General features: G+C 39.9%; 1 protein-coding gene across 3 annotated transcripts; it reads right to left on the bottom strand.

The window, feature by feature from the left end:
• Positions 1 to 620: 620 nt before the first annotated feature.
• gcgra (glucagon receptor a) lies at positions 621 to 101,884 on the bottom strand. Of its 3 annotated transcripts, none has more exons than XM_079623427.1 (14): positions 101,606 to 101,884; positions 25,088 to 25,236; positions 23,237 to 23,333; positions 22,917 to 23,024; positions 21,671 to 21,774; positions 20,462 to 20,568; positions 20,132 to 20,294; positions 17,660 to 17,819; positions 17,472 to 17,532; positions 14,541 to 14,610; positions 8,494 to 8,582; positions 7,534 to 7,681; positions 5,477 to 5,518; positions 621 to 5,374 (listed from the first exon to the last, which is right to left on the bottom strand). In XM_079623427.1, exons 2-14 carry the CDS (start codon positions 25,139 to 25,141, stop codon positions 5,012 to 5,014), a joined length of 1,566 nt encoding a protein of 521 aa, XP_079479553.1. In that variant the 5' UTR covers positions 25,142 to 25,236; positions 101,606 to 101,884; the 3' UTR covers positions 621 to 5,011. The 3 variants fall into 3 exon arrangements, with proteins under 3 accessions (XP_079479553.1, XP_079479555.1, XP_079479554.1); XM_079623429.1 differs by having other exon boundaries at positions 20,156 to 20,294; positions 101,606 to 101,822; XM_079623428.1 differs by lacking the exon at positions 101,606 to 101,884 and adding an exon at positions 55,398 to 55,441.
• Positions 101,885 to 121,896: the final 20,012 nt, after the last annotated feature.

Raw genomic sequence — 121,896 nt, 5'->3', positions numbered from 1 at the left:
TAAATCATTGGTTATTACAATGAAATTAAATCATTAAATTTGATTAATTTTAATATTTTAATAGATGATTGTTAAATTGTTGTAAGTTTCATGGTTTTAATTAATTAGACATGCTTGTAAAATTTAATTTAACCATTAAAATGGGAGTCCAAATATATATATATATATATATATATATATATATATATATATATATATATATATATATATATATATATATATAAACAGAATAGGCCTACAGAAAAAAAAGAAGAAGAAAAGAAAAAAAAGAATTTGGAATGTGAAAAATCATACAACCAGCTTTTATGTGCATTACCACCACATTCTGCTCCGGACGTGGACACCACCAATCGCAATCCTTGAGATTGAGATTGGTGACATGAGAAATTTGCTTAATGGAAAGATGCACACACTCTCGACACCTGGTTTTGTTATAGTTATGTTTTTGTTTTCAAATTCGTTTGGAACAGTTTGTGAATAAACAATTGAACTGATAAAGTATGCCTGCCTATGATGTTTAAAAAAGAACAAAATAGCTTAGATGTAGCAAGCTACTTTTGCCATATTACTGTAGCTTAGCTTGCTACATTTTCTTCAGTGTAGTGAAGCTGAATTTAATGTAGAGTAACTGCTAGCTCAGCTCACTACATTTTACAAGTAGCTTGCCCACTGGATGTGAGTTTTAGCATTGCTAAGAAAATTCATGTGTTTTCGTCTCGGTCGGGATCCGTGTGAAGCAGAATGCATGACCTGCAAAGCTGGCACGTACGTGTCAGTGTCAAATAATGTAATAATGTAAACATAATGAATGGCGACTGTAAAAAGCAAAAGCCGAATCCCGGACATTTTGGGCGATCTCGAAATCACGGCCAGACATGTCCAATGCTCGTGGTTACCTGTACGAGCTGCAATACAGTGAGGAACAGTTGCGGATGATGGAGGAACAAGAGGCGGCCGCTGCAGCAGAGGAGCGAGACCCGCCCGGCCGTCAGGAGGAAGAGCCCGCGCAGACTCGAGCTGGGGCGGACTAACTCGTCACAGAGACTCACGATAAAACGGCGTCTTTTCAGTTTGGAGTCAACTAGTAGCCTATTTGTATCAAACCTTCCGATACTGCCCTCTGTAACCGGCAGCGTGGCTTGGGAGTGGCCTCTTAGGGCAGCGAAGCAAGTGCATTCTGGGAGTCTGGGAGCAGAAATGAATTTTCTGGCTTTTCTCAGACTAGAAGGCACCAACTTCTAAAATAATTTCACATTTCTACTACATTAATGACTACCCAATTTAAATACACATTCATCTTTCCAGCGGTGAAGTATCCCTTTAAATGTATAATTACACTGTAACAAGGACAATTTAAAATAAAGTGTAATCGAAAATGCTGATGACATTCCAACCCCACATTTTTCATATAACACAAAATTAGACATTATACGAAACATCCAAGCTGCTCTTTTCCCTTTTCCACACATGACAATTTATATTTAAAAAAGTATAACGCGCCATAAAAATTAGTCCATATGTCATGTGCTCTGTTCATGAAGCTTTCTGAAGTCATACAGTATGGCAATTTTGTGTGAGCAACACATTTAATATCAATATTATATTCTACATCATTGATCCTCATGTGTCATGTGACCAATATCGTCCCAAACGGTTTACATCTATACAAGCTATTCAATATTGACTTTTTCAACATATTTTCATTTTTTGATGTGACCTCTTTACCGTTCAGAGGCTTAATCGGTTTCAATTGATAAAATGCATGTTTTGTTACACAGATTCAGCTTTCCATGTCTTCTGCATCCAAAGCATGGCTCTGGTTCTCCTGGGATACTTTTTGCAAGTTCATTCCTAGACATTCCAAGAGGGTCTGAAGTTTGAATGCAGATAGATGAGCATAACAGGCACTTTGCTTCCCTCACTGAAGAATTTGGCATCCCTTCAGTCTGGCTGAAAGAAACAGAGGGCTTACGCTCACATGGAAATAGAAAACAGACCCATGCATGCATGATTTATTGACTTCCGCGATTACTCACATGCTTGGATAACATTAGATGATGCCAATTTTGAAAAATCAGTTTGAAATATTCAACAGGATTGTTTTGCTTTGGCAGACAACATCAGGCAAATAAGATCATGGCCTTTGATCCCTTGTGGCGGTAAAGTATTTCCCTTTTTGGCAAAATATCAACAGAATTTTCTACTGTTCAGCACTTTGTAAGTACTAGAGTCTTTCAACAAATTAGCCACCGCTACCTCACCTTTAACACAGAAGGACTGATTTATCTCAGCCAGTTTCACTCAAAAGCCAAATTGGTCTTGAGTGTTGCAAAAAATGCCAGCAATTCTTCTTCTTAGTTGGCCGAACACTAAACCGGGACCTAAATATTTCTCTTATACTCCACAAAGCACACACAAGCACAAAATACACACCATGTGCACAAATAGCAGACACCACAAAACAAAGTCATTACAAATCTCAACAGGCATTTACCAATATCTACAACAATTATAAATTAAAATTGTGCAAATTGCCCCACATAGTATCTGCGATAATCGTCGTCATGATCATCATGTGTTTGATGATCTAAAGAAAATACAAATGTGCATCATTATGCACACAAATGCCACAATATGGGGCATCAGCTGCTCATTGTCCTTAAAGGTGAAGTATGTCATTTATACGCCATTATCGGCACTAAACAGAATTGCAAAAATGACAAATTTCAAACTCTTCTCCCTATCTAGGGGAAACTCATTCATTAGCATTCTCATTCCTCTTAAATGCAGTTTCTCTACAACTATCATATAATAAAATATTTACAATAAAAATGTATTTTGTCAGAATACACAGCTTCGTTTGAATGGCCGTCAATGAGAAAAAGAGCTTTTCTCCTTCATAAAGATGTAGTTACAGGATCTAACAGCAGGAGCAAACTGCTGATATTGACCAGACAAAACTTGACCCTATGGTTCAGACAGAGAGTCCCGCCCCAAACTCAAGCTATTGGTTGAATCAATGTCGTTTATGTCCCAGTTGGGCCACTCAAACAAACAGTTTTAGTGGTGTTAATGTCAAAGAAATTACACACTTAACCTTCGCAGCAACCTCATTTCAGTGTCTTGCAGTTGCGTATTTTTATGGCATATCCTTGATCTGAGCATTAAACCATCCTCTGAGTGAGGAATCATTTTGATCGATGTCTTAGGTTGGAATTTGTTCTAAATTTTGTCTTTGCTTTCTCGCTCTCGTCCTCTCAGTTCCTCCTACACATCCCGAAGCTCTATGGCAAAGGATTTGAATGCCTATTGGGAGTTGAGAAGTATGCGAGAGAAGAAGCAGTTGCTAACGAACACTGACTCTTGTACATGTCTTGTAGACAGTCATCTCCTCTGACCACTGACAAAAGGGAATCAGATCTGGCATAATACTCCATTAAGGCATTGACCCAGACCCTTTAAAGTCTTCTACATACAGTATGGCTGCATTTTGCACGCTTGAGTATACCAAGCATGTTTCCTTGAAGGGAGCACATCATTAATAGTGATTAGTAGTGGCACATTCATCTATTGTGTGCATGATGTCCAGTTCACAATACAGAATCTGCTTTAAGCAACTTTCATCTCTGAAGATTGAGTCAGTGACTGATGGATTTGTACTTCACTTACTTTGTTTGGTCAATCTTTAGCCGCGTTTCCACTGTCTGGCCAAACCGTTCTTGTTACTTAACCGTTCCATTCTATGGTTCCATTTTATGGTTTCATTTTCCACTGTGGGGCTGATGACAGAGCTCTTTGGAATATAATACAAACACGTCCGTCGCTACCTTGGTAATACAAGAGTTTACAGACGGTATGAGATTTAAATAGCAACAACATTATGGGGGATTATCAGATATTTCTTTTAATTTTATTATCAACTTGTATTTACTTTGCTCAAATGGCGCGCTTGGCAAGCTACAGATTAACAAGCAGCCAGTCAACAAACAAGTGACCAATCCTGAGTGGCGACGTCACTACATGCACTCTAGCCAACCGTGCTGAGAATTACGGTCTGAGAACGGTTTGTAATTGTGCCGTGTTGAACCAAGCTCAAGTGAAATATAACTGGACCTGTTCCTTACCATTCTTAAAAATGTTTTGGCCCAACGGTGGAAAAGCAGCTTTTGTCTTTTTTTGCTTTGATATTGGGGTCTATGACCTACAGAAAAAGGCACATGGGCAATACGGGGCCTTGGCAATTAATTTCTAACAAATTCAAAGATGGTTTTAATGAAACTAAACACAAACAGCTTGTTATGTGTACCCAAAAGCATCAATTGATTTCAAAATATATGCAAACAAAAATGCTGGTGTGCTGGTTTCACCACAAGGCTTTTTCACTAATTTTACCAGCAGAATGTCCTTGACCAATCAGCTTCACCCAAAATATTTTTTTGCAGGTGGACAGCATGGCTTAGCTGGTCCACCTGCCCCAAATTAGCATAAACTTGTATGGAAATTTGTGTAGGGTTCCTTTGGTTCAGTCCAAACTCACACACTCTGTAACGCATTAACCGGTTTGCTTAAGTTTTTGATGAGTTCAGGTAAGTGTATATCTAATTTTCTGTCCATCCAGAGACGCTGGTTGTAGATGTTTTTGCTGAACCTTTGCTGGTTCCATTTGGACCCTGCGGTGCAGATGGGTTTTTTTCTACTAAATCATCAACATCACAGACACCTATATTGTATAACACTAGAGTTAAGACTCTGTTTTCATCAAAGGGTTTGATAGCATGTACATTTGTGCAAATCTTTTTTTAATATATGTCCACCTTCTGTAACATGAGTTTTCTGCTGAGCTTCAGAGAGGGCAGCGCTCTCACAAACTCACACGGGTGCCAGGGACACACACATACATACACAAGCCTCTCGCTCCAGCCAGGGCTAAGGGTTCAGGGCCCTCAGCCAGATGAAGCCAGAGTGGTCGGGCCATGGGTCTTCAGTGAGACACCTGAAGACCTACTTTATCTCACAGGTTTCTCTCAACATTGCCCTGTTGAACGCTACAACACTTTCCTCTGTCCACCATCACTATTTCCTCTGTTATTGAACTGCAGGTGGAGCCATCCTGGGGTGTGGAGGTGAACTGCAAGCATCCCTGCCCAGTACCCATACCATTTTGGTTGTTGGACACCAACATCTGCTTCTCTTCTGGACTCCCAAGCCGGGAGGTAGTAGTAGCGATATCAGGCAGCCGAGGGTGGTTGGAGGAATGGACCAGGATGCTGCCACTTTTCATCTGAAGGGTCTGGCTGTAAGTGTGGCGGTACTCCTCCTCAATGTCCCTCCCAAGCTTCCAGCGTCTCCATTTCTTCAGAATCTCAGACTGAACCTGACCAATCAAGAAGATGCACAGAATGGAAAGGAATTAGATTTGTGAATCCAGAACTACCTTTGTGAGGTTGTGTAAATTAAAGAAAAGAGTTGAACTCACCTCCTTGTTGACGAAGCAATATAAGATTGCTACCAGCATCCCCTGTGAACATGTCAGAGCATGAATAAGCAAATAATTTAAAGTCACCATAAAATCAAAACTGACAAACACATTTTTTTCTTTTTCTAAATCCTTGCACATCATATTTTTTTTATTCATGTGCCCTCATTGTCTTTAATCAAAATAACTTCCCCTCCCTCTTGTAGCAACATCTCTTCTTCTCTCTGATGACGTGGTTACTGGAGCAACGACAGGATGACCTGTCACTTGAAATCGCAGCAATAGCAAACCACAACCATCCAATCAATTCCCCATGAACAAAATCATTTTTTTCTTGTTCGAGAAGTGTTTCACTCATCGGAACTTTCGTTTCATGCCAACTTTAAGACACACCAACAACAAGGTGGTATGGTATAAATGCACAACCTGCTGAAAGGTCAGGTCATACTAACAATAAACTAAGCTACAAACCACGGGGGTGAGGGCAACATTCCTATCGAATAGTCCAAACCCCGACTCTAACCCGACACTTAACCCTAACTTACACCAGAACTACTGTAACAACCACCATAAACCAGCCTGGATTAGCAATTCAAGCTGTTCTCAAGGTGTAGCTCGACTAGTTCAGTACTAGCACTAACACTAGTGGTAGCTTGACTATTTTTTTTTACAGCAAAAACCCAACTAAACATCATGTTCTGTGGTTGTTCATAGTCAAACATTCTGTAAATAAAAACAAAGTGCTTTCAAAAATCTATAAAAGTAACAATCAGTCTATTTCGCAAATGAGCTAAACATGACAATATGAAAGAGACTTAGGGTTCAGTTAGTGCAATCTGCAGCAAAATATTCAAAAGCTAATAAGCATGAAGTGTCTGCAGATGGATAAATAACAGTCAAGCGTTACGTCCTCTCTCTCTCTTTCTCTGAATCTTTACACATGTGAAAAGTCTCATCAGGGCAATTCCTTCAGGCAGATGATACAAATTCAACGCATTGCAGCTGTGTTCCACTTGAGTGTCATTATCAGTTTGTCAAAGGGTTAGTCAGCCAATTTGTAGCGCCTGCTCTCTCAAAGCAATTAGTCCTGACACAATAAAATAAGCTACACTTTTTTTTTTCAAAGCTGCTGCCCGATTAGGGGATGTTTGAATGCATTGCTGATTTGCAGGATATGGGTTTTTAAATGAGATTTTGGCAAGGTGAAGCGATTTCTCTCTCGCATATCGAGAACATAACAATGTTTGTTATTTATTTGTTATTGCATTTGAGCTTTGAGCTTGTTATCCATCTTTTTGTTGTGCATAATTCATAATTTAATTGAGAGTGCATTAAATTTAAATTAAATTCCTGATTTTGAATTGAGGTGACAAACAAGATACAGAATTGTAAGATAAATAACGTAATAATACAATTATCCATATAAATGCTGTACGAGTTTCATTTAGAAGTGGAACTCTACACTGTGGCATGAGTTGACACTATGGGAATGCACCTCATGAGCCGGTGTCTGAAGCACGTGTGTTACACACCAATCTTGATTGACAACCGCAGATGGGTGACGTCACAGGTCGCACTGGCAGATTATATAAGGGCGTCTAAAAAGAACATTATCAGCTTCTTTGTCTTCAGGAAGCTGTTTGTTTGTCTGTTCGTGTGATCTCTGTGTTAGTGGCTAGGATTGGGAAAAAAAGTCAAGGTTTAGGAAATGATTTTATTATTCACATTTATTATTCACATATTCAGATCACACAGATCATTTGTATTTAATATACATATTTGTATTATATTTAATAGATTCATTAATTTGGTTAATGGTAAAAGAGAATGCTCTACACAGCATATTATATAATCAATAGATTCAATTTGGTGTCAATATTTATTCATATAAAGTAACAGCACCTGAAAACAGTATTTGTTGGGCTAAATTGCTCTGTTGTGTGGCTGTGTTGAATTGATTTGAATTGAACGCAATTCAGTCAATTCATTGTCCTGTCATTCCACTGAAAATGCGCAAAAAAGAAAGGAAGAGTGATTGTGTATTAAGGCTTTCTGACCTGGAAGGAGTTAAAGAAGAGGTCAATGAAGAGCTTTGTGTGGCGCAGGGGTAGAGCACCATGTGAGGTAGACTCGTCAGTAACGAACGAAAACAGGACCAAATGGATCCCCAGTAACGGGATCAGAGTGAGGGTGGACTTAGCAAGCCTGAAAAGGAGAGAGAAAAGAAAGATACACAGGTTACCTGGAAACAAACACACAATATTGCGCAAATGCTTAATGGGACAGTTCACTCAAAAATGTAAATTCTGTCATCATTTACTCACCCTCATATTTTTCCAAACCTTTCTGTCTTACTGTTGTTTTGAAGAATGTACTAAATGTTTTATACAAGGGTTTTTCCAAACGGGGGGGGTTCATGAGGGAACTGCAGAAGGTTCATGAGTTGGTGAAAAGCTAATATTTAAACAATGTGAAATTAAAATAAATAAACATACACTGGATGCAGCGCGAACCGACATGACACATTTATGCACTACTTCTGTCAAGAAGGACAAATGGATTTGCAACGGTCGCTTTGTTGCATCCAGTGTAGAGTCTCAATCCGGTGTGGACACGGTGTTACTAAAAATAAATAAATATGTTTTAATCTCATGTTACCATTAACCAACATTAGAGAACAATGAACATATGAATGCAAGACTGAAAATCCCTTGACTATATGCTGCAGGTCTCACATCTTGATCACGTTTGCATGCAAATTATTAAAATGGTGGATATTTTGCGTCAACACATCACATCCTATTTGCAAATGCCATTGGTTTTCAAGTCTCTCATAACCAATTGTGATGCAAAATGTTTGAAGGCTCTGAATTGAAGGAGATTTGAGATTTTCAGCAAATAACCAACTTAAATTTCAAGCTGTTTCTCTGAAGCAAAAGGTTTGGAATAAGGGTGAATAAATAATACCAGGTATTCCACTTTTGGGCGAACTGACCCTTAAACTGCAGGACACCCACCGGAACTTGTAGTCAGTATATCTCATTTGGTGCGCCCTCAGTTTGGACACGAGGATCTTGATGATGTGTATGAATATGAAGAAGTTAATCTGAACAGAGAAGAAAACGTCATAATGACCTGGTTAAGACCATTATGTCATATTAGCAGGACAAAACTGACACAACAGTTCCCTCACAGCACAACAAATGAGTCAAGACAAGAGACTGGGCTGGCAAGAAGGAAGTCAGCAATGCTTGACAGAGTCTGGAAATAGCAGAACGAACAGTCCAGCCCTATGAGAATTCAAACATAGGAATTCCTGCCCACAACAGGAACACTTGAACAGTTATGTAGAAACATCACTGCACATTGCTAAATGCTCATCTGCACTTCACAGCCAATGTGAGCATTATGGATGCCAGACAATTTGACACAGTATTGCGCCTTTTGCCGCAATCATGTGGAAATAAGACTCTGGAGTAGGGGAGGCCGATTCTTTAAAATCATAGCTGTAGACTAAACCATATTACGTGTAGTCGCCTCCTGGTTTACTGAGAGTCGACATTATATGGCAATATGCTTTGTGCATAATGGAAATGACTTCAATTTTGAATGTTTTGTTTAACGCTAAAGCAAATGCAATGTATGGGTGTGACGGCGTGAGCATAAATGGAAACCGCAGGGCATAAAACATTTAACCTTCCTGTGTTCTTCATATTCCTTCTGTTATGTCAAATAATACAGTCAAGCCTGAGTCACAGTAATATCGTTTAATATCATAATTCGTACTATGAATAAGGAATATGGGCAAAATTCAGAATTTAAGAATATAGCCTCTTTTCAGTTCATGAATTTGAATTAAAATGGACTGACAGAACAGAACTAAATTTCATTTGTTTAGTGATTATATTGCTTTTAATATAGACTAATCATGCCTATTAAAGGGACATGGTGGTGGAAAAATTTTGGATGGGAGGAAAAAATGTATTTCTAAGCTTTTGTGTTCTCTCACAAAACTTTTGCATCTCTCCAAGAAACTGTCTGAATGCAAAACATTTTGCGAGCGGACACAAACTTTCTCCGGGGAATGCAGACATTAGTAAGAGAACACAAAAACATTTACATAATTTTTCCTCGCATCTCATAGATTGTTTTCCTTCACCATGTCCCTATAGGGGCTCTGTACCTATTTGTTCCCTGATACATACATTATTTGGTAACCCTTTACAATAAGGTTTCATTTGTAAACATTAGTTAACTACATTAGTTAACATGAACTAACAATCAACAATACGTCTAAAGAGTTTATTAATCTTAGTAATGTTAATTTCAACATTTACCAATATATTATTAAAATCAACATTTATATCTGTTAATATTATATTATAACAATGAACAGTAATATTTGAAGCAACTAATGTTAACAATAATCATTAATAATCATTGTCCTTGTTAGGTAATGCTAACAATGGTTAGTAAATAATAGCTACATTATTTTAAAGTGCTCTTAAATTTGTTAAATGGAATCTTAAGCATGTGCAAGAACCATTGAGGTTTGTTCTCGCGCTTCAAGCAAGTACGCTTGCGTTCTATGTTAGAACTATCCTAAACAATTTTTAGATATGACCAAAAAAAAAAACTAAATTAAATCTGGCCTACATATATAGGGATCATGTCTCTTCAGAAAGACTTGGATTGAGCCACTCGATTCCTATTGATTTATTTTATGATCTCTTTATGAATTAAAGTTTTGGCTGAACAGACTTTCAATGGAGGGACAGAAATCACTCAGATTTCATTAAAAATATCTTAATTTGTCTTCCAAATGACATAATGAATGAATAATTGATAGAATGAATAATTTTTTAGGTAATTAACCCGTTAATGTTGCTGTACAGTGCCACTAAATTATCCACCATGCCGTGTGTGCCAAATGCATGTGTTTGTATATGTTAAAATTGTGGACTTTGAGTCATTCCAGTGACTCAAATCTTTTGAATCGTTTAAATTGGTTCACTGATTCAATCTAAGACTCTTCCTATTAGGTGGTGATAATCAAGGAGGGACTTTGAGTGAATGTTTAGCTGCTTTTCCACTGTCAGGCCAAAGCGTTCTCGTGGCTTAAACCAGTAGCGGCGCCAGGATTTTGATTGTAGGTGGGCCTCCAGAAAACTGGATGGGCCAGTTAAAATAAGCCAAATAGTCCCCTTCATCTCCGTTTCAGCGCTTTTCTGAGGACAGCGACCACGTAGCCTACCTACGCAACACGTTCTAATGAAAGTGCGTATGATCGTATCTATAGCCTACCACGAATTGTATTTCTCGTGTCATTTATACGCCAAAAATGTTTTTGGTTTTTTTGCCTGCGCATGACACACAGTTTTCGCGTGCATATGGTACGCACTTTATGGCGTGTAATAGGCAGGCACTCCGCACCCCTAATCCTACCCAAGGGGTTTACAGTGCGTATATGCACGCAAAAACATGATTAAATGGCATGAGAAATAAAACTCTTCGTTTTGTATAAATTGTATCTTAATTTTAATCTATGTTTCATAAAATAATTGCCTAGATTTAATAAATGAGAAGCAAATATAGCCGACAATGTAATCAAGACGAGGTGCCGGCGCGACATTGGATTGCACATTAACTGGAGCGTGTCTCATAAAATGTTTTTTTTTTTACTTCACAGGCATTCTATATCCTAAATAGACTAGCTATAAAGCTTGAAATTCAAATTCGATACAAATCAATGCACAACTATTCAATACGAATAGAAACAGACTCTCTTAATCCAAATGTGCATTTCTCTAGGCCTAGGCGCATTCACTGCTATATTATTCTATTTATTAAACGTGTAGAATACTTTTCCAAACCGTTACATACAATATTATAAATATTATATTATTATAAATTCAGAAATTCATGAGATAAAAAACAAACATATTTGAATAACTTTTAAAATGAGGTGAAGTTGAACATGGAGCAGTTTTTCCCGTGTACGGGGATGGAAAACCCGGAGTGGAGTCAGAGCTGAGTGATTACAGAACGCTTAGAGTGGAGAGAGGAAAGTGTTTTCGCTCCACTCCAGGCTTTGATCACATCCCCCTCAGTAATGTAAATAGGCTACACTTCATCTTTCCTTAATTTAAGACCTATTCAAACTGAAATTAAGACATTTATTACACTATTTGAGAAACGTAAGCATATTTACGGCCTTAAAATTATGAAAAGTGAATAAAAAAAATTAGGACAGGCGGGAACCCTGCAATTAACAGAAATCCGTCGTAGCGGCGGAGAACTTTAATCCCTGATACAGACAGCCTTTGCGGGCGGCCTAACCTTACTTGCCTTGCTGGTGTGAGGGGGTGGCTACTGGAGGACTTGTTGGGGAAAGGGCGGCCGAGCAGGACGGAGTTTCCTCCTCCTGGTCCAGCTCCTCTGAGCATTTTTTGCTGAATTGAAATGAAAATAAGCTGCTTTGTTTTGTTTTGCGTTTCATATTAGCTACTGTATGTGTCTGTCTCATTGAGCTTGCTTGAAAAGCTTTCGCGCTAAAGTCATTCATTTCATTGGATCGCTTGATGGTGACGATGCAGCCTGTGGGCAGGCTTAAGAGTCCACACGTGGGGTAGAAGCCGCTGATTGGCGCTTTCACTCAAAGCTTTCCTCTGGCTGCTTATTGGATGAACTGGGTCAAAATGGGTGGGCCCGGACCTAAAATGGGTGGGCCCAGGCCCACCCGGGCCCAATGGTAGCGCCGCGGCTGGCTTAAACGTACCATACTGTGCCGATGCGGCCCAGCCAATACGGATATGGTTTCATGTTCCACTGTGGGGCTGATAACGGAGTTATTTGCAATTTAATACAAATTGCCTTGGTAACGCAAAAGTTTACAGATGATATGAGATTTAAATAGCGACTCGACTGTGTTATGGAGGATGACCAGATATTTCTTTTAATTTTATCATCGACTTGATTTAACTTTGCTCAAATGACGTGCTTAGCCAGCTACAGAGAAACGGCAGCCAGGCAACAGACAAGTGACCAATCCTGAGTGGAAACGCCACTCCATCTAAAATTCTAGCAGCACGGTCTGAGAACGGTTTGTATGTGTGCCGTGTCGAACCAAGCTCAAGTGGAAATATAGGGTGAATTCAAAACAGTGTTTTTGCACCCTTGAAGGGCACTTTAGGAAGGGGACGCCATTTGTATGGGTGTTCACTTTCCAAATGAAAGTGAACAACTGAATACAAAGGGCCCTTCCACAAGGCTGTTAGGGAAGGGAACATGTGATATTCATTTCAAGATAGTCATTTTATAGTTTATGGTCATGTGACCCAGAGTGGCATATTCTCGCGATTGATTTTAAAGTTAACGCATTAACAGAATAATTCAAGTTGTTTTGTTTTGTTTGTGATATTTCACACAAAGGGATGCTCACTTCCGATTGGAATTCCAGAACCATTTCTTATCGTTCTTAGAACCGTTCGACCTGACGGTGGAAAATCGGCTTTAGAGTCTCAAGTCTTGTCTGGGCTAAAAGTCTAGATAAAAAACAGCTAATACGGATTAATCGTGTTTTGTGTTGTAGCACATTCATTCTCAGCACATACATCTACTCCTTCATAATTAGAGGTTTTGTAACTTTGTTTGGTAATCACTCTGCAATTACACCGAATTACACTAATACAACTTGGTTTAGTACTACACACTTTTTTATTGCATTATTTCTAAATCTGCCTGCCCTTTTCTTTTTAAACACTGGGGACCCTATTTTAACGATCTGAAACGCAAGTATCAAACGCGAAACGCAAGTAACTTCGGCGGATCTCGGGCGCTGTTGCTATTTTACTGGCGGGATAAATGACTCTTGCGCCCGACGCAAATCTAAAATGGGTTGGTCTGAAGTAGCTTCATTATTCATAGGTGTGGTTTGGGCGTAACGTGAAATAAACCAATCAGAGCATCATCTCACATTCCCTTTAAGAGCCGGCGCGCTTGTTCCATGGCGGATTGCTATTATAACGGCGGATTTGTCAAGCGCACGCCAAGAGCGGTTCACAGCCGTGGAGACCGACGTTCCAGTCAGGGCCGTAAAAGACAGAGAAGTGAGGCAAGTGACATTGTATGGGGATGAGAGAAACCCACCCAAATTAGCTTCGGTTAAACAGGCAAAATTTGGGTATTGTGTAAGATTTATGCCTATTTTTCCATATCTTCAAGGACACAACAATGATTTCCCTCGTGTGTTAATATTTTTCCTTGTAATAATGTATGATTTGCAAAAATGAAAACTGCTGCGTCTGTTTATATTAGAGAATCAGAGTGTATGCGCGTTGTTCACACGCTACATAATAGCCAAGCACGCACCCTTAAAATACCATATGACTATCGCGCAACCCGCCACTGTCTTTAGACTGGGTTTTTCCTGGTCAGTGGCAGAATTGTTTTCTCAAACTGCAAAACAGCACCAGGGAACGTTTGCACTGAAACACGCCTCCTCTTTTCGCTGAACCGCCCCCCGCGAGCGCAAAATCATTCCCTAATTTACCGACGTGCGTCTGTGGAGGGAAAAGTCCGCTGTGCGCGGGTGCAAAATAGGAATGATACATGAGTCGGTGTACAAAGTCAATTGCGCTGGGTGCAAGATAGGGCCCTGGGTCACTGAAGTTGTAAAAACAAGCATTTCTGAGTGGAAAATAATATTCAATGACGAAAAATATATGAGAAGCTTATCGATTGATTGATTGATTGATTGATTGATTGATTGATTGATTTAAAATTATGTTAAATGATTACAAAAACAACATAAAAGAGGCGTGTTGGTAATGTTGTGTGTGCAGGTTCTGAATCCATTCCCACTCTTTCCTTCTACTTTCCTGTCCAATCTCCAGATAATCAGGGCAAAAAAGCAATTTTGGTTTCATGTTGACTTCAAGGGTGGAGGTAAAGTGGCATCACAGGAGGTGAAGTGTCATTAACAGGGCTCTGGATGTGGGAGACTCAGACTGATAAGTACAGCTAAGAGAGGCTGATGATGGACATGAACGAGCCTCTCACTCACCAACACGGCCAGCAGGATGGGAGAGCGAATAATCCACCAGTACTTCATGTTAATATTCTGCATCCAGCATCTGATCAACAACAAGAGATCAAATACATCACTGTAAATGAGCAAATGAGGCCTACTTGTGTTCATTAAATATACTCAACACACACAAAATAATCACTTATGGACACTTACTGGACTGAGGCAACTTAGGTTTACTTGATTATACATACATAGCCTATATATTTTTTTGAAAATTATTTTTTTTTCCTGCAAAATACATGCAGCTTTGTTTTTTATCCGCTAGAGGGCCAAAAGTTACATAGTGTACCTATAACAACATATTCTTATAGGGTTAATATAAGGTTTAGTTTTTGCTTTAGGGTCAGTTGCTTAAGAATTAAAGTACATTTAACGCCACTGAAGAAAATATTATCCAGAAAGAAAAACTAGCTTACTTTTTACTGGATACTGCACACGCACTGTATACTGCTTAATATTTAAAAAGCTAGTAAAAACACAGCCCATTATGTACTGTGCTAATGTGTTGTCATATGACTCCATCGTGCATATTTGTTTTAGTTCAGTAAATCAGTGAGACCATAGAGTTATCACTTTTTAAGTAAATCCATTTTGAATGTTTTTACACTCCAATTTTGTGTAATTTTTTGTTGTTGCCAGTTCCATTAAATAATGCATTAAGAACAAAATGTTTACAGTTGTTGCTCATATTACTTCTGGTTCATTCATCACACTAGACATTGAATCATTGTTTTATATTGCATACTGCATATTTTGACAAATATAGCATATATACGCAGCGGCACGGTACCAAATAGCATCGCAGACACGTGACAGATGACATGCTGTCTGATGAGAGTGGAGACGATGTGCAGCTTATCAACAGGAAAGAGTGATTCTTTTATCTGCCCAATACAGCAGGATGGACGGGGTGATGAGTGTGAGAGAGTATCAACCTTTCCTCAACCCCAGCAGAGCATGACACATTAAAGATATATAACCTACACGGCTTACATGTACTGTATCTCCGTCACTGTGCCTGCTGGTGAGCGATAAAATAAGTATAGGAATGCGAATAGAAGTAGACAATCCCTTGTAAAAAACACTTAACTGAATGTTTATTCCAATTAAATGGAAATGTATTATATTTTAAATTGATTAAATCCAATTAGCTGAAATGTAAAGGGTTTTTGGACCCACTTAAGTAGGACTTGAGTACATCTTTAAAAGTGACCCACAGTCTCTGTTCAACTTTCTCTTTGTAAATAAATGCATAATCTAGCCTATACTTCTCCTGAAAGTTTGTGTATACAAATGAAAATGTGAACAAAAACAGAGCCTATAAAATTATTGAATTAATTAATTTTAATTAATTAATTACTACTTATTTTCATTCAAATATAAAAATTCAAATGACGGGTAATAATAGAATGATGGAATTTTTACGATCTTGTCCGTCAAAAAGACCAAAACAATGGGGAAGTCTAACGTGGCCTCTGCTCTCACCTGAGCTTACGGTACACCTACAGTAACGGTACTGATCCACTTGTCCGACACGAATGTCGCGTGGTGTCACATTTGTACGTTGATGGGGGTTCCTCTAGTTTACCGCTATGGGCGTGGTTTTGAGACAGGGGCCAGTCTAGAACAAAGGACCCGCGAGAGACTTCCCCCCCCGTCTCCATGTGCGTGCTTCTATTGGATAGCCGCATCGCGTTCAACAGAATACATTTGCATAAAGATGGGCATCGGACAGCTTTTTGACACGCGGCATTTTTTCAAATTGAAGCGCCGCCTTCCCGGAATGCTTTGCGGGCGCGTCAAAGTCGCTTGACGTCACCCATAGGAATAAAGTGGAGTGTGGCGCGACAGAAGTATCGCACGGACAAGTGGATCACCGCCTTAAGTCCTACGTCATGCGTCAGGTCAAAGGTCACTTTTCCGCCGGATCTCAACTTGCATAAGGACGTTTACAAAAGCCAGTGATTATAGTTTATAAAGTTATAAATATGGATATTTTTCTCACAAAAATGCATCGCTTCCCTTCCGATGGCCTTTGGAGCCATATGGATTACTTTTATGATGGATAGATGCATTTTGGGGCTTCAAAATCTCCTATCTCTTTGAATGGGGAAACATCCAATTCTTCAAAGCTGTTCACCAAGCTTACGATTAAACTTCATATTTGAAATCGCCAATGACAACAACTGACTCATACATTTAGTTTCTAAACGCTCAAATCATGACAAAAAAATGATTTTTTTTTAGGCTGGAGAAGCGGCAGCTGCAGTGACGCAATGACTTTACTAATCTGCGATTGGCTCTTTAATTTAGAAGGCGGGTCTTATTCCGCCATATTGTGCGTATCCACCATCTTTGCATATCTAAAGTTTTTGGTTCTACTTACATTTGATGTATAGCGATGTAACTTATGGGAATTATGTAATGCAGTCAGGTTTTAAAATATCGATGAAATAGATACTATTATATAGTGTACATCATCCGACCCAAAGGGTCATTAATATAAATGTACATCTTGAAAGCCCTTTCAACAATAGCAGTGACTGAATGAATGATTTACAGAACAAGATTTTACAATGCACTGTGGAAATTTAAGGACAATGCTACAGGCAAAACCCAACGGCAGGAGTGGATGTTGCAGGAACATAAAAGTGCTCAATACTCATCTATCATATAGAAGCTGAATATCTGCATAGCATCAGAGCTTTTGACATCTGGATTAAAGGTAGCTTGTGTTCACAATTTATGTATTTGATTTGTTATAAAACAAACGCTACAGTGACAGAGTACTGTTGTCTGCCAACTCTCCAACCGCAAAAACACACTGACTGCTTCACGAGCGCTGGCTTCCATCAGTCTGCCCGACGCAAACACACTCATCCCACGTGGCTCCGGAGAACTTACTCTTCATTCTCGTGCAAGTACTTCACAATCACCCACGGCAGCACGAATATCAGAGGGGCGCCTGAGGGAGAAAGAGAGAGAGAGAGGGAGCTTGTGAGATGAGGCATAAACCATCTGCCGTGCTCTGTATTAGGAAACTCTTCAACCCTTTTAATGAGTTCACGGCGTAAAAGCCTTGAACCTCTCACCCCAGCCAATGCACAGGTAGATGCCGAAGTAATTTCTCTCAGTCAAGACTGTGACGACCAGAAGGCTGTGGAGGTAGATGCCCTCCACCAGCAGCCAATAGCTGTTAGCAAGTATGCTATATTGCATCATCACCATAGCAACCCTGCAGCTGACCACCGTCTGAAACACATACACGTTGACGTGTTTTTGGGTCACTGAAAGCTTTAGGCTAAATTTTAACCTGCCGCCTCTATTCAGTAAACAGGTATTTAAGCCATATCTGTACAAACATGCATTTCAAGGAATATTCCGGGTCATTCCTGGTCATGGACTGCATTTTAGCATGGGCAACGATTTACACTGAAGAGTTTAAAAGCCGAAAGCAGAAGCTGCTTATTAAAGCACTTTTATGAAATCTTCATTACGCTAAATTAACATTAGTTAACACAATAGCTATCACAAACTAACAACGAACAAATAATTTACAGCATGGATCTTTATTGTCAATTGTTAACAGTAATGTTCTATATGCTGAATGTAGTTAATATAATTATTCAGTAAGTTTTAGGGACACTAATTCTAACAAATTGCATTTAATCTTTAAAAGTAGAAATGTGTTTTTAGTACTTGTTCTGTAAACTGAATAATTCACAACATGCTGTCTATAGACATTCAATTGTAAATAACCCTGAATATTTCTTTAAAGTAATTACAGTTGAGGACGGACATCCCTGACATCCCTGGTAAATATGAACAAAGATGGCAGTAAAAACAAATCTGCATTTTTTTTTAATCCTTTTGATCTTTAATAAAACAAAAACTCGGGGGGGGGGGTCAAATTATGAAATAATAGTTTTTTTCTTTCCCAAACAATTTTGGCCATAATTAAATATCTCTGAAGTATATTCCCATTAATATTGACATTTTTAGCACACCATGGTGACTAGGAACATGAAATTGTCAAGCCATGACTTCTTGTTCCACATAAGTATAAATATGAGGAAACACAAAGGCCAAATTCCCTTAATCATCCATCGCAATGAGTAAAACCAAAGAATATAGTTCTGCAAAATATTGTTGAGCTGTAAGAAAATGACTAAAGCATTGAAAATCCCCATTTCCACCATCAGGGCAATAATTAAGAAGTTCCAATGAACTAAAGATGTTACGAATCTGCCAGGAAGATGACATGTGTCTATATTGCCTTAATGCACGGCGAGGAGGAAAGATTGAGTGGCCAAAGACGGATGGAGAATTGCAGAGATTAGTTGAGTCTTGGGGTCAGAAAGCCTATACAAAACATCTAACAACCACTATATCACAACCACTATATTGGCAGGGTTTCAAGAACAATCCTCCTCGATCATCCAAAAAGAAATTCCAGCATATTCAGTTGTCAGACACGACTTGAACTTCTGTCGTCAGATGAAACTAAATTAGATGGGTTTGGTGCAAACAGGGATAAAAAGTACCCCATGCACAAGGTTAAATATAGCCTGGATCTTTAATGTTGTGGGCCTATATTTTTGCTGGAGGTCCTGCACATCTTGTTCAGATACATGGTATCATGTATTCAAGCAAACACCACCAGATAAAAAAAGCAAAGCCTGACTGCCTCTGCAAGAAATCTTATAATGGAGCGTGATTGGATTTTCCATCAAACATCAAAATCAACACAAAGATGTGTCACTGAGCACGAAATGAGGCTTCCGCTATAGACCATCCCAGTCCCCAGACCTGAACCAGAGAAAACTGAAGAGGATGTGATTGTCCCCCCACTTTCACATTTTTTTTTTACTTCAGTGAACGTTTCGATTTGTGCAATTTTTTGGAATGAAATATCAAAAGGATAAACAATGCAGATTTATTTTTTACAGCCATCTTTGATCATATTTACCAAGGGTGCCAACAATTCTGACCACAACTGTCCAGTGCATAGGACTATTAAAAATGTCCATGAATCCAGAGATATACACTACTGTTCAAAGGTTTGTGTTAGTATTTTTAATGAAATTTCTAATTTTATTCAACAAGGATGCATTACATTTTCAAGACTTTCATCTTTCACGACACTTAATTGGATGTTAATTCCAATTCAAATGAAAATGTATTTTACCGTAGTTTAAATTTATATTATAGGCAATTGGTTCATCTTTATAGTGCTTTTTGAGCTTTATATTCAATAAAGAATCCTGAAGAAATGTATCAAGCACAACCGTTTTCAACACTGATAATAATCAGAAATGTTTCTCGAGCATCAAATCAGCATATTATAATGATTTCTGAAGGATCATGTGACACTGAAGACTGGAGTTACCATCACAGGAATAAATTACATTTGAAAATGTATTCAAATAAAAAATAGTTATTAGAAACTGTAATTTGAAATGTTTGGTGAGCAGAAAAGGCTAAAACATTGAGAAACTTTTGAACGGTAGTGTATTATTATCATTTCATAACAAATCATAAAGAAAGACAGCAGGTTATTGGACCTCGTTTTTAACCAGCCACTCCACCTCAGTGGTGATTTCCTGGCCAACGTGGAAGGTATCAGACCTTTCCAACATGGCATCTTTGATAAGGATAGAAGAGGCTCGCAGGATAAAGGAGGCAAACAGGTTCATGTGGATGTTGTTTCTCATGCAGTGCAGCTTCCTGCAGGGACCGAAGAGCAATGAATGAAAAGTCAGAAAGCTGTTCACTGTTCACACGAAGAAAACCGACTCCTTAACCGTAAACGCTTTCGAAGACCCGAAAACTGATGCAAAAATACGTTTTAAATTTAAAATGTAATCGGAACGAATAGATGACTTGAATGTTACCTAAAGGTCACAAGTATGCCCAACGCCAGCACCAGCACCCCGAGAGACAGAGAATATCCAACGGTGTACATGGTCCGAAACTGACTGAGGATCCGTCCGTAGTGTTGCTGCACGCAGACATACAAATACATCTGATCAGACAATGACGCAAATGCACAGTTTATTAAATGCAAACAAATTATTAATATGCCATAGTCCCTAAAGCAACTTCTAAAGTCATACTTTGATGTGCTTTTATATTAGGAGCATGCAGGTTAAATTATTTGTTGATAATATCATGTCTATGTTTATTGATCGCAGTTCACACAGCATCAGAATTCAGTTGTCAGATCTGTATTTGAGTCTTTATGATACGGTTACGTTCACACACAGTTCAGATATTTACGGGAGTTTCGATAACATTCTATAACCGAACTCACACCTGTACATTTTCAGGACTCACAGCCGCATTCCTCGAAAACACGCAATGTGAATTTAAACGCAATTTAAAAAGACATTTTGGTAACACTGTACAATCCGGTTTGGTAACACTTTATTTTACAGTGTCCGTGATACAGAGTAATTACTTAATTACCGTTGCCTTAAAATTATTAAGTAATACACTTTATGCGTAATTGAAAAAAATAAGTTATGTGAACTTGACAATTCCATATAACTTAATTTTTTCAATTACGCATGAAGTTTATTTGCTTTATAATTTTAAGGCAACGGGTTTCCTCACTTTTTTAAAGTTAAGTCAATGATCGCTTTTAATGAAAATTAATAAAGAATTATTAATCTTAGTTAAATTTAAATTTCAACATTAACTAATGCATTGTTAAAATCAGAAGTTGTATCTGTTAATATCATTTAATCTAGCTGAGCTGACATGAACAATGAACAGTGCAAATTATTATTAGTTAATGCATTTAAAGTGTTACCCACATTGTTTTTTAAGACACAAACTTAGCTCAAAATTGTACACCGATCTGCAGTCGGGTTGAATTGAAACTAGTTGCAACCAGTCAGATCCAGTCTGCAGATTTTGACAGATTTCACAGAACACATGGCTGATATTTTGTGCCGACTTTAGAGGGGAATCTGTTTTTAGATTTAAAAAATTGTTTAGTGTATTGCCACCTTTAGTGGTGCAGAAATGAACACAACTGATCTTAAAAAATTTTTTAAGATCTTATAGATATTTATAACAAACGCCTATTTCTCACATACCATGTTGATTTGTGTGGGGTCACGTGACATACATTCGCTGGTGTTCTTCTGCTTGCTATACTGTCCGTCTGCGTCACACTCCAGATACACGTGCCCATGTCGAACTGACACACAAACACATTCACAGATGGAGCGGTCACACAGGGTGCATAAGAGAGCGTCAAATGAGCATAAGAGAATACTCCATATGGAGAAATGTGTTAAATTAGTGGAAGAAGATGAGCTACAGTAATCTAAAATAAGTGCATTATGTAAACTGCAGCCACAGATCTTTTACAGTCTTTTAATCATTGAAATTGCTTCAATCATATTTAATGTCAAGCTTGAATAAGTGTAAATTGATCTTAAAGGAACACTTTATCTTATTCACCGTATCCTCCAGAGTTAGATAAGTCCATACATACCCTTCTCATCTCCATGCGTGCCGTAACTCTGTCTGACGCACCGACCGCTAGCCTAGCTTAGCACAAAGACTGGAAATAAACGACTCCAGCTAGCATACTGCTCCCAATAAGAGACAAAATAACGCCAACATTTTCCTCTTTACATGTTGTGATTTGTATAGTCACAGCGTGTACAAATAACAAGGTCACATGAGACACAGCCATCTTCTAACCATATACATACTGGGAACTATATTTTCAGAAGGCAAAGCACTGCTGCTTTTGCGGAGTGATTAGCGCAACACACTGAGCGAACTCTCTGCTCCTCACCACGGGGCTTCACAGGTGCTGCGAGCAAATCACTCCGCAGAAGTAGCAGTGCTTCGCCTTCTGGGAATATAGTTCCCAGTATGTATCCGGTTAGAAGATGTCTGTGTCTCATGTGACCTTGTTATTTGTATACTCTGTGACTGTACAAATCACAACATGTAAATAGACAAATGTGGCGTTATGTTGTCACTTATTGGGAGCAGTATGCTAGCTGGAGCCATTTACCTCCAGTCTTTGTGCTAAGCTAGGCTAGCGGTGGGTGCGTCAGACAAGGTTACGGCACACACGGAGATGGAAAGGGTATGTATGGACTTACAGTATCTAACTCTGCGGGATACGGTGAAAGCTAAAGTCCCAAAAAGTCGGCGTGTTCCTTTAAGTTTGATTTATACTTTTTGTAACCTGAAAACAGTTTATGTCTCAAATCCTTTGTAAACTTTTTTTTTTTTTTTTTTTTTGCAATTGTTGCAATGTAAATAATGCTTAATAGTCCTAAAATAAATAAATAAATGTAAATGTTATATTTACAGTACCTTCCTTGTGCCAGGGCAGGTACCAGGGACAAGGCACACTCACTGTAGTATTGGGCAGAGCATCCGGCCAGCAGGCATACCTATCAAACGTTCGGTTGCACATGACACCTGGAAAACAACCATTGATGTTAAAGTCTACTAGTCTTTGCTTGCTGTGCTGGACAGGATCTGTATGTGACATGAGTCCTAATCTGAGGGCTCAGCAGTGCTTTTTAACACATGTACTGTACCTTAACAGCACTGTGCAATTTTATCATCGCTGAACTTACACACCAACTCTGACTCAAGCCAAGCCTTATGGAAGGACAATAACAAATCACCTGTCATTGGCGGTTCACTGCTGACATTTAGAAAACATTCATCTCGGTACTTCATCCAGCTTGCCATCAAAGTTTTGAGGTATACAGCAGATGACACCTGTAAGATCCAATTAGAGAATTTATTTTTCTATAAAACATAAAAGAAAATTAGCTGTACTTTGTAATACAGTGAAAGTAGATGGTGACGCTTTTGTGTTGTGTTGGTTTAGATGGAGTTAAAAAATGACCATAAAACACAGTAACTGCTGAACTTCTGCAAGCTGGGATTCATTAATGAACCTGTGTGATGTTATAGTATTTTTTTATTATTCCTCTCACATGAATATGCTGAAGTAATGCCTAATCTAATCTTTAGGGAGTTGCATAACGCTCAGACTCTTAGCCAACTTGAAAAAGAGCTGAGAGGTGCGTGTTGCATTTCTATTTGTTTTCTGCTTTTTAAGATATATATGACTAAGTGTTTACACAAAATGATTTACTCAAAAAAGGTAGTCGCAAGCACACAGATAAAAAAAGATAGAAATAAAAAAAACATTCAAGGCTATAGCCGAAAATCACACTTGTGAAAAAGAATTGTACTTAATTGTATTAAATGTGCACGTCTTAAAAGTGTAGTTTAAAAAAAACGCGCTCTCTGATATTACAATATTAATGAAAAAGGGCATATTAAGTGTACATAAGTGAGTATTAACAATATTAAGCACTTTGTATGGATGTAGCAAATGTTTACTTTAAAGTCCATTTTAAATCTTTATGTTTTTGTTTTTGTCATGAGTTAAAAAGTACATTATTTTGATGTCTTGAGTTGATTAACATATCAAAATCACATGTAAAGTATCTGATTATAATTTGAACGGTACTGTGAAAGTGTGTTACTTTTAAAGTTACTAAATTGCCACTTTGTAATTACAAATATATTTAAATACAAGACAACAAGAATCAATAGAAATTGCATTAAAGTATATAAAGTCCTATTTAAGTGGGTCAGCAAATTGAATTTAATTACATTTTTATTTCATTGCAATTAACATCCAATTAGGTGTCTGAAAACATAAACATTAATTTTAAATATTCACTGTAAAAAAAATTGCTGCGATTATTTAGCACAACTTAAAATCCAACATTGTTTCAACTTTAAAAAGTATGTGTTCAAGCTTGACTTAAAATATTAAGTTTAGTTAACTTAAGTTTAGTTTGGTTAAGTTGGATATTTAAGTTATCTCAACAAATTTTAACTAATCGCAGCCACATTTTTTACAGTGTTCTCTTAAAGTATATTATTTCCATATTAAAGGGATAGTTCACTTTGAAATTAAATTTTGGTATGTTTTAGCTTACCTCAAGGGCATCCAAGATGTAGGTGTCTTTTTTTCCGCAGTAGTTTCAATTTTGATATTTTTAGGTCAAACCGTTCTTGTCTGACAGTCATATCATGCAGGTCTTTCAAAGTGAACTATCCCTTTAAATATGCTGAAGTGCTTTACTTCTTTTTCACAAAAGGGCTAGTCATGCCCCTGTTCGGGAGACGGTTTGGGTGACCAGATGTTCAGATAAAATCAGGACAGTCCCGATTATACAGGTCCTGATGGAGCTACAGGGCATCATTTGTCCCGATAATTAGTTTTAGCTTTATTATGATTGTATAAAAAAAACGCTTTAAACTGATATTGGTAACAGTAAGTATTATACAAAGAAGTATACAGCTGCTGATTCCTCTTCAGAATACTGCGAGCTGCGTAACAAACATGCAGTGAGTAACTGCACAAATGACAGAATATTTTTTTTCACGGTCATCTGGTCACTTTGAGAGAGGGTGAGAGAATAGAGAGAGGAGGGGGAATAATCTCTGACCTGGATGCAGGAGGAGAAACTGAGTAGGGTGAGAAGGAGGAATACTTGTGACATCCCTTAGTCCTGCTGCTGCTGGCACTGGGAGGGGAGCCGAGGGTCCAAAGGGATATACTCACCTCATAGGAAGGCTTCAGCTGTCACCACACAACCTAAACCACAGACAGACAGACAGTCAGAGATCAACATGTTATCAAACAGCAAACCATGATCCGTGATGTATACAACATACATTTAGTCTATTCAAAGTTGTGATTTTAAAAATATCTCATAAAGCAGAAAACTAGAGTACACACTATAAGTGGAAAATAAGGGTACGTTTACACGATGTACCAAAAAGAGAAAAGGTTTTCCTTCGCGTTTTTCCAACGCATTCTCATCCTAGAGCGTCATATACTGACACTTTTGACATTTCGTCTACATCCAACGCACATGGATGGCACCCTTTAGCGTCAATATGACACGCACAGAGCTTGTTCGGTTATGGTTGGGTTTAGGTCTGGGGTAGGGTTAGGTTAGGAGGCGCCTTCTGGCTCATATCTATCTGCGTCTCATATTGACGCTAAAGGGTGCCATGTGCGTTTGATGTAGACGATATGTCAAAAGCGTCAGTATATGACGCCACGTTGTCAAAATGATCCCCGTTCGCGATCCGCGAAATTGACTCAAAACGCTGTATTATTCATGCCAGGCCAGTAGTTGGCGATGTGACCTTGTAAAGAAACACCGCGCATCTCTAGACTGAACACGTAATACGCATGCGCATGATGTCGCCGTTTTCACAAATTCAGATTTTTGCAGGCTACTTTACACAAACAAAGAGACGAAGAACGGCCAAAACGCAACTTTTCAGTTTTTAGTTGAAAACAGTTTCGTGTAAATGGCCGCTGAGTCTCTTATGCTCACCAAGGCTCCATTTATTTGACCAATACACTAATATTGTGAAATAATTTTAAATTATTGTTTCTATTTGAATATATTTTTAAAATGTAATTTATCAAAGCTGAATTTTAAGCATCAGTCTTCAGTGTCACATGATCCTTCGGATCCTTCTGATAGATGATTTGATGCTCAAGCAACATTTCTGATTATTATCAGTGTTGAAAACAGTTGTGCTTCTTCATATTTTTGTGGAAATGTGATGCATATTTTTACAGGATTTTTATTTTATTTTAAGAAATTAAGTGATGAATATAGACAGCTAACAATATAAAATTATCATAACACATCATAATAGTGTGCTAATTTACCCCATCCCTACTCCCAAAACAAGACCGAGAACCAGAACTGGTGTTGGCTCTTGAGTAATAATGCGAGAAGTGTGGGCCTCATTGGCTCCCTAAACTTATTTCACTGTTTGCTAAATGTACGCAATCAGGATAGCATCCAGAACAAAGAATGTTTGCAGTGCAATTAAGACATGGACTACTGGTCTACAGTATAAAAACAACAGGCTCATTATCCCAGAGTGAAGAAGCCTCTGGGAAAAGGAAGGTCACAGACTGTTGACCATGTCACTGTCTTTGCTCCAAGCTCTTGCTTGCGTGATGAAGCAGATAGTTGTGGATAGGATACACTAACACTCACACTGCATTCAGCTCTATTACTTGCGTGGTTTAGAGAGAGGTGATGTTAGAACAGAACATGATGGTAACAGATATGATCACAGTACAGATATAGACTCTAGTAAGCCGCCTTCATAGGCAGCAAATTAAATGGATAGTTCACCCAAAAATGATAATTCTGTCACCATTTACTCACACGCATGTTGTTTCAAACCCGTATGACTTTCTTTATTCTGTGGAATATAAAATTGTTCTGGTCACCATTGACTTTGTATTGACAAAAAAAAAAAAAAACACTGATATATTTCTCAGCATATCTTCTTTTATCTTCCCCAAAAAAACAGCCAAACATGTTTGGAGCGACATGAGGGTGATGATGACATATGTTTTTATTTTTGTGTGAACTATCGATTTTAATGCATCATAGGCAAGATAACTTCAGTATGCAATCCCAGAATGTACTGGAATGAGCCCAGTTTTAAAAAATGGGGTTGACAATAACAAACTAGAACGTACATTTCCAGAAGAAAATGTGAATGGTGCTTGCAGTGGCAAAACTCGACACTCGGTTGCTAGAGTGTGGTACATGATTGCATACGAGCCAACAACCATGTCTGTACGATGTTCTGCTGCTGAGATATGGCTTATTCAAGTTGTTCGGGTCGTTGCTAGGGTGTTCTGAGTGGTTGCTAGGATGTTCTGGGTGGTTGCTAGGCGGTTGCTAGGGTGTTCTGGGTGGTTGCTAGGCAGTTGCTAGGGTGTTCTGGGTGGTTGCTAGGCAGTTGCTAGGGTGTTCTGAGTGGTTGCTAGGGTGTTCTGGGTGGTTGCTGGGCGGTTGCTAGGGTGTTCTGGGTGGTTGCTAGGGTGTTCTGGGTGGTTGCTATGGTGTTCTGTGTGGTTGCTAGGGTATTTTGGGTGGTTGCTAGGGTGTTATGGGTGGTTGCTATGGTGTTGCTAGGGAGTTGTTAGGTATTTTGGGTGGTTGCTAGGGAGTTCTAAGGTATTTTGAGTGGTTGCTATGGTGTTGCTAGGGAGTTCTGAGGTATTTTGGGTGGTTGCTAGGGTGTTATGGGTGGTTGCTAGGGTGTTCTAAGGTGTTTTGGGTGGTTGCTATGGTGTTGCTAGGGAGTTATGAGGTATTTTTGGTGGTTGCTATGGTGTTGCTAGGGAGTTCTAAGGTATTTTGGGTGGTTGCTAGGGTGTTATGGGTGGTTCCTAGGGTGTTTTAAGGTGTTTTGGGTGGTTGCTATGGTGTTGCTAGGGAGTTCTAAGGTATTTTGGTTGGTTGCTAGGGAGTTCTAAGGTGTTTTGAGTGGTTGTGTTATTAAATGAGTGCATTATAATGAGTGCACGAGGCCTGCGGCCTCGTGCCTATAGCCTATGGTTGCTAGGGTGCTGTAACTGGTTGCTATGGTGTTACTAGGTGGTTGGTAGTTTTCACAGATGGTTACTATGGGGTTAGGGCTAAGGTTAGGCACTCGGCCTGCGGCCTCGTGCCTACGAGTGAGTTTTTATAGAGTATTTAAAATCTCTATTAAACGAGTGCATTATAATGAGTGCACGAGGCCTGCGGCCTCGTGCCTATAGCCTATGGTTGCTAGGGTGCTGTAACTGGTTGCTATGGTGTGGCTATGAAGATTTTAGGCCATTACTTATTGGCTGCTGGATAATATAAATCCTCTGAGGGAGAGAGAGGGGGAGACATGCAGGGGTGTCAGGCCCTTTGTGTCTGTGTGTGTGAAAAATGACAGTTGGGATTTGAATTTCTGAAAATTCCGCAATGTTAAGTCAATGGGACTTTTTTGGCCGCTTTTTCGTCCGCTGTACGAACATCGTACACCCGATCGCTTAGAAAAGATATAGCACACCTCTCCTCAATGGGCCGGTCGATTTGACACCTCACTCAGGGGTCTGTGACAAACGGTGCGGGGCGAGTTTCGCGCCGAACTTTGTCCAGAATAAAAAGAATAAGAATAATCGTAACTAGAACGTACATTTCCAGAAGAAAATGTGAATGGTGCTTGCAGTGGCAAAAAACACGACCCGGTTGCTAGAGTGTGGTACATGATTGCATACGAGCAAACAACCATGTCTGTACGATGTTCTGCTGCTGAGATATGGCTTATTCATGTTGTTCAGGTGGTTGCTAGGGTGTTCTGGGTGGTTGCTAGGGTGTTCTGAATGGTTACTATGGTGTTCTGGGTGGTTGCTAGGGTGTTATAGATGGTTGCTATGGTGTTGCTAGGGAGTTCTTAGGTATTTTGGGTGGTTGCTGTGGTGTTGCTAGGGAGTTCTAAGGTATTTTGGGTGGTTGCTAGGGTGTTGCTAGGGAGTTCTAAGGTATTTTGAGTGGTTGATATGGTGTTGCTAGGGAGTTCTGAGGTATTTTGGGTGGTTGTTAGGGTGTTATGGGTGGTTGCTAGGGTGTTCTAAGGTGTTTTGGGTGGTTGCTATGGTGTTGCTAGGGAGTTCTAAGGTATTTTGGGTGGTTGCTAGGGTGTTGCTAGGGAGTTCTAATGTATTTTGGGTGGTTGCTAGGGTGTTCCGGGTGGTTTCTAGGCAATTGCTAAGGTTTTCTGGGTGGTTGTTAGGGTATTTGGGTGATTGCTAGGACATTTCTAGGCGGTTGCTAGGGTGTTCAGGGCGGTCGCTAAGGTATTTTTGGTGGTTGCTATGGTGTTACTAGGTGGTTGGTAGTTTTCACAGATGGTTACTATGGGGTTAGGGCTAAGGTTAGGCACTCGGCCGCAGAGTATTTAAAATCTCTATTAAACGAGTGCATTATAATGAGTGCACGAGGCCTGCGGCCTCGTGCCTATGAGTGAGTTTTTATAGAGTATTTAAAATCTCTATTAAACGAGTGCATTATAATGAGTGCACGAGGCCTGCGGCCTCGTGCCTATAGCCTATGGTTGCTAGGGTGCTGTAACTGGTTGCTATGGTGTGGCTATGAAGATTTTAGGCCATTACTTATTGGCTGCTGGATAATATAAATCCTCTGAGGGAGAGAGAGGGGGAGACATGCAGGGGTGTCAGGCCCTTTGTGTCTGTGTGTGTGAAAAATGACAGTTGGGATTTGAATTTCTGAAAATTCCGCAATGTTAAGTCAATGGGACTTTTTTGGCCGCTTTTTCGTCCGCTGTGCGAACATCGTACACCCGATCGCTTAGAAAAGATATAGCACACCTCTCCTCAATGAGCCGGTCGATTTGACACCTCACCCAGGGGTCTGTGACAAACGGTGCGGGGCGAGTTTCGCGCCGAACTTTGTGTGGAAGAATAATAATAATAAAAAAAAAAATAATAAGTATGAGCAATAACACTAATGTTGCTTTGCCTATAGGCAAGCACCATTAACTAGAACGTACATTTCCAGAAGAAAATGTGAATGGTGCTTGCAGTGGCAAAAAACACGACCCGGTTGCTAGGGTGTTCTGGGTGGTTGCTAGGCGGTTGCTAGGGTGTTTTGGGTGGTTGCTAGGGTGTTCTGGGTGGTTGCTAGGCGGTTGCTAGGGTGTTTTGGGTGGTTGCTAGGTGGTTGCTAGGGTGTTCTGGGTGGTTGCTAGGCAGTTGCTAGGTGGTTGCTAGGCGGTTGCTAGGGTGTTCTGGGTGGTTGCTAGGTGGTTGCTAGGCGGTTGCTAGGGTGTTCTGGGTGGTTGCTAGGTGGTTGCTAGGGTGTTCTGGGTGGTTGCTAGGCGGTTCTGGGCGGTTGCTAGGCGGTTGCTAGGGTGTTCTGGGTGGTTGCTAGGCAGTTGCTAGGGTGTTCTGGGTAGTTGCTATGGTGTTACTAGGTGGTTGGTAGTTGTCACAGATGGTTACTATGGTGTTTGTAGCATTTTCTTGGCATGTTTTAGCACTTAGCTAATCAAAATTAGCATGTAGCTATTCACTGCTAGCATGTGTAGCATGTAGCAAGTCCTGTTTGCTAGCATGAGTCAAAAGAGCCAACCCCCATCTCTATACGATGTTCTGATGCAGAGATATACGTCTTGCAAAACGGTTGCTAGGGTAATCTGTTTGGTTGCTAGGGAGTGGCTTGGCAGCTGCCAATCATGAAGCTCCAAAGTCAGTGTGAATGTATAAACCAACCCCCATCTCTATACGATGTTTTGATGCAGAGATATAGGTCTTGCAAAATGGTTGCTAGGGTACTCTGTTTTGTTGTTAGGGAGTGGCTCGGCAGCTGCCAATCATGAAACTCCAAAGGCTACTTGTCAGTATGAATGATATAAACCAACTCCCATGCCTCTGTGACATTCAGAATGCAAGATATCCCTGTCTGGGTTTTGGTTGCTAAGGTACTCGACAATGGTTGCTAGGGAGGGGCTAGGAAGTGTTGAGGTGATTCGGGATTGGCTGTTTGCTTCCCCGAGTCAAACGAGCCAACCCTCGTGTTTCTATGACACTTCTATCCAGAGATATCCATTTGATGTCTTTCAATGGAAGTCTATGGATTTTGTTGCTAAGGTGCTCTAAATGGTTGCTAGGGCGTGGCTTGATAGCTTCACAGTGATCCTGAGAGACTGATTGGTGGTCTGAGTAAAATGAGCCCGCCCCCTTGTCTCTATGACACTGTGATCCAGAGTTATGTTCAATACAAAATCGCTTACTATGGTGTAGGACGGCCCATTTCATGGGCCGTCCTACACCATAGTACGTGAATGGGGCAACTTTGGGCCGGTCTTGCCCCCCAGGGGTGCAACTTTTACCCCATTGTGTGGTATGTTGTTACAGAGCCTACCAGCCTCTTCAAATGTGATCCAGAGTTATGTTCAATAGAATATCGCTTACTATGGTGTAGGACAGCCCATTTCATGGGCTGTCCTACACCATAGTACTTCATTGGGGCAACTTTGGGCCCCTCCTGCCCCCCAGGGGTGCAACTTTTACCCCATTGTGTGGTATGTTGTTACAGAGCCTACCAGCCTCTTCAAATGTGATCCAGAGTTATGTTCAATAGAATATCGCTTACTATGGTGTAGGACAGCCCATTTCATGGGCTGTCCTACACCATAGTACTTCATTGGGGCAACTTTGGGCCCCTCCTGCCCCCCAGGGGTGCAACTTTTACCCCATTGTGTGGTATGTTCTTACAGAGCCTGCCAGTCTCTTTAAATGTGCCAAATTACACGTTTCTGCGACATCCTTGCTCTGAGCTATGAGTCTGTGAATTTTGGTTGCTAAGCTGCTCGACAATGGTTGCTAGGGCGTGGCTTGATAGCTTCACAATGATCCTGAGATGCTGATTGGTCTTCTGAGTAAAATGAGCCCGGCCCCTTGTCTCTATGACACTGTGATCCAGAGCTATGTTCAATACAAAATCCCTATGCAATTTACCATAGTAGGATAAACGCATGCATTACAAAACGCATGCATTACATGGGCCGTCCTTCACCATAGTAAGTCAATGGGAAACTTTGGGCCACTCCTGCCCCCCAGGGGTGCAACTTTTACCCCATTGTGAGGTATGTTCTTACAGAGCCTGCCAGCCTCTTCAAATGTGGTAAATTTTACATTTCTACGAAATCCTCGCTCTGAGCTATGACTCGTCAAAGTTTGACGCAATGTTAAGTCTATGGGATTTTTCGTCGACTTTTTTGCCCCTGGGGCAAACACCGCACCCCCGATCGCTTAGAAAAGATATAGCACACCTCTCCTCAATGAGCCAGTCGATTTGACGCCTCACTCAGGGGTCTGTGACAAACCGTGCGGGGCGAGTTACGCGCCGAACTTTTGTGTGGAAGAATAATAATAAATATAATAAGTATGAGCAATAACACTAATGTTGCTTTGCCTATAGGCAAGCACCATTAACTAGAACGTACATTTCCAGAAGAAAATGTGAATGGTGCTTGCAGTGGCAAAACTCGACACTCGGTTGCTAGAGTGTGGTACATGATTGCATACGAGCCAACAACCATGTCTGTACGATGTTCTGCTGCTGAGATATGGCTTATTCAAGTTGTTCGGGTCGTTGCTAGGGTGTTCTGAGTGGTTGCTAGGATGTTCTGGGTGGTTGCTAGGCGGTTGCTAGGGTGTTCTGGGTGGTTGCTAGGCAGTTGCTAGGGTGTTCTGGGTGGTTGCTAGGCAGTTGCTAGGGTGTTCTGAGTGGTTGCTAGGGTGTTCTGGGTGGTTGCTGGGCGGTTGCTAGGGTGTTCTGGGTGGTTGCTAGGGTGTTCTGGGTGGTTGCTATGGTGTTCTGTGTGGTTGCTAGGGTATTTTGGGTGGTTGCTAGGGTGTTATGGGTGGTTGCTATGGTGTTGCTAGGGAGTTGTTAGGTATTTTGGGTGGTTGCTAGGGAGTTCTAAGGTATTTTGAGTGGTTGCTATGGTGTTGCTAGGGAGTTCTGAGGTATTTTGGGTGGTTGCTAGGGTGTTATGGGTGGTTGCTAGGGTGTTCTAAGGTGTTTTGGGTGGTTGCTATGGTGTTGCTAGGGAGTTATGAGGTATTTTTGGTGGTTGCTATGGTGTTGCTAGGGAGTTCTAAGGTATTTTGGGTGGTTGCTAGGGTGTTATGGGTGGTTCCTAGGGTGTTTTAAGGTGTTTTGGGTGGTTGCTATGGTGTTGCTAGGGAGTTCTAAGGTATTTTGGTTGGTTGCTAGGGAGTTCTAAGGTGTTTTGAGTGGTTGTGTTATTAAATGAGTGCATTATAATGAGTGCACGAGGCCTGCGGCCTCGTGCCTATAGCCTATGGTTGCTAGGGTGCTGTAACTGGTTGCTATGGTGTTACTAGGTGGTTGGTAGTTTTCACAGATGGTTACTATGGGGTTAGGGCTAAGGTTAGGCACTCGGCCTGCGGCCTCGTGCCTACGAGTGAGTTTTTATAGAGTATTTAAAATCTCTATTAAACGAGTGCATTATAATGAGTGCACGAGGCCTGCGGCCTCGTGCCTATAGCCTATGGTTGCTAGGGTGCTGTAACTGGTTGCTATGGTGTGGCTATGAAGATTTTAGGCCATTACTTATTGGCTGCTGGATAATATAAATCCTCTGAGGGAGAGAGAGGGGGAGACATGCAGGGGTGTCAGGCCCTTTGTGTCTGTGTGTGTGAAAAATGACAGTTGGGATTTGAATTTCTGAAAATTCCGCAATGTTAAGTCAATGGGACTTTTTTGGCCGCTTTTTCGTCCGCTGTACGAACATCGTACACCCGATCGCTTAGAAAAGATATAGCACACCTCTCCTCAATGGGCCGGTCGATTTGACACCTCACTCAGGGGTCTGTGACAAACGGTGCGGGGCGAGTTTCGCGCCGAACTTTGTCCAGAATAAAAAGAATAAGAACTAGAACGTACATTTCCAGAAGAAAATGTGAATGGTGCTTGCAGTGGCAAAAAACACGACCCGGTTGCTAGGGTGTTCTGGGTGGTTGCTAGGCGGTTGCTAGGGTGTTTTGGGTGGTTGCTAGGGTGTTCTGGGTGGTTGCTAGGCGGTTGCTAGGGTGTTTTGGGTGGTTGCTAGGTGGTTGCTAGGGTGTTCTGGGTGGTTGCTAGGCAGTTGCTAGGTGGTTGCTAGGCGGTTGCTAGGGTGTTCTGGGTGGTTGCTAGGTGGTTGCTAGGCGGTTGCTAGGGTGTTCTGGGTGGTTGCTAGGTGGTTGCTAGGGTGTTCTGGGTGGTTGCTAGGCGGTTCTGGGCGGTTGCTAGGCGGTTGCTAGGGTGTTCTGGGTGGTTGCTAGGCAGTTGCTAGGGTGTTCTGGGTAGTTGCTATGGTGTTACTAGGTGGTTGGTAGTTGTCACAGATGGTTACTATGGTGTTTGTAGCATTTTCTTGGCATGTTTTAGCACTTAGCTAATCAAAATTAGCATGTAGCTATTCACTGCTAGCATGTGTAGCATGTAGCAAGTCCTGTTTGCTAGCATGAGTCAAAAGAGCCAACCCCCATCTCTATACGATGTTCTGATGCAGAGATATACGTCTTGCAAAACGGTTGCTAGGGTAATCTGTTTGGTTGCTAGGGAGTGGCTTGGCAGCTGCCAATCATGAAGCTCCAAAGTCAGTGTGAATGTATAAACCAACCCCCATCTCTATACGATGTTTTGATGCAGAGATATAGGTCTTGCAAAATGGTTGCTAGGGTACTCTGTTTTGTTGTTAGGGAGTGGCTCGGCAGCTGCCAATCATGAAACTCCAAAGGCTACTTGTCAGTATGAATGATATAAACCAACTCCCATGCCTCTGTGACATTCAGAATGCAAGATATCCCTGTCTGGGTTTTGGTTGCTAAGGTACTCGACAATGGTTGCTAGGGAGGGGCTAGGAAGTGTTGAGGTGATTCGGGATTGGCTGTTTGCTTCCCCGAGTCAAACGAGCCAACCCTCGTGTTTCTATGACACTTCTATCCAGAGATATCCATTTGATGTCTTTCAATGGAAGTCTATGGATTTTGTTGCTAAGGTGCTCTAAATGGTTGCTAGGGCGTGGCTTGATAGCTTCACAGTGATCCTGAGAGACTGATTGGTGGTCTGAGTAAAATGAGCCCGCCCCCTTGTCTCTATGACACTGTGATCCAGAGTTATGTTCAATACAAAATCGCTTACTATGGTGTAGGACGGCCCATTTCATGGGCCGTCCTACACCATAGTACGTGAATGGGGCAACTTTGGGCCGGTCTTGCCCCCCAGGGGTGCAACTTTTACCCCATTGTGTGGTATGTTGTTACAGAGCCTACCAGCCTCTTCAAATGTGATCCAGAGTTATGTTCAATAGAATATCGCTTACTATGGTGTAGGACAGCCCATTTCATGGGCTGTCCTACACCATAGTACTTCATTGGGGCAACTTTGGGCCCCTCCTGCCCCCCAGGGGTGCAACTTTTACCCCATTGTGTGGTATGTTGTTACAGAGCCTACCAGCCTCTTCAAATGTGATCCAGAGTTATGTTCAATAGAATATCGCTTACTATGGTGTAGGACAGCCCATTTCATGGGCTGTCCTACACCATAGTACTTCATTGGGGCAACTTTGGGCCCCTCCTGCCCCCCAGGGGTGCAACTTTTACCCCATTGTGTGGTATGTTCTTACAGAGCCTGCCAGTCTCTTTAAATGTGCCAAATTACACGTTTCTGCGACATCCTTGCTCTGAGCTATGAGTCTGTGAATTTTGGTTGCTAAGCTGCTCGACAATGGTTGCTAGGGCGTGGCTTGATAGCTTCACAATGATCCTGAGATGCTGATTGGTCTTCTGAGTAAAATGAGCCCGGCCCCTTGTCTCTATGACACTGTGATCCAGAGCTATGTTCAATACAAAATCCCTATGCAATTTACCATAGTAGGATAAACGCATGCATTACAAAACGCATGCATTACATGGGCCGTCCTTCACCATAGTAAGTCAATGGGAAACTTTGGGCCACTCCTGCCCCCCAGGGGTGCAACTTTTACCCCATTGTGAGGTATGTTCTTACAGAGCCTGCCAGCCTCTTCAAATGTGGTAAATTTTACATTTCTACGAAATCCTCGCTCTGAGCTATGACTCGTCAAAGTTTGACGCAATGTTAAGTCTATGGGATTTTTCGTCGACTTTTTTGCCCCTGGGGCAAACACCGCACCCCCGATCGCTTAGAAAAGATATAGCACACCTCTCCTCAATGAGCCAGTCGATTTGACGCCTCACTCAGGGGTCTGTGACAAACCGTGCGGGGCGAGTTACGCGCCGAACTTTTGTGTGGAAGAATAATAATAAATATAACTAGAACGTACATTTCCAGAAGAAAATGTGAATGGTGCTTGCAGTGGCAAAAAACACGACCCGGTTGCTAGGGTGTTCTTGGAGTTTGCTATGAAGATGCTAGGGTGTATTGGGTGGTTGCTAGGCGGTTGCTAGGGTGTTCTAGGTGGTTGCTAGGCGGTTGCTAGGTGGTTGCTAGGGTGTTCTGGGTGGTTGCTAGGCGGTTGCTAGGTGGTTGCTAGGGTGTTCTGGGTGGTTGCTAGGCGGTTGCTAGGTGGTTGCTAGGGTGTTCTGACTGGTTGCTAGGTGGTTGCTAGGGTGTTCTGGGTGGTTGGTAGGCGGTTGCTAGGCGGTTGCTAGGGTGTTCTGGGTGGTTGCTAGGTGGTTGCTAGGGTGTTCTGGGTGGTTGTTAGGCGGTTGCTAGGGTGTTCTGGGTGGTTGCTAGGCGGTTGCTAGGGTGTTCTGGGTGGTTGCTAGGTGGTTGCTAGGCGGTTGCTAGGGTGTTCTGGGTGGTTGCTAGGCGGTTGCTAGGTTGTTCTGGGTGGTTGCTAGGCGGTTGCTAGGTGGTTGCTAGGTGGTTGCTAGGGTGTTCTGGGTGGTTGCTAGGCAGTTGCTAGGGTATTCTGGGTAGTTGCTATGGTGTTACTAGGTGGTTGGTAGTTGTCACAGATGGTTACTATGGAGTTTGTAGCATTTTCTTGGCATGATTTAGCACTTAGCTAATCAAAATTAGCATGTAGCTATTCACTGCTAGCATGTGTAGCATGTAGCAAGTCCTGTTTGCTAGCATGAGTCAAAAGAGCCAACCCCCATCTCTATACGATGTTCTGATGCAGAGATATACACCTTGCAAAACGGTTGCTAGGGTAATCTGTTTGGTTGCTAGGGAGTGGCTTGGCAGCTGCCAATCATGAAGCTCCAAAGTCAGTGTGAATGTATAAACCAACCCCCATCTCTATACGATGTTTTGATGCAGAGATATAGGTCTTGCAAAATGGTTGCTAGGGTACTCTCTTTTGTTGCTAGGGAGTGGCTTGGCAGCGCCAATCATGAAACTCCAAAGGCTGCTTGTCAGTATGAATGATATAAACCAACTCCCACGTCTCTGTGACATTCAGAATGGAAGATATCCCTCTTTGGATTTTGGTTGCTAAGGTACTCGACAATGGTTGCTAGGGAGGGGCTAGGAAGTATTGAGGTGATTGGGGATTGGCTGTTTGCTGCCCCGAGTCAAACGAGCCCACCCTCATGTTTCTATGACACTTCTATCCTGAGATATCCCTTTGATGTCTTTCAATGGAAGTCTATGGAGCTTGTTGCTAAGGAACTCTAAATAGTTGCTAGGGCGTGGCTTGAAAGCTTCACAATGATCCTGAGAGACTGATTGGTCGTCTGAGTAAAATGAGCCCGCCCCCTTGTCTCTATGACACTGTGATCCAGAGTTATGTTCAATACAAATGCGGTTTCTATGGTGTAGGACAGCCCATTTCATGGGCTGTCCTACACCATAGTACTTCATTGGGGCAACTTTGGGCCGGTCCTGCCCCCCAGGGGTGCAACTTTTACCCCATTGTGTGGTATGTTGTTACAGAGCCTACCAGCCTCTTCAAATGTGATCCAGAGTTATGTTCAATAGAATATCGCTTACTATGGTGTAGGACAGCCCATTTCATGGGCTGTCCTACACCATAGTACTTCATTGAGGCAACTTTGGGCCCCTCCTGCCCCCCAGGGGTGCAACTTTTACCCCATTGAGTGGTATGTTCTTACAGAGCCTATCAGCCTCTTCAAATGTGCCAAATTACACGTTTCTGCGACATCCTTGCTCTGAGCTATGAGTCTGTGAATTTTGGTTGCTAAGGTGCTCGACAATGGTTGCTAGGGAGGGGCTAGGAAGTGTTGATGTGATTCATGATTGGCTGTTTGCTGCCCCGAGTCAAACGAGACCACCCTCATGTTTCTATGACTCTTCTATCTAGAGATATCCCTTTGATCTCTTTCAATGGAAGTCTATGGAACTTGTTGCTAAGGTGCTCTAAATGGTTGCTAGGGGCGTGGCCTGATAGCTTCACAATGATCCGGAGAGACTGATTGGTCGTCTGAGTAAAATGAGCCCGCCCCCTTGTCTCTATGACACTGTGATCCAGAGTTATGTTCAATACAAAATCGCTTACTATGGTGTAGGACGGCCCATTTCATGGGCCGTCCTATGCCATAGACAATGAATGGGAAAACTTTGGGCCGCTCCTGCCCCCCAGGGGTGCAACTTTTACCCCATTGTGAGGTATATTCTTAAAGAGCCTGCCAGCCTCTACAAATGTCGTAAATTTCACATTTCTACGAAATCCTCGCTCTGAGCTATGAGGCGTTTTACGTTTTTTTCAATGTAAGTCTATGCGTTTTTTTTCGCTGCTATTTCGCCCGGCGGGCGAACATCGTACGCCCGATCGCTTATAAAAGTCATAGCACACCATTCCCAAATAGGACGCACGTTTTGACACCTCATTCATGGGTCTGTGACAAAAACTGCGGGAGGAGTAGCGAGACGAAAAAAAAGTGGAAGAAGAAGAAGAAGAACTAGAACGTACATTTCCAGAAGAAAATGTGAATGGTGCTTGCAGTGGCAAAAAACATGACCCGGTTGGACATGATTGTGCCTGTACGATGTTCTGGTGATGAGATATGACTTATTCATGTGTTTGTATGGTTACTAGGGTACTCTATATGGTTGCTATGGTGTGCTTATAAAGTTTATGGGATGATATTTAAAGACTAGTTGACAGTCCGAGTCAAAAAAGCCGAACTCCATGTTTCTACTATTTTCTGGAGCTGAAATATGGCTTGTAAATGTTGTTTTATGGTTGCTAGGGTGCCCTAAGTGGTTGCTAGGGCGCGGCTATGAAGTTATTATGTCACTACTTATTGGCTGCTTAATAGGCCGGGTCAATAGAGCCCAACCCCAAAATTTTATGACCTTCTGATCCAAAGATATGATCTCACAATATTTGTGCCAATGTTAAGTCTATGGGACATTTTCCAGCTGATTTTTCGCCCGACGGACGAACATCGTAAACCCGATCGCTTAGAAACGTCATAGCACACCTCTCCTCAATGAGCCAGATGATTTGACGCCTCACTCATGGGTCTGTGACAAACGGTGCGGGAGGAGTAGCGTGCCAAAGTTTTGTCTAGGTGAATAGTAATTACAATACTAGAACGTACATTTCCAGAAGAAAATGTGAATGGTGCTTGCAGTGGCAAAACTCGACACTCGGATGCTAGAGTGTGGTACATGATTGCATACGAGCCAACAACCATATCTGTACGATGTTCTGCTGCTGAGATATGGCTTATTCATGTTGTTCAGGTGGTTGCTAGGGTGTTCTAGGTGGTTGCTAGGGTGTTCTGGGTGGTTGCAAGGCAGTTGCTAGGGTGTTCTGGGTGGTTGCTAGGGTGTTGCTAGGCGGTTGCTAGGGTGTTCTGGGTGGTTGCTAGGCGGTTGCTAGGTGGTTGCTAGGGTTTTCTGGGTGGTTTCTAGGCTGTTGCTAGGGTGTTCTGGGTGATTGCTAGGCGGTTGCTAGGGTGTTCTGGGTGGTTGCTAGGTGGTTGCTAGGGTGTTCTGGGTGGTTGCTAGGCGGTTGCTAGGGTGTTCTGGGTGGTTGCTAGGCGGTTGCTAGGCGGTTGCTAGGGTGTTCTGGTTGGTTGCTAGGCAGTTGCTAGGGTGTTCTGGGTGGTTGCTAGGTGGTTGCTATGCGGTTGCTAGGGTGTTCTGGGTGGTTGCTAGGCGGTTGCTAGGGTGTTCTGGCTGGTTGCTAGGCAGTTGCTAGGGTATTCTGGGTAGTTGCTATGGTGTTACTAGGTGGTTGGTAGTTGTCACAGATGGTTATTATGGTGTTTGTAGCATTTTATTGGCGTGATTTAGCACTTAGCTAATCAATATTAGCATGTAGCTATTCACTGCTAGCATGTGTAGCATGTAGCAAGTCCTGTTTGCTAGCATGAGTCAAAAGAGCCAAACCCCATCTCTATACGATGTTCTGATGCAGAGATATACGCCTTGCAAAACGGTTGCTAGGGTAATCTGTTTGGTTGCTAGGGAGTGTCTTGGCATTTGCCAATCATGAAGCTCCAAAGTCAGTGTGAATGTATAAACTAACCCCCATCTCTATACGATGTTTTAATGCAGAGATATAGGTCTTGCAAAATGGTTGCTAGGGTACTCTCTTTTGTTGCTAGGGAGTGGCTTGGCAGCTGCCAATCATGAAACTCCAAAGGCTGCTTGTCAGTATGAATGATATAAACCAACTCCCACGTCTCTGTGACATTCAGAATGGAAGATATCCCTGTCTGGATTTTGGTTGCTAAGGTCCTCGACAATGGTTGCTAGGGAGGGGCTAGGAAGTGTTGAGGTGATTCGGGATTGGCTGTTTGCTGCCCCGATTCAAACGAGCCCACCCTCATGTTTCTATGACACTTATATCCTGAGATATCCCTTTGATGTCTTTCAATGGAAGTCTATGGAGCTTGTTGCTAAGGAGCTCTAAATGGTTGCTAGGGCGTGGCTTGAAAGCTTCATAATGATCCTGAGAGACTGATTGGTCGTCTGAGTAAAATGAGCCCGCCCCCTTGTCTCTATGACACTGTGATCCAGAGTTATGTTCAATACAAATGCGGTTTCTATGGTGTAGGACAGCCCATTTCATGGGCTGTCCTGCACCATAGTACGTGAATGGGGCAGCTTTGGGCCGGTCCTGCCCCCCAGGGGTGCAACTTTTACCCCATTGTGTGGTATGTTGTTACAGAGCCTACCAGCCTCATCAAATGTGATCCTGAGTTATGTTCAATAGAATATCGCTTACTATGGTGTAGGACAGCCCATTTCATGGGCTGTCCTACACCATAGTACTTCATTGGGGCAACTTTGGGCCCCTCCTGCCCCCCAGGGGTGCAACTTTTACCCCATTGTGTGGTATGTTGTTACAGAGCCTACCAGCCTCATCAAATGTGATCCTGAGTTATGTTCAATAGAATATCGCTTACTATGGTGTAGGACAGCCCATTTCATGGGCTGTCCTACACCATAGTACTTAATTGGGGCAACTTTGGGCCCCTCCTGCCCCCCAGGGGTGCAACTTTTACCCCATTGTGTGGTATGTTCTTACAGAGCCTGCCAGTCTCTTTAAATGTGCCAAATTACACATTTCTGCGACATCCTTGCTCTGAGCTATGAGTCTGTGAATTTTGGTTGCTAAGGGGCTCGACAATGGTTGCTAGGGAGGGGCTAGGAAGTGTTGATGTGATTCATGATTGGCTGTTTGCTGCCCTGAGTCAAACGAGACCACCCTCATGTTTCTATGACTCTTCTATCCAGAGATATCCATTTGATCTCTTTCAATGGAAGTCTATGGAACTTGTTGCTAAGGTGCTCTAAATGGTTGCTAGGGGCGTGGCCTGATAGCTTCACAATGATCCTGAGAGACTGATTGGTCGTCTGAGTAAAATGAGCCCGCCCCCTTGTCTCTATGACACTGTGATCCAGAGTTGTGTTCAATACAAAATCGCTTACTATGGTGTAGGACGGCCCATTTCATGGGCCGTCCTATGCCATAGACAATGAATGGGAAAACTTTGGGCCGCTCCTGCCCCCCAGGGGTGCAACTTTTACCCCATTGTGAGGTATATTCTTAAAGAGCCTGCCAGCCTCTTCAAATGTCGTAAATTTCACATTTCTACGAAATCCTCGCTCTGAGCTATGAGGCGTTTTACGTTTTTTTCAATGTAAGTCTATGCGTTTTTTTTCGCCGCTATTTCGCCCGTGGGGCGAACACCGCACCCCCGATCGCTTGTAAACGTCATAGCACACCATTCCCAAATAGGCCGCACGTTTTGACACCTCATTCATGGGTCTGTGACAAAAACTGCGGGAGGAGTAGCGAGACGAAAAAAAAGTGGAAGAAGAAGAAGAAGAAGAATAATAATAAGTATGAGCAATAACACTAATGTTGCTTTGCCTATAGGCAAGCACCATTAATAATAAGTATGAGCAATAACAATAATGATGCCTTGCTAAAGCAAGCACCATTAATAATCGTAACTAGAACGTACATTTCCAGAAGAAAATGTGAATGGTGCTTGCAGTGGCAAAAAACACGACCCGGTTGCTAGGGTGTTCTGGGTGGTTGCTAGGCGGTTGCTAGGGTGTTTTGGGTGGTTGCTAGGGTGTTCTGGGTGGTTGCTAGGCGGTTGCTAGGGTGTTTTGGGTGGTTGCTAGGTGGTTGCTAGGGTGTTCTGGGTGGTTGCTAGGCAGTTGCTAGGTGGTTGCTAGGCGGTTGCTAGGGTGTTCTGGGTGGTTGCTAGGTGGTTGCTAGGCGGTTGCTAGGGTGTTCTGGGTGGTTGCTAGGTGGTTGCTAGGGTGTTCTGGGTGGTTGCTAGGCGGTTCTGGGCGGTTGCTAGGCGGTTGCTAGGGTGTTCTGGGTGGTTGCTAGGCAGTTGCTAGGGTGTTCTGGGTAGTTGCTATGGTGTTACTAGGTGGTTGGTAGTTGTCACAGATGGTTACTATGGTGTTTGTAGCATTTTCTTGGCATGTTTTAGCACTTAGCTAATCAAAATTAGCATGTAGCTATTCACTGCTAGCATGTGTAGCATGTAGCAAGTCCTGTTTGCTAGCATGAGTCAAAAGAGCCAACCCCCATCTCTATACGATGTTCTGATGCAGAGATATACGTCTTGCAAAACGGTTGCTAGGGTAATCTGTTTGGTTGCTAGGGAGTGGCTTGGCAGCTGCCAATCATGAAGCTCCAAAGTCAGTGTGAATGTATAAACCAACCCCCATCTCTATACGATGTTTTGATGCAGAGATATAGGTCTTGCAAAATGGTTGCTAGGGTACTCTGTTTTGTTGTTAGGGAGTGGCTCGGCAGCTGCCAATCATGAAACTCCAAAGGCTACTTGTCAGTATGAATGATATAAACCAACTCCCATGCCTCTGTGACATTCAGAATGCAAGATATCCCTGTCTGGGTTTTGGTTGCTAAGGTACTCGACAATGGTTGCTAGGGAGGGGCTAGGAAGTGTTGAGGTGATTCGGGATTGGCTGTTTGCTTCCCCGAGTCAAACGAGCCAACCCTCGTGTTTCTATGACACTTCTATCCAGAGATATCCATTTGATGTCTTTCAATGGAAGTCTATGGATTTTGTTGCTAAGGTGCTCTAAATGGTTGCTAGGGCGTGGCTTGATAGCTTCACAGTGATCCTGAGAGACTGATTGGTGGTCTGAGTAAAATGAGCCCGCCCCCTTGTCTCTATGACACTGTGATCCAGAGTTATGTTCAATACAAAATCGCTTACTATGGTGTAGGACGGCCCATTTCATGGGCCGTCCTACACCATAGTACGTGAATGGGGCAACTTTGGGCCGGTCTTGCCCCCCAGGGGTGCAACTTTTACCCCATTGTGTGGTATGTTGTTACAGAGCCTACCAGCCTCTTCAAATGTGATCCAGAGTTATGTTCAATAGAATATCGCTTACTATGGTGTAGGACAGCCCATTTCATGGGCTGTCCTACACCATAGTACTTCATTGGGGCAACTTTGGGCCCCTCCTGCCCCCCAGGGGTGCAACTTTTACCCCATTGTGTGGTATGTTGTTACAGAGCCTACCAGCCTCTTCAAATGTGATCCAGAGTTATGTTCAATAGAATATCGCTTACTATGGTGTAGGACAGCCCATTTCATGGGCTGTCCTACACCATAGTACTTCATTGGGGCAACTTTGGGCCCCTCCTGCCCCCCAGGGGTGCAACTTTTACCCCATTGTGTGGTATGTTCTTACAGAGCCTGCCAGTCTCTTTAAATGTGCCAAATTACACGTTTCTGCGACATCCTTGCTCTGAGCTATGAGTCTGTGAATTTTGGTTGCTAAGCTGCTCGACAATGGTTGCTAGGGCGTGGCTTGATAGCTTCACAATGATCCTGAGATGCTGATTGGTCTTCTGAGTAAAATGAGCCCGGCCCCTTGTCTCTATGACACTGTGATCCAGAGCTATGTTCAATACAAAATCCCTATGCAATTTACCATAGTAGGATAAACGCATGCATTACAAAACGCATGCATTACATGGGCCGTCCTTCACCATAGTAAGTCAATGGGAAACTTTGGGCCACTCCTGCCCCCCAGGGGTGCAACTTTTACCCCATTGTGAGGTATGTTCTTACAGAGCCTGCCAGCCTCTTCAAATGTGGTAAATTTTACATTTCTACGAAATCCTCGCTCTGAGCTATGACTCGTCAAAGTTTGACGCAATGTTAAGTCTATGGGATTTTTCGTCGACTTTTTTGCCCCTGGGGCAAACACCGCACCCCCGATCGCTTAGAAAAGATATAGCACACCTCTCCTCAATGAGCCAGTCGATTTGACGCCTCACTCAGGGGTCTGTGACAAACCGTGCGGGGCGAGTTACGCGCCGAACTTTTGTGTGGAAGAATAATAATAAATATAATAAGTATGAGCAATAACACTAATGTTGCTTTGCCTATAGGCAAGCACCATTAACTAGAACGTACATTTCCAGAAGAAAATGTGAATGGTGCTTGCAGTGGCAAAAAACACGACCCGGTTGCTAGGGTGTTCTGGGTGGTTGCTAGGCGGTTGCTAGGGTGTTTTGGGTGGTTGCTAGGGTGTTCTGGGTGGTTGCTAGGCGGTTGCTAGGGTGTTTTGGGTGGTTGCTAGGTGGTTGCTAGGGTGTTCTGGGTGGTTGCTAGGCAGTTGCTAGGTGGTTGCTAGGCGGTTGCTAGGGTGTTCTGGGTGGTTGCTAGGTGGTTGCTAGGCGGTTGCTAGGGTGTTCTGGGTGGTTGCTAGGTGGTTGCTAGGGTGTTCTGGGTGGTTGCTAGGCGGTTCTGGGCGGTTGCTAGGCGGTTGCTAGGGTGTTCTGGGTGGTTGCTAGGCAGTTGCTAGGGTGTTCTGGGTAGTTGCTATGGTGTTACTAGGTGGTTGGTAGTTGTCACAGATGGTTACTATGGTGTTTGTAGCATTTTCTTGGCATGTTTTAGCACTTAGCTAATCAAAATTAGCATGTAGCTATTCACTGCTAGCATGTGTAGCATGTAGCAAGTCCTGTTTGCTAGCATGAGTCAAAAGAGCCAACCCCCATCTCTATACGATGTTCTGATGCAGAGATATACGTCTTGCAAAACGGTTGCTAGGGTAATCTGTTTGGTTGCTAGGGAGTGGCTTGGCAGCTGCCAATCATGAAGCTCCAAAGTCAGTGTGAATGTATAAACCAACCCCCATCTCTATACGATGTTTTGATGCAGAGATATAGGTCTTGCAAAATGGTTGCTAGGGTACTCTGTTTTGTTGTTAGGGAGTGGCTCGGCAGCTGCCAATCATGAAACTCCAAAGGCTACTTGTCAGTATGAATGATATAAACCAACTCCCATGCCTCTGTGACATTCAGAATGCAAGATATCCCTGTCTGGGTTTTGGTTGCTAAGGTACTCGACAATGGTTGCTAGGGAGGGGCTAGGAAGTGTTGAGGTGATTCGGGATTGGCTGTTTGCTTCCCCGAGTCAAACGAGCCAACCCTCGTGTTTCTATGACACTTCTATCCAGAGATATCCATTTGATGTCTTTCAATGGAAGTCTATGGATTTTGTTGCTAAGGTGCTCTAAATGGTTGCTAGGGCGTGGCTTGATAGCTTCACAGTGATCCTGAGAGACTGATTGGTGGTCTGAGTAAAATGAGCCCGCCCCCTTGTCTCTATGACACTGTGATCCAGAGTTATGTTCAATACAAAATCGCTTACTATGGTGTAGGACGGCCCATTTCATGGGCCGTCCTACACCATAGTACGTGAATGGGGCAACTTTGGGCCGGTCTTGCCCCCCAGGGGTGCAACTTTTACCCCATTGTGTGGTATGTTGTTACAGAGCCTACCAGCCTCTTCAAATGTGATCCAGAGTTATGTTCAATAGAATATCGCTTACTATGGTGTAGGACAGCCCATTTCATGGGCTGTCCTACACCATAGTACTTCATTGGGGCAACTTTGGGCCCCTCCTGCCCCCCAGGGGTGCAACTTTTACCCCATTGTGTGGTATGTTGTTACAGAGCCTACCAGCCTCTTCAAATGTGATCCAGAGTTATGTTCAATAGAATATCGCTTACTATGGTGTAGGACAGCCCATTTCATGGGCTGTCCTACACCATAGTACTTCATTGGGGCAACTTTGGGCCCCTCCTGCCCCCCAGGGGTGCAACTTTTACCCCATTGTGTGGTATGTTCTTACAGAGCCTGCCAGTCTCTTTAAATGTGCCAAATTACACGTTTCTGCGACATCCTTGCTCTGAGCTATGAGTCTGTGAATTTTGGTTGCTAAGCTGCTCGACAATGGTTGCTAGGGCGTGGCTTGATAGCTTCACAATGATCCTGAGATGCTGATTGGTCTTCTGAGTAAAATGAGCCCGGCCCCTTGTCTCTATGACACTGTGATCCAGAGCTATGTTCAATACAAAATCCCTATGCAATTTACCATAGTAGGATAAACGCATGCATTACAAAACGCATGCATTACATGGGCCGTCCTTCACCATAGTAAGTCAATGGGAAACTTTGGGCCACTCCTGCCCCCCAGGGGTGCAACTTTTACCCCATTGTGAGGTATGTTCTTACAGAGCCTGCCAGCCTCTTCAAATGTGGTAAATTTTACATTTCTACGAAATCCTCGCTCTGAGCTATGACTCGTCAAAGTTTGACGCAATGTTAAGTCTATGGGATTTTTCGTCGACTTTTTTGCCCCTGGGGCAAACACCGCACCCCCGATCGCTTAGAAAAGATATAGCACACCTCTCCTCAATGAGCCAGTCGATTTGACGCCTCACTCAGGGGTCTGTGACAAACCGTGCGGGGCGAGTTACGCGCCGAACTTTTGTGTGGAAGAATAATAATAAATATAACTAGAACGTACATTTCCAGAAGAAAATGTGAATGGTGCTTGCAGTGGCAAAAAACACGACCCGGTTGCTAGGGTGTTCTGGGTGGTTGCTAGGCGGTTGCTAGGGTGTTTTGGGTGGTTGCTAGGGTGTTCTGGGTGGTTGCTAGGCGGTTGCTAGGGTGTTTTGGGTGGTTGCTAGGTGGTTGCTAGGGTGTTCTGGGTGGTTGCTAGGCAGTTGCTAGGTGGTTGCTAGGCGGTTGCTAGGGTGTTCTGGGTGGTTGCTAGGTGGTTGCTAGGCGGTTGCTAGGGTGTTCTGGGTGGTTGCTAGGTGGTTGCTAGGGTGTTCTGGGTGGTTGCTAGGCGGTTCTGGGCGGTTGCTAGGCGGTTGCTAGGGTGTTCTGGGTGGTTGCTAGGCAGTTGCTAGGGTGTTCTGGGTAGTTGCTATGGTGTTACTAGGTGGTTGGTAGTTGTCACAGATGGTTACTATGGTGTTTGTAGCATTTTCTTGGCATGTTTTAGCACTTAGCTAATCAAAATTAGCATGTAGCTATTCACTGCTAGCATGTGTAGCATGTAGCAAGTCCTGTTTGCTAGCATGAGTCAAAAGAGCCAACCCCCATCTCTATACGATGTTCTGATGCAGAGATATACGTCTTGCAAAACGGTTGCTAGGGTAATCTGTTTGGTTGCTAGGGAGTGGCTTGGCAGCTGCCAATCATGAAGCTCCAAAGTCAGTGTGAATGTATAAACCAACCCCCATCTCTATACGATGTTTTGATGCAGAGATATAGGTCTTGCAAAATGGTTGCTAGGGTACTCTGTTTTGTTGTTAGGGAGTGGCTCGGCAGCTGCCAATCATGAAACTCCAAAGGCTACTTGTCAGTATGAATGATATAAACCAACTCCCATGCCTCTGTGACATTCAGAATGCAAGATATCCCTGTCTGGGTTTTGGTTGCTAAGGTACTCGACAATGGTTGCTAGGGAGGGGCTAGGAAGTGTTGAGGTGATTCGGGATTGGCTGTTTGCTTCCCCGAGTCAAACGAGCCAACCCTCGTGTTTCTATGACACTTCTATCCAGAGATATCCATTTGATGTCTTTCAATGGAAGTCTATGGATTTTGTTGCTAAGGTGCTCTAAATGGTTGCTAGGGCGTGGCTTGATAGCTTCACAGTGATCCTGAGAGACTGATTGGTGGTCTGAGTAAAATGAGCCCGCCCCCTTGTCTCTATGACACTGTGATCCAGAGTTATGTTCAATACAAAATCGCTTACTATGGTGTAGGACGGCCCATTTCATGGGCCGTCCTACACCATAGTACGTGAATGGGGCAACTTTGGGCCGGTCTTGCCCCCCAGGGGTGCAACTTTTACCCCATTGTGTGGTATGTTGTTACAGAGCCTACCAGCCTCTTCAAATGTGATCCAGAGTTATGTTCAATAGAATATCGCTTACTATGGTGTAGGACAGCCCATTTCATGGGCTGTCCTACACCATAGTACTTCATTGGGGCAACTTTGGGCCCCTCCTGCCCCCCAGGGGTGCAACTTTTACCCCATTGTGTGGTATGTTGTTACAGAGCCTACCAGCCTCTTCAAATGTGATCCAGAGTTATGTTCAATAGAATATCGCTTACTATGGTGTAGGACAGCCCATTTCATGGGCTGTCCTACACCATAGTACTTCATTGGGGCAACTTTGGGCCCCTCCTGCCCCCCAGGGGTGCAACTTTTACCCCATTGTGTGGTATGTTCTTACAGAGCCTGCCAGTCTCTTTAAATGTGCCAAATTACACGTTTCTGCGACATCCTTGCTCTGAGCTATGAGTCTGTGAATTTTGGTTGCTAAGCTGCTCGACAATGGTTGCTAGGGCGTGGCTTGATAGCTTCACAATGATCCTGAGATGCTGATTGGTCTTCTGAGTAAAATGAGCCCGGCCCCTTGTCTCTATGACACTGTGATCCAGAGCTATGTTCAATACAAAATCCCTATGCAATTTACCATAGTAGGATAAACGCATGCATTACAAAACGCATGCATTACATGGGCCGTCCTTCACCATAGTAAGTCAATGGGAAACTTTGGGCCACTCCTGCCCCCCAGGGGTGCAACTTTTACCCCATTGTGAGGTATGTTCTTACAGAGCCTGCCAGCCTCTTCAAATGTGGTAAATTTTACATTTCTACGAAATCCTCGCTCTGAGCTATGACTCGTCAAAGTTTGACGCAATGTTAAGTCTATGGGATTTTTCGTCGACTTTTTTGCCCCTGGGGCAAACACCGCACCCCCGATCGCTTAGAAAAGATATAGCACACCTCTCCTCAATGAGCCAGTCGATTTGACGCCTCACTCAGGGGTCTGTGACAAACCGTGCGGGGCGAGTTACGCGCCGAACTTTTGTGTGGAAGAATAATAATAAATATAACTAGAACGTACATTTCCAGAAGAAAATGTGAATGGTGCTTGCAGTGGCAAAAAACACGACCCGGTTGCTAGGGTGTTCTTGGAGTTTGCTATGAAGATGCTAGGGTGTATTGGGTGGTTGCTAGGCGGTTGCTAGGGTGTTCTAGGTGGTTGCTAGGCGGTTGCTAGGTGGTTGCTAGGGTGTTCTGGGTGGTTGCTAGGCGGTTGCTAGGTGGTTGCTAGGGTGTTCTGGGTGGTTGCTAGGCGGTTGCTAGGTGGTTGCTAGGGTGTTCTGACTGGTTGCTAGGTGGTTGCTAGGGTGTTCTGGGTGGTTGGTAGGCGGTTGCTAGGCGGTTGCTAGGGTGTTCTGGGTGGTTGCTAGGTGGTTGCTAGGGTGTTCTGGGTGGTTGTTAGGCGGTTGCTAGGGTGTTCTGGGTGGTTGCTAGGCGGTTGCTAGGGTGTTCTGGGTGGTTGCTAGGTGGTTGCTAGGCGGTTGCTAGGGTGTTCTGGGTGGTTGCTAGGCGGTTGCTAGGTTGTTCTGGGTGGTTGCTAGGCGGTTGCTAGGTGGTTGCTAGGCGGTTGCTAGGGTGTTCTGGGTGGTTGCTAGGCAGTTGCTAGGGTATTCTGGGTAGTTGCTATGGTGTTACTAGGTGGTTGGTAGTTGTCACAGATGGTTACTATGGAGTTTGTAGCATTTTCTTGGCATGATTTAGCACTTAGCTAATCAAAATTAGCATGTAGCTATTCACTGCTAGCATGTGTAGCATGTAGCAAGTCCTGTTTGCTAGCATGAGTCAAAAGAGCCAACCCCCATCTCTATACGATGTTCTGATGCAGAGATATACACCTTGCAAAACGGTTGCTAGGGTAATCTGTTTGGTTGCTAGGGAGTGGCTTGGCAGCTGCCAATCATGAAGCTCCAAAGTCAGTGTGAATGTATAAACCAACCCCCATCTCTATACGATGTTTTGATGCAGAGATATAGGTCTTGCAAAATGGTTGCTAGGGTACTCTCTTTTGTTGCTAGGGAGTGGCTTGGCAGCGCCAATCATGAAACTCCAAAGGCTGCTTGTCAGTATGAATGATATAAACCAACTCCCACGTCTCTGTGACATTCAGAATGGAAGATATCCCTCTTTGGATTTTGGTTGCTAAGGTACTCGACAATGGTTGCTAGGGAGGGGCTAGGAAGTATTGAGGTGATTGGGGATTGGCTGTTTGCTGCCCCGAGTCAAACGAGCCCACCCTCATGTTTCTATGACACTTCTATCCTGAGATATCCCTTTGATGTCTTTCAATGGAAGTCTATGGAGCTTGTTGCTAAGGAACTCTAAATAGTTGCTAGGGCGTGGCTTGAAAGCTTCACAATGATCCTGAGAGACTGATTGGTCGTCTGAGTAAAATGAGCCCGCCCCCTTGTCTCTATGACACTGTGATCCAGAGTTATGTTCAATACAAATGCGGTTTCTATGGTGTAGGACAGCCCATTTCATGGGCTGTCCTACACCATAGTACTTCATTGGGGCAACTTTGGGCCGGTCCTGCCCCCCAGGGGTGCAACTTTTACCCCATTGTGTGGTATGTTGTTACAGAGCCTACCAGCCTCTTCAAATGTGATCCAGAGTTATGTTCAATAGAATATCGCTTACTATGGTGTAGGACAGCCCATTTCATGGGCTGTCCTACACCATAGTACTTCATTGAGGCAACTTTGGGCCCCTCCTGCCCCCCAGGGGTGCAACTTTTACCCCATTGAGTGGTATGTTCTTACAGAGCCTATCAGCCTCTTCAAATGTGCCAAATTACACGTTTCTGCGACATCCTTGCTCTGAGCTATGAGTCTGTGAATTTTGGTTGCTAAGGTGCTCGACAATGGTTGCTAGGGAGGGGCTAGGAAGTGTTGATGTGATTCATGATTGGCTGTTTGCTGCCCCGAGTCAAACGAGACCACCCTCATGTTTCTATGACTCTTCTATCTAGAGATATCCCTTTGATCTCTTTCAATGGAAGTCTATGGAACTTGTTGCTAAGGTGCTCTAAATGGTTGCTAGGGGCGTGGCCTGATAGCTTCACAATGATCCGGAGAGACTGATTGGTCGTCTGAGTAAAATGAGCCCGCCCCCTTGTCTCTATGACACTGTGATCCAGAGTTATGTTCAATACAAAATCGCTTACTATGGTGTAGGACGGCCCATTTCATGGGCCGTCCTATGCCATAGACAATGAATGGGAAAACTTTGGGCCGCTCCTGCCCCCCAGGGGTGCAACTTTTACCCCATTGTGAGGTATATTCTTAAAGAGCCTGCCAGCCTCTACAAATGTCGTAAATTTCACATTTCTACGAAATCCTCGCTCTGAGCTATGAGGCGTTTTACGTTTTTTTCAATGTAAGTCTATGCGTTTTTTTTCGCTGCTATTTCGCCCGGCGGGCGAACATCGTACGCCCGATCGCTTATAAAAGTCATAGCACACCATTCCCAAATAGGACGCACGTTTTGACACCTCATTCATGGGTCTGTGACAAAAACTGCGGGAGGAGTAGCGAGACGAAAAAAAAGTGGAAGAAGAAGAAGAAGAATAATAAGTATGAGCAATAACAATAATGATGCCTTGCTAAAGCAAGCACCATTAACTAGAACGTACATTTCCAGAAGAAAATGTGAATGGTGCTTGCAGTGGCAAAAAACACGACCCGGTTGCTAGGGTGTTCTTGGAGTTTGCTATGAAGATGCTAGGGTGTATTGGGTGGTTGCTAGGCGGTTGCTAGGGTGTTCTAGGTGGTTGCTAGGCGGTTGCTAGGTGGTTGCTAGGGTGTTCTGGGTGGTTGCTAGGCGGTTGCTAGGTGGTTGCTAGGGTGTTCTGGGTGGTTGCTAGGCGGTTGCTAGGTGGTTGCTAGGGTGTTCTGACTGGTTGCTAGGTGGTTGCTAGGGTGTTCTGGGTGGTTGGTAGGCGGTTGCTAGGCGGTTGCTAGGGTGTTCTGGGTGGTTGCTAGGTGGTTGCTAGGGTGTTCTGGGTGGTTGTTAGGCGGTTGCTAGGGTGTTCTGGGTGGTTGCTAGGCGGTTGCTAGGGTGTTCTGGGTGGTTGCTAGGTGGTTGCTAGGCGGTTGCTAGGGTGTTCTGGGTGGTTGCTAGGCGGTTGCTAGGTTGTTCTGGGTGGTTGCTAGGCGGTTGCTAGGTGGTTGCTAGGCGGTTGCTAGGGTGTTCTGGGTGGTTGCTAGGCAGTTGCTAGGGTATTCTGGGTAGTTGCTATGGTGTTACTAGGTGGTTGGTAGTTGTCACAGATGGTTACTATGGAGTTTGTAGCATTTTCTTGGCATGATTTAGCACTTAGCTAATCAAAATTAGCATGTAGCTATTCACTGCTAGCATGTGTAGCATGTAGCAAGTCCTGTTTGCTAGCATGAGTCAAAAGAGCCAACCCCCATCTCTATACGATGTTCTGATGCAGAGATATACACCTTGCAAAACGGTTGCTAGGGTAATCTGTTTGGTTGCTAGGGAGTGGCTTGGCAGCTGCCAATCATGAAGCTCCAAAGTCAGTGTGAATGTATAAACCAACCCCCATCTCTATACGATGTTTTGATGCAGAGATATAGGTCTTGCAAAATGGTTGCTAGGGTACTCTCTTTTGTTGCTAGGGAGTGGCTTGGCAGCGCCAATCATGAAACTCCAAAGGCTGCTTGTCAGTATGAATGATATAAACCAACTCCCACGTCTCTGTGACATTCAGAATGGAAGATATCCCTCTTTGGATTTTGGTTGCTAAGGTACTCGACAATGGTTGCTAGGGAGGGGCTAGGAAGTATTGAGGTGATTGGGGATTGGCTGTTTGCTGCCCCGAGTCAAACGAGCCCACCCTCATGTTTCTATGACACTTCTATCCTGAGATATCCCTTTGATGTCTTTCAATGGAAGTCTATGGAGCTTGTTGCTAAGGAACTCTAAATAGTTGCTAGGGCGTGGCTTGAAAGCTTCACAATGATCCTGAGAGACTGATTGGTCGTCTGAGTAAAATGAGCCCGCCCCCTTGTCTCTATGACACTGTGATCCAGAGTTATGTTCAATACAAATGCGGTTTCTATGGTGTAGGACAGCCCATTTCATGGGCTGTCCTACACCATAGTACTTCATTGGGGCAACTTTGGGCCGGTCCTGCCCCCCAGGGGTGCAACTTTTACCCCATTGTGTGGTATGTTGTTACAGAGCCTACCAGCCTCTTCAAATGTGATCCAGAGTTATGTTCAATAGAATATCGCTTACTATGGTGTAGGACAGCCCATTTCATGGGCTGTCCTACACCATAGTACTTCATTGAGGCAACTTTGGGCCCCTCCTGCCCCCCAGGGGTGCAACTTTTACCCCATTGAGTGGTATGTTCTTACAGAGCCTATCAGCCTCTTCAAATGTGCCAAATTACACGTTTCTGCGACATCCTTGCTCTGAGCTATGAGTCTGTGAATTTTGGTTGCTAAGGTGCTCGACAATGGTTGCTAGGGAGGGGCTAGGAAGTGTTGATGTGATTCATGATTGGCTGTTTGCTGCCCCGAGTCAAACGAGACCACCCTCATGTTTCTATGACTCTTCTATCTAGAGATATCCCTTTGATCTCTTTCAATGGAAGTCTATGGAACTTGTTGCTAAGGTGCTCTAAATGGTTGCTAGGGGCGTGGCCTGATAGCTTCACAATGATCCGGAGAGACTGATTGGTCGTCTGAGTAAAATGAGCCCGCCCCCTTGTCTCTATGACACTGTGATCCAGAGTTATGTTCAATACAAAATCGCTTACTATGGTGTAGGACGGCCCATTTCATGGGCCGTCCTATGCCATAGACAATGAATGGGAAAACTTTGGGCCGCTCCTGCCCCCCAGGGGTGCAACTTTTACCCCATTGTGAGGTATATTCTTAAAGAGCCTGCCAGCCTCTACAAATGTCGTAAATTTCACATTTCTACGAAATCCTCGCTCTGAGCTATGAGGCGTTTTACGTTTTTTTCAATGTAAGTCTATGCGTTTTTTTTCGCTGCTATTTCGCCCGGCGGGCGAACATCGTACGCCCGATCGCTTATAAAAGTCATAGCACACCATTCCCAAATAGGACGCACGTTTTGACACCTCATTCATGGGTCTGTGACAAAAACTGCGGGAGGAGTAGCGAGACGAAAAAAAAGTGGAAGAAGAAGAAGAAGAATAATAAGTATGAGCAATAACAATAATGATGCCTTGCTAAAGCAAGCACCATTAATAAGTATGAGCAATAACACTAATGTTGCTTTGCCTATAGGCAAGCACCATTAATAAGTATGAGCAATAACAATACTGTTGCCTTGCTAAAGCAAGCACCAGTAATAAGTATGAGCAATAACAATACTGTTGCCTTGCTAAAGCAAGCACCAGTAATTATTACTCTTTGAGTCGTTTGCTAGTATGCTATTCCAAATCTATATTGTACATACAAAGACAACACAAAAAATTGTTTAATAAAAATGTCAATCTAATTACAATATAAGTTACAACAGTTATTCAATTCTATTCAATTCGAAATATTCAATTGTACTGTGTATTTTCAGACTGTACTTTTAGCAACATGCAAAGAGCAAACTTCTGAAATCAGTTGGGTTTTCACGTACTACTTGTGACACAAAGAGTTGCTGCATACTGTCAAGTATGATGCTGCCTTTAAACAGCAAGGTACTGTAGCTCACTGATGTTGGCAACCCAAAATGTAGGCTAGTAACAGTTACTCACCTGGTTACTGATCCACATCCTACCCCTACTTCAGCTGTAGTCGGAGAACAGAACGAAATCTGAAACGTTTCTGCAAAAAACACCTTTACCATGGAAACATTTTTGGCTAAAACGTTTCAAATTCCATTCTGTTCCAGTCTGGGCAGGTTGGGACAGGAATGTCACTGAAATTATCTTTTGACCTTATTGTGGTGATTACACACACACACACAAAAAAACATTATTTAAAAAAAAAAATTGCATCCGATGGGAGTTACTCTGCTATCAGATGACACCCTCTGGAAAAACACAATTTAAACTCTGCAAATGCTTTGAGTCAATTTATTATATATATATGATGTGCATGGACAAATAAATAATGATGTGCATGGACAAATAATTTATAATAAAGGCTGAATATTCCAAACAAAATAGTTGTTAAAGGGGTCATATGATGGTTCTAAAAATAACATTATAATGTGTATTTGGTTTAATGTAATGTGTTTAAGAGATTTTAGGTAAAAAAAAAAAAATATATATATATTTTACGCATACTGTACATTATTGTTGCTCCCATGCCCCGCCTTTCTGAAACGAGTCGATTTTAAAAAGCTCAACGTTCTGAAAAGTGTGGTGTGCTCCTAATGGCCAGTGATCCAGTGCATTGTGATTGGTCCAAAAACCTTAAGCGTGTGACGGAAATGTCACACCCCTTACCATATTTGAAACATCAGCTCCCAAAGCAATAATGACATGTGATAACGTTGGTTCAACTTCTACCTTATAAATTCAAGTCCGAATCTGGTCCCGAAAATGCAGATGTCCAAGCTGATCGATCAACTTTGCCAGTGCGACTGGACCAGAACCTGTCAGATTGGTAAGGTTTTATTTAATTGGGGACATAATTACTGATTATAATGACTTATACTGTCTTTTTACGCATCAGAAGTGAACAAGATGGATTAATGCTACTACTCTTATCCTATGTGCTATTGTTTAATAAATCCTGACAGATACCACACTATCCCAATTTCATGTTGATTTTAGAATGGTGATTTAATGACTAACACTTTTGCAGAGGTTTCAGACTTTAATAACACTGTGTACATTCATGGTAACCATGCTACTACAGGTTCAGTATCATTATTTAACTTCACGCTAAGTAGAAAATGTTGTGGTTATTAATAACAGCAGTTAAGACGGTTCATGAAGAGGTACAGAAAAATTAGAGTGACACATGCCCGAAGCATTTCATCCGCACACCCCATTCACTGCTGGACGTTCAGGATGGTCTGTCAGTGAAATGAGCTTCCGCAACATGGCACAGGACAGAAACAATTAGAGAGGATTCTGCTATTACAATCCTTATCTGAATGCTATGGTTTTGATGATGTGCATGCAAGGGCCAAAAGACTGAATCAGTGTGAAATTAGTTCTCTTAGAAATCTGGTCTTGCATCCTAAGTGAGCTGCAGTGCAAAATAATAATAATAATTTCCTAATCAGTATTTTAGACTTTCATTAAAAAATATCCAAACATCCTTAAAACAAGATGAATTTACTTGAATTGTTAAAATGTATTTTCTATTGGAAGGTAAGTTAATATACATATATAATGTTTGCCTGTGACAACCAGTTTGCCCATGTGTTTCATTGAGTTAATCCCTGTCACCTGTTGTCTTGCTAATTAGTCATTATGAGTTAATTTGTCCCAGCTGTGTCTCGTTTTCCTGTTCTGACCTGTTCTGTGTATTTAAGCCCTGTGTTTCAGTCTGTTCCTTGTCTGTCGTCGCGTTATGTTTGGTTGTTGTGTTCGGTTCTTCTGTTCTTGTTTCCTCTGTTCTTGTTTCCTCTGTTCTTGTTTCCTCTGTTCTTGTTTCTTCTTCTGTTCTTGTTTCTTCTTCTGTTCTTGTTTCTTCTGTTCTTGTTTCTTCTGTTCTTGTTTCTTCTGTTCTTGTTTCTTGTGATCCAGTTTAAGAGCGTGAGAGTTTGTTTAAATTAAAGCTGCTGCAAGTAGATTCTGCATCCTTCCCTGCTTAAACCTGCATTGTTACAGACCATAAACAAAGTATGGGCGTTTTCCGATTCCATCAAAACCCAACTGATCATCTGATAATCTGTTTCAAGGATGGCCGCTCGTTCGGAATATATGTGAAGGAGTTCCTAGAGATTTCACACCAGGTCAACTGGCCAGATGACCTCCTAAAGAACGTGTTCGGGCTTGGACTAGACGATCCTCTGCACCAGTCAGCTTCAGCCACAAAACCAGGTTAATTTGCACAATTAACCTGGATCATGTGCTGTTGTTGAACGGTTCAGCCTTCACCGTGGTTGAGGCTGATGATTACATCGCTACTTAACCACCATCGCCAGCCTTCTTCCTTGCCACACCACCTGAATGTCTTTACGTCATACCTGCCGAGCCAGATACTGTCAGCCGTCAGCCGCGCATGAGAATTCGCCGTCGGTTCCTGAGCCTGCATCAGCCTACAAGCCAGCTCTAGGGTCTCATCCCACCGAGTCCACCCTTCCAGGGTCTTGTCCCTCCGAAACCACCCTTCCGGGAACTCGTCTCGCTGAGTCCACCTTTCCAGGGTCGCGTCCCGCCGAGACCAGCCTTCCAGGGTCTCATCCCGTCGAGACCACCCTTCTAGGGTCTCGTCCCATCGACCTGCATTGTTACAGATGTGGTGTTGATGACTGACACTAGGGGTCGCACTCGGGAGCCCCAAACACCTCTGACACTTTGAGTGAAAGGCCAATGAGAATTGGTGATTGGAATTTGCATGTCACTACCATGGACATCCGGATATAAAAGGGAGACGGCGTGCATCACTTGTCACTTGAGCCAAACGATTGTCACCTCTACACAAACTCATTTCATTCACCTCTGGAAAAAGAGTGTTGCATTTCAAAAGATTGAAGTGATGTGAAAGCCAATTATGGTAACCCATACTCGAAATTTGTCCTCTGCATTTAATCCATCCAAGTTAATGCACACACATTAGGAGCACTAAAGACATACACTGCAAACTGTGGACACACTGCCGAAGCACACGGGGAGCCACAGTGGGTGCCTTGCTCAAGGGAACCTCAGTCGTGGCTATTGAGGGTGGAGAAAGCACTGTTCATTCACTCCCCCACCTACATTTTCACTTCTGGTATTGAGCATCGAACCTGCAACCTGACTCTAACCATTAGGCCACAACTGCCCACAAATTTTCCCACAATATCATAATCCCGGTACTTCTGTGATGCACACGGACAAGGTGTGTCCGTTTGTCCCTTGTATTGCATGTTCTGCCTGGTAGAGTTCTCGAATTACTTTGAATTTGTGTCACATGGTGCACCTGATTTCTCACTCTGCACTCGATAGCACCATCAGAGGGTGGGCTTATTGCCTTCCAACGCTAAGGACTCGGCTGGACTCCCACCCTAGGGTGTGGTAGCTCAGTCTGAGTCTTATGCAGAGTTGGCAGCCATACTTGCCCTGGCCATCGAAAACCAAAACTAGCTGGAGAGGGATCCTCCATCCTGTCCCGAGCGTTAGTGGCTGGATGATTGGTATATTGGCTTGGAACGTGACTCCAAGCCACGCCCAGCCCCACTGCCTTTCTTTCGGGAAATGTATGAAGAACTGACAAAGTCATGGAGGGCATATTTCACTGCCCAGTCCTACTTCACAAGCTCTAGTTCTGAACCGGGATTGATGCAGGAACTCTACTTGGCAACCAACTTTACTCTCGTCCAGAGGTCTTGCTCCTTGCGACAGCCCCTCTCTGGTGTATCCCCCTGATGAAGGACCTTCTTTGTCAGGGATGGGGCAAAATCTGGCACCTACGCTCAGACCTCTGGAACCTCCATATCTGGCCTCTTGACAGGATGCGGAAGACTTGAGTGGGCTATCACTAGCAGTTATAGACACCATCACTCAGGCTAGAGCCCCCTCTACGAGACGGGGCTATGCCTTGAAGGAGTATGTTCCCCAAAGCGAAGACCCACAGAGATGCGCAGTCAGGTCATTGCTGTCTTTCCTTCAGAAGAGTGCAAATTCCCACTACCCTTTTAGGGACCAAGGGGTGAGCTTTTAAGCACTGCCTCGGGATGAGGCAGACTCAGCTTTGTCATTGCTGTGTCCAGTATGCACCCTGCGTGTTTAATTGGACCACACGCAGAAAAGCTCTAAAAGCTACAAAAGCTCTAAGCAGTTCTTTGTCTGTTTTAGTGGACAGCAAAAAGGGAAGTCTGCCTCCAAACACAGGATGACCCATTGGATTGTGGATGACATTGCCTTGGCATACCAGGCCCAAGGCGTGCTGTGCCCGTTAAGAGTGCATGCACACTCCACAAGAAGTTTTGCATCCTCCTGGGCTCCAGCAAACAGCGTCTCTTTAACAGTCATCTGTATAGCGCCAGGCTGAGCGACACCCTAAACCCTTCATGAGATTTTATAATTTGTGGTTGAGCCATTTTCTTCCCATGAGCTATTGAGTATGAAGAGGTAAGTTATGGACAATGGGCTGGGTGTACTGCTTGCACGCAGCACCTGTCCCCTCCCTGTGGACATAATGTGTGCTTTTTTTTCCATGTGACTTCCCGGGACTGGCGAACACTGGAAGTGAGGTTTTTTTCTTTTTTTTCTCAGCAGCCGAACCTGGTGGTGGAATACGACGCCAGATCCAGTACTCTTTACTACTGCCCTTTTTCTGGTCAGTCCGTATACTTGGTGCTAGGTGTTCCATACGTAGTGGTTCCCTGATGGTAAACCCATATGATGTATTCTCCACAATACTCTTTCCCTAATGGTAAACCTATGTCTTCCCCTAGGCTCCATCCCTGCCGCCAGTTGCTGCGTTTCTAGTAGTTCCTCTCTTTTCAGGTCGGATCTACCACAGGGACCTTTTTTCATGTGTGGTACTTCCTGGTTGGTAATTCCATGTGATATATTCTCCACATATTAACCTCTCCTATGGCATGATGTGTTTTCCGTAGTGAGAGAGCACTTCCCCAGCACTAATTCTGGTCTGCATAGCTGTGAGCTTCTATTTTTTAAACAGAAAGAAAGAAAAGGTCAAAAAGATCAGCTGAAGCGACCTATTCCCATGGTAAACGCTGTCCTCTCTGTCCCCATGTGGTACAAAGGACTACACGGCTTATGTGGGGCGTTGGGTAGGTTATTATGTTGCGAGTGCCCTTGTTACCAGATATCTGCACCGGCAAAACCTTGTAACACGGTTTAGCTATTCCGGTTACTATTGTAAACTCTGTTCCCTGATGGAAGGAACAAAGCGTGGTGTCCCTCCTGCCACAACGCTGAACTGTCTGCTGAAATGGCCAGAGTCACTGTCTTGGCTCTTCAGCATAAACCTGAATGAGTGATGCATCTACCTTTTATACCCATATGCTCGTGGAGTTACTAAAGAGGCTCTCCAGTGTGTTCATGTTTTTACTCGCAGACGTCTGACCCTGATGGACTCAACATAGGAAATGAACCAGAGAAAATTTCCACATCAAGGAAGGCAGAGCCTCATAGCCATACCTACCTATAATGTGAAGTTGTTTACCAGCCAGAGTGAACTTTTCCATAAAGTTCGCTTTGGCAAGCTGTTTCGAACTCCAGAAACAAACACCAAATGAACTTCGTTTTGGCCTGATTTTGTTTGAGATGACATCACAGCAGTTCATTCTTCGATTTCACTCAACATACTGTATATTAGGGCCTTTAGAATCACAACATTTGCTGCAAAACCCCTGAGTCCTGACCGATTGGAAAAGGAGGAAAAACAGTTTTCTGTGTCATCTTTTACTTTACTTTAATCTTCCAGGTGATTTTATATTTGGAGAAAACCAAAGCCCAAAGTCTTAAACCCACAAACTATGTTGCAACTCCTGAGGGATGGGCAGTTTTTTTCACTAAACTAAAGTTGCATGCACCATTTTCTAAATGTAAATTATTTCACTGAGTTTAGATAAAATATGTTCATTTAAATTCTGCAATTGTTCCATTATACTTACTGGCCATTACATACAAAGCTCTCCTCCATACTAAAGCATCCAATAGATCACAGAAATGCATTATGTGCACTACACTCTACCCAAAATCAAATTTTTTGTCATTTTTGCAGAAATCCATCAGAATGATTAGTTCGGCAGTGTGAGACCCAATCAAAACTCTTCCAGAGAGAGGAGGACAAAAGTTGAACCCAGACACACAGACAGATAATTACTGTATGGACAGTTGGTCATCCTTGCAGTACCGTATATTAATTAACCAAACCAATTGGCTATGGATCTCAAGGTTATGTATAATTATGTAAAATGTACACTGAAAAAAGTGAAACAAGCATGCTATTTATTTAAAGTGTATTTTTATATTGGTCTAATTGAAAAAATATGGTTTCTGGTTTATTGAGGAAAACACATTTTTTAGATCTTCTGACATATAAGAGGTCATTAATACAAAATAGTCTGTACGTTTCAGAACTCAAAAATAAATGAAAGACAGCCTCTGCAGAGGAAAATCAACGTCTACTTCTATATCATTGCCTCTTTATCCTCGCCCACCGATTCGTGCACGTAATGTACTGTATAGTAAAAACGAGAGAGACGCAAACACAGGATTACTCCAGCAATTACGCTGTATTTTTATTTTTTTTTCACTTTGCAACAAACAGGCTTAGTGCAATATATACTTGTTAGTGCAATATTTAAATTTGACTACAAATTAATAATTTGTGTACTGTATGTAATATTGTTTGTGTTTGTTATATAATTTTTTCGGCTCCAAGGGAAGCACTTCCTAATTTCGTTGTACGTGAGAATAATGACCATAAAGACGTTCTATTCTATTCTATTCTATTCTATTCTATTCTATTCTATTCTATTCTATTCTATTCTATTCTATTCTATTCTATTCTACAGAATAATAGAGATGCCTCTGATGATTACAAGACATTTTGAAGTGCCAAGTTGTAGAAAAACTAAGTATTTGCATTGCCGTCCTTGTGATCCTATTAAGAAAGCATGAATGAACTTCAGTAAGCAAGAAACTTCAGTAAGACACTGTTTGTTTGCCTAATTTTACTGTGGATTCGTTTTTAAACGAGACACCGTTCGGCACAGGCTTTTCAGAGAACCTGAAAATAAAGATGATATTGGATCCGACAGTAACGGCACAACACTCAAGTGTGTGTAACAGTGTTTTTTACCATGTGTCACTATTGCTTTGTCTGATACAGATTGTTTGATATGTACTTGAGTATTTACTTTAGCACCGCAATCAAAATGTGAATAGTTGTGATTTGCTGTTCCTTCCTTTGCTTCGGTATTTATGGGTTTAATGTGAGGGGTTCCCAGATACGGAAGAAAGCACATGGACAATGCTGCTTTTGTTATTGTTTTGATCTAAGCCAATTACTGCAATCCTGAATAAAAGCGAGATCTTCTGTTTTGTCATTAACAAACGACAGTACATTCATTCATAATATCGTTTACACAAAACACCACAGTGTATCTTGTTACCTATAACTGTGGTAACTCTACTTGAACTGTATTTGCCACAACCTAGACTTATGAAGCATATGTAATATGCATAAATGTTTCACATTGTTGGAAAATCTTTTAACTAACAAAACATTTTTCAATATTGAACGTTTTCAAAACAATTGTAATGGTGGGGACGTTGAAAATTATTTTAATATGCAAAACTGTTACCCAATCATAGCAGTGGGTGTTACTTCCAAGTCTTGAATGGGGAGTGTTTGAAAGAAAGGGTCAACATTAAGATAGAAAAGAGCTTATTACTTCTAAATTAGGATATTTTTGAAGTAAAACTATAAATGGACCTCAGAGAACAACATTATATTAAAATATATATATATATTAGAGGGCAGGAACAACTTGTCACTCACGAGATTGACCAATAGCAAACCACAACCATTAAACCATCTAATCAGTTCCCAAAATCCCACAAAATCAAGTCCTGCAGTAAATGTATTCTTGTTCAAGAAGCTGTTTCGATAAAAAGACAATCGTAACTTCAGTTAAGTTGACTTTAAGGTTTGATCCACAATTCTGGCAAGAACTGCCTGACCATGAAGCAGCAAGTCACAGCTCCATTTTGTTTTCACACGGTGTTAAAGCAACTTTAAAATCAGGCAGTGGGTCAGGAAAAAGTACACCACAGGGCACTTTTTGAATTCATTCCCCACACTGTTGCCTCAGACACCACTAACACTGAGTGACAGATTCAACACCTGAGACCTTGCCTCACGCACACGCTGCAATGCTCTTAGTAGGAGTTTGTTGCGGATGGGGAATATTGCCTAGGAATACTTGAGTCCTATTAGGCTAATCTCACTTAACAAGACTGAGTAAAAATTGACAAAGGGTTATCTTCAAGCCTACCTAAAGCTGCAACTTTAGCCAACTCTTATATCACATCTTAAGCCAATTTCTGCCAACAATGGCTAAAAAAAGTGACTGGGGCACAGATGCACTTTTAGAAAATTATATGAGGTTAAAAGCGGTTGTGAAAATTGCGAAATAATGACTAGTGGCACAGAGGCGGAAGGTAATGAGATACTGTATAAAGACAAAAAACGCCATTAGCAGAATGTGAGCTGTATGCATGCAGCCTCTGGGCTTTCTTTCCACCTCAGCTGCTCTTACAAGCTGCAGCGTATACATCTCTCTTTTGATGCGTTTAAATACATAAATATATATTCTAGTTTGTTGGGTAACATGAATGACAGAATCTAATTATTTTACTAGTACTAGCTATTCAAGCAAATGTCACACTAGTTATGAAATATTAATTTATGACTGGTTGATATAATTTAGTAACAAGCATTTGATCAGTTTCCAATAATGTAAATGTAGGTTATGTATATGCCATATATAACTGCAAACACTCAGACATATTACATGATATAGTCTCCCTTGTTATAAGTCTAGTATACATTTACATTTTTGCTATACTAATGTCTTTAGTCATCAGTGTCATTCATATTTTTTGTGGAAAACATATTTTCAGGATTCTTTAATAAAAAGAATGTTAGAAAGTTCAAAAGAACAGCATTTATTTGAACTAGAAATATTTTACAATTTAAAGTACTGTCAGTACTTTGCTGAATAAAAGTATGAATTTATTAAAATTAAAACTGAACGGTAGTGTATAATAGGCTAGTAATAGTTCATTTTAAGTAATAACAATAACTAAGTAATAATTGTCACTGTGTGTTTAAATTCACTACCGAATTTAATTACAGAGGAAACTGCAAATGTCTCTTAACAAACAAAGCAGCAACGCATTGAGCATTCACTCATCATTTACAAGTGCCACACAACAACCATTGACTATTTGTATTTAAGGGCTCACTTTAATCCTGGCATTTTGCAAAATGGAAACATTGACTGTCATGAACGAGAAAACAAACCTCTCTGACTAAAGAGCACAATGCAGGGCTGCTCTCGTGCCCCTCTGAAGAGCGCAGTGAGAGTTTGGTGGACACATGGGCTGTATTTACAGCAATGCCATTGTTGTGTGGTCTCGGCTAAGTGTCCCAAATCTGTGTGGATCCATCAGTGAAACATTTAATAGAACAGTGATGGTCAAACAGACTGAGATCTGATATATATACACGGACGAATATGCAATAAGCTTTAAAGGTGCACTGATACACCTTTCCCAGTGAAATGAGGCTGGTGAATTTGACGTTTCCATTGACTTTACAGCCAAACGATGACATGACTATGTTACTACATACAATAATATGCCCACAAACACATCACTTAACAACTTTTTTATTTTTAAGTCAACATAAAAACTAATTTAGTTATAATTTCTGAGTGAAAGACATACAGTGTTTTGCATTATGCACAATAAGACCAGAATCACACATTAAGAAACTAAGAAAAAAGCAAATACCGGTAAATGCATAAATAAAAAGCTTTGTTAAAAAAAACAATTTTGGTATTTTACACTTAAAGCCCTGTTTTCAGATCGTTTCTGATATAATAGAACGGTTAAGATTGAAAGTTGGACACATGCTGCTGTCCCGAGAATTTTCGGTTTCTGTGGTAGCATTCAATAAGTAGGCCTATATGTAAGCAATACGGTGCGAGAGGCTGTGCTGTATGGTGAATAAGTCAGGGCTGAAGGTGATATTCATCATACAGCACTAGCCTCAAGTACCTTTATTGCTTTTATAAAATGATTACCACACAATACAAACATTAAAGCAAAAACATTTATAAACGCTACTTTCATTAAGTAAAATCACTAAATACCTTCCTTGTGCTGGATTTTTCTTGAAGTAAGAACAAACATATGTGTATGTTTATGTTACTAAGGGTGGTTGCTAAGGGTGTTACGCAGTGATACACAGAACCGTTGGGTGAAGCGGTCATAGCCATTAAACTGGGGTAAGAGAACAAGTGCAGTTCCTCTTCCCCACTGGGACGTGACAGTTAGGAGCCCATGATCTGATTAGCAGTTCACTGAGGCTTCAGAGATACCAGTGTCATGAACCAGCATGTTGGCGAGGTTATATGCCAATGAGGAACGCGGTAGGAAACGTCTGAGAGTGCCAGCGCTGCACACCCCTGTCACATCACACCTCAAATGCTGTCACTTGATGGAGGTTCAGATTAATGTCACTGCTTCTGTGCCTGCGTCAGCAGCGATACTCACTGACTACCGCTGACTCCATCTGCAACTCTACCACACCATTTCCATCAACACCATGTCTGATATGCCACAGATGAGACTCAGTGGTTCTGTTTCAAAACCAACTGAGCTGACTTACTGTCTGTTGTCTACATAGGCAGCATCCTACATCCAGTAAATGGTTGGAAGCAACTCTTTGTGTCACAAAAATATCACTTTATTTCACATAGATAGTCAATTTTAATAAGAATTAACTATTTTTATTACCATTATTTATACGTTTTTCTCACTTCAAATTTAAAATTTTCTCACTTCATCCACCATATTGGATAAATATTATATATGATGTATGATGAATAAAAATATGATACAAATTATATTCTGTTTAATGTTGTTGCGGAGCTGCGTATGTCTGATTTCATTGGATCTTAATGCAGCTTTCGACACAAGTGATTATGCCGTTCCTTCAGACAAACTTAAACAGGACATTGGTATTCATGGTGTTGCCCTAAAGTGGTTAATTTCATATTTACATGACAAAACATTCTCTTTGAGAGCATGAGTTTTACATCCTTGCACCTTTTAAAGGTGGTGTCCCACAAGGTTCTATACTGGGACCATGTTTATTTGCTTTATTTAATATACGCCTCAGTTAAATTTTTCAAAAACAGAGCATCTTGTATCACTGCTATGTAAATGATACCACAATATACCTTTCTGTGAAGTCAGGGGATGATGCCACTTTAAATTATCTTTATGATTGTCTGTTAAAACCTTTGGCCAAAAGAAGTGATCTTACATTTGGAACAACCTTTTGCTTCCGCAGTGTGTTTATGATGCATAAATGCGTCCTATGTAGGCAGCACACTAGGTTTTTGAACAGTGTCTTGATTTATGATCTTCATTCATCCCCTTTCTTCCACTCTCATGCTGTCTGTACATATCTCTGAGTTTGTAGTGGACAAGCAGGCACATGTATGATTGCTTCATGCTGAAACAACTTCAGCTGTGAAAAGCTTGTCTCGCTTAGAAAACACACAAAAATAAATGTTTATATGATTCATCGCTTATGTTAGCTTGAGCATCAATTGCGAACATTTTTACAATAGAAGTAAATATTGTTATACGCCTACACAACTGCTTTAGCTTGAAAACAGCTCTGGCTAAAGCAATTGTGTAGGTGGATTACAATGTAGGTTTCTGTTGTAATAAAGGGGTTTTCAAAACCACTAGCACTAAGTATTAAACTCATCCTGGAGCGATTGAGCTACTAACATGAATGATACCTCAAATCATGCAGGTTGTTGGGAAGAGGTGTGCTGTTTATAAACGATAACTAAGATTTTTCAAAATCTGTGAATATCATCTTTTTATGCTTTTAGACAGTAAGCCGAAGATCACCCTAGCAACATGATAAAACCTCCACCAACACCCTATCATTGTTAGAGCAAGTTTTGCACCAGCAAATCTCATTCATATCACTTTATAAAATAAAATAAATATATTGTTATTCCTGTATGATGAACCTCCCAGTTACATATTACCAAAGGAAAAGCATTAGTAAGGAATGATGACATTCCCTTGTGAAAAAAAGTGCACATTCAAAACAAATAGCAAATAAGCATACACAAAATGTATTGCTTTGTGAACTAAATTTGTGCATCAAAGTGGTTGGTATGTGTATGGATGGTGAATGAGAAAACGTTTTATTTTACATGACAGTGTTTTAATTTTGTGTAATGACTATCAACAGTAATTGTATTACTAATTTCGCTGTAGGTTCTGGATATTCATTTCAGCAACCCGGCTGTAAGTTCTCAGAAACCCTGTCTCAGTCAATGCTTCATTCATTCAGTAACCCACACTAAAAGTGATTGAGTGCTGAAAAACATAATACATGCTTGTGATGGATGAACAATTAATTTCTTTCCAAACAGATAACATTATTTTCTTCAAAGGTTAGACTATTTGGTAACACTTTACAATAAGGTTCATTTATTAAACATTAGTTAATGTATTAACTAACATGAACTAACAATGAGCAATACATTTATTATAGTATTTATTCATCTTTGTTAATGTTAGTTAATATACATAAAGCTGTTCATTGTTTGTTCATGTTAGTTCACAGTGCATTAACTCATGTTAACAAGATTTTAATAAAGTATTAGTAAATGTTGAAATTAACATTAACAAAGATGAATGAAGGCTGTATAAGTGCAGTTCATTATTAGTTAACGTTAACTAATGTAGTTAACTAATGTTAACTAATGAACCTTATTGTAAAGTGTTACCGACTATTTATATAGATAGGTATTTTATATAGCTGTTCACATGGATAATGACTGAACAAAAAATCTTCCTATTAGGTTTCCAATCACTGCACCTGAACAACAACCAATTTACTGGGTGAGTGAACTTGCTTATAGATGCATTGCTTATGTGCGTGTGTGCGTGCGTGCGTGCGGGCGTGTGTGTGTGTGTGTGTGTGTGCGTGCGTGTGTGTGTGTGTGTGTGTGTTAGATTTTGCCTATACTAGGAGGACTAAAATGTCCCCACATGGATAGAAAAACTTTAAACCACCTAATTTTTTGTGAGCAGCTAGAAGTCCAGATAAGAAAAAATGGCTTAATAAACATATAAAATAATAACTAACTATATATATAACTATAACTGTTCTTATAATGCAGTATATGTCTTAATGAGTCTTTATAAATATATTTAAAGAATAGTAATACCTGCTTATAAATAAGTATAAATTGAGCAATAATTAATTATAAGCATGGGCTTGTGTTACCAAATATATTACAGCTCAGTATAAAATAATAGAGGTCAATGTCAAGTCCTCACCATGGCAGACACACAAACGTGTGTGTGTTTGTTACGGTTAAGTGGCTGGATGATTAATGTGACTGGTGTGTTGGCCTTAACCTCAGAACACCTATAAGGCATCGTCTTGTATATCCTAAAATAGTAATATCAACACTTTAATCCACATCGACAGGCCTGTCAACTCACTGACAACATGAATTGTCTGCAAACCATCTGAAGGCATGACATCGATGTGGGTTTTAGAGGGCAGAGGAAACACCATTAAAAATCCCATGAAACTACTTCCCTGTGTCGACATGAGTCATTAATATTTCACACAACTGGATTAATAGCTGCTTTTCCACCATCTTGCCGAATGGTTTTCATTGTGGAACCATGATGTTTCAAGCCAATTTGGGTCAGGTGTCTTTTTTCACTGCACTGCTGCCAGTGTGTGTGTGTGTGTGTGTGTGTGTGTGTGTGTGTGTGTGTGTGTGTGTGTGTGTGTGTGTGTGTGTGTGTGTGTGTGTGTGTGTGTGTGTGTGTGTGGATGAACACACTGAAAAGTAAAAGTTCCCAGACTAGCTATAAAGTACATTAATTGGAATAATATGAGGTTACACTTTATTTCGATAGTCCACTTTAGACATTCTACTAACTATAAGTAACTTTTCAACTACACGTCAACTAGTAACTGTCATTTGAGTATTAGTAGACTGTAGTAGACTGTCAGTAGACTGTAGGTTAGGGTTAGGTGTTAGGGTTCGGGTTAGGAGAATAAGTTGACTTGTAGTTGCCAAGTTACTTATAGTCAGTAGAATATCTGTTGGGGGAGCATCAAAATAAAGTGTTAGCAGATATTACGCAGACAGTCGACTAATCCTCTAATGACAGTTAGTTCACATGTAGTAGCAAAGTTACTTATAGTTAGTAGACTGTCTAAAGTGGACTATCAAAATAAAGTGTTACCTAATATGATAGAATAAATATATGGATGCTTAAGGTTTAATGTGTTCGCTAGCACTTTAAACCTCGCTGACGAAAAGGTGTGTAGAAAAACAGGTGAAACTCGAAAAATTTGAATATTTGAGTATTTATTTTTATTATTCATTACATGCAAAGTGAGATATTTCAAGCCTTTATTTGTTATCATTTTGATGATTATGGCTTACGAAAACCTTTTCACAATATTCTTATTTTGAATTTGGGGTTTTTCATAAGATGTAAGCCATAATCATCAAAATTATAACAAATAAAGGCTTGAAATATCTCACTTTGCATGTAATGAGTCTATATAATATATTAGTTTCACCTTTTAAGTTGAATTACTGAAATAAATGAACTTTTGCACAAATTTTTCGAGTTTCACCTGAATACTGTACAATGGCATCAAAATTTCAAAGTAAAGATGCAATGCCACATAAACATCAGACTAAATTAAAGCTGAAAGGGCCCTCGCACCGCTGCCAGCGGGTGTCGCTATGACTGTAACTCAATCTTAGCGTTTATTTTGTGTTCATAACAATAACATGATAAATGCTGCAGTGCAAAAATACCAAAGTTGTCCAGAAAGTAAAAAAGGCTTGACACCAGACAACGTAGCTACATGTAATAAATGGTTTGATATGAAGGTATGTTCTTGAGATTTGGAACGCTCTGTCATGTGTCTGCAAGAATCCATTAACAGCCCATTTACAGCGATTTTCTGGGATTTCTGCAGATGCTTCACATGGTTTTACCTTTCACATCATCCCATAAGCTGAACATCTGGAGGTTTTTACGGGGTTTTTTTTGTGAGGCTTTAAATTGAATTCATCTGTTCATTAGAAATATTCCATTAAAAAAAAGCAAGAATGTCCCTTTAATATTATCATGAACCTATGCGACTCGTTGTTTCACAGGATACACAGACACTGTCATTGTCGAACCTTCAGTACATCTAATTGAGAAACAGAATGAGTTTGGCCAGTGCTCTATATGCTTACAATGCTGATAATGTAATGTGCTTGCTAATGCACCAAATGAACGCTATATGATAAAGAGAGCATTGATTATTCAAAATATCTATATTTTCAAAAATATAATTGCATTACCAACAGGCAAACAGACAGAGGGTCTGCTTAAGACTTTTTAGCCCAAGTCATCAATATTTAACATAGCTGCCATTAACCTCACTTAGTCTTTGGTGATTTTTTGCGCACAATTAAGTAAAATATGAATGCATGAAATGTGCATTAAAGAGTCTGACAAAGAGCGAGGAGAACAGATGGGAAAAGGGAGAGGAAGAATATTGTATTAATGATCATTCATATGTTAAATAGAGAGGTACTTAACCGATCCTCAAGGGAGAATTTGTGATGTTAACTCGCAGTTCTTCAGAATTAATGACAAATGATGTGAAAATGGCTCATTTAATTAACATTAAAACTGCTCAAAAGAGGAAGCAGACAACTTAAAGCCACAGTAAGAAGTTGCTGCTAAGGGCACACCATAGTCACAATACGGTTCTGAGCGGAAGAAAGGTCTCTACAAGCTCTCTTAACAGTATCCTTCCAAAAAAAGCCCAGAGGAGCTCAACGCTGGACTTACTCAAAGGTTACAGGTCCCCTGTCAAATGCCAGGAAGATTTTCCAGAACCACAGGAAGTGGTAGCATACCGAGTCATTTTTACAAGGCCTGTCCAAATCCAATCATCTACTGAGACACCTTTAGCTGAGTGATGTTTGAAGGCAAGCATAGATGTATCAAGATCTTTGTTGATCCTGGAACAACATTCCAATCAACCAATCAGATGTGAGGGACAAGTTTACAGTTCATGTCAAGTTTAGGTTTACAACCAGGGTTAGGTGCTTTTACATCAGTGTTATTCACCATCATTTCCCTCTGGTTTTTTAATGGAAAAGTTATGGGTAGGGTTAGGTTTAGGGGTGGGGATTGGGTTAGGACTACATTTTCAGACAGGAATGTTGTTCCAGGATCAACAAAATATGTTGATCCAGGAAAATGCCTTACTTGGCAACATCAAGGCTCCAGATCTTGATTCACAAGAATGTTCATAACCAAATGGTTTCTGGTCATTGACTTATATAAAATACTATGGAAGGCAATGGGGACCAGAAACCGTTTGGTTACCAACTTTCTTCAAAATATCTCCTTTTGTGTTCAACAGAACAAAGGAACTCCCACAGATTTAAAACAACATGAGGGTGAGTAAATGGTGACAGGATTTTCTTTTTTGGTTGAACTATCCCTTTAAGCTTTCAAAGGCAGCGAAGTTTTTAACTTCAGATAAACTTTTTGGCTTTGGGGACACGGGTTGCACCCTGTTCTGATTTGTCAAATCTGATCTTCCACATTCTTCTCGGACCTGCGTTTCTATTTGTTTGCAATGTAGCTCAAAAAAAGTTGTCTCTCAAAATACTAAACGGTTGAAATACATAATGACACTAATTAACCAAACTCAGACTTATAAATGTAATATTATGCATTTAGGCATACATTTTGATACAACAATACAGTAAAAACATTAATATTGTGAAATATTATTATAATTTAAAATAACTGCCGTCTTTTTTAAATATATTTTAAAATGTAATTTATTCCTGTGATGGAAAAGCTGAAATTTCAGCATCATTACTCCAGTCTTCAATGTCACACGATCCTTCAGAAATCATTCTAAATTATGTTGATTTGATGCTCAGTTATTATCAATCCAGCCTTGGGGAACATAAGATACTTCTTTCATTAAAACATTAAAAAAAATATTCCAAACCTTTGACCAGTAGTGTATAGGAGCGAAAGAAGCAAACATGTACAGAATGGCAATAGGCAGTATACAGCTGAGAGGAATAAGCAGTGCATGCGTGCGTGTGTGTGTGTGTGTGTGTGTGTTTCCAGTGGTCTACAAAAATCATTCCCCTCTGGTCTCCTTGGATTTAGTGACTTTAATTCAGTCATGGCCAGGACAGAGTGCCAGAAAAAGCCTCCAGCAGTCGATCTGGTAATGAAAACGGAACGAGACCTGAAGCCCAGACGGCTTTTTGTGACCTTTTGAGCTCAGCTCAGACTCCCAGGCACCCTGGTTTCTTCACTAAACTGGAGTTGTTCTTCACCTGCTGATTACTCAACACAAAACCTCAAATGACTCAGACACATGTTGATCCGAGACTGTTGAATATACAGAAGAAACGCATTGATTCAGAGTTGACCTGTTTACACCTGGATTCTCTGATCAGCAAGCGCTTCCGTCCAGGTCACTTTGTCATTGTATGCATGTTGAGACTTTTACTACACTACACAAGAAATAAGAGACGACGGGGTGTTTATCCCAGTGACCCACCGTAGAGCGAACAAATAACAGATTATCAAGCACACAGCTTGATGTCTAAATGTTTTGCTGTATCCAGTAGAGAAATCTGCGAGGCTGCGGATTATAAGGGTGAACACCAACAGGAGAAGCTTCGAAAACATATTGCGCAAGCTCACGGTCTGAGCAGATGGGCTTCAGTGCTAAAGGTGAACCGTAGGGCCGTTGGGATAGTGTCTACATTACAAAGGAAAAGGGCTTGAGAGGATAAAGTGTAACTCTGTAAGACCTTTCTGAATTCATCTAGCCTAATTTGCTCTTTTCCTCACAGTATGTGTGTGTGTGTGTGTGTGTGTGTGTGTGTGTGTGTGTGTGTGTGTGTGTGCGTGCGTGCGTGCGTGCGTGCGTGCGTGTGTGTGTGTGTGTGTGTGTGTGTGTGTGTTAATTTTCATGCACTGACTTCCAAGTCTCTCTCTTTTGAAGCGCATGCCTGCTTTGGTGGCCTATTCCAGCAAATAGGTTCAGGGCTGAATTTACAGTAATTGTAAAAGTTCATGGATCTGTTCAGAAGAACAATTCCCAACCTGAATGTTTGAGGAATATTCGTATGACACTGCCTTGCAAGCACTATGAAGAAATTGATAGGATGCTCTGACAAAGTGTCGTTCTCTTATGACTCTTTTATTTTCAAACAGGTTGAACAAACATGTAGTACCGCCTAAAACACATGCTATTGGTTGAGTCCGATGTTCAGTCAAACAACAAATCTCAGGGTATGTTTACACAACAACGATATGATTGAGTAGTTTTTATGATTGAGTAGGTTTTTTGAGTCAGTCCAAAACTGAGTAGTTTTTCCTTTGAGTTTTCCGCATACAGACGGAATTGTCAAAATTGACAATTTTGACACAATTGTCAAAAAAATACCCATTTACACAGATCCGCAAAAACGTTTGAAACGTTTGAAACGTTTTTTAAACGCAAAAAAATTGACAATTTTGACACAATTGTCAAAAAAATACCCATTTACACAGATCCGCAAAAACGTCTAAAAACACTGTATTCTGCTGCCATTAGATGGCGATGAAACACTATAGACTGAACACGTAATATGCATGAGCATGACCTCATTGTCTTCAGAGATTTGCTTTTATTTCTCAATAGCGAGTTTTTATCTTGCAATTCTGACTTTATTTCTTGCAATTCTGACTTTTTTTCTCAATAGCGAGTTTATTCGCCACGGAATAAAACAAATTTAAAAGATAATTTCAAAACTTTTTTTAAAACTTTATCTCACAATTCTGACATATTTTTTTCAGAATTGCAAGAAATAAAGTCAGAATTGCAAGATAAAAACTCGCAATTCTGAAAAATGTAAATGTTTTTAAAAAAGTTTTGAAATTATCTTTTAAATTTGTTTTATTCCGTGGCGGAAAGAAACAAGCTTGCATAACAGTCTACTGAGATATAGTACTTAAGTATTCTAACATTAAAAAAATTCACACTTCAGCTTTAAATTTCACACAGAAAAAGCAATTCAGAATGTGGTGAGAGTATCACAGTGCTGAAGCGCTATCAAATCAATCTAATCACTCAAGGAATGTGCCAGGAAAAGAGGATTTCAGGACATAATAGTCACAGGAGGGATGTGTGTAAATGCTTTCTAGCATTAACTGGGTTGACTATCAGGAAAAGAGATTAAAACTTGCAGGGTACAATGTTTCATCTCTCTCAGAAATGTAATTGAACAGTGTTTAAAAATTAAACAGGGGCTTTCAAAATTAAGAGACATGCAAAAACACAAACAAATATGCTCACAAACAAACTGTGGTTCTTGGCCAGGGACCCGGGGCCATATAACTTAAATGCATTTAAAATAATACAATATTCCAACTGCAAACTGATTTGCAATACTAAGAAAGCTTTAAAAAATTGGATAATGTGATCATCATGTACAGAGGGTCATTTCACACCTGGTCAAAGCTGGCACCGCTGTGAGAATTATGTTCTTTGATTTCTGTACAACGTTCAGCCAACATTACTGGGAAGGAAGCTCGAGGTAATGCAGGTTGATGCCTCTTGCGTCACTTGGGCTGTCGCTGACTGTTAAGTTTGGAATGGATGCAGTTTTTCTTGGATTATTTAAAATAAAAATGATATATTACGTTTGGGATCTGAATCTGGGTCCCTGTATTTGGCAGAGGCATTATCCAGAATCCCAATCTCCATCCAAAATCGGATACTAGGTACTACATTTGGTTTGACACTTACTTCACAAAAGTTCTTTCTTTATAGTAAACTACAGAAGTACTATGTACTACATTCGCCATGTTGTCAATTTCATGTGACATAAAGGGCCCTATCATACACCTGGCGCAGTGCAGCACCACATGTTTTTTGATAGTTTCAGTCCGACGCAGTTATCATTTTCACGTCCTGCGCCATGTTGTTTAAATGGCAAATGCATTTGCGCCCATTTGTGCGCCCATGGGCGTTCTGGTCTGAAAACAAGGTGTGTTCAGGCGCATTGTTGGCGCGTTGCTATTTTGAGGCAACAGAAATAGACGTTACTAAAGCGCTCTTTAAATAACAAAAAAAATATTGCGTCCCTGTGTGTTTAATAAGCAGAGTGTACGCGCGTTGTGGACCCGCCAATGGGCGCACATTACTAACGCGCTCTTTAAATAACAAAAAAAAATATTGCACCATTGACTTTATACCAGGTTTCAGTTGGTCAATGGTGCAATATTTTTTTTTGTTATTTAAAGAGCGCGTTAGTAATGTGCGCCCATTGGCGGGTCCACAACGCGCGTACACTCTGCTTATTAAACACACAGGGACGCACAGCAGCACACAAACAAACATGCAAAATATTCAAAATAAAATAATTACAATGTAAAAGATTAGTATTGTGTACATAAAGATGTGGTGGAATCCGGCTTGTCCCGTAGAGGGTCTCCTTGCACACTTTAACTTCGCGCACGAGCAGATCCGTTTGCGCTCTGGAGACACGTTCGTCTTTCCACTATTAAAGTCCGCCATGTAAATAGCGAATCCGCCTTGGTCCGAGCGCAACTGGCATTTAAAGGGAATGGGAGATGAGACTCTGATTGGGTTAATGCACGTAAACTAGCAAAAGTGGATTCGGACACGGCCTAAGCGAACTTGCGCCCTGTGTTTTAGACCATGCGCTTAGATCGTTAAAATAGGGCCCACAGTGTCACTTCACTGCCATTCATAACTCCTCTCCCGGTGCCCTCATGAGATAATAAAGTGTCCATCAGATGTGCACTTCACAATCTCAGTGGAAGTAGGTACTTTTCAACCTGGTCTCATAGGAAATACGCACCTCGTTAATGAAATATGTTTACATGTCACATTTGCTTGTGTTAACACTACGGGTAGGTTTAAGGTTTATTGTAGGTTTTAAAGCTTTTAGCGCCACTGACCATTTCAATTCAGAACTGCAGTGATATATACAAACTCCAACGTAGTAAAACGTTGCCATTTTCACTTTCGAAAAAATAACTCACTGGACACTTAGAAACTGTCGCGAAACGTGCACAATGCAACGTGTTTTGCTAAAATGTTGCCACAGGTTTTTTCTAATGAGACCAGGCTGGTACTTTTTGACTACTGTTTTAAGAATAGCCTACTATGAATTTGGACATCTTTTTTCATCTTCTACACTACAGTATATACTATGGAAAAGGCATGTTCAGGCGCAGCACTAGTGTAAGATACACGTTTAGCCATTATGTGCATTGCCTGGGAAACAAACTGTTCCCATTAATGGCTCCTTGCTCTTGCTTATTTCCTCTGTCTGTATAGAGAGTAAAACACTAATCTCACTGTTAGTGAAGAGCAACGCTCCCGAGCTGCCAGCAGCCTGTGTTTGTGTCAGATGACACATCATTTTTTTAAACAGTGCTTGTTTTAAACAAAATACCATAGTAATCCCATGTTCCAGTGTCTGATGATACTGGTCTTCATCAAACGCAGAGCCACTCGCCCGGACTGTGACTGTGTTGAGCATGAACATGTCAAGTCCCTTTAAGGAAAATCAGTTCCCTGTGCAGCTTTTTTTCTATCTAGGCAACAAACAGGTGCAGAATGAACAAAATCTCCACAATTTTTTTGCAAAGATTATTTGAAAAAAAATATAATAATAATAATTCTGGACACAATATGATAGCAAGAGTTACTGTAAATGAGTCTAACTGTTATTAAAATGATGTGATGATGCAAAACAACAGGCCTCATTTTCATTATGCAAAGTACATGAAATTAAACCTGGGGATGTTCCAGTGAGATTTTCCCACGAAGTTATTCATCAAAATCAAGCTCACTCTTTTATATTTGCACTATACTGTATGTCAGGGACAAGAAATAGCTTTTTACTATATACCTTTTACACTCAATATACATATGCTGATGCATAAAGGATATGCTGAGATGACAAGGACCCAAAGAAATCACCCTGACTGACCATATCAGTGGAACGAGACCCAGAAAAAAGGGAAGTTGTAGACAAGCGGTTAAAGAGTTGGGCTGGTAGGCAAAAGGGAACATGATTGAAACCAAATGAGGATGGTGATTATGTGGCCATAAAAATAAGGTTTTGAGAGAGAATGAGAGAGAGAGAGAGAGAGAGAGAGAGAGAGAGAGAGAGAGATAGAGAGAGAGAGAGAGAGAGAGAGAGAGAGAGAGAGAGAGAGAGAGAGAGAGAGAGAGAGAGAGAGAGAGAGAGAGAGAGAGAGAGGGGTGTTAGGTGAAGCACATCTTATTTTCAAGTTTTTTTGTTTATTTGTTTTTTCAAAATAACCTCAAGTCTGTGATATTCTGTCTCTATGCTTTGTGGAAAAAAAGAGTGCCTATAATTGTACTGGTTGTGCAGTGTACTTTAAATCTTTAAAGTTTATTTGAATATTATGAGTGTATTTAAAAAGAGTTTATGACACATTCATGACTATGTTGCTTAGTCTTTTAAAAAGTGCACTTTGTAATAATGTCACATCAAAACTTTTACTTTAAAGAGCATTTGAAGTATATTTGTTTTAATACTCTTTTGTCGTGCTTTAAAGTACGATGTTGCCTGACTAACATGTGAAGTTGCCTTGGCTTTGGCTTGCTTGGTTGGAGACATTTAATATTCAACAATATTATTGATCTGCCTTACTTACGGTGGACGATGACTCAATTTTCTTCTAGAAACAAACTTTGTTGTATTATTTGTGTATTCATGTTATCACTGTGAAGCTGCTTTGATATCTCTATTGTAAAAAGCGCTATATAAATAAAGGTGACTTGACTACACTGTTAGACCTTACCGGGTTTTTTTACAGCAAAATACTGGCAACACTGTTGCCAGTAATTTACTGTTAATTGTACAGTTCTTTACTGTAATCTACAGTATTTTACTGTAATCTACAGTTTGTTACTGTAAAATGCACTAAATTAACGAAATTAAACTAATTTCACTTGTAAAAACCGACTGCCTTAAATTGACCAACTGTCATTTAAATGTATTAACTAAAATGTGTAATGCATTATTAATGTGAGAAAAGAGTTAAGAACTTTCATTAGAAACAACTAAAAAACTTAAGTACAAAAAAAGATTTCCACTTGACCAGCAATCACCGCCTGTTAAATAAAGCAACATGCAGCGTATCATCGATGTTTCTAGATCTTCTGCTGGACTGAAGCACAGGCTCTACTCTTCAGCACAATGGTGACCCAAAAAACAAAATTTTACAGTAAACTACTGGCAACAGTGTTGCCAGTATAAACCTGTTTTATAACTTACAGTTTATTACTGTTAAAATACATTTTGTGGGTGTGTCTTTTTATCTTACACTGTTAACCCTTTCAACCCCACAGGAACATCCGCACTACAAAGAGTAAAAAGTAACATTGACGCAGTGTTGCAGTGAGATCATTAAGATCATTAAGAGAATATGTAAGTGATTGTTGAGCATTAGTGATGAACACCTGCTGTTAACAAGCAGAATCACTGAAGGAAAGAGGAACACAAGAACAGAAAATAGAGAAACACAAGAACTACAACTGACTTCCAGCCATAACACATTATTACACGTATTATTAACCAGTTTGACTTTATTTCTGTCATCCATCTACAGAAGTAGTTATTGAGATGTTTAATTGAAAATGTTTTATTTGAAGTTACCATTATAGAGATCAGTGTTTGCTTTAGTTGGGTCGCTGATGCCACAACATTATGTTTTCTCTTGCTGCTTGAACTGTGTTTTTGCAAGTCACACTTGTGAACACACACAGTTTGTGAATGATTGCGGTTATATTCACTATCATGACAAAATTATTATGTGGCCTGTCCATTCACTTAAGAAGTTAGTTCTCACTCATTCAGAGTTTAATTCTCAATCAAAAGTGTTACGTTACCACCACTGTGAAACAACAGCAACAATGACTAATTTATTTGTAACACATGCATAACCAAAAATAAAAGGGCTACACTGTCTTGTAGAAACACAGAAATATCACAAATTAGAACATGCATCTCAACAATGGTAGGAATATATTTTTAATTATTATTCATGCAGCAGAGCACGCTGGGAGTTTTATACTATCCTGGTACCCAGCATGCATTGCGACATGAAACTTTTGATCATCACCATTGTTGAGATTCATATGATGATTGTTGATGTCTGTGTGTGTCAGAGTCAAGCAGGAGTTAATACAATTTTAATGCACTATATGATTTTAAAAAAATTCAGTTGACCTGATTACAGAAATATTGCTGTATGTCATGTTGTAGATTATCAGATATATGGTATTAAACCAGAAATTCACAGCTCACATATATTAAAAAGCAATAAATCATGAATGATTTTGAAATCACAAAACCAAAAACTCCTGATCAACTTCCCCTTGACTTTTCTTGCTGTAACAAATGTGCTTTATACACTCACTGTTACAGCAGCCGAAGAGAGATGAATGCACAAAGTTTTTGAGTTAAGGTACAAGACACCAACTAAAGCAAATACGGATCTCCATCATGGTGACAACAAACTTTATTATTAACTAAATCCCTGTTCATTCTCAACAAGAACTTGAAATAAATAATGTTAAACTGGTTTCACACTCAGTGTGGCTGGAAGTCAGTTGTAGTTCTTGTGTTTCTCTTTTTTCTGTTCTTGTTTCTCTGTCCTTCAGTGATTCTGCTTATCAGGTGTTCATCAGTGTCTCAATTCACTCACTTCTTTTCATTCAAGTGGACTATATTAGTGAACTAATGTAGGGAATTAGTGAATGAGGGTATAGGGTGTGATTGGGAACACAGCCTCTGAGTGTCGACTTTGAGCGCTGTTAATTCACAGTATATTCCTGTAGGTATATTCCTGTATATTACTGTTTTAATGGAAAATGGTATGATATTGTAAGAATGTGGGCTTTTTCTACAGTAAGGGCTAGAAGTGTAGAGTACCTTATTATATTTTTGAACAGTAGTGTGCTATGTTTGGTTTAATTTCTTTAACATGTGGATGATCTAGATGACAAATCTATTCTTGGCCTATGGTTAGACGTCTATTACATTTTCACTGACAGACGTCAGGGCAGAGTTTGGACGCCTATTAGACGTCTTTGAAACGCAGAATTGCCTGCTGGGAGCACAGTACACCCCTAACCAACAACATTTTACAGGGAAAGATGGGCTAAAGGCTCTGTATATGCATTCCTTGTGCTCCTGAAGTCTTTGTAAATCACCCTGCATTGACATGTAAAGAGGAGGTTTCAGGGCCTTGAACTGTCTGGCATGTCCAGAGCTCCTGTAGCATTGGCTGGAATATCTAAATTCACTGTAAAAAATAAAACATAGATTTCATTTATATTTAATTAATTAAAATGAGGCAACAGATTACAAGCAATATTATTAATTAAATTTTACAAATTAGAATTGAGTAATAATTAATCAAATTAATTCCTTAAATGTTACACTGTAAAAAATAAAACATAGATGTTATTTATATTTAATTAATAAAAATGAGGCAACAGATTACAAGCAATATTATTAATTAAATTTAACAAATTAGAATTGAGTAATAATTAATCAAATTAATTCCTTAAATGTTACACTGTAAAAAATAAAACATAGATTTAATTTAAATTTAATTAATTAAAATGAGGCAACAGATTACAAGCAATATTATTAATTAAATTTTACAAATTAGAATTGAGTAATAATTAATCAAATTAATTCCTTAAATGTTAACCATTTAAAATGAGTAAATTTTACAAAATATATGTTATTGCCAACATTGAAGACACCTGATGTTAACAAGCAGAATCACTGAAGGAGAAAACCATAATTAAAGTCACCATTATGGAGATGAGTGTGTGTTTTAGTTGGGCTCTTCACCCTTAAATTATTAACTTTAAGTTTTTGTTTGGCTGCTGTACGTGAGTTATAACAGCCAGATGAACAAACGGTGATCTGATGGTGTTGGTTGTGTTTTAACATAATCATTATTTCACAATCATTTGACCTGAATCACTGAACTCAAATGGAGTACAATTTGTGACTTAAGTTAACTTTATTAACTATAGAAGTACTGGCCTTGTACACCATAATATTTTTATTTTTTACAATGTAATTCAAATAATTTCTAAAAAGTTTCTCTTGTACAAAAAACAAACAAACAGACATCATGAATCAGCCTGTGCATCTCAACAATGGTGACATTTATAAAGCATGTTGCAGTGCATTCTGGTTTGTACCAATCACAACTCATTCATGGCTCCCATCATGTATTGCTGCATGAATAAATAATGAGCTCAGAGGTTGTCACCATTGCTGAGATTCATACGCTAAATCTTGATGTCTGTGTGCGCCTAAAAAAAAAACAGATATATTTTTTATTATTATTAATTTGATCATTTGGATTCCATTGAAAAGGATAATAATATTATGCAGCTAGAATTAATAAAATAAATTTAACTCATAAATTGGACTCTACAAGAGATCAGTGATTCAAGTCAAATGATTGTGAAATTATGAAACACAACCAACACCATCAGATCAACATTTATTTTTGTTCATCTGGCTGTTATAACTCATGTACAGCAGCCAAACAAAAACTTAAAGTTATTATTTTAAGGGTCAAGAGCCCAACTAAAACACACACTCATCTCCATAATGGTGACTTTAATTATGGTTTTCTCCTTCAGTGATTCTGCTTGTTAACATCAGGTGTCTTCAATGTTGGCAATAACATATATTTTGTAAATTTTACTCATTTTAAATGGTTAACATTTAAGGAATTAATTTGATTAATTATTACTCAATTCTAATTTGTAAAAATAAATTAATAATATTGCTTGTAATCTGTTGCCTCATTTTAATTAATTAAATTTAAATGAAATCTGTGTTTTATTTTTTACAGTGTTCCCACTTGGATCTCTCACTTCCACTTCTGTGGAATAATACAATTGCTTCCTCTGCTTTTTGTTTCATTTTGTCTTTTCTTTGTAAGTGGTTTCTCCTCTCCTGTCTTTCTCATTTTGTGTTTCCCTGAATCACACTTCCACTTTTTTAAAGCATGCTCCCATAAGCCCTGGCAGATGCTCACACACACACACACACACACACACACACACACACACACACACACACACACACACACACACACACACACACACACACACACACACACACACACACTTATGTAAACCACATTAAAATGGCCCGGGGGGCTCTTGAACTTCCATTCTTAGTTTGGCCAGAGAGGAAGGTCTCATTTGTTCCCAAATGTTTTGGAGAGAAGCGTAGTTTAGGGTGACAATGCGCCGAGTCTCTACAATGAAGTTTTCAGAAGCTGGCATGCAAGCGCCTCAGAACATAAATAATGGATTTATCAAGTTAAGCATCCAGCCATGCAGCTGTACATACCAAGCAACGTTATCTTCCCAGCCATCGTATAATTTATCTCCCCTCAGCACAAACTAGTGCGAAAAGCCATTCAGACTGGAATTTTCCTTTAATACAGAGGACTCTGGCAGAGCAACTCTACCTTCTTTTAACCTAATGGTTCTTGAGGGGTTGTGATGAAGAAATTGAGGTATTTTCTGACAAGATCATGCAAAGCAAGGAAAATAACAAGTTCAAATAACAAGATACAAGGATATAATGACACTGTCTGCTGTACTTTACTGGGACTATAAAGCATCACTCCATCACTGAAGTCCAACCAGTATTTATTATTCATCGCGCCTAAAATCTGAGTGAACCTTGAAAGCTTTACTGAGCTTGAAGGGCATTGAGGAATTTAAGAAATAAATGTGGACAGAAAGTGACAGGTCAGATCAGGTTAGCTTCTTCCCGCTTAGCTTCCAATGATTGTTTATTTACTGTAAATGTCCCATTTGGTTATATACACTGAAGCTATGGATCAACTAAAGCATAATGTCATAAGTTACAACACTACAGTTAGAAAGTTTGGGGTCTCTTATGCTCAACAAGGTTGCATTTATTTGATCGAAAATACAGTAAACACTGTAATACGGTTAAATACTGTTAACATTTAAAATTACATTTTCTATTGTGATCTTAAAATGTTTTATTGTTCCATTAGTGATGGCAACGCTTAATTTTCAGCGTTGTCTTCATATATATTTTTTTAACATGCATTTTTGTAAATGTATAATTATAATAGAGGATCAAAGAGGATAAAAGGTTATATATCCAATCCAAGAGGATAAAGGGTCCTCTTTGCATGGCTTGTTAAGGATGGCTTCAGTTTCTAAAAAAAACAACTGCGATTACATTTCACTGCAACCGGAAAGATTGCTGATGGCGAAACTCTTGCCTAGGTGAGCCGACCATCCTTCACATGGATGGATGAGCACACTTCCACTGGGGGCGACAGTCCAAAGATGGCCAGTCTGACATGAAAGGTGAAGAGAGTGAGCCAGTGTGACAGTGAAAGGTGTTTGCATTCATTCATGCTAATTAGCTGGGATGTATTCCAGAGCAAGTCTGGGAAAATATGACAGAGCTAGACACACAGAGTAAGAATGAGAGAAAGCAGAAAGGACTGAATGCAATCAACCATAACAAAGTTCTTCACTAATTTATGCAGGAATCTCAGAAACCTGCGGTAAACAGAAAGAGGGTGTGAGAAACGCTGCCCTTATTGCAAACAAACTAGGCGGTTTGAAAAAGTTATAAGCTCATTAGGAAAATGTGCCTTTGCCTACATTTTTGCAAAACTATAAAAACATATATCTATATTATTTATACTACAGGGCCGTTGAATGCTTGAATCTGAAAAAAATCATTTTGTTTTGCCTCGTGTCGTGACCGCATTACCACCTCGGGTGTGCATTATTTTTCTAATAATTCAACGGCCTGTCGTCAATTATTCCTTACATATATTAGTGCCGGGCAACGATTAATCGCGATTAATTGCATCCAAAATAAAAGTTTGTGTTTCCATAATATATGTGTGTGTACTGTGGATAATTATTTTGTATATATAAATATATACATGCATGTATATATTTAAAAAAAAAAATCGTTATTTATATATAAAATATTTATATTTAGGCCTATATATAATATAAATTCTATATAAGTCTATACATGCAAATATTTCTTAAATATATACAAGCATGTGTGTGTATTTATATATACAAAATAATTATCCACAGTACACGCACATATATTATGGAAACACAAACTTTTATTTTGGATTCGATTAATCGTTACCCAGCACTATATATATATATAGGACTCATTTTGTTAAAGGGGTGGTTGATTATAATTTCATAATCATAAATATAATAAAAAATGTCTCAGACAACAAGTTTTGATAAATATTGCACACACAAAAAATTAAATAAAGAAATAAATCAAGCTTTCCTCTCATTTGCCCTAAGCCACCACCCAAGCCATCACATTACATATCCAGATCACAGTGCACTCAAAAAAATAAATTGTTGAATGAACATGATTTAATCGTATCACCCATTATGCATCTAAGCAAGATTTGAATATTTTATTTGAACACAATATTGGTTTGTAAATTGAACATGATTGTAATATGTCAATGCAACTTCTTTGCAACTAATTGAATCAACATGTTTGTATTGTGTTAGACTAATCAAATGTATTCTCATTCACTCAAAGCACAGGAAAGCAGAATCACCAAAGGAGAAAATCTAATTTTTAAGTTACCATTATGGAGATCAGTGTGTGTTTTAGTTGGGCTCTTCACCCTTAAATTATTAACTTTAAGTTTTGTTTGGCTGCTGTACTTAAGTTATAACAGCCAGATGAACAAATAGGAACGGTGATCTGATGGTGTTGGTTGTGTATTAACATAACCATTATTTCACAATCATTTAACCTGAATTACTGAACTCATATAGAGTCCAATTTTGAGTTAGGTTTAATTTATTAATTTTAGCTGCATAATAGTTTTAGCCTTTTCAATGAAATTAAAATGATCAAATCAATAAAAATAAATATATACATAAACACATTTCTCTTTAGGCACACACAGACATCAAGAATCAGTGTATGAATCTCAACTATGGTGACATTTATAAAGCATGTTGCAGTGCATTCTGTGTTGCACCAATCAAAACTCATTCATAGCTCCCATCATGCATTGCTGCATGAATAAATAATGAGCTTATGATCAGAAGTGATTTGTTTCTCACCATTGCTGAGATTCATACGTTAAATCTTGATGTCTGTGTGTGCCGAAAAAAGAAATGTGTATATATATTTTTTATTTTTATTGATTTGATAATTTAATTTCATTGAAAAGGCTAAACATATTATGCAGCTCAAATTAATAAAATAAACCTAAATCATAAATTGGACTCTATATGAGTTCAGTGATTCAGGTTAAATGATTGTGAAATAATGGTTATGTTAATACACAACCAACACCATCAGATCACCGTTCCTATTTGTTCATCTGGCTGTTATAACTTATGTACAGCAGCCAAACAAAGTTTAAAGTTAATAATTTAAGGGTGAAGAGCCCAACTAAAACACACACTGATCTCCATAATGGTGACTTAAAAAATTAGATTTTCTCCTTTGGTGATTCTGCTTTCCTGTGCTTTGAGTGAATGAGAATACATTTGATTAGTCTAACACAATACAAACATGTTGATTCAATTAGTTGTAAAGAAGTTGCATTGACATATTACAATCATGTTCAATTTACAAACCAATATTGTGTTCAAATAAAATATTCAAATCTTGCTTAGATGCATAATGGGTGATACGATTAAATCATGTTCATTCAACAATTTATTTTTTTGAGTGTGTGTGTCGGGACAGGGTTCTGCTCTCGTCTGCACTGAGCAAAACTGTGCCTCATTCATGTGTGATATTTATTCATTTTAGTTCACAAAACCTGCAGCTGTATACCCTCATGCAATAAACTCATGCAAACATGTTGATTGATTATAAAAACGTAACCTATGTCAGTGCATTCAACAGAGAGGCTGGACTGCAGGAAGTGCGTCTAAGAAATACTGCTTATTAAACTCGCTCCTGAATGAAAGCTTGAATTGACAGGATTTCATTTTTCATTCAGAGGTGAGTTCAATAAATTTGCACCTAGTAGGATTATCTTAATGTTTATTCCAGCAGAGTTATTCAACAGAGAATAATAACTGTACCAACATGTCTCATTCTCACCATGCTGTTAAATGCAGATGCCCTAGATTTGTTTGATCTGTGCAGACGTGTGCAAACAACTTTAAAGTGGAGGGGACATACTAAGGATTGATTATGTCAATATATTTATAAAGTAACACTTTACTTGAAGGGGTGTGTATAAGACTGACATGACACCTTCATAATCATGACATATGAAGGAGGTTTTATGCATGTTTATGACAACTGCCATTAAGTGTCATTCCCTCAATTGTGACATTTTTAATGCAAATATTACATTGTTTGAGATGTCTTTGTTATGACAACTTGACATAAACCAATACATCATAACCTGTCAGTGTCATAACAACTTGACAATACCAAGACAACATAACTTGTCATAAATATGTCATGAACATGACATAGCAGATTAATTATCAAACTTAAGAAACCACTTAGCTTTATGTATTTACATTACATTAAACTGTCATCTGGTTGGTTTTGACATTGGCTGTCATGAGGCCATTATAACAGTCATGCATATTTTTCTTGACCTCAACTACAGTGGTAAAAAAAATAATTTGTCATAAAAATATCAATAAGTGTTAATACTCTGTCAAATTATTTTATAACTGTGTCATGAATATTTTTCTTGGCCTCAACTACAGTGGAACAAATTGAATTTGTCATTAAAATGAAATTTTAATGACAAATTCAATCCATAAAGCTAAGTGGTTTCTTAAGTTTGATAATTAATCTGCTGTAATTTTTATGACATATTTATGACAGGTTATGCTGTCTTGGTACTGTCAAATTGTCATGACAAAGACACTGACAGGTTATGATGTATTGGTTTATGTCAAGTTGTCATAACAAAGACATCTCAAACAATGTCATATTTGCATTAAAAATTACATAATTGAGCGAATGATATCATATTTGCCTTGATCTTTTGACATACATATAGGTTAATGTACCATTGAAAAATCCTGCAAGTTTCATAGCTCAAATGTCCATTCATTTTCTTCAGTGTGGGCCTCTGAGTGTCAGTACGGCAATATTGTACATTTACGAGTTTACGTAGTGTAACAGCGCAGCGCTTCGTCAGAACGTAGGCTCGCTATTGGCCGACGCTGGTCATGTGATGCGTGTGATACTGGCCAATAGTGAGCCTACGTTCTGACGAAGCGCTGCGCTGTTACACTACGTAAACTCACTCAGAGGCCCACACAGAAGAAAATGAATAGTTGAATAAAGTATTCTCGTCGCTTGATGAACTTATGGTTGAGCCACTGTAGTCACGTGAACTATTGTAAACATTGTCTTTACTAACGCTCTGCCGGCAAGTTTCAATTATAGAAGAGTGAGACAGCTCTCAGATTTAATCAAAAATATCTTAACTTGTGTTCCGAAGATGAGCAAAAGTCTTACGGTGTTGGAACAACATGAGGGTGAGTAATTACTGACAGAGTTTACATTTTTGGGTGAACTGACCCTTTAAACAGCTTGTTTGCATCTCTGCACAGACTTCAGAAGGATCCCAGCATTGGGAAAAAAAGTGGATGGTTTATTTTAATGTCGTCCCGGATCATGAAACGTAAGTAGATGATTTCATAATGTTTGTCTGTAAATTTGTATAATGTTTTCAAAACATTTACTCGTGTGCAATAGCGAGCGGGCATTGATATTGTTTCCTATGACGTAACAGTGGCCGTTTATTGACGAGCCTCAATATATATATATATATATTGTAATCTGGATGTGAATTTGGGAAGCTTTGTGTCTCATATATACGGTATACATATTTACAAAGCTAAAGCTGTATTTTTATTAAAATATCCTTATAAAATAGTTTATGACAACAAAACACTAACATAGCGCATGATTTGTAAACTAATAAATTTTTATGTTTGCATCGCATAACCTGCTCTATATGTACATCTTTACTCACATACATTCTGTCATTAATTGCTGTTGCTGTGTGATAATCTTAACATAATAAACAATCGACATCTTAGTTCTCAGTATGAGACGCAAACATGTTTGTTAAAACACACTTGAGCTGATATAGGCAGCTGGCTTGCTAATGTAATCACCGAATCATGGTGAAAGTTAAAAATAGCGAAAGAGCGGGGGAAAGCAAATGCTAATGCTAATCAAATGCAAAGCGTCATGTAGATCTCCATATGACAACTTACAGCACTTGATTTGGCAATGAGAATGAATGGAGGGTCTCGTGAGGGCACGTTTGGTGTCGGTGTGCAACTCTACGAAACTCTAAACAAGAAACCAGTATAGCAGAGGTTGGAGGAAGCCTCTGTACATAAAGAGTGTGTTCGAGTCCAGTAGATCAGGGCTCAGCCGTCAGCTCGTACAGGGCATAGATCAAGGTCAGCTCTTCTGTTTGTTTACACAATAACACGCCAAACACACGGACACCAGGAGCCCACTCCGATGACGCAAGCCACCGCGATGTTTGTCAGCCTCTTGCTGAGTGCCACTCGTGGAAGTCCAATTTAACTGAATAAATGCCGCGCGCGATGACAGAAACACTTCAGCCTGTGCAAGAGCTCCGGTGCATTGACAGGTTCGCACACAATTAAATGCACAGGTAATTAATTTGAGTCAAAGACAGGATGACTATTATTCATCAAGCTGTTCATGAATAATGGGTTCAATTATAATAATAAAAAACAAAAAAAACAATGGCTTACAATTCATCAAGTATTTTGGCATTTCGGAAAAGTGCCGTACATGCACTCACAACGAGACCATCATTTTCAATGTTTTAAGCATTTTAAAATGTTAAGATGGAATAAAATAGCAGGATGAAGTCATGCTTAAAGTAATAGTTTACCCAAAATTAAATAATGACTTAAATCTCAGCCTATCATATTGAGAATGGTGTGTTTTGTAGCTTGACAGCCTGCGGTTACTATGAACTGTTGTTGTAAAAAAAAGAAGCAGTGCATGATGGTCCATCAAAACATCTTGTGCTCCACAGAAAGAATGGTCCCAGTTTTTATTAAGTGTCTTGACTATGTACTAACATTTAAATCATTCATAGGACACAACGCACTGTAAGTACTGTACAATTGAACATGCGTGATTTTTCATTGTCCTCATATTTAAAAATAATACCTAAAAGTAATACATTTCTGTAGTTACATCAATAATTACACAGTTATAATTATATAATTACGCTCTTCCTTTACCCTTTAACCCATTAAACCAACCTATGCCACAAACCTTACACGTATCCTCAATAGCAGCACTAGTGTTTAACAACACAACATCTAATATAAAGTGTGTCCTAAAAAATAAAAGCATACATGTTACAGTGTGTCTCACAAAATCATTATTGCTGTAAACGGTCCACTCCCTCGAGGCAAGATATGATCCTAATAAAACAACACTTGCCCTTTAACAGAGCCGTATCTAGACTTTCATACATCATACGACATTCACAGACCTTTCATACATACAAAAATGATATATATTTCAAATAAAAAAAACATCATGCACTGTATCATTGTGCATAGGCATTCAAATGTACAATATTGCCGTACTGACAGCGTCTTAGATGCTTAAATCTGTGAACGACTTTACAGATGCTTAAAGAATGCTTAAAATCCTTTTTTATTTTCTATGAATATTTCATTCACGGAATTAATGGGTTGATTATTTTGTATTTAGGATCAATGCGTTTGATAAAGTTTTACAACACTACACTTTAAAATAAAAAAATGAACAAAATGTCTGAAATCGTTTAGCCATGACCCAAAAAATGCCCATGAAATACACCACAACTGCACTTTAAATTGATCACAAAATGAATTATTAAGCTGTATGTGTGCGTCTCCATCTTCAGTAGTGACCATAATCTCAAGAAGCGTATATTTATATTTTTAGTTGCTGGCGTTAATTTTATGAATAAAATAAATATAAAAAAATGAATATTTATATGGAGTAACCATTTTATAAAAGCAATAAGCCCCTCAAAGCCGTGTTTTACAGTGGATTTAGAACGGCTAAGGGGTTTTTAGGCACAGCCTGTTAATGGGTGAAGTAATTGCCTCACGCAGAATTTCTGGTTGCCAGAAACAGTGTCCTGCACATGCTCAGTGGCTGGACCAACATGAAATACTATGCTTTTTAAGGAGAGCAAACAACATTTATCGGTCATTTCATGCCAAATTTGATTGATTTCAGGATTTCTGTGGTAAATATGGCTGCGAGTGAGTTGACTTTCCTCGAAACAGACTTTGGTGCCAGTGGCTCTTAGTGCACAAACCATGTCAGGAGAAGCTGGGGTCATGAACATTAATTAGGTTATGGGATGTTTATGCCAAACGACAGACATTGGTACGTGAGTGTGCTTGCCAAAAGTGGGATTACCTTGTACCTCTTATTACACATCCATTCAGCATTCATTTTAAAACGAGTTTCTTTAGACTCTTGTATCACAAAACTCGCAAAAAAAAAAACGCCAGAGTTGATAAAACCTCTGTATAAGAGTAACATCACACTGGCAATGGCGATGTTGTTCTGGATGTCATTATGGTTGTGATTACCCGCAGCCGGATCACTGTCACACACTGATATATTCAACACATCATGACTGCGAATGGGAAATTGCTTGCAAATCTGATACACTGTCAGGGTTTGTTTTGTAATAATGACTGGAAAGTCCAACGCTATCTCACGACCAATTCGTACGAATTTGTACGAGTGATTAAAAGGTGGCTAATTCGTACGAATTGCCGTGAGATCGGGTTGGAAAGTCTCACTCTTTTTTTAGTCACATCAGAAGCTCCCCATGGTTGTAACATGAGGCATGTGTTTATTGATGCAACAACAATCTCTTTGGGAAAAGTTTGCAGCAATGATGACAGATGTTATGTGTCCTGAGGACAGACGAGAGAGTAACTGCTGTCAGCGTACTCCTGTAGAGCTTACAATATGTGATGCTATAGGACTGTGTATTTTTCTCTCTGAGCTTCCTGCTAATGGAGAATATAAGTTATTAAATCCAGAGGATTTGTCCCAGCATGCCCATTTGTGGGAATGCTTAAACTGGTTTAGATTTTTAATAGAAACAATTAAGCTTCTCTTGTTGAGAAACTAACGTAATATCTTATTTTTTTATGTATTTTATGTCGTTTGATGACTTACAGTACCACATTAATTAGATTTTGAGTAATGAGTGTCTATAAATGATAGTCTACCCTCATATCACATCTTTTATTTGAATAAGTCCAATTGGATCAGTATGTCAGTGGATCAGGAGCAGGGACCAAATTAGTTTCACTGAAACGTATAGCGGGCCGCAACTGTCGCTTCCAGACACTAATAATATGAATTTCGGGAGAGGATGATTACTATGGTATGATGGTTGTGGATGCAATCAAAACACAATCAATTTTGATTGCCGCGTGCAAGAAAGCAGGATAATCTATTGAAACTGATGCAAATGATGATGAGCGATATTTGAGCCTCTGTACTGTCAGGATCAGCCACTGGTGCTACGTAGTTTAGATTTTTTTTTTTTTTTTTAAACAAATTGTCTTTTTTTTTATTCTTAGGTATTTTTTTTACATTATTTATAGGAAATTAGAGTGAGAAAACAGGATGTGACCCAGGTCAGAAATCAGACTCAAAACTTGTGAGCAAACAGTTCCTGAGTCTGTGCAGGCCAGGGGTCTGATTGTGCGTAAACTCCTTTCTGAGAGCTTCCTCTGCTCTGATTGGGCAGATGACCCAGTATGTTGTGATTAGACCAATCTGCTTTGATTGCTTAGATGACCCAGTCTGCTGTGATTGGTCTACTCTACTCGAATTGGTCAGATGGTCCAATGAGTTGTGATTGGTCTCCTCTTCTCTGATTGGTCAGATGGCCCAGTCTGCTGTGATTGGTCTACTCTGCTCTGATTGGTCAGATGACCCAATCTGTTGTGATTGGCCTACTCTGCTCTGATTGGTCAGATGACCCAGTCTGTTGTGATTGGTCTACTTTGCTCTGATTGGTTAGATGAACCAGTCTGTTGTGATTGGCCTACTCTGCTATGATTGGTCAGATGAACCAGTCTGTTGTGATTGGCCTACTCTGCTCTGATTGGTCAGATGACCCAATCTGTTGTGATTGGTCTCCTCTTCTCTGATTGGTCAGATGGCCCAGTCTGTTGTGATTGGCCTACTCTGCTCTGATTGGTCAGATGACCCAATCTGTTGTGATTGGTCTCCTCTTCTCTGATTGGTCAGATGGCCCAGTCTGTTGTGATTGGTCTACTTTGCTCTGATTGGTTAGATGGCCCAATCAGTTGTGATTGGTCTACTCTGCTATGATTGGTCAGATGAACCAGTCTGTTGTGATTGGCCTACTCTGCTCTGATTGGTCAGATGACCCAATCTGTTGTGATTGGCCTACTCTGCTCTGATTGGTCAGATGGTTCAGTCTGTTGTGATTGGTCTACTCTGCTCTGATTGGTCAGATGGCCCAGTCTGTTGTGATTGGTCTACTCTGCTCTGATTGGTCAGATGACCCAGTCTGTTGTGATTGGCCTACTCTGCTCTGATTGGTCAGATGACCCAATCTGTTGTGATTGGCCTACTCTGCTCTGATTGGTCAGATGACCCAATCTGTTGTGATTGGCCTACTCTGCTCTGATTGGTCAGATGGTTCAGTCTGTTGTGATTGGTCTACTCTGCTCTGATTGGTCAGATGGCCCAGTCTGTCGTGATTGGTCTACTCTGCTCTGATTGGTCAGATGGCCCAGTCTGTTGTGATTGGTCTACTCTGCTCTGATTGGTCAGATGGCCCAGTCTGTTGTGATTGGTCTACTCTGCTCTGATTGGTCAGATGGCCCAGTCTGTCGTGATTGGTCTACTCTGCTCTGACCTACACCATCACATACATCAGCCTCTATCTCTATGACACAAAAACTTGAAGACAGTTATTTAGTTAGTTTCCGTACATGCATTTGCCACATGATGTTGTAGAAAAATCCTTAATTCGCCAAGTCAATAGAGGCGGAATATAAAACAACATACAACTGTATATCATTGTTTTTGTTATTATTACATTTAAAATCCAACTTCACATAACTGTACATTAAACATCAGACAAGTCCTGTTCAGCTCTGATAGTGTCACCACTGCATACTCGCTTGCAGTTTGGATGGATGAACTTGTTGCTGAACACTTGTCGCGTCACGCCTGGTTAAGACTGATTAAGCTACAGATGACAGAGGCAGATTGTGTTAACGTCATGAGTGTCTGTCCCTCCACAGGACAAATGACAGCGGTAATGTGATTTCACAGGGAGATAAAGAGCATGTGTGTTTGAGAACGTTTTATTAAATGAGCCCTGACCAGCATCCAGCTTCATGCGCAGTGTTTCATGCACTTGGACAGATTTAATAAACTCAGAGCTGATCCGTTTAACACACCACAAGAAGGAAAGCAGGAATGATTGGCAATACAAATTTGAGCTGGTTAAAAACAGAGAAGTCAATGCTAATTCAGTAAGTGAAGGGTTATTGTTTCCTACAGCTCTCAGGCACTGTTTGTACTTGTTGAACACCTGTAAGTACACATAGAGCACACATGAACACTGGGATACATGGTGCTGTTATTATCACAGGGTATGTGTGCTGCAGCACGTGTGATCACTGAACTTGTGATGAAACTCTAGGTGAACCCGTACGCTGTAGACCCCATAGGACAACTGGTGCTAACAACCTCTCGCAACACCACGTTAAACCCAATTTCCATTGAATGATTGAACGGTTTTAACAGCAGCGAGGTCCACCCTAGTAGTAACGTTTGTCCCAATGCCACAAACATACCGCACGCAAAAATGACAAGCCCTTTTTCAATCTGGCAAGATAAAATCGGATTGTTTTTCCAACTAACCTGGGTTGACAATCTGAGACTAGATTAAGTACTGAGTCATGTTCTATTCTTAGGCTGTGTTCAGACAAACAGGAACTATTTATATGTTTTTTTTGTTTTTGCATATTACAAAAAAAAAAAAAAAAACATGTAAAAATGAAATCTGATTAGAATCGGAGTCTAGAATGAGTTTCAGTCTAAAAGTTAAGATCAGTAAAGAAGTAAATGATTTCAGACACTTTAGCATTACAACAAGATCTCACGATGATAGATACTGAGTAGGGCTGTAAACGATTAATCGTGATTAATTAAATCCAAAATAAAAGTTTGTGTTTACATAATATATGTGTGTGTATTGTGTATAATTATTTTGTATATATAAATACACACACATGCATGTATATATTTGAGTAATATTTGCATTTATATACTGCATATATATTTTTATATGATTTAAATTATATATAAATATAACTATTTTATATATAAATAACACATTTTTCTTATACATGCATGTGTGTGTATTTATATATACAAAATAATTATACACAATACACACACATATATTATGTAAACACAAACTTTTATTTTAGATTCGATTAATCGCGATTACCTAATAAAAAAAATTACCTCCCCAAGTCAAAATATTCTAGTGACTGTTTACATCTAAATTTTTTAATTGGCCCAAGTGAAATTCTGTCAAATAAATTGAATTAATTGTTGCAATAGTGTGTTAAAATTGGCTCAATGAGAAATATGTCAGACTAATTGAACAATTTAGATGTTATCAGTCACTAGAAAATTTTGACTTGGGGATGTAATTTTTTTTTACAGTGTAATACTGAGTACAATATTATGTACAGTACGGTCATTCCAAATCAGAATTGAGTGCAATCTGAAGTGAACACCACTATGACGTTTTTCTTTGTGTATTTGACATACAGTAATAGGAAAATAAACAGTGTCTGGACAGAATATATGGTACAAATGAAGAAATGATACAATCTTCCCCTCTATCTTCCCATTTGCTGTTACCTGATTTGGTCCTATGATTCAGAAATCATTTGCTGCCTTAAATGGGAGAACTAAAAATACCCTAGATACTATGCGTAGACTGGTAGCAATGAGAAAACTGCCTTCAGAAAGGTGAAAAACAACAAGAAACACCACAAGCCTAATGTGATGCTTCCCACCTCACATACTGATATATCAGCCTAAAGCCGGGTGCACACTTTACAATTTATAATAGTCATTTATGACTGTTGCTTGTCAGACTGTGTTGTCATTAATGTCAGACTGTACAGCAGTCCAGACGCATTAAAAGCGGATGCACACAAGAAGACTTGTATGGGGTTTTACATCGTCAATCCGTGACATGTTCAGTGATGTGTGCTGCATTTACAGACGGGATGGAAATGGTGGCTAGCAAGCAAAAACAATTTCTAGAGTTATTTTTGATCATGACTTCTTTGGAAAAAACTAAACTGGGGAAAAACTAAGACGATGTGTGTGGAGCAAGTGGTTGTTGTTGTTGTTGTTGTCAAACTAACAATCAAAGAGTTCAGATTTTGGCCTCAGGATCTGAGGAATCCTTTAGGATTCACAAAAATGGTCTCAGATGAGACCAAATCTTATAATACAACCTGGCTTAAGTCATCTCTACTCCAGGAATAGAGGCACAGATATTGATTAAAACATAAACTATTCTTCTAATTCCCACAACCATGTGATTTCCACACTTTGCATCCATAACTTCAGACTTGTTGTAAACCAATCTTATAATAAATGTACGGGCTAAATTAATAAATTATTTATTTTCTTATGTCCAAGCACTTACTCCTTAGTCCCTACTTAAAAGTCTGAGAGAAAGGCTAAATAAAGCACAAGCATGAATATGCATTTCATTGATTGGACAAGCTTACACTTTCTACATTACTGGAATTCATAATTTATTTATTTCAGCCAGGGGCGTCGCTACATGAATGGCATAGTACATCAATGGGGCTTAGTACATTAATGCCGTAACATGATGCAAATCAAGCATATCATTAAATTGTACTTCATCATATGGTTCTATGGAAACACCAAAAGCCGAACATCCCCATAGGACGAAGATCGCAACCAAAATGAACAGTGCAGCTTCAACCTATCATATGCACGACAATTGTGTTTTGTCTCCGTCTCATATCTGTAGAACTTGGTTGCGCTGATGCCATCGCTATCATGTGTTAGTCTGAAGCCCTGGGTTTACTTTTGGCTTTTGGAACTTTTTTTGGACGTCATTTAATAAAAATAATTTGTTCACTGAATTAGGCAAAGCCATAAAATTAAAATGACTCCTACGCCCATGAAAAAGGGCATGTGAAGACATTTATGCCTGCAGTCTCTTGAGGTTTCCATTTAAAGAACAGCCGAAAGGTCCCCAGTTGCACACGTTTTCATCATTGGACCATGTAGGAGACTCAGCCTTCGTGTTCAGCAACAAGTGATGCATATGCAAGATGTAACTTGTCCTGAAGGTCTATATAATACGCAAAATTCATAAGAAATGAGGTCTGGTTTTCAATGAGACGAGAATATGAGAGTGAAACAACACAAAATCGTTGTCACATACTGTCACTATCCCAGCATGTGAATTTCAATAAAATGTAAATCGCTGAAAATTATTCAAGTATAGCATGCCTTGAGGTTTATACCCTATGATTAGAGACCTTTTCTCTAGTAGTTAATTGCTTGTTATGAAATGCTATCTTGGCTTGTAACAGCTTCTGTGTGATGCTGTAGCCGGTAGAAAAACCTATAAATGTCTAAGTGCATTAATGGTTCATGGCCACTTCAGGTCTCCTCAAGCATTAAAACAGTCTGGATGGGTTTATGTTTGCATTGCATTGTAAACATGTGTAAACTTCTCATAGATAATTCTGAATTGTTTTTTCCCCCCACACTTCCCTCCAACAGTGACGAAGCAGATGTCGAGTCCAGATACACATGACGTGGAAGCAACCAGTGTTGCCAGCTTGACTGGTTATCCGCTCAATTAGGCTGGTTTTAAACAAGAAAGTCTATAATACGTGGAGAGAGCTATCCATTAGCATTCACAGGAAGAACGCGACCGGGACACTGCCATCTTTTCTTCATGTGCATTCAGTTCCAGAAAGAGACATAAGTTTTTTTTCAGTCCACTGTTAAAAATCCTTACATTTTTAAGTACAATCAACTTGAATGTTTAAGTCATTTCAACTTAAATTACATTAAACTGACTTAAAAAGTGAGTTGCATCATGTATAACTTGTGAAATAAGCAATGTGAAAAATAGGTTGTCATTATCAACTTTTATAATTTCATAATGTTTTTAATTATATTATCATTATTGAGTTATGACAACATATGTTTTTACATTGCTTTTAATCATCAAAGCGATTTTATAAAAAATTTTTTAAAAGTTATACACCTCAGCTCAACTCATTTATTTAAGTCAGTTTAATATAATTTAAGGTGAAATGATTTAAACATCCAAGTTGATTGTTTTGGACCCAATTGACTTTCATTATATGGACAAAAACAGAGACATTCTTCTAAATATCATCTTTTATGTTCACCAAGAAGTTTTCACAGGCCATCTTTTTTGTTCTGCATGCAAAAAAGTCTAACAGGTTTGGAATGGAATTAGAGTTAGTAAATTAAGGCACAAATTTAATTTCTGTCATGACAACTCTCAGAGTATTTGGCATGGCAATGGATATGACAATATTATTATGTTTGGTCTTGGCAGAATAGATCTGCTGCTCCAAATATGGGACTTGCTACTGCTAGTACACACACAAAACACAGCTGTGTGTGTGTATATACAGTCATGGCCAAAATTGTTGGCACCCCTGGTAAATATGATCAAAACTGGCTGTAAAAAATAAATCTGCATTGTTTATCCTTTTGATCTTTCATTCAAAAAATTGCCAAAATTCTAACCTTTCATTGAAGCAAGAGAATTGAAAGTGGGGCTAAATCACATTATGAAATAAATGTTTTTCTCCAAAACATGTTGGCCACAATTATTGGCACCCTTTTATTAAATACTTTTTGCAACCTCCTTTTGCCAAGATAACAGCTCTGAGTTTTCTCCTATAATGCCGGATGAGTTTGGAGAACACCTGACAAGAGATCAGAGACCATTCCTCCACACAGAATCTCTCCAGATCCTGCAGATTCCCAGATCCATGTTGGTGCTTCTTCTCTTCAGTTCAGCCCACTCGTTTTCTATAGGGTTCAGGCCAGGGACTGGGATGGCCATTGCAGATCTTGGTTTTGTGCTCAGTGACCCATTTTTGTTTTGATTTTGATATTTGTTTTTGGATCACTGTCCTGTTGGAAGATCCAAACATGGCCCGTTATAAGATTTCTAGCACAGTCTGTTAGGTTTCGATTTTTTATCTGTTGGTATTTGATCCAATCCATGATGCCATGTATCTGAACAAGATGTCCAGGACCTCTGGCAGAAAATTAGGCCCACAGCAGTAAAGATACAGCAGAGTATTTCATTTTACACATGGGGTACTTTTTTATCCCTGTGTGCACCAAACCCATCTTAAGTGTTTGCTGCCAAAAAAGCTATTTTTTTGGTTCCTCTGTCCATTTCAAAATCTCAGATCCTCTGTCAGATCAAAAGGATAAACAATGCAGATTTATTTTTTACAGCCAGTTTTGATCATATTTACCAGGGGTGCCAACAATTTTGGCCATGACTGTATATATATATATATATATATATATATATATATATGTATGTATATATATATATATTGTACATATTATATATACCTGTATAGAAGATCTATACAGGTGGAGCTGGGGAAGTTGGAGGGTTTCTGAAAGCATGCCAAAACTGCTACAGCAAAATGCTGACCAAGCATTTGAAGGTTAAGCAGCGAGCTCATTGGCTACTGATACAGCAGGAACCAATCGGCTGTTCCCTATAGAGAAAGATGTGATTATACAGTGTATTGAGTTAAGGACCTATCAGCCTGCGTATAGAGTTTCATGACAGAACTGTGTCTGTTTTGGGTGAACTGTTCCTTTAAAGGGGGTCACACATTGGACAAGAAGCCCCATGCCACATTGTGTCACAATTAGGACAAAGTGCAGGTCTTGTATAGGATGTGTTGTTCTGTTCGGGTGAGCTCAAGTTCAAAACAGTACAATCTATTCACTCTACAGACAAAAATAACATACAAACGTTTTTGCACTTCACGAATGAACATCAATAAGTTTCCAGGTTGCTGTATGAAACAGCACAAAATGAAAAAGTAAATTATGTGAGTGGTGCTCTGTGGTGTAGCAGGTTTTTGAGGAGGCCTCTGAAGTGGTACCTGGGCACATTTACCTAAGCAACAGCACCCGATGGGTTGCACAGAAAAACAGTGTTTTTTGAATTTTCTGTTCCGAATTGTCCTCAAGTGTTCAGAGCATTACAAACAAAATATTAATATTTAAAGGGGAAATCGGAAGGCTTTTGTGTCTGTGCCTTGATTGGCGACATGCAAAATTGATGTTTCTTTTGGAACTGTTTTTATTGACCGACATATAAAATGGCCAAAATGTCTGAAATGCAAATTACTCAATGTCTTGTTAGAAAATGTTGTAGTAGCCTATAAAAAGCAGGTTGTACTGAAAAGCTGCTCAGATGTGATTACCTGCAGCTGAACCATTTTAGGTTTAATGATAGTGGTGGTGATTCATATGCTTTTAAATCGTTGCAATAAAAGATTTAAACTCTTTTAGACAGTTCAACTGCAGGTGTGTGTGAAGACTGCTTTATCAACAGCAGGGAACATTTACTGAACAAATACCAACTTAACGCAACCACAACCGTGAAAACTTCTGTAGTGACAGACACCGTTTTCAGTACAAATCGATGAAGAAACATTGAGTTTTAACAATCAGCTAAAATACAGGTTATGCTACACAAAGCAAGCATATTCGAGTAAATAACCAGTTTAGCAAATAATCAACAAAGTCGCGATCACGAGCTGGAATAATTGAGGGATCACTTGCGAATTAAATATAGCGATATATTTTAAGCTGCAAGTGATGCTTCAGTTATCCAGCACGTTGTTTTTGATTAGCATATTTGCTGATGTATTAAACTAAAGACCAACGTTAAAACGGCGGGGGAAACTGCTCTGAAACACGATTATTCTAATTTTACAATGAGCAAAGTTATTATTAAAATACGATTAAAGGGCTGTCTAACTCAATTTTGGAAATGTCATCAACTGTCTTCGTAGCAAATTCTTTTAATAATCTCGCGCGGTGTCGTGTGTGCCCACGGATTCAATTAAATGGGGTTTAATCTAGCAATATATGTTCTTATAAACAACTTCACAATTTAATTTCATTAGCCTACTTTCATTTAGTAGCCTAGCCTATAGGCAAACATGCTAAATAGACGTGTGAAAGTTCTTCATGTTCGCATACGCATAAAAACAAAACAAAAATAAACATAATTCAGGGAATATTATTTTAGGCTATAGTTTTCTCTATATGGTTACATAACTCAGCTGTTGTCCTATCACAGTCTCCTGTATGATAAGAATGAGTTAAGCAATCAGACAGCCTGTTTTTAAGTTGTCTTTCGCAAGAGTAACCTACATTAAACCGATAGATTTTTAACTTTAGGTGTTACTTATTTTTCTCCACCAAATAACATTTTTATGTTAAAATGCGCATATTATATCGATAACCTAAAAGAGCTGCAAATGTCGCTTTTACTGAACTTCAACTTCCCTCTTTCTCTGAAACACAATGCAAAAGATGCAACTTTGTGTAGTTTAACTATCCAGGACAAAACTTAAACTAATCGCAAAGGTTACAGATAAGGAATAAATCTAAAGTGTTTACCTTTAGCTCGTTTAATTCTGCGAAAGTCCCCAATCTGCGATCCACAAGCGCGCATCTTCAGATGAACGAAACTGAATCCCAGTGCAGGATTAAACACGTAATCCAATCCTGAATGGATTGATGCGAGACGAATCCTTCGGAGAATATCAGTCTGCTCTTCAGGTTTGGTGTGACTGGTCTATGGTGACAGGCACGCGCGCGCACACACACACATAGTTCCAGCGCACGAGCAGAATGAAGCGCTCAAAGTGAAGCTGCGGAGCGCGTGTCCACAACATCATCATCATCATCAGCCTGACGTCAACACTCAGCCCATGCAGCGACCACTGCTAACTGAATTATACAGGTAACTAAAGGACGGCATCAAATATGAGACGAATGTAAGATAATTTAATGAAATAATAATAATAAATAACGCCCAACTTCTGCAAATATGACACTGAATGTGACATACTTTTTTTTTACTCTGCCAAGTAGCTACTAGTAACATGTTTAATATACACTGCATTTTTTTTAGGACAAATTTTCACTGGGAAATTGCTTGTAACTTAAACGTGAAATTTTAGAAAAACTGAATCATCTTTTTTTTTCCATGAAACGTACTCCAACAATCTTTGTGACTTCTTTTTTTACAGTGTACAGATGTAACACTTTTTACTCTAGTAAGTATGCAGGTTTATTTGTAAGGTAATGTATGTAAAGCACCAATATGTCCAAAAAAAAACCCAAAAGAACACACATTGCACTTTTGTGACAACATGCCACACTATATGGGGTAAGTTGTCACAATGGAACCTGCCTACGGAAATAGCCCTTTACACATTTACATATAATAATACTTTTTTTTCCTGCAAAATTTCAACGGCTTGAATGCAAAAGGTAACAAAAAATATCAAACCATTGTTTTGGCCAAAATAAACTAGTCCTGTAAATAATACATTGTATAAAATGAAAACATAAAATATATGTGACCACCTGACATTATGAAATACACCCTTGTCCAGAGAACTCTTTGTTTATATCTGATATAGATGACTGCTATTTGAATGTCAGTGTGGGTTTATCCAACAGCTACATCAAACAAATGACATTTCTTAGACACCAAAAGCTTTAATGAAACTGACTGGTCTCAGTTTTAAATATGATAAAGTGTATGACTGAAACCCACACAAAGAAACTCTCCATTTAGGGACCTAAAGAAAATTCAGGCAGTGCTGTAACTCACTCATCATATATACAGTGTCACGGCACATACACAATACCATAATGTCCTCTGCACACATAACACAACGACTAACAAAACACAAGTGTAACACAAGCTCTATGTACCCATGGAGGGAAGACTAGACTAACAATATAACAAGGGGGTATGGTGAAACTAACCAACATGACAAACTACAAAGAACTACAAAACCTGGCACAAGACAGGAAATAACCAAAGAGTCCACAAACACAGAGAATACATGATAGACATCACGTTCGTCAACCTAAAGATTAGGATATGGAAACATGCACCATCACAAATCATGCAACAAACACGCTGTGAATGAGACCCATTGCTGTGTTTCGTTTGTGGAAATCTGCTCCCCTCTGCTGTGTGATTTATTTTTGTGTGTGAAGAATCACTGGGAGGTCCATCATTACACTGAAAGCCTCACACAGAGCAACTGCAATGTTCGCTTAGTCACATAATTAAATGTTAAAACCCCATCAACATTGTTCCTTCAGAGGATATGTCATCTATATATATATATATTTATTTGAAGTAGCACCAGTTTCTCAACCAATGGCATGAGTTGATATCTGTTTGTTTGACCAATGGCATAATCAGGAGGGTTTAGGAAACAATTTTGTGTGTTGTTGTGACAGATGCTGAATTCGACATACCATCAATATACCATACCTGACAGCAACAGTGTCGGCCCATGTGGATTCAACGTGTGCCAGAGGGATACACTCTAAAAAATGCTGGGTTGTTTCAACCCGCAATTCGTACGAATTTTATGAGGTGGCTAATTCGTACCAATTCATACGACCTCACTCGTACGAATTTGTACGTTTTTTGCTAAATCGTACATATTTTACGATTTGCCAAAATCGTATGAATTCATACGAATGACCTACCCCTGACCCCGCCCCTAAACCTACCCATCACGTGGGTTTAGACAAATCGTACAAATTCGTACGAGTGAGGTCGTACAAATTCGGATGAATTAGCCACCTTTTAATCACTCGTACAAATTCGTACGAATTGGTCGTGAGATAGCGTTGGTTGTTTCAACCCAATTTTGGGACAAATATGGACAAACCCAAACGTTGGGTTAAAAATGTAACCCAACGGCTGGGTTTGTCCATATTTGACCCAAAACTGGGTTGAAACAGCCCAGCATTTTTTAGAGTGTATTTAAAAATAGTGCATTAGTAGTACTAGTACGCAGTTCCGAATTCAGCAATAACCATTACACAATGTAGGCCTATGTGGAAAAGAGTTCTGTGAAGATTCTTGAACAATTCTCCTTTGGTCTTATGGGAAAATAACAACATACAGGTTTGGACCCAGCAAGCAATAGCCGTCATTTCACAGTCTGGTTTAACTATAGACCACTTTTAGCCAAAATAACCTTGAATTTGGTTACAGTACATGTCGTTTTTGCCCAAATATCTTGCGAGATGTACGATATTCCATCATGTTAGCAAAGTAAACAGTGATTACAAGGTGTTTGGTTTTGTTTCTTCACTCATTTAATTTCTTTGTTATCTAATTGATGACTAGTCTATTCTCGGTCTATGGTTTAGACGTCTATTAAATGTTCACTGACAGCCCAAATCTTTTCCTTGCTTTAGCCTATAGAGCTGGTAAGTCCCGCCCCCTCCGCTAACCCCGCTGGACCTCAAAGTTGAAAAACCGTCAATGCAAGTGAATGGGAGAAAATAATTATTTTCTGGTCCCGTTTGAATTGTGCCATGAATTTGAACATATGTTGACTGTGAATTTTTTACATAATCTTTCGTGTGAAGAATGCTACAATTTAGCGGGTAGAAGTTTGATACGGGTAGACTTTGTGTGAGAGCACTTTGTGGACTACAACTCTTCGCTGCTTTCGGCGCGTTTGAAACGTCAACACCACTAGCTCACGGCTCTAGCTCACGGATCCCGCTAGACATGGCTGTGTCTTTGGTGCACTTCACCGCCTTCTTTCAGGGAGAGGACAAAATCGTTGAGGTTGGCGAAAACCACGGGTAAGTCAACTTTATGGGGTGACGTCACATAGGCGACATGTAGTCTTTCTCGTTATGTCTTTTCCACAACTGCTAGCCGACGAATCATACCATATACTGTCAAACTTGTAACATGAAAGATTATATAAAAAATTCACAGACAACATATGTTCACATTCATGGCACAATTCAAACGGGACCAGAAAATAATAATTTTCTCCCATTCACTTGCATTGACGGTTTTTCAACTTTGAGGTCCAGCGGGGTTTTACGGAGGGGGCGGGACTTACCAGCTCTATAGGCGTCTGGCGTGTTTTTAGACGTCTTTTAAACGCAAAAATAGCTACCTGGGTGGGGAGTGACAGAAGGGTGAGTAAATAATGACAGAATTTTTATCATTCCCTTAAAGTATGACTGAAAAACGTTCAACTGGACACTTCCCTCCAACAGTTCTTCTTTTAACCCCGACTAACAGCCTCCTCGTGAAGCTCCCCTGACTCCACTCAACCCGTACGGCATCCTTCCGCTTCAAGCCATTCACGTGTAATCCTGATCCCTTGCTTACGGTGACACCGCAGTAATCGTCGCTGTGTGGGAGTCATCAGGCCCACGGATGCATCTGTTAGTGAGTGCCACTGAAATGCCAAGCAGAAATAAATACCGCTGTCAAGGGTTATTGACCCCATGATGAGTGACTTTCCTACTAGGGAAGTATTAATAATTACCAAGCATGCATGTTAATTTGAGAGGACAGGCTGCGTCTCAGTTCAAGTGATTCAATACAAACAATGCATTTTCACTTGGATTCATTATGATCCAAGGGTCTGGGTTTATAGGGTAGACTTACATTTTGAAGTACTTAGTATTAATTTTCCATATTCCCAGAGATGATGCTGAAACATATGGTGGCACTTTATAAAATCCGTCTGTTTATAAGTGAAAAGTTGCAGTATATAATTCAGAGTCTTCATTTTTTTTCCCTTCTATGTACTATAAATCCTTCCATGAATAATGGGCGATCTACTGGGATCTTTTATTGTTTTTCTGAGTGTTCGCTGCGGTTGTCATAAGCGGTGGATTTCATTAAGCGGCAATGTTTTCTTCCCCAGACACGCACATCCATTAATCTATTGCTCATCGCATTTATCCGCTGACCCGCAAAATACTGAGACAGATGTAAGTATGATGCTGTCAAATAAAACACATGTTTGAGTCCTTGAATTTATGATCAAGAAGAATACTGGCATCCAAAACTCAATCTTCCAACATATCACATGGATGTCATTGCAATTACTGTTAGTTATTTGTTTGTTTTCTGACATTCTCGTTTTGATTTGGAAATGTCTACTCAAGCCTGACCTTCAGACCAATAACAAAAAGCATCACGTGATTATTTATCAAAACTTGTTACATCATGTCATATTTGAGGAGCATAGAGTTGGACCGTCTGTATCACAATAAGTTGGCATGATGGTACACAACCTAACCTAATTAATATTCATGAGCTAGGCTTTTGCATTGCTGTGACCCTGTCTGGCGTGTCCTCACCTCCTCTTAAAACGAAGAGACACTCATGCACTGAGGGATAAATAAACAACATTGCAAAACTTCAAAAGACATGTTTTCCCTCCCCAGCTCCTAGATGCCCCTGTTTACTGTGAACTCTGTCCCAATGCAAAGTTCATTGCCCAACTTTAAAGATAAGCTTTGGTGAGTCAAACGACTCTTGAGTAAACAACACAGGTCACTGTTCATTCTTTCAGTGTTTCTCCCTAGTAGAAGAAAGACAGTTATGATCAAACTTTAAAGAGCAAGAATGATTGTTACAGTCAAGCCAAATGTTGACTGTCAAAATATAATTTATTTTCCAAAATATATAATAAATGCCCCTTATAAATATGTTGGGGAGGAGCTAGTTACATTGTCAACATTTCAGCAGCTACAAAGTTCTTAGTCAAAAGTCCAATTACACAAATGTTTGTTTAACTAATGGATTTGGTTTCATGTCCAGCATTGGGGCATATTGCCTCAAAAGTTTTTAGTGTGTGTAATGAGATGTTCAGTAGTTTTATATAGTCAATTACAGTCAAGTTTTCAGCATGACAAACAGCATGAGAGCTAGCCCCAATCTGAATATCATTTAACCCTTTGGTGCTCGTCCCATGCCGGTCAAAAATGAAATGATTGTACTCTATTTTAGTTTGATACTGTTTTTTTTATTTTTTATTTTTAGGGGATTTTATGGTACTAAATTATATTTATGCTGTATTCGTAATCCATTTATTCGCTTTTTCAGCATAGACCTGAAAATATGTACATAACTACTTAAACTGTGGTAAATCTTGAATGCTTTGGAGCACAGACTTAGGTTTGATCTCTTTTCAAAGGTGACACTTGGCAAAACATTGCTGAAGTGAAAAAAGTTAACTTAAAAAAAAGTTACTGAATTTTACATGTATTGTTGTGAAAAATACTTATATTTATATTATCTTAAATATTTTCAAAAACATGTTTTACTCTAAAACTGCAAGGATATCAATGCCATAATTCTAAACAAGTTGTGTTTCAAAATTGAGCCTGGTATCTCAAAAAAATTGCTTTCAGTAAGATATTGTTTGGCCGCAGTACCAAAAGTTTTAACTAGATGAAATTCGTCTCCCATTCATTTCCAATGCAGTCATTTTTTGACACAAGTGTGACTATTATTATTTTTTCAGGACCATTTTAACCTTTTCAAATCATGTCTAGGTTTTGTTTTTCACATAGCAAGTGCCAAAACATTTCCCAAATGTCGTACCATTACGATGAATTTTTTTTTTTTTTCGAGCACCAGATGATTTTAATTAAGCTAGTAATACAGAATAATATAGTACTATACAAATTGCTTTTGAATTTAAGCAAAAAGTTAATGAAAATATAATTACCGGTAGTCATAAAAAAACATCAAACTGGCACACTGTAAAAAAATGTCTGATTGTTACAGAACAAAAAAAAATACTACAGTAAAAATCTGTTTATTGGCTAACATGGCAGAACCTGATTTCACCAACAGCAACATGTTCCAGGATCAACAACTTTAATGATCCTGGAACATTTCAATCAACCAATCAGATTTGAGGGACAAGTTTACAGGTAATGTCAAGTTCAACATCAGTGTTGTTCATCATTTCCCTCTGATTTTAGGGATAACTTTGAGGGATTTTGTTAGGATTCAATTTTCGGATAGGAATGTTGTCATCAACTGATTTCGCTGTAAAATACTGTCACAATGTAAAATGGGTTTAGCAAGTAAATTCTATAAATTACCATATTATTTACAGTGAACAAAATAGTAAAGGTCCATTCCCAGAAGTCCCTGTGTGACACATCACATATGATTTTATTAGGGCCCAAGCCCTGAAAGGGCGAAGGCCCTATTGTTTTCCTTCGGATTAATATTATTATTTTTCTTACGACTATTCGGGCACTTTTGGGGGCCTTAACGTGCTCAAAAAATCTTGAAACTTTGCACACTGGTCAGAACCCGCGGCCATTAGAGCCGGACTGAAGCTGGTACCCGGGCGTGGCAGGGGGGCTCGACAGCGCCCCCTGCAACGGGGTCCGAAAACTTGGTCCATAAATCAAACACGCTTGCATGAAATAATATGAAACTCGGTACACTTATAGATCTCACCGGTTCATATATCCTTCATGCTCTGACTTTTTACCCCAGCCCAACAGGAAGTCGGCTATTTGGGGTAGTTAGAAAAACGCATTCAATGGAATTTAAAATACTCCTCCTAGACGATTCAACCACTCGCCACGAAACTCGGTGTGCATGAAGTCAAGACATGGAGGATGATAAATTGCGAGGGGATTTTTGATATCTCGAACGGTTTGGCTGTGGCGAGGAAACAAATTTATGGCGAATATTGGAAACAGGAAGTGTGTTATAACATCCTCATACATTAATTGATCTTGATGAAACTTCAGCAGTGTGTTCGCTGTAAGAGGCCGATCACATGGGTGTGACTATTGTGAGTCAAAGTTATAGCGCCACCAACTGGCAGCAGGAAGTGTGTCACTTTCAAAATGCTTTGAATTCACCCTCTTATTTTTACCCGATTTGCTTCAAACTTCATCTGTATAATGTAAACACACGACAGATGTAGACCTGGGAAAGGATTATTGATATCTTTAATACTGTCGCCATGGCAACGCTTTAAACTTTTATATTCTTTTTGGATGCATTTGAGGCTCTTAACATGCTTCAAATTGCATGAAACTCAACATGCATATCACATTTATTGCCTAGTACACTTGTGCGAAGTTTCAGAAACGGGCGTGGTAAGGGGCTCAGTAGCGCCACCTTTAGTCAAAAATGGGGTATTAGTTTTAACTACAGTAACCAAACTCGGTATGTATATTCTTCTCTTCGATCCGGACAACTTTCTAATTTACAGTCATTAGCTCTGACCAACAGGAAGTCAGATATTTTGGTTTGAATGTGTACTTTTCGGAGCATTTTCCCTCTGCCCCTCTGCGTCTCTGTGTGTGTGTGAGAGAGGAGGGGGGCTAGTTTAGTTTAACCCTTTCTCTGCTGTGTGCAAAATCTCTGGCACTTTTGAGGGCCTTAACATGCTCGAAAACTCTTGAAATTTTGCACACAGGTCAGAACCCGCGGCCATCAGGGCCAGGCTGAAGCTGGTACCCGGGCGTGGGGCAGGGGGGCTCGACAGCGCCCCCTGGAATGGGATTCGAACACTTGTCCGTATATCAAAAACGCTTGCATGTAATAATATGAAACTCGGTACACATTTAGATATCATCGGGCCGAACAACTTTCGTGCTCTAAGTTTTACGCCAGTCCAACAGGAAGTCGGCTATTATGGGTTGTATGAAAACGCATGTCCCTGGAATTTTATATACTCCTCCTAGAAAAATTATCCTATCGCCACCAAACTCGGTCAGCATGAAGTCAAGACATTGAGGATACTAAATTGTGGACGGATTTTTGATATCTCGAACGGTTTGGCCGTGGCGAGGAAACGAAATTATGGTGAGAAAAGAGAAACACGATGTGTTATAACGTCTTCATACATTAATTGATCTTGATGAAACTTCAGTAGCGTGTTTGTTGTAAGAGGCCGATCACATGGATATAACTAATGTGAGTCAAAGTTATAGCGCCACCAACTGGCAGCAGGAAGTGTGTTACTTTTGACAAAAGTGGGGGGGGTTAGTTTTACCTACAGTAACAAAACTTGGTACGTATATTGTGCACATCGAGCCGGACAACTTTCTAATTTACAGTCATTAGCTCCGACCAACAGGAAGTCAGATATTTTGGTTTGAATGTGGTTTTGTCTCTCTCTGCCAGAGTTCCTCCTGCCATTCTTTGTGTGTGTGTGTGTGTGTGTGTGTGTGTGTGTGTGTGTGTGTGTGTGTGTGTGTGTGTGTGTGTGTGTGTGTGTGTGTGTGTGTGTGTGTGTGTGTGTGTGTGTGTGTGTGTGTGTCTCTCTGTGTGGGGAGGGGAGGCAGGGCACACACACAGACAGCTCCCCCTGTCTGTGTGTGTGGGGAGGGGGGCATAAAGACTCTATTAAAAATAGGTATATTGTGCCATCTAGTGTTTTATACTATGTATACATGTGTTTTTTTTTCTTTTAAACAAGTGTTTTAAAGTACAGTAATTTCAATGAATATATATACCACACTTCATAGGAATTTTCGGTGTTGTGTACTTACAATTGCTGCTGATTTCATGTGTCCGTTAAGTCCATGAGACTGTAGGGTGTCTAATTTTTCATTTTAGGTTTCAGAAGGGTGCTCACGCATACTTTGTGGTTGATATGTGCCCTCGATGCACACTTTTGCAGAACCCACACTGATGCAAGCTCTAAAGCAGACTTCTTCTCGACAGTCAAAGCGGAGTTACGTTATTGCACGTCATGCACAGGAACCCTAAAGGCACCGGGGTGGCGGTTTATATATATATATATATATATATATATATATATATATATATATATATATAAATAAATAAATAAATATAAATAAATATAGCTGCAAGCAGCGATGGAGGGCCCAAGCCGGTGGCACCGCCACCTCGGTGCCTTTAGTGCAACTAAAGGCACAGGGGTGGCGGTGCCACCGGCTTGGGCCCGTAATCGCTGCTTGCAGCTATATTTTAAATTGTGTTTTTTTCTTATTATTTTTGTTATCAGCAAAGGGTTTTGTGTTGCATTTATTGTTGTTTAGATAACTTTTATTGCATTTCTTTAGTGTCATGTGTGATACCATGATGTCGATGTGTATGACCTTGTGCACCGTCTAATACTGACCATGTTTTATGGACAATGAACTCATTCATCATGTGGTTTTATTGTATCACCTGTATTATTATGGTGGTTATAAGTAGATTTTAAGGTGAATAGCAGATTTATGTTTGAATTTGGTATATTAACAGTAACGTAATGAAATATTCAGTTATATGTTGTAAAATATACAGGCACCAATGTGCCATCCTCTAACACCTGAATTTCTGGCCCTGAAATCAACCATTTTTTCACTGTAAATTTAACAGGTTATTTTTAACAGGGCACTTATGCTAATCGGCCAAGCAGGCAAAATCCCCCCAACATTAAAAAATAAATAAATAAAACTAATACTAGGAAATTAATCTATTTCTACTCAGGAAAGCCGATCATTTTTTTCTCTCTGATCCAATATTTTGGATAAACGTTGACCTTCAGCCATGCAGTGTGACCAGTAGTTGAATGGGAACTGACTATTCCCTGAGGTGTATTTTCTGGCAGGTCCAGCTGTCCGGACTCCCATACACACAGTGAACTGTGAACAAAATGTGACTTCTCTCAGGCCTGATAAAAAGCTACTGGAGCCATAAGCGTGGCATTGACCGACTACAACTGCACTTGCAGATCAAGGCGTCAGTAAATGAATGTCTTCTGTTTTTTAAAGGATTACAGAGATCTCCCGACTGACGGTGGGTGTTAAAGTACGAGATTCCTTGTAAATGGTGCTGAGTGGTTCCAGAGTCTGAGCTAAAGGTCCAGAACTGTGCCAGTTTTCTGTGAAAATCCATCATCAGGCCTGAGCCATTAAGGATATTACGCTCAGCTCTGAAAGAAAAGCTTTTTGAACTGGATAAATGCTTCTTCCATAGTCTTCCAGAGATCAGTGAATCAAATTGCTTTGGGCTTTTGAGTCATTCGCCAGAATGGAATGATTAATCTACAATGTTTTTTTGAAAAAGGCTCTCTCATATGGAAAGCGTGTTGCAATAGCAGCCAGGTAAATTATATAAATGTGATTTTCAGAGGCATTGCTACTGAAGACATTAACATTGGCCTTTGTTGCACAAATTACAAATTGTAGTACAAGCGCCACCTGATGAATAAAGCTTCGGTTTTCAAAGCAAGTAAACTTTTCTGTTTTGCTTTCAGATACCTCAATTTGCATGTCAAAAACAGTGTTATCCTGCCAAATGCATAAATGGTGTCCGGGTTTAATGCATTAGAGTACTGAGGTGTGTAAGATAAGCTCATTTGAATCTGCAAACTCGAATCAGCACAGCAACAAGTAAATTGAATTTGTCGTACACACATTGATTCCTGACATTTGCAGTCCCATCCGTATACAGCAGGATCCATTTTCTAAACTCTACTTAACATTGTCCTCATGTGGCTCCACAGCGAAGAAATCAAAAAACGACCTGTGACCGTTAAGCACATCCCATTATGCCTGAGTTTTTGTGTCATGTGGAGTTCATTGGAAAACCTCAAATAAACCGAATCTCAAAACGGTTTGGAAATTGCAATTGGAAAGGCTGAATGGTCGCGGTGATCTTTTTAGTTTTGGCACTGCAATTGAAGTGTAAGCGGCTCAAATTGTCAAAACAGATGGTAAAATAAACAGACAAGAGATCGTTGGAGGGAAGAAAAAGATGTGAATTATGTGAAGTGACTAAGTGTTGAAACTCAGTGGCTGTAGAGATGTATTTATAAAGCAGAATTAGAGCATATACCGAGTCCCCCTGAGAATTTCCCCTCCTGTGAGGAGAACGATAAGATGAATGTCCTTCATCCAAACTGCAATTCAGAAATGTGCTGCCAGGGGGAGCTACAAGTTACAAAAAGTCTAACGTGCTTTTAGACGTTTTGCTAGCAAACTCTCTCTTCAAAACCCTTCAGTTTAACGACGCTTGCCAACCTGACAGACAGAGAATTTCTGTTTCTATCCAAGGTTTGAGTTCTTAGGACAACATATTTCAGTGATTTCTTTCTGGTAGTGGGAATTACATGGGGGGAAATCATTTAAAGCACCCTTGAGGCAGTGAAATATGACTGGAAGGCAGTATAGTTGCACGCATTCAAGCATTTTCTTGCGTTGTTGCCTTGAGAAAGAGAAGTGTTGGCCAGACAGAAGAGTTTTATAAATGCCAGTTTAAAGTTCTTAAAAAATGGATCTATGGCAGACTATATGATTAAGATGAATTTGTATTAAAGGCCAAATAATACATTCCCTAAACAAACTTTACCAAGATTGTAACAGATCATTTTGCAAATTAATTTGTCTCACGGTATGTTTTTTGGAAATAATTATTCTCCTCTCTGTATCCTCGCCAAAGAATGTGTCTTTCATTTAAAATGTTGGCAGATGAGCAACCCAACATCTGAGCTCAACTTACACACTGCTGTATGAAAAGAAAGCCAGGACTCTTTTTTTTTTTTTAAACAAGGCTTTTCATGTTGTTAATTAAGCAGTAATCCAAGCATGTAAAGGATGCAACCTGTTAAACTGCAGAGGTCCCATGAAAACAATCGTATTTTGATTATGGAATTAACATTTTAAAAAACACATTTCCACATTTTTAGACATATTTAAAGCCTTGAATAGTGACCACATATGGATATTTGAGCCAACCAAGCAATTAAAAACATTAACCAACCAAGCAATTAAATTGTATGTATGTATGTATATATATATATATATATATATATATATATATATATATATATATATATATATATATATATATATATATATATATATATATATATACATTTATTTTTATTTTTTTAATGCATGTATTTTTATTTTCTGATTTACATTATATAGCACTCATATAATAAAACTTTTGGTTTCCACTTTATTTGGATGGTCCCTTTAACATATTCTGTTGTCTATAAGTAACATTGCCCCTTCATGTCTACTAACTATCATTAGTGTTAGTAGAGCATTAGTAGACTGGTAGGGTTAGGGTTAGAATAAGTTGGCATGTAGTTGCAAAGTTACTTAGCGTTTGCAGATATTAAGCAGACAGTCTACTAATACTCTAATGAGAGTTAGTTGACATGTATTTGCACAGTTACTTATAGTTAACAGAATGTTCAAAAGGGACCATCAAAATAAAGTGTTACCACACTTTTTTGTTGTAACCAACAGGCTAACTAAGGTCATGTCGGAATAAGAATGTGGACGGCTGGTGCAAATGAGCGTGTATCAACATGGTTTCTAAATATGAGGGATAAACACTGAGTGTTCTGGATGGCTTGGCTAAAAGAAGGCATCAGGGCTTTTTGCTCTAATTATCATGTTTTCACAGCACTGCAATTCTGAGTGATTTCTCTGCCTCTCAGCGTCTGCGAGCATCAGCGCAACCTGTCATGCAATCTAAAGGGAACAATTAGTTAAACTAAAAGGGATTCACTGCATTAATATTCATAAAGTAAACCCCCTTGTGTCCTGTATCATTAGTCAGTACAAGAAAGCATAAAGCTGTGTTTTTAGATGGATGGTTTCATTTATTATCTCTTTTGGGAGGAGGTGGTGCGGGACACAGAGAAAATGTCCATGTCTGCATCAAGGAGACATGAGAAATAAGTGTGAGAAATAACACATGAGTGTGCAAAATCAAAGTGAATGGATTATCTGATCCTTTATCTATATGGGCTCTCTATTTTATTATGCAAATAATATTTTTACGCTCATTAAAAAATTGGAAGAAATCCCCAACTCTCATTGAAAATCCACAATGTAATGTGGATATGTCACTGTAAATCACTGCCAGTGCAAACAGCCACTTTACGCGGATCAATATGAGACTGAGTCAATGCCATGTGCAATTGTGCAATAATCAGTCTCACTGAATCCTCTTGACTATACAAATCTTTAAATGCATCATAATTCAGCCGTCTGTGCATATCAGTGTAACGGTAGGTCATTTACTGTTTAGCAGTTTCATATTTAGAAATTAATTTGTACACTGTAAACTATTATTTTCATGATTTGTTATCTCAATTTTTTCTTCTTCTGTCAAAACAACTTAGAAAATTAATGTGGTTCAGATAATCTCAATCACCAATCTCCTTTATTGTATCAACTAAAACAATTTATTTCCATGAACTCAAAATGTTAATGCAACCAGGTAACTTTCCTTTTTTTCTTCACCAACAATGCTTTTTTTTTAAATAACTATATTAGATTGAACAAATTATTGAAAATGTACATCACCAAAATAGTGAACATTTTGGTTTTACTAAAGCAGTGTGAATTAAACAGATATTAGATAAACTATTACCTAATAAACGTATAATGAAAAGTAGCTAATAGGCCTACATCAAATGTCCGAATCGCCTCAAAATCATGATTTTGGCATGTTCCACCTCAGAATTCAAGACCTTATTATAATTTTAACCAGATCTTTTAAATTCATACCCAATTCATTGGAGTAAAAACTACTTTTCAGGTGTACATTCGTCAAGCTATTCATAATAAATAAAATATATAGAAATATAAACAAATATCTCACTTTAATTAATATAGAATTTAAGAAATATAGATTTGTATAAATCTACCATGTAAAATGTATTCTAAATCTGCAACACTTTTATTTGCAACCTTATTACCCTGGCATAATATTGTTTGTCTCAATTTAATTAAAACCTCTTTTAAAATACATATAGCAATAAAATGTCATATACTATTTAGTTTCCCTAAAGATGACCGTCCTTGGCCCTTTGTTGAAAAATATCAAAATAGCTTCTTAAGAGATTCAGGCCCTATTCTGTTCCCCTATAAATGAAAAGTGTGAGTTGCCGATGAGGTTCGTGCCCATCAATCAGACCGTGTGTAATGGCATGAAACCACCCGAGTTAAAACCTCATGTTATTATAAAGAATTATTATATATTATATATAGTAACACAATTAGTTAAAGGGATACTTCACCTCTGGAAAGATGAATGTGTATTTAAAATGGGTCATTTATGTAGAAGAAATGTGAAATTATTTTTGAATTTGGAGCCTTCTAGACTGAGAAAAGCCAGAAAATGTGTTTTTGGCTTATGGGGATGAAAGACAACAACTCCCAGAATGCACTTGCTTCTCTGCCCTAGGAGGCCACGCCTACCGGTAAGAGCGCAACTAAACAGCAAGGCTATGCTACTAGTAAGTCTCCGTGAGTCTGCCCGGTATTTTGATGTCGCCCAAAATGTCTGGGATTCGGCTTTTGCGTTCTACAGTCGCCATTCATTATGTTTCCAGTGGCGAGCAGGACGAGACTGGCGGCCGCGGGAGAACGACGCGAGGCCGGTGGCGTGATTACTGATTATCTGCACCTGTGAGACGCACCGGTCTCGTATCTCTCACGGAGGAGCAGGAATTTTCTTAGCAATGCTAAAACGCACATCAACCGATCACTTGTTTAGCAGTCATGTAAACACTACATTCAGATTCACCGATCGGAATGAATTCAGTTAGATTGAAACAAAAGGTGTGCATGTAAACAATGAATGGCAACTGCAGAAAGAAAAAGCCGAATCCCAGACATTTTGGACGATCTCGACGGCCGGACATGTCCGGGAAAAAGAAGATGGTAACCCCGACTACTCGGCTTTCTCCACAGAGCAAGAGCCTGTTAGCTTAGCTTCCAAATAAAAGATGGCTGACACTATTTGTACATTCTGTGAGTGAGATCCCATCCTCTATGGGCGGGCTGAAAACATGCGGATCAGCTCCTACTACTGGCTGTAGTCTCTAGCCTCTGGCCAAAAAGACGATTTTTGCATCATATGAGGATTTTTTCCAGACTAAAAATACATAAATCTCATCTCAGGGGGATATGAGGCAGGGGGGAGCACGGTAATTCGAAAATAATACTGGCTTTCTACTGATACAAAGCTTAATGCTAAATTCTGAAGTATCCCTTTTATTTGTTAGGGAGTTCCAGTATAAATATGAATAATCCACGCAATTATTAGTGAATCAGACCCGTTTGCCCAAAGAGAAACAACCATTATATTGTTCACCAAATGCATTCAGGCGAGAGAAGGATAAAATTTGTCCAATTCTTATCCTAAAGGATTTTGCCAATGGTTATGTTACAGTTAAAATAAATATGCACAAACAAAACCCTCCATGAGCTGAAGGTCACAGCACAGGCTTTTTAAGTGTTTGTCCAACAACATGGCGTAATAAATGTTTCAGATTGCGGTACAGATAAAGAGTCGACTTCATTTTGAAATCGGCAGTGGTAACGGAGGAAAAGAATATGCGTTCTCTCTGACAGGAAGCTCTCAAACAGTGCAGTGTATAATCATTTTGAGAGCCTGGGCAGGTGTTTAAGTTAAGAGACAGCAGAGGGACAATGCTATCCCATCTTGGCCAGTGGTTGAGGTCTTGGCCCCGGCCCACATGCCTGGAAGTAAAAATAACCCGCGGCTCCAGTGCACGTCTCCTGTCATCTGTCACAACACGCTAGAATGACAAGAGCTCACTCTCACATGTGCTCGTATGCCCACATTCCCTGCCTTTTCCATTATCAGACTACTTATACTCGTAAAGCCTGACGGCTGACGGTAATGCACTTTATCATTATAAAAATAAATGCATGTTCTGTAAGTCTCTTGCCTATGTACTGTATGTTTAAAAATAACATAGGGTGCTTTCACATCTGTAGTTCGGTTCATTTGGTCCGGACCAAGGGCGAAAAAATATACTTTGTAGCATTTTTCAGGCGTTTTGGTTCCTTTTCACAACACACTGATTGCTCTGGTCCGAATCAGATGATGAGTTGATGAAACGAACCGAAATGCAGTCACATCCACATCACTCGTTGGCCAGATGTGTTTTGAACGTATTTCCATAACTGCTCTTCGATTGGTCAGAATTAACGTGCGGCAAAATTCCAACGGAACTCCCGGAAGTAAACAAAGAGGAGGAAAATCCGGCAGACAACACTTTTTTTACTATGGAGAGGCGACTGCATGGGCTGATTGTATCCCTGGTCATAGTTTATAATATAGTTTGTCTACACCACTTTAGGCAAACAATAACATTTGAGAATGAAGCGAGGATGCGGCTTGAAAATAATGTTTTAATGCAATGCACGCGGCGAGTCACTTCAGGAGGAGGCGACGCGTGCACTAATGTTGCTAAACATTGACATAATGCACAGCGCGGCTGACTACGGCAGCTGGTTTAGTCCAAAAATGCACAGTTCTTTGGCAGTTGGGTCTGTTCGAGGTCGGATCACGTCCTCACCACAAACGAACCGCTCCAGAGTTCGTTTGAAAGCGTACCAAGACCACCTCGGAGGTACGCTTGTGTGGTCCGCTTTTGGTGCGCACCCGAGTGCGATTGCTGCATTCACACCTGCCCAAACGAACCGCACCAAGGGGGACAACGAACTCTAGTGCGATTCAACCGAACTAAATGAGGCAGGTGTGAAAGCACCCTAAAAAACTACTAAATCGTTCACTCTAAACTTTACGTATAGTCCATATTAAGGGATTTTCCTGCCATCTAAACTCTTCAAGCTTAAAGTACAACCTTTATGTTTCTTCAAGTGTGCAATCACCACAGTTCAGCTGCTGTAGGCATCATGCCTCAGCGAACCGCGCAGAACGAGTGAGGAGTCGCTCACACAGGACTCGCTTTTACTTTAGATGGAGTGCAGTTCAATGAGAAAGAAAACAAGGGTCTTAAGACGCTTAAAAGACTTCAACCCTTACACTTGAAAACCCTCTAGCACCTTTGGTGTCAGCAAATTACCACCGATATTATCATCAAATTTTGGATTCTATCTTTTTGTCAACTTTTTTTCTTTCAGCTTATAAATCATATTACTCTGCAAATGCAGAAAGTTTTGTGTGATGGGTAGGTTTAGGGGTAGGGTTAGGGAGAGAATGTACAGTATAAAAACCATTACGTCTACGGAGAGTCCCCACAAAGTGTGTGTGTGTGTGTGTGTGTGTGTGTGTGTGTGTGTGTGTGTGTGTGTGTGTGTGTGTGTGTGTGTGTGTGTGTGTGTGTGTGTGTGTGTGTGTGTGTGTGTGTGTGTGTGTCTGTGCGCGCGCTGCATAGCATGCAGTACATTTATACAATCTAACAAAGAAAATTAGCTTCAAACAACAAAATGAATAACACCCCCTTCACTCCACGCAGAGAAAGATGGAGACTGAATTAAATAGGCTAAATTCCCTCCAGTTACTCAGCAGGATCTTGATGAAATCAACAATAATTGTAATAATGAACACCAAATAATAAAAATGAATGAGCAAATATTTTAAACATGCAGTAAAGTGGTGCAGGGGTTGAAATTATCTTTTACATAACCATAATATTTAGATGAATACAAATGATGTTTGTTATTATTTGTGAGTAATTATTGAAAACCAGGCAGTGCATTCCAGGATTAACTGCCCCATTCATAGTTAGAAATACATTCTTAATATTATGAAACTGCAATAAAAATTATTTTTTATCTTTAGCTGACTGAACTGCTTCACCATTTAAATTCACAAATAAATGTTGCTTTCTCAGAAGTCAATTTAGCCACAGGCAAAAGCACATACTTTTTGCTCTCACCCATTGTGTCATAAATTTGCCTATTTCCCTCCAAAAGGTTGCTTAAGGAAATTGTTAACAACAATACTTTAGCACTATACAGCTCTTATAATTATATACATATGTAGCTAGCATTTTAATGATTTTACCATAGTTACAGTACATCAGTAACACATATCTTCTGTCGTATCCCCCCCCCCCTCTCTCTCTCTCTCTCTCATTTCACTATAAGCCATATTTATCATTATGCTATAGGCATGATGTTCATAATGCCCATATTCATCCTGCATCTTAATTAAAATACAGCCCATGAGATACAAGACTGTATTGAAATGAAAGCAATTACCCAGCGCCAGAGAAAGGTGAATGACACCGGGAGGATTCATTTTATATATTTACAATCTACAAGAAAATAATAGCTATGTTAATGACTGTTGTGTAATGTTAGCGTAATACAGATGTTTGAGGAGTCGGACACACACAATGTGAAGACAAGCCACAGGATTCTGATTCTCCTGATTTATGGCTAATCCTCCTGGACTAATTATGCAGTCGCAATTACGACGTGATGTGCATAAAACAGGAAACAGGAATTAATGCTTTTTTAGCACTGCAATAAATTGAGGACATATCCGTCAAGCTCTAGAAACATGGGATGAGTAGTTTCCTGTTACTGGATAAAAGCCTGAAAATCAGTGGTGATATATGTGGGTGCGCTGCTTTCTGCCCGTCCATGATAAAGTGAATGATGAAGTTCATCTGAGTGGAAACCCACACCGCTGTTCCACACCAGAGCAGCTCTTCTTACTTAAAGTGAGGAAGAAAATGTGCTTTTTGCAAAAAAAAAGTGGTGTACTGGAGTATCTGCATTGCCATATGTGACCGGGAAAATAATCCAATGGATTTTCTTCAGCAGTGTCAAATTCAATCCAAAATGCCCAGAAGTATCATGATCCACATTGTGTTTCACTGACCCGAAGCTTCTCCATTAGAGAAATTACTGTCTAATAGACATGGAAACTTCAGGATATTAAATTACAGGATTAAATTATGTATAGGAAGTACATGCTTCGAAATGCAAGTAGTGTTTTGCCATTAATGTTATTGGCATATTTGTTGAATTTAATATTTGGAAATGACATATCCGTCCCCTCTTACAAGTGCCCTCTTCCTATGTTGCTTTTTATCCAGAAATATCATGTCTTTTAACATGTTTCCAAGTGTTTTTGGCGTTATACTCTAAAATTCATATCATGATTTGGGATCTAAATGACACCATGAAATCAAGAGAGGCAAAGCTACGTCTCTCTCTGAAACGTCACCTCCTGGCATTTCTATGAGTGAATGTGCAAAATAAATAAATATATATATAAAAAAAACATATGTTTTATGTTATTAGCATGTTATTATTATATGTACTTTTTTAAATACAAAAAAAAAATAGAAATATATAATTACATTACCATTCTAAGAATATTTCATCTGAGAAATACAGTGGGCTCCACAAATATTGGCACCCTTGGTAATAAATATGAGCATGTGTCTTTGAAAATAGTTTTTTTTTTTTTTTTTACAATTTCTCCTTGTTCCTTCAAAATATTCACAAAAAAATCTAACCTTTAATTAAAGTGAAATAGTTCTTATCATGAAACATTTTGGTCACACTTTAGATTAGAGACCAGTTCTCACTTTTAACTAACTATTAACTATGACTTTTGCCTCAATAAACTCCCAAATTACTGCTTATTAATAGTTGTAAGGTAGTTGTTAAGTTTAGGTATTGGGTTGGATTAAGGGATGTAGAATATGGTCATGCAGAATAATGCATTAATATGTGCTTTATAAGTACTAATAAATAGCCAATATCTTAGTAATATACTGTATATGCTAATAACCAACTAGTTAATAGTGAGAATTAGACCCTAAACTAAAGTGTTAACAATTTTGTTTCTGAAATATATGTATTGCACAATTATTGGCGGAATAGGTTTCACTCTAAATATGAAGTGACACACATGCCAAGTTCTTATGTTCATCCAACACTATGAGAAAGACCTGAGAATAGAGCAATGGTAAAGCCTCAGTTGACACATGGGTCAAATTTGACCCAGAACACAAAAGGTGTAATAATGTGCAATTTAAAAAAAAAATGGTCACATCTCTTAAGGCCATTGCACACTGAGTCCGAAATTCGCATCCGAAATTTTCGCACGTTAAAAAATA

The sequence above is a fragment of the Phoxinus phoxinus genome, assembly GCF_949152265.1.
Source record: "Phoxinus phoxinus genome assembly, chromosome: 1".
Classification (NCBI taxonomy): Eukaryota; Metazoa; Chordata; class Actinopteri; order Cypriniformes; family Leuciscidae; genus Phoxinus; species Phoxinus phoxinus.
The sequence above is the reverse complement of the archived record's forward strand: the minus strand, read 5'-3'. Positions and strand labels throughout refer to the sequence as shown.

What these genes read in the sequence shown, in the direction of transcription:
- gcgra (XM_079623427.1), bottom strand. Translation starts at nt 25,141, where the DNA reads ATGTCACAAGTATTCCTCCTTCTCACCCTACTCAGTTTCTCCTCCTGC. An exon ending in TACTTGCACGAGAATGAAGA is followed by an intron (nt 14,611 to 17,471) that starts GTAAGTTCTCCG and finishes GTTGTTGATCAG; the next exon opens with ATGCTGGATGCAGAATATTA. An exon ending in TATACTGACTACAAGTTCCG is followed by an intron (nt 7,682 to 8,493) that starts GTGGGTGTCCTG and finishes TCTCCTTTTCAG; the next exon opens with GCTTGCTAAGTCCACCCTCA.